The 144,179-nt window shown below is 36.3% G+C and overlaps 1 protein-coding gene and 1 long non-coding RNA gene across 3 annotated transcripts; one reads left to right on the forward strand and one right to left on the reverse strand.

Annotated features, from left to right (window-relative positions):
• Positions 1-4,081: 4,081 nt before the first annotated feature.
• LOC117793054 (mucin-3A) lies at positions 4,082-108,708 on the reverse strand. Of its 2 annotated transcripts, none has more exons than XM_034633431.1 (13): positions 107,011-108,708; positions 106,070-106,945; positions 105,828-105,995; positions 105,718-105,759; positions 105,628-105,654; positions 80,393-80,812; positions 77,951-79,347; positions 50,199-50,414; positions 49,695-50,140; positions 49,205-49,620; positions 34,703-35,144; positions 34,531-34,636; positions 4,082-6,075 (listed from the first exon to the last, which is right to left on the reverse strand). In XM_034633431.1, the coding sequence occupies exons 1-13, from the start codon at positions 108,364-108,366 to the stop codon at positions 4,869-4,871; spliced, it is 7,119 nt and encodes a 2,372-aa protein (XP_034489322.1). In that variant the 5' UTR covers positions 108,367-108,708; the 3' UTR covers positions 4,082-4,868. The 2 variants fall into 2 exon arrangements, with proteins under 2 accessions (XP_034489322.1, XP_034489321.1); XM_034633430.1 differs by having other exon boundaries at positions 50,199-50,417.
• Positions 102,050-103,247, forward strand: LOC117793056. Its single transcript, XR_004618209.1, has 3 exons — positions 102,050-102,236; positions 102,423-102,425; positions 102,601-103,247. It is a non-coding gene; the product is annotated as an uncharacterized LOC117793056 (long non-coding RNA).
• Positions 108,709-144,179: the final 35,471 nt, after the last annotated feature.

The raw sequence follows: 144,179 nt of genomic DNA on the forward strand, positions 1-144,179 counted from the left end.
GGTTACTTTTTCATGTTGCACTGGTCACACTTTATTTTTGACGCTGAGCATTCACATTTATGACTTTTTATTCGCTCGTCACAAATTTTGAGAGAGTACTTAGCTTAAAACTTGACTTTGTTAGTTAATTTTACTCGGTTTTTTTTTTGCTAAAATTTTTGTATAAAACCATGTAACCATAAGCAATCGAAAAATGCTCAACATTTAGTCGATGACGAGCAAAAGTCAGTATAGCCAATGGGCGCGCTCACCAGGCACGTTTGCTCCCTGATAATTTTTGTGATACCTAAGATACTTCTGGTTAACTGGACTGATACCGGATCATGATACCAAATTTTGTGTATCATAAAACCTGAGCATGTATCACAAAAAAAAGATTGCTACTTTTCTGCTCCCGTCAGCTATTTTTATCGAAATACATAAAATGTTTATAGAAAGTTTTCTTTGTTATCAATGTTTAACTGCAGGAGCAGTTTTACAATTATATGAAATGTATTTAAATTTATTATTAAAGATTAGATAGTGTAACGAAAATGGCAACTTTGACTTTGCAGCCTACGCCCACAGTTGCCACGCTCGACAGTAGAATACCCTTGCCCAGGTACTCTTTACTAAAAGATGATTTTCGACCGATTGTCCATTTGATATATGGAACCGAATTGAACTAATTTTGATCACTGTGTACAAAACCAAAATAAAACACATATTCTATTAGTTTGGTTAAGATGCTTAAAACAAAAAACTTTTTCATACAAAAACTTAGTTTTCGACTGTGCGTTTTGTAGCAGCTATATGATATAGTGGACCGATTTTAACCAAAATTTGGTGAGTATGTTTAATACAATCCCAGTTGTATATTCAGTATGTTTGGTTAAGGTGTCTTAAAAAACAAAAAACTTTTTCATACTAAAACTTGATTTCGACTGAGAGTCTAAATAGCAGCTGTAAGATATAGTGGTCCGATTTGAACCAAATTTGGTCAGGATGTATAATACAAGCCCAGATTCATACTGTGTCAGACTGGTCGAGATATCTAAAAAAAACCAAGAAGTTTTTCGTACTAAAACTTCATTTTCAATCTATCGTTTCTATGGCAGATTAATGATATAGCGGTCCGATCTAAAAATAAAAACAAACTTGATCTGCGTATGGTATCCAGGAACCTACATACCAAGTTTGAAGTCTCTAGCTCTTATGGTCTCTGGAAGTTGGGATTTGGCGAGCGAAGCGATCAGGGGCGGAGTCCCCCAGTTCTAGATAAACTCTTTAATTTCATACAAAAACCAGTTGACAATTCTAAGGGCTCGCATTGAGCGATGAGCGACTGGGCGGCTGAGCGACGCGTGGGGAAATCTCTCATTATTTATTGCAAAAATCATATCTTTTGACCCAGTTAAGATATTTTAAAAATTTAAAAAGCATTTGATAGAAAATGTCTTTGAAATAAATGCTCGCACTGTGCCATAGGCCCACTGGGTGGGTTAGGTTTAACTGTCAAAGTTTAAAAATTTTTTCTGTGAATATTTTACATGTAAATTAAAAAAATGGGGCTCCGCCCCCTGCTCGCTTCGCTCGCGGTGAGGTGCCAGGTAATCTATTCTAAAAGTTGATTTTCGACCTATTGTTCCTATCACAGCTATATGACACATGGAACCGATTTGAACAAAATCTGGTCAGAATGTACAAAACCAACATTAATGCATACTCTATCAGTTTGGTTAGGTTCTACCAATCGGTCCTATGACAGCTATATGATATAGTCGACAAATTTCAACGAACTTCGGCCAGGATGGACAAAACCAAGTTAAATGAATATTCTATGAGTCTGATTAAGATATCTCAAAAAAACAAACAACTTTTTCGATTGAGCGTCTCTATTGCAGCTATATGACTCTATAGGACGGACAGGTGGACGGACAGACGAACGGACAGACAGACAGACGGACGGACAGACGGACGGACAGTCAGACGGACGGACAGATGGACGGATAGATGGACGGACAGATGGACGGACAGATGGACAGACAGATGGACAGACAGATGGACGGACAGATGGACGGACAGATGGACAGACAGATGGACGGACAGATGGACGGACAGACAGACGGAGAGACGGGCAGGCAGACGGACACGGCTCAATCGAGTCGGCTGTTGATTCTGATCGAGAATATATATACTTTGGGGGTCTGCCACGACTCCTCACCACACCCTATATATAGGCATTGCCACAGCCCTCGTTCGCCAAAATGTGACAAAAACATAAAAATTCAAACAGTCGACCATTTCGATTAAAAGATATAATCAAATATGCGATGACGTTACTTAACGAATATAGAAGTTGGTTTTGAGTTAAAATTGAAAAGCGCAAAACTCTCCAAAATGAGCTTTTTTGTATACAACTTTTTAAATATCATTGTTGACATGACGTGACGTTACATAAATTTCTTTGATTTTTTTAAAATTTGTTTATGCAAAAATTAATATATATTTATACCCTGAGCCCATTAAAAATGGGCAAAAAAGGCAGAATGTATGTAAAAGGCAGAAGGGGGCGTGGCAGACCCCCCAAAGTATATATATTATTGATCAGGACCAACAGCCGAGTCGATTGAGCCATGTCCGTCTGTCTGTCCGTCCGTCCGTCTGTTTGAACGCGTCGATCTCAGAAACCATAAAAGCTAGACTTTAAACTTGGTATGTAGCTGCCTGGATACCATAGGCAGATCAAGTTTGTTTTTATTTTTGGATCGGACCACTATATAATATAGCTGCCATAGGAACGATACATCGAATACATTTTGTTGAGATATCAGAACCAAACTGATAGAATATGCATCTAGGCTGGTATTATACATCTTAAATAAATTTGGTTAAGATCGGTTAACTAAATCATAGAGCTGCCATAGGAACAATACATCGAAATGAAGTTTTAGTATGGAAAAGTTTTTTGTTTGTTGAGATATCAGAACCAAACATCTAGGCTGGTATTATATATCCTGACCAAATTTGGTTAAAATCGGTCCACTATATCATATAGCTGCAATAGAGACGCTCAATCGAAAATTAAGTCTTAGTATGAAAAAGTTGTTTGTTTTTTGAGATATCTTAATCAAACTCATAGAATATTCATTTAACTTGGTTTTGTCCATCCTGGCCGAAGTTCGTTCAAATTGGTCGACTATATCATATAGCTGTCATAGGACCGATTGGTAGAACCTAATTCAAACTGATAGAGTATGCATTAATGTTGATTTTATACATTCTGACCAGATTTGGTTCAAATCGGTTCCATATATCATATAGCTGCCATAGGAACAATAGGTCGAAAATCAGCTTTTAGAAAAGAGTACCTGGGCTCAGGGTATCCTACACCTACAAGCGAGCAGGGGATGGAGCCCCCTTGATAATTTTTTAGTAATGAAAAAACTTCTACAATATATCAGAATTAACTTTTTTTTTTTGCATTTTCATTAATTTTTTGATCATCTTTATAATACATACTCTTCATTTTGAAAGTAAATTTTTTAGAAAACGGCCAAATGTATAGAAAACTTAATTTATGCAAATTAACAGTCGATAATTCTATTAAAGTAGGTTAACTTATGTGTAAATTGTACAAATTTTAAAGTCATCCTGTATATATATGGGTAGTCTCCTTTTACACCCTTCGTGCTGCATTCGTCACTAGCGCGGTTTGCCATCCAGATTGAATTCGCCTGGTTCTGGACAGGTTTCCAGAAATATTTTATTTAAATATTTTATTTAAAGTGGTTTCCACAAAAGCAATTTTTAATACTCTGTACTGAAAATGTACATTGGTCTATTGGGATTGTTTAACGCGAAACAGCAGATGATGGCGTGGCAGACCACCAGAACCTGCAAAATATCTACTTTGACTAACCCTGCCATGAAACGAAAGTTCTTTGAGTAGCATGCAGCGTGCACTCAATCAACAGCGTCGGTAGACATGGCATGTCCACATAGATCTCAAAGACTATGACATCACTGTAGAAAATTGAAAGTTCAATTTAATACCATTTATCTCTATGTCAACATTAAAACACAATTTGTAAATAATTAGCAATGTTTCTATTATCCATTTTTTTTAATTTATGTACATTACCGGCATACACGAAATTATATATGAAAACACTTAATGCACGATTGGAATGGTATTGTATGATTCCACAAATTGCTAAATGTATTACATACAGCAATTGTGGTTTTTGTTTTTTTAATAATTAGAATTGTTTGTTTTTACGTATGTATTCTTGTTTATAGAATAAGTATGAATGAATGTATGTACATTTGAGAATAGTTATCTCCTCGAACTACTTGCATGTCCATTTTTAATTTCACATTATACAAATAATACAAATGCTCCCTTCTTATATGCAAATATAAATATCTAATTTAAGCTAATAGGTATTCGGTGTTTTTATATATTTAAAGTCTTATTTATGTATACTTATATACGATTATGTGTGTATGTATATGCCTGTCGCTGCTGGTAGACTCAAGTGGGAAGCAACTTGTTGCGAAAGGTTATGGCTCGCATAAGTAAACTCGGAACAAGTGAAGATGAGCTTTCCACTTTTCTTAATTTTTGTTTAGTAGGTAAAATATTTTCTCTACATTTTTAAATAGGCATTAATAATATTAAATTAAAATTAAGTTAATAAATATTTCCATTTACTTTTTTTCTGTTACAAAAGCGTGGCGCTTACTTTCTTGGTGTTTTCTCAGGCTAAGAATATGCTGGATAGAGGTAGGGCCAAAGAGTAGAACACATATGACATAATATAAGTGTTTGAACTTCTAAAAACTTTTATAGTTTAAAATAGCATTATAATATTCTCAATAGATTATCATCGACTTGATGTTGCTGGCGATGCAGATGGTATACCAATGACGCTAGCAGTAACACCTGTCCCAGGTGTACTTACAACTATGCCTATAGTATGATCGGTTTCCTTTTTCGTTGTTATTGGTGACCGACTTAAGGGATCCACAGTTATCATATGTTGTACTGCCATATTCATTGTTGGAGGCAATGGTCCTGGCACCTTTCCGATTCCGATTGTAGGTAATTGCGTTTGTGATGGTTGCGAAGGCGACGAAGCAATAATACTTACACCTGCAGGTGGCTGCATCCGAAGATGTGAGGCAGGTAGACCCAAGGGACCTGCCGATGGTGGAGGTATGGGACTCGGTTCTTTACCTCTCAAATGAGCTGCGGACTGTGCTGCATATATGCTTAAAACCTTCTGACGTTCTTCAGCTTCATGACGAAATGCAGCCTCCATTATAGGGTTATAGCGCAAGATAGGTGCATATGGATCACGGTAAGGATCAATGCCCCACGCTGGCGGGCCAGACGGGGGAAAATGTGTGAGTGGCCCTCCGACTCCTAATGTAGGGGGCATCATGTTGCGTGGAAGATGAGCTGCCGATGATGGTAACACGTGCGAAGGTCCATGCCGTCCCGTAACCATGAAATTAGCATGATGATGCGCTGCTGCAACGGCTGCATTTGCCTGTGCCGCGACTATCGATGAGGGGTGATAACGCGGGTCCCCAACACTACCTGCCGCCGATACGCGCATAAGCATTACCTCTTGTTCCTCTTTTGTCCGTGGATGTTCTTCTTTAATGCGAATCTCGGTATTATGTTCACCAATGCTACGATGAGGTGATCGATCCCGTGGTGTTGATACTACAACCGCTGCCTGTTTGTTACTCTCGTTGATGCGTTGTTGCTGCAATAATCTTTCACGTTCAATCTCACGGCGTTCTATTTCACGTCGCTCACGTTCTTTACGTTCTCGTTCTCTTTCCCGTTCTTGTTGCTCACGCTTTAATTTTTCGTCTTTTTCTTTTCGTTCACGTTCTTCACGTTCTCGTCTTTGACGGTCACGTTCCCTCTGTTCTCGTTCTCGTATCTCACGTTCACGTTCTCGTTCTTCTGCTTCGCGACGGGCATTCTCTAGAACAGGATCGGACTTGACAGCCCAACCACTTGGTCCAGTTGCACCTGTGGGATGGTACGTCACAGATCGTGGAATAGAACTTGTTCTGGAAAATAAGTTATAAAAATTGATTTTAAAGCTTTAATAGATACATTTACGTTCAAATATATATCTTAACATGTCATATTAATTTTTGATCAGATTTACAGCTAGATGGTCCTTGGCAGCCATTTACGTCTCAAATTCAAACACCAAAACTCCAAAGCTGGAAACCAAACGAAAATCTCCCAAAAATGTATGTATGCCCTTGCAGACCGCTGTATTAAATTTTCGACAAATTGTTCCAATGCCAGCTATGATAAAGTAATCTGACTTGAACTAAATTCATTCAGGGTATAAACGACAAACCCAAATGCATTTTCTGTCAGTTTGGTTAAGGTATCTTAAGAAACAGAAAGTTTTTCATAAAAAAACTTAACTTTCGACTGATCGGTTCTATGGCAGCAATATGATAAGTGTTCCGATTTGAAGAAAATTTGAACAAAATTAAATGACCAACCCAGATGCATTTGCTGTCAGTTTGGTGAAGGTATCTCAAAGGCTTGATTTTTCCCAAGCGATATGTACATTTCCAAGATTTGTTAAGAACACCAGTGATGCCAACTATTTTTCAGACAAATAGGTCAAACGACCAAAGAAAATAGTTAAAAACTGATCGGCCGGTGCTACAGGTGAGCATACTCGACTGTCGGAGACCCCGTACTTACTATGGCAAAAACTAATAATGGAAAAAATGAAAAAATATTTAGTTAACTTAAATGCATGTTCTATCATATTGGGTACAATGTCTCATAAGACATAAAAGATTTTCATACTAAGACTTGATTTTCGCCCGATCGGTCCTATGACATCTATATGATATAGTGGTTCGATTTGAACCAACTTTGGACAGGATATATAAAACCAAGTTTAATGCATATTTAATCAGATTGGTTACGATATCTCATAAAACAAAAAAGTTTTTTATACTAAGACTTAATTTTCACCCGATCGGTCCTATGATAGCTATATGATATATTAGACCGATTTGAAACAACTTCGGTAAGGATGTATAAGACTAACTTAAATGCATATTCCATAAGTTTGGTTACGATATCTTATAAAACTTAAAAGTTGTTCATACTAAGACTTAATTTTCGCCCGATCGGTCCTATGACAGCTATATGATATAGTAAACCGATTTGATCCAACTTCAGTAAGAATGTATAAGACTAACTTAAATGCATATTCTATAAGTTTGGTTACGATATCTCATAAAACTAAAAAGTTTTTCATACTAAGACTTGATTTTCGCTCGATCGGTCCTATGACAACTATATGGTATAGAGGTTCGATTTGAACCAACTTTGGACAGGATATATAAAACCAAGTCATATGTTTATTGTATTAGTTTGCTTTAAATATCTCAAAAAAACATGATATTGGGGTCCGGTTGAAAAAAGAAACAAACTTGACCTGCCTGCAATATAGAGGAACCTACATACCAAATTTGGTGTCACTAGCTTTTAAATTGTTCTTATAATTTGGATATGAAATTTTTTTTCGATTTGTGGGCGATAAAGGGGGCGTGGCCGAATTTTGAAACAAACTTGATCTGCTTGCAATATAGAGGAACCTACATACCAAGTTTGGTGTCTCTATCTCTTATAGTCTCTGAGATCTAGGCGCTCATACAGACGGACAGACAGACGGACATTGCTATATCGACTCGGCTATTGATGCTGATCAACAATATATATACTTTATAGGGTCTGCCACGCCTCCTTCTGCCTGTTACGCACATATTCGTTAAAACAAACCCAATAGACTGTACTTGTATCAGTTTAAAGTACGGGGTCTAAAAAGGTCAGAAAATAAATAGGACAGAAAATGGGACAATATTTTTTAAAATTTAATTTAACAGTTTGAGGGCATCCTCGATAATTTTCTATTTGGCCTTTTCTCATAAATTATATGCCGCTATGGCTCCAATTAGTTTTAGGTATTTGTCAGGTAATTGATAAAGATGGCAACAAGACTTGTGCTTACGCAATCCGAATCATTAGAAGATAAAATATACATAAACATATAATTGAAAAATTGTATAATATACACATTATTCTTTTGGTTAAAATAACATTTAACGACTCTATTTCAAAACGGTTTCTTAATTTTGTTTTTAGTAAAATAACTTTTCTGAACCCTCTCTACTTCTGCGTTCGCCCAAGGCAATACGAATACGGACAGAGCAAAAGTGACTAGTTCCAAAAAAAGGTTATTGCATGCCGAGTCTTGATATTTTTTTGCATGAGGGACTCGTCACTAATCCGAATGTAATTTGTTGTTGCCTTATTGTTTCGTAAACACTGAAAACGAAAAACTTCACTTTGTTGTGAATTGTCTTACGCATGTATTTTATTCGCATTTTTTCATTTGCAATTTAATTTTTTTACTTGAAGAAACATGTTCCTATTTTTTTCCAGTGTACACATTGAAACAAAAAATTTAAGTTATATGGGTATTGGTGCGAATGTGCCCGCACAAATACATAAGGCAGCCTTGAGCACCCCTGCTCTAATCACTAAGCAAATAACCTATAGAGTTTTCATTTCATACAATTTACTATAGACCTGAAAAAGGACGGTTCAAAGTTAATTTAACGGGTGTACCCAATGTCTGGGGTTTTTTGTGGACACTTTTTGTATGAAATGAGTTATCTATAGGTTATTTGCTTAAAGCCTTTATGTATAGAGTACGGTTTTACCATCTCTAGTAGTAAGATTTTCCAACGCCAATTTTGTGCATACGATTCTACAATCTACAATGCCGAATGAGTATAAACAAAAATAGCGGGATGTACGGCTAAACAGCAAAGAATTCCAAGCGTGGCTGCGAAAGAAGGAAAGACAACCCACGAGTGTTCTGCAGTAATTGAGAATGTAGTATAACTGCAAAATTTAGCCCGGTCAACGTTGTTAAAACTAAACTAAGAAATCCAATGAATCTCGACATGCTAAACGCGATTTTATGCGTCACCTTTTTTTCAGCTTTTTATTTGAAATTTCAGCTTTTTTTCGACTTGTTTCCCGTAAAAAACAGTTTTTTTTCTTGAAAAAAGTTGGCAAAACTGATACATATGTACATGCAAACTCGCGATCTATGCTATTTTGGGTAGATTAAATAGTTTGAACTTTGGTCTATAAAAGCACATAAAAAATGGTATAATCTTCGAATAAAATACACTGCTATCAAAGCTAATCGATATGTCTACTGAAATTCATCATATTTTCGTTTGTCAATGAATTTGCCGCAGCCAACATTTAACAAGAATAAAGCAATAATGACTTACAATATACAGCCCTGCTCCGGTTTTTAGACCCCGTACTTAAAAATAGTACAGGGGTCCATTAAGTTTGTTTTAGGGAATATGTGCGTAACAGGCAAAAGGAGGAGTGGCAGTATATATATTCTTGATCAGCATCAATAGCCGAGTCGATATGACAATGTCCGTCTGTCCTGACGTCCTGACGTCTGTATGAACACCTAGATTTCAGACACTATAAGAGCTAGAGACACCAAACTTGGTATGTAGGTTCCTCTGTTTTGCAAGCAGATCTAGTTTGTTTCAAAATTCTAACACGCCCCCTTTACCACACGAAAATCAACTAAGAAATTTTGATATCCATATTATAAGAGCAATTTAAAAGCTAGAGACACCAAACTTGGTATGTAGGTTTTTCTATATTGCAAGCAGATAAAGTTTGTTTTAGAATTTGGCCACGACTCCTTTACTACCTAAAAATCAACTTAGAAATTTTGATATCCATATTATAAAAGCAATTTAATAGCTAGAGACTCCAAACTTGGTATTTAGGTTCCTCTATATTGCAAGTAGATAAAGTTTGTTTTAGAATTTGGCCAAGTCCCCTTTACCGCCTAAGAATCTACTTAGAATTTCACATCCTAATTACAAGAACAATCTAAAGGCTGGAGATTTCAGATTTTGGTTAGACGAAGCGGGTAGTGTCCTAGATGTTTGCGGAAAATTTCATTCCGATTGAACAATAAATAGGGAAGATATTCAAATAATAAATTTTACTGTTTGATTTGATAAGCGAGCGTTGGCAAGTAATTAAATCTTGAATATCTTGATAAAATGAAAATTGAGTTAACATATTAATTGAGTTAACAAATTGGCGTCCGATCAGTCATGGGCTTCTGTGGCGTAGTTGGCTAAGAGGCGGAAGGTCAGACAATGTTCGTGGGTTCAAGACCTGCCGTGGGCGAAAGACATTCAATTTTTATTCTTTTTCATTTAAAATTCGTATTTTCCTTCTCCGATTTAGTGCTGCGTATTTTTCGGCAGAACACTGATGGATATTTTCTGAGTAAATGATTTTATTGTAGAGATAACATTACTGCGGACGGCAGTCCGCGCTTGGGACGAAAGCAGCACGAAGGGTGCGAAAAGTGACAAACAATATATACAGCTAATCTTTGCTCAGTCTTCAATCTTGGATGACTTTTCGCGTGATTCTCCAACTCCACAAAGTAATCTTTACGAGAGAGCCACACTATTTATATGACAAAATTCGTTTTAGCACTTCAAGGAGAACCAACAACATAGTGCCTTACAGAAATAACCTTGCAAAATCCGATCATCACTTCTTTGTACATGATGCTAGACTTTGGAACCAGTTACCAAAGAAGCTACTTAAGAAATGTTTAACAAATCTACTAGGCTACAGCCAAAAAATTACAAGAACCAAACCCACTCTTTTGAATAGATTCGGGGACCCATATGACGAAAAACTTTTTTTTTCTTTTTTTTATGGTGAGATTTTTTAGAATTTTTTAAAAATCTGGCTTTTTTTCGTACTTTTTTTTAGAAGTGCGCCCACATTTGTCATCAGTACTTGATAATGACAAATCCGATTTTCAAAAACCTTATTTTTTCTAAAAGCTATTGAATATATCTATAATTCATTTATACAAAGTTTAGGATTTAATTCAATAGTTTAAGAGACAGAAATTTTCAAATTGTTTTATTGATGATTTTTTTTTTAGATTTTTAGATTATTTTTGTTTAAAATTCAAATTATATCAAAACTACATAAAAAAATTGAATTATTACAATTTACAACTGTTCCGCTAAATTAAAATCCCACAAATAAAACCTCTACACGAGGTTAAAGTCTAGTGACGAAAGCAACTAGCCCCAAAATTTCTGATATCCAATTTTGTGACGAACAAAATTCAGTTTAATCTAAAAATTTTAATTAAAAATATAAATTAAATAAAAAAAAAGCGAAAATTGGCATTGTGCCCTGTAAGTAAACAGGGTGAACTTCTTTGTACATAAAAATTACTTTTTGCGCAGTGCCGAATGCCAATTATCGCTTTTTTTTATTAATTTATATTTTTATTTAAAATTTTTAGATTAAACTGGATATCAGAAATTTTGGGGCTAGAAAGCTATATAATATAGTGGTCCGATTTGAACCAACTTTGGTCTGGATATATAAAACCAAGTTAAATGCATATTGTATTAGTTTGGCTAAGATTTCTCATAAAACAAAAAAGTTCTTCACAGAAGAACTTGATTTTCGCCCGATTGGTCCTATGATATAGTGGTCCGATTAGAACTAACTTCGGTCAGGATTTTTATAACTAACCTAAATGCATATGCTATCCTTTTGGTTAAAATATCTCACTAAACAAAAAAGTTTTTCATACTAAAACCTAATTTTGACCCGATCGGTCCTATGACAGCTATATGATAAAGTGGTCATATTTGATCCAACTTTAGTCAGGATATAAAAAACCAAGTTAAATGCATATTGTATCAGTTTGGTTGAGTTATCTCATAAAACCAAAAATTTTTTCGTACTAAACCCTGATTTTCGACCAATAGGAAAATGTATTTATTCACTTAACAGGTAATATCTTCCAAGCCTCTCAACCAAAATTTATGTTTCATATAAGAACATATTACATTTTAAAAGAAATCGTTAGAGCCGTTTTATCAAAAATCGCCAAAATGTAAGCTAAAAAACTTTATTTCACCTGTAAAATGTTACCTAAGTACTTTAGAAAAAAATATTAAAGGTTCGCCTAAAAGCCCTCAAACACACCTTTCCCCAATGGTATATAAAACATATCTGTAGCTTCTATGGTTTGGAAACTGTTCAATTTTACCGAGATTTAGCGTATTCCCGCTAAACTAGGGGTTTTTCCAAAAAGTCGTAGAACAAACATATTTAGATTTTCGAAAGGAATAAATTCCCATCATTACATCTTAGCTTTTTAGTGCTAAAAAATAAAATATTGCGGGAAAACGCCACATTTGGCAGGCAAACCGCCGGATTTAGCGGGATATAATTCAAATTTGGCGGAAATAGGCTTATTTTTGAGTGAAAAGGCTAGATTTGGCGGGAATATTCGAGATTGGAAATGCAAAAGCTAATCAGTCAGTTTATGTAAGATTTCACATAAATTAAAATGTCTTTGATACTTAAGGTTAATTTGAGCTCGATTGATTCTATGGCAGCTATATTATATTCAGGCTTGTTCGTGTTTTCACTTTTGGTAAAAATTATCGGATGTGAAAATCTTAAACGTGTTCTGTTTTAATATTGGATATATTTTGCGTATTGAATTCGACTTGAGTAGGTTAATCTAAATCTGAGAAAGTGAAAAAAGATATGGCAATATTCTGAAGCAAACTAGATCTGCGTGCACAACATATCAGTATTGTCACCAAATTTTATAGTCTCTGAGATCCAGGTGATTATTACTCCTCAATATCACATATCTCCTCAATTATCTTCTGTTTATTAACCGATCTCGATGAAATTCAGAGCTCGTACCCCCAGCTCAAAAACACAAGGGATACCTTGACATGGGATATGTTAGCAAATAAATGTGAACCTTTGGAATTTTCTGATGATAAATGACTAAGTTTTGATGGACCCGGTGGATTAAAATACTATCTTTGTGAGCTGCAAAAACAGGAATTCAGTTTAAGCTATAAGTATGCAAATAAATTTAATTTAAGTGTCTATTATTTATAAAATATATTAATTTGTAAGTAATTTTAAATGAACATTTGCTTGAGTTGATAGTTTCGGTGAAAGCGATGATAAGTTTAGCAGTGATAAAAGTGATGGGACTCCGATTATGTTGTCGACAACATTTAATCTAGAAACCCAGACTATTCCGAAACCATTAGAAAATTGGGAGATTATTGAAAATGATAATTGCGATGCATTTCTTCAAGATTTAAGCCTCTCATTCCATGCTTCCGATCGATATAAAAGAACTATCCTCATTAACAACTGCATGCTTTAAGCCTTTCTAAAGCTTTCGATCTTTATTGCCCATTCTTGAACCAACTAGTCCCAAATCCAGTTTACTTCCGCCCAGTTCTGCTCCAAAATTCAAGGATTTTTCGTAAATTCGGTATTGTGGGAAGATAACAAGTGCGGTAGGCTGCTATCTATATATTTTGGAATAGCACTATTTCTCAGAGCCAATTCCAATGAGGAAAGAGCGAAAGCACTGCATTATGGCAAGATGCTGAAGCTTTATATAGAAATCAGTTGCCTGCAAAAAAATGAGGAGTACAATAATCACATTTAAAGGAATCCATTTGATGGACGACCTTATGGGCAGTTACAATATGATGAGTGGCTTTTTTATCATTTCGTGAACATGAATACCACTAATGCCAACATATTATACAGGTGGGTTCTTGTATAGAAAGTTTTCGATTCAGAGTATGTGATCGGAGAGCAGCTAAAGCATGCAGAGTTGCTTACAAAAATAGCAGCAGAACTTGTTTCCTTCAAGGAAACTTCAAGAAAAAATGACTACGCCGGCTTAGCAATCACTGGAAACGAGATGTTCATCTCATAACACATAAAGATATGATAATGCACTTATTTTCCAATTTGGTTGTTAAAAAGGAAAAAATGCATATATTTAGTGTTTTAGTAGAAGACTTCTATTAGAAGTCAATGATCAATTTATACAAGTCAGTCCCCCAAAATTATTTTTGAAAATAAATATATTTTAAGGCATCTAACATAAAAAAAATACCCGTAAATAGGGATTTTCCACATATCACATAGTAACGGTCAACTCAAGCAATTGTTCATTTAAAATTGCTTACATATTGATATATTTTATAATAATTATTTAAATTAAAAAAAAAAGCTTTTGAAGCAAAAAATAGCAAAAGTTATCGTCAAAAGTCGCGTGCGATATTCCCTTGTGATGCAAGCGAACGGCGATATTTTTTTACGCTCAAACCGACAAAACCGTCTACAGACGGTCTTTAGTATTTTTCATCTAACAGTCGTCCCAACCAACGAAAAATTATGATATTTAAAACTTAAGCTTATTTTACCTATATTTACTCATAAAATAAATATCAACTTGATTGAATGACTATTTCGATTTTGCCTGTTAGAGGGCTAAAACCGCTCATCTCATTTTTTTAAGACAGGATTTGCGAAGGGATACTCCAGATAGGTGTCTCCACGCATTAATTAATATAACAGTTAATGTGTTATATAAAACCAAAATGCCATTTATCAAGTTTTTTCTCAATAACACAAAATATTACTCGTGCGTCTAATCATTTGACAAGAGAAATGTGACTAGTTTCCGGCTCTTTAAAAACGATTTTCATTAAAGAAAAAAACTGGGGTTTATTTCAAATTTTTATCAGGCCAGTTCCTGTTTTCTCTTTCGGCTAGATTTTGCGGAAATGAATTTCCCTTACCTGTTCGGGCTTTCACTTTCTGCCAGATTTTACGAATTAAAATCACTTGACATTGAGCTAGTAAGTTCAAATTCGGTTGAGATAAATTGATGATTTTGACATAGTTAGCATAAAATCAAAGTGAAAATAAAATATTTATAAAATACTTGAATATATAACGAGCAATTTTACATAATCAGATACATTTTTATTTTATTTTTTAGCTATCTAAAAGTTAACTAAACACCTCAATTCTAACCTAAAACATTTCTCGGATTTGCTCAACCTGTTCTAATTTCCGAAAGTATTTGTAAAAATAAATTGGGTTTAATTAAATGGAAACAAAACATATCAGTTTTGTAATCAAACATTGTGTCAGAGCTGACAACTCTATAAAAAAAATTTCTCAACCTTACTCTTCAAAAACAGTTTAAAATATTTCTTATACTAAAAAGAACGATTTTTAAATTAATGCTACTGTAAATTCTATCTGTACAATCAGCTCATTTTCTTTGAGTTTTTCAGCAATGTTTTACCGAAAAGTATGCAACACTTAATGGGAGATGGAAAATACGATAGGAAATTCGTAGAAAATTTCTGGGAAATTTATGGAAATTACGGGTCAAATTATCGGATTGAAATTCGTAAAATATAAGTGAAAACCGGAACAGGCCTGTATATGTTTCCGTTCGTGTATTTTCATAAGAGTTGAATCTGCGTCTAACCTTTTGACGGGGAGTGTAGAGCAGGCTCTAAGGCGAGCCCGTATCATTAACGGCGACATTATCGGCGGTTTTTGTGACAAAATGTGGCAACTCCATAACAAAAAAAGAACAGTTCAAATTTGAAATATGAGCATGCCAACGGCTAAGTGGAAGGTGCTGCGTGATTCCACAGCTAAAGAGGGAGGCCAGAATGTAATCCTCCAAATCAGCAAGGATACAGAGGATATTCTGTACCCAAGATTCGGGAAGATGGCGTGGGGCGTAGGTAGCGTCTACCAACGCCTCAAAAGCGCCATCCCGATGACAAAGGCAAACAGTTGGAGAGCTGGAAAATGGCCTGGGTCTGAAATCCATCCTCAAAGCAGCCGAGGTTCTGGCTGTTGACGACGACTCTAGCGGGGTTTTAAAGGGCAACATCTTCTCATTGGTACAGACGCCAATGCCAATATGGAAGTCCAGTTACCAACGATAGAGGTGAGTCACTCCTAAACCTTATTTTATCAACGTCCGCGAGGTTACCACATATATGAGGCTCACCTCATCTAACGTGCTTGATCTAACATTAGTAACGGGTAAAAGTACTCTGGTATCGGGTTAGCAGGTCCTTGAAAGATCAAAAGTATATTCACTTCAAGTGCACCTTTAATCACCCACAAAAGGCGACAGTCTATAGAAACCCCCGGAACACAAGCTGGGCAAATTTAAGAAATATAGCCTCCGGAAAATCAGGCATCATAGAATCCGCCACGGACATCGAGGCATCTTTAAAAGTCCTGTCTAAAAATCAACAAAAACGAAAAGCAGGACACACTCCGGTGGAACCAGGACCTCACAATTCAAAGAAATAACCATAGGAATTCTTTAAGCTCGTCAAACAAGCTGACAAAGAGGAGTATATGAGGAATATAAACTCATGCTCAAAAGATACAAGTCGGATATACGCAAGGCACAGATAAATTCGTGGAATAATTTCTGTTCTGGGATCGAGAGTGTCTGAAACAGCTAGACTAAGGAAGCTACTTTTAAAGCAGCCCACTATAAAAAGTCGGCTTAAACTTGAAGACAGAAAATTGGCGAAAGAAAGGAGACGCTAGAAACACTCATGTCAGCTCACTTCCCAGGATTCTCTAAGGTTCAGCAACTGAGGAACAGCAACTAATAACAGAACTAATAACCTCAAAAACAATCAAGTGTAGCCATGCTACAGGTGACAAAAGACGTGATCACCACATGGCTGTTAAGGATCTACACTGCCTAGTAAAGATCTCCACTGTTTCGGGTAGAGTCCAAACCCCCCTACTATGGAACATGGTAGTCGACGACCTAAACAAATGATGGGACATAAGGGCCCCAAAAATAACTTCCAATGCTAACGATATAAGCATAATTATTACGGGATTCTGTCCATCGACCCTCAGCTCCTTAATGGAACACAAACTCAGGGAGATATGCGGATAAGATGGACGTAATTCTCTTTACAAAGAGATACAAGGTTCCGAAATGGTTCCTTCCTTTCAAAAATTAACGAAGTTCGGCTAACATCAAGGACACAAGTCAAACATAGCACACTGACATGGAGAGTTAATGTGGAGTAAAGAGTGAGCTACGCACACAGCTCCATCGAGAGGGGCATGGTCAGATCATCGGACTACCTTTCATGGTCCCCCAAACTTGCTTAGATGACAAAACAACCGGGTACATAGGACCAGAAGACTGGAAAACGGCCCTAAACCTCTCTCAACACCTACATATTTACACAGACGGCTCCAAAATGGAAGGGGGAGTAGGAGCAGCTATATATTGTGTGGACCCTGAAATAAGGCTGTCATATAAGGTACATATTCCAGGAAGTCTTCTCAATCAGGAGACAGCGGAGGTCGCTCAGCGCATCAACTCGGCGAAAGACGCAAAAAACATATTTGTGGACAGGCGGACAGCAATTAGATTCATCCATTTATTTATAGAACATATTATCTGCAACTGCCCAGCTCTATCACGGGCAAGACTATGGTACCTCGGAGCGCCAATGCTGTCATCACTTGATGTTGCCGCTAGAGGGGCTTCAAGAGAACAACTTGCCTTCGCTAAAAGTACATCCATCTTACAGGATTTTTTATAACAAGGGCCTGAATGGGTTATGCATGTCCCCATTTAGGGTCGTCCGGTTAAATCAAACCTAACTATGTTAAATGAAGAAAAGGCCAAAACGACTGCTGGAGCCATTTTTTGTGGAAACACCGGAAACGCCGGAAATAATACAATAGTACTATTTAAAAAACACATGGGAAAGGTTATAGTCGAGATCCCGACTATAGGATACCCGTTACTTAACTTAAATATATGTTATATAAAAGTATTTTAAAGAAATTTTTTTTAAGAAAAAAAGATTTTTGAGAAATAATAATTATTATTAAAATGTATTGTTATACGGCCTTAATTCCCTATTGGGGCATGGCTTGTTGCTCAATTTGACTCCTCGCCGCGCGCTTTGTTTTGCCACCCAACGGGTACTAGGTGACAATCCAGGAGGAGCCACGTTGAGGTAGTGCGTTGACTTGAGAATAGCAGGGACAAGGATTATGCTAGCATTACCCAAGTTGAGTGCAATAATTTATTGCAATTATTTTATACCAACCACTCATGTAGCAACTGCTTCACGTTGTAAAAAAAATTCTACATAGCTTAATATTTAAACCAACCTCCGTGGTCTTCAAAATATTGTCTTGAAACTAATCACAAAAAAATTATGCAATTAAATGTTGTTTCAACTTCCTCAGGTTAACAACGGTTTTTGGTTACAACTGCTTTAAATTAGCAACTGCTTCAGGTTTAAATCAAGTAGCAACTTCTTCCGGCAAAAAAAAAATTCTGAATAGTTCGAAATCAATTCAAACCTTTCTGGCTTACAAAATATTGTATGAGATAAATTAGGCATAAACGAAAATTGTGTCTTTTGTTGGTTTTATTGTCGATATGACATATCAGCAAACAACAACAACACTTGCATAAACGCAGGGAGCATGGCGTGGTACAGCTGATTCAAGAGATGCCAGACCCTATCATCAGTCTATCATGTCTCGAGTAGCGATTCAAGCCGAATGTCATCTTTGCCTAGTCAGAACCAGTTGGAATTTAAAGCATTCTTATAAGATAAACCAATATTAAAACTATTGCATACTGTAAGAAGCTTATGTTGCTTTAAGAACTTTGGCACGTTATTACTGCTGTTCTAGTTTTCCGATCTTGTTGCGATTTAGTTGGACAATATATAATAATAATAGATACCGGTTATTGTCAAAAAAACGTACTATCTTAAAAATTGTGGATGTGGTGATTTTCGCGATTTGTGGGTGCGGAGGGGGGCGGAGCTTAAATTTGAAACAAAATTGATCTGCGTGGGGTATATAAAAATCTGTGTGCCAAATTTGGTTGTTCTATCTTTTTTAGTTTCTGAGATCCTTTTGTTCATACGGACGGACGGACGGACAGACACACATGGCTATATCGACTCGACTGTTAATGCTGATCAAGAATATATATACTTTATAGGGTCGGAGATGCCTCCTTCTCCCAGTTACATTTCAACATACATTCCAACAAGCACAATATACCCTTTTACTTTTTTTGTTAAGTAACGGGTATAATTAGTTTTAATATATTTTATTCATTCTCACTCGTAAATAGATTTTCCACTGAAGCTGATCTAATTGCTACGGCGGCAATTATTTGGTCAGACCATATTACATCAAATTCGGTGCTTTTGTTTTCTATTAAAAAAATATCTAAAACGCTACAGCATCATCGTCATCGGCCAGTTCTCTCTTACAAGCATTCATACGGACCAGACAGCCTTCTCCAATGCATCATTTAAAACAGCGGTGGGCAAGCCCTTGCTCGCGCTACTCTCAAACCGGTGAATTGGCTTGCTCGCGATTATCGACAATACAACAACAACTTTTGACGCTGCGCGCAAATCATTTATGACCCCCAATAAAACTAAACAACAAAAACACAGCAAATGATCGAGTTTAGGCTGCGACGCGTACCGTCATAAAAGTGTTCATTTTGCTATGATTTATGACTTCAGCAGCAACTTGTACACTGTGTGAAAAAGTAAAGTTGGGTTTGATGCGTTTTGATTTTTACCATATAGAAAGCGTTCGACTTGTAAATAAAATTAATTAGAACATCTTTTAGTGTATAATTTTTTTGGCTCATTAAAACAAACAAGAACCACACAGATTTTTCGTCGCGACGCACAGAGTCATAAATGTGTTCATTTTGCTTTAATTTATGACTTCAGAAGTTGTGTTTGTTGTAGATGTTATTGTTGTGCTCACGATTGCAAATTCCTTTCCCACCGCTGATTTAAAACATTTAAGAGATCTTTATAAGTCTTACAAACTGATAATGCCTCATTATTTTAACTATGCAATAAGTCTGTTTTATAATAAATGTTGCAATGCACAATTTACAATTTAACAATTTGACTTTAAAATATCGGCCTTTTTATCGCATTTTTATCACTGAAAACCATTTTCGCAGTAATCAACAGCTTTTTGCTTATCGGTCTCAGTGTTAATAGGCTATTAATAGCTAATTATGCCTGCTTTGTCGTGCTCTATAGAAGTTGTCATTAAATGAGTGAATCTGCTGAGGCGACTTCTTCTGAAGTGCCAGATCGAGGCAGAGCAAGCATAAGTTTTAATTAAATAGAAAATGAGACAAAACATTCTACGAGGCTGCAACCCGGTTCTGAACCTAGCCTCGAAGAACATACACACAAACAAATGTATTGAGATGTGCAAAATGCCGAAACTGAGACAAGGAGATGTAAACACAAACAAAAACAATCGCTTTGCTTACAATAACAATAAAACTTATGTGAGGGAGGTGTAAAGCAAAAGCCGAAATACACAAACAAACACACGCACAAGAATGTTATTATTTAAAACTAAGTTTTGCAAAAATAAAATGCTTTATATGTTATTAGGACCACAATTCACAAATGATTACAACTTACACAGCAAGTCGATAGCTTTTTCACTTATGAACAATTTTAGATCAAACAAGGGGGCTTCGGCCGCCTACGCCCGGCTCGCTTCGCTCGCGGTGAGGTGCGACTACAGTCGAGCACGCTCGACAGTAGGATACCCTGAGTCCATGTACTCTTTTATAAAAGTTGATTTTCAACCAATTGTTCCTATAGCAATTATATGATATATGGAACCAAATTAAACCAAATTTGGTCAGAATGTAAAAAACCAGCTTAAATGCATATTCTTACAGTTTGGATAAGATATCTCAAAAAACCAAAAAACTTTTTCATACTAAAAGTTGATTTTTGACCGATCGGTCCTATGACAGCTATATGATATAGTCAACCGATTTGAACGAACTTCGGTCAGGATAGACAAAGTTTGGTTAAGATATCTCAAAAAACAAAAAACTTGTTCATACTAAGACTTAATTTTTAATAGAGCGTCTCTATATGATATAGTGGACCGATTTTAACCAAACTTGGTCAGGATGTCACTGCGGACGGCGGTTCGCGTTAGTGACGAAAGCATCACGAAGGGTGCGAAAGGCGACTAACAATATATACAGCTAAGTTGGAAAATTTGCTACGACTGTCCGATCAGATCGAGTTATATACCGATCGAAAGGCTTAGTCTTAACTTACAAAATTGCTAAAACTTTTTCTAAACAACCTGGGTCATGAGATACGGGGGTGTAAGTGGGATTGGAAAAATGTAAATGATTGCAGCTAATGGGGCTGTTGGGGCCTTTTGGTAAAATTTTTTTTTAATTTTTTAAAAATTCTACTTAAGAATACGCGTCGATTGATACCTTAATCACCCAAATCTGATAGCTGGTTCAAAAGATAAATAAATTTGAAAATTTAAGTGGACTTCTCAAAATGAAATGAAAAGTTAGTTTCTTTGTTTGTCTGTTTATATCAAAGCGCTAAAGAAGCTTAAATGTAATGATGGGGATTTATTCCTTTTCGAAAATCTAGAAATGTTTGTTCTACGACTTTTTGAAAAAACCGCTAGTTTAGCGGGAAAACGCTAAATCCCGATAAAATTGAAACCTCAACAGTTTCCAAACCATAAAAGCTACCGATATGTTCTATATATCATTGGAAAGGTGTGATAGGGGGCTTTTATGCTTACCTTTAAACATTTTTCTAAAGAACTCAGGTAACATTTTACAGGTGAAATAAAGTTTTGTAGCTTACATTTAGGCGATTTCTGACAAAACGGCTCTAACGATTTCTGTTAAATTAATATGTAGTAGTACGTACGATTTCGCGTTTTTTGGTATATGAAACATACATTTTTCTATCGGTCAAAAATCACGTTTTAGTACGAAAAACTTTTTGGTTTTATGAGATATTTCAACCAAACTAAAACAATTTGCATTTAACTTGGTTTTATATATCCTGACCAAAGTTGGATCAAATCGGACCACTATATCATATAGCTGTCACAGAACCGATCGGGTCAAAATTAGGTTTTAGTATGAAAAACTTTTTTGTTTATTGAAATATTTTAACCAAATTGGTAGAATATATATTTAAGTTAGTTTTATATATCCTTACCAAAGTTGGTTCTAATCGAACCACTATATCATATAGCTGTCATAGGACCGATCGGGCTAAATCCAAGTCTTAGTATGAAAAGCTTTTTTTTTCATAGTAAGTACGAAGTCTCTGATATCCCACAAAAAAACCACTACACCACTACCACTAAAATTTTTAGATTAAACTGAATTCTGTTCGTCACAAAATTGGATATCAGAAATTTTGGGGCTAGAAATTGCTTTCGTCACTAGACTTTTACCTCGTGTAGAGGTTTTTTTTGTGGGATAAAATACCAGCCCAGATGCATATTCTATCAGTTTGGTTCTGATATCTCCAATAATCATTCAGGAGCTGATATACGCTACAAGTTTCTGGGTCCATTAACAATTAAAAATTCTGCAGAATCTTGTTGAGACAAAGAGACAACAAGAGACGCCTCAACTGCGAGGACCGGTGAAAAGTCGCACTTTTACCTTCCCGTAGCTGCGACCCTGGCTAACGCTTCTGGGTCTTCATTTGGTCCCGCAAACATCACAAGAGCATCTCTTTCTCAACAGGACTGCATAAACAAATCTCTACAAGAGTTTTTCCAAATGTAATTCACGCAGATTCGTAAACGGTTAACGTTCAGCAGCACGTAAGGCACGGGGTTTGCAATGGTTTTTTTTTTGTTGAATTACAACTCTCAATATCTTTTATACTAGCTTACTTGAAAAGTTTTGAAAGCGGAAATGAAACAAAATGAATAAAATTAACTTTCCAGCGATTTTCCAATTCTGTTCACTGTATATGTGTCTTACCTCAACCACATTCCTATCGAGGAAATTCTCCATGAGCTAAAAGCCCAAGGCCTAGTCGATGTATACACTCAGAAAAATATGCCATCCTAAAATGATGTACTTAAATTTATACCGTTTCGCTCTTAAAATTTTAAGATTGCTGTGTACTAAAGATCTTGAATTAAGCATGAATCGATCTTAATTTAAGAATTTTGACTTCACATTCCTATGGCAGTTATCCGAAATAGTAGTCCGATTTTACCCACTTAGTCAGAATATATAAAACCATGGAAAATATATAATTCGTGAGTCTCGAAAAGATACCTCCAGAAACAACTGAATTTTTGTACTAAACTAGTTTAAGATTTTTTTGTACTTAGTTTGGTTTTTTTTCAAGATTGAAGTTAAAAATAAGATCGTTTCGTACCAAAAACAAGTACGTTTTGGGATATTTAATTTTCATTGTTGCACCTTAGAATCCTCAACTGGTTCTAGCTTAAGATTGGATCGCTGGTAAAATCAGCACCTATTTTGAAAGGTCGCTAACCAAGAAAATACACCATTATTTAATGGTATTTAATTTTGGTATTTTAAATTATGTTAGTAAACATACTATTGTATGTTTGAAGATTAACGGTAATTAAATTTGACAATGTTTTGTACTAGAAACAAGTTAGTTTTGGGGTCAGTTCATGACTTTTGTGTGCTTAAAGTAGTATGTTTTCAATTTTTTCAGACTTGAATTAAACCCAAAACGTACTTAAAGTATCCCCAAAAAATCTAATTTTAAGATTTCCGTGCTTGCGAAAACCGAACTTGATATAAGATTTTTGTTCTCAACTTTAGAAATTCCGAACTTATACAGCTTTTGAGATCGTTTTTACTTGAAAATGGCTTGTTTAAGTACGGAAATCTTGATTTTTTTTTCTGAGTGTACAAACACTCACGCCCACTAAATAGCAGGGCTACTCCAACTGGTATAGGTTAACTAACTTTTGATCGAAGCAATCTCCCATTAAAAATCTAAATTTCATGGCACACAGCTCGTGTCAAGCAATACATCCCTAACACTGTGAGACGCAAAAATTTCCAAGTGATAGGGCATATAGCTAAAATTGCATAGGCAAATCTATTTGCCCATGTGGCTTCCCAGTTCCGTGCGCAGGCACGTTAATTATTTTCTAGAATTTTTTAAAATTTGGCTTTATTTTTATTACTTTTTTTCCAGAGGTGCGCCCACACTTGTCATCATTACTCGAGAATGCCAAAGCCAGTTTTCAAAAGCTTTACTTCTTCTGAAAGCTAATGAATATATATATATATAGCTCATTTTTATTTATACAAAGTTTAAGATTTAAACCAGTAGTTTAAAAGACATCAATTTTTGAATTAAGAGAATTATGATTGTTTTTAAGCTTTTTTTTAGATTTTTTACTCTAAAATCCGAGAAAAAGTCGAAGTTGTATAGCTGCATTAATTACACGACGTTTAATCAATAAAATCTATGAAGAAACGGCGATATAATATTATTTTGTGTCTAGGCATGTTTTTGTCGATTTTGATGACTTCCTTGTGGAGCGGAATGACCTTTGGTATGAACATTTTTTGTGATTTTCGAGATATCTTAACCAATCTCACACAATATCAATTTGTTGTTATTTTACACATATTGACCATAATTGGTTCAAATCGGTCTTCTATATCATAGAGATGCTAAACGAGAGATCGGTTCAGAATCAGCCTTTAGGATGAGAACTTCTGCTGTTTCTTAAGATATATCATCCAATCTCTCAGGTCGTGTATCTAGTAATATGTTATAAAGGGTGTTTTTCTTAGAAGTATAGAAATTCGAATTGAAATAAAACACAAGAAAATAGTTTTAATGCCCATCAATTTGGCTTTATTGGAAGAATAGTTTTATGCCATTAATGTTTAAATATGATTTCCGGCATGTGGCCGCCGCGGCTGGCTCGAATATAGCCAAGTCTAGAGGTCCAATTTTCAAGCACTTTTTTGAGCATTTGGGGCCGTATGTCGGCAATAACGCGACGAATGTTGGCTTCCAAGTCCCCCCCTTTGTGGTTTGTTGGCGTAGACGAGCGACTTCACATATCCCAAAAAAAATAAGCCAATGGTGTCAAATCACACGATCTTGGTGGCCAATTGACTGGTCCATTTCGCGAAATTATGCGCTCATCGAATATTTCCTTCAATTAATCGATTGTGACGTGCGCTGTGTGGCATGTAGCACCGTCTTGTTGTAATCATATCTCATCCACATTCATGTTATCCAATTCGGGAACAAAATAGTCGGTTATCATGGCTCTATACCGGTTTCCATTAACAGTAACTGACTCAGCATCATTTTGGAAGAAGTATGGCCCAATGACTCCACCAGCCCATAGAGTACACCAAACCGTCAGTGTTAGTGATTATCTTCACCTCATATGGATTATCTTCACTCCAAATGCGGCAATTTTGCTTGTTGATGTAGCCATTCAACCAAAAATTAGCCTCATCACTGAACAAAATTTGGAGATGAAAATCAGCATCGAGATCAATCTTATTTTTGGCCCATACACCAAAATCACGACGCATTGCATGGTCTCGCGGCTTTAATTCTTGAACAAAATGGATCTTGTAAGGTCGCAAGCCAAGATCCTTGCGCAAAATCTTCTATAAAATTGATGGACAAAGCACCAATTGCTGTGCACGGTGGCGAATTGATTCATTCGGGTCCTCTTCAACACTTTGCTCTACAGCGGCAATTGTTTGGGTAAATTTTCTATTTTTTAAAAATTCTAATTAAAAATACGCGACGATTGATACCTCGATCACCCAAATCCGATAACTGGTTCAAACGATAAAAAAATTGGAAATTTTTAGTGGACTTCTCAAAATGAAATGAAAAGTCAGTTTGTTTGTTTGTCTGTTTGTATCAAAGCACTAAAAAAGCTTAGGTGTAATGATGGGGATTTATTCCATTTCGAATATCTAGATTTGTTTGTGGTACGACTTTTTGAAAAAACCGCTAGTTTAGCGAGAAAACGCTAAATCCCGCTAAAATTGAAACCTCAACAGTTTCCAAACCATAGAAGCTACAGATATGTTCTATATATCATTGGAAAGGTGTGTTTGAGGGCCTTAAGGCATGCCTTTAAACATTTTAAGTACTCAGGTAACATTTTACAGGTGAAATAAAGTTTTTTAGTTTACATTCCCTGCTGAAAAAAGTTAACTAGTGTCAAAAACGATTAGTTCTAGATCTAATTTAAAGGAAACTAGTACAAGGAAAAGAATTTAGTAAATATTAATAAGGCAACTAGAATTAGACTCGTTGCAACCGGATAAGATTTGGGTGTGTTAATCCAGCTAAAATTAACAAAATTGAGATCCGAATTTGACTGGTTACAGAGGACTAAAGTTGTGTGAGTTAAAAACAATCCCAAATCAGAACTCTTATCAACAGTCCCTCTAAAACTGTCTTAAAAGTAGTTCAAGTGAGATGAGAATTTAAACTGGTTGCAATGGAATCAGATTTGTGTGAGTAAAAAAATACAAAAACCATAAGTCCTATCAACTGCTCCTCTAAAACTGTGCTAAGAGTAGTTAAAACGATATGAGAGTTTAACTGGCTACAAAGAACTAGATTTTTGTGGGTTAACAAACATCCCAAAGCAGAACTCTTGTCAATTGTCATTCTAAAACTGTCTTTAAAGTAGTTGAAATGATATGACAACTTAACTAGTTGCAATGCAATCAGTACCGGGTGGATTACAAAAGCCAGTATGGCAACTAGTAATAAAAAGGGAGCAAATATTTCTGTAATCAACTAGGTTAAAAACAACTAGTTCCGATATATAATATTTTCAATTAGTTAGCTCAAAGAAAAAAGACCGAAAAATATCGACACATTTGGTTATGATTCGTGACCGAATTGTTCTTATTTTTTGGTTGACAAAACAACTACATTTGTTTTCAAACTGTCACCCCATTGTCTCGATACATAAAATTTGATTTATGAGGCACAAGAGGCGTTAGATATTTAACAACATAACATTGAATATAAAACGAATGGTCAAGGACGCTTTTTAAGTTTAATAATAAAAATATATAGCTACATTGCAATACAAACAATTAATTATTTATAATTCTAACATCTAACGCTATCTCTACTACCAGAGCAGAAGCTTGCGTAAAAGGGGCTCGGCCGGCCGACCGTTCAACTGCTGGAACTTGCTTGCAAGCTCTTAAAAAACTTTATTTTTTATTTTTTGAATGTTATTTTGATCTTAGAACGACCCCAAATTGTTCATAGTCTAATAACACTTTGTTATGAAATCATACTCAATATGAATTATTCCCATTCGTTCGTAAAAAAAAAAAGAACCATAGGTTTAAAAAATTTCATCGTTCATGAACTATTAGCAACCGGTGTCACGCTGTTTTTGACTACGTTTGGGAACGATTTTCGACCGTTTCGACCGGATTTTTTTCTGAGTGTTCCGATCTATAAGATATTCAACTAGTTCCGATGTATAATATATTCAACTAGTACAAATTTGGGTACAAAAGGATTAGTTGTCTCACATCTCTTTTAGCAACTAGTTATTAATCTAGTTAAGAAGCAACTACATCAGGCCCATAAAACATGCAACCAGTCCGAATCTAGTTGAGAAAAGACTAGTTGGCCGCCCAGGACAAGCCTTTGTTATATGGACGACTTCAATACATGGGTTTGGACTAGATAAGTAACCAGTTGCTCACCCTTCCCCAACTAGTTTTGTACTACTAAAAAAGTGGTCGTTTACACTGCAGGGATTTTAACGATTTCTGACAAAACAGCTCCAACGATTTTTATTAAATTTCAGTATGTTGTAGAACGTACAATTTTGCGTTTTTTGGTACATGAAATATAAACTTTGGCTAAGGGGTTTGGAAGATACTACCTGTTAACTGAATATATACATTTTTCTATCGGTCGAAAATCACGTTTTAGTACGAAAAACTTTTTGGTTTTATGAGATATCTCAGCCGAACTAATTCAATAGGCATTTAACTTGGTTTTATATATCCCGACCAAAGTTGGTTCAAATCGGACCACTAAATCATTTAGCTGTCATAGGACCGATCGGGTCAAAATTAGGTTTTAGTATGAAAAATTTTTTTGTTTAATGAAATATTTAAACCAAATTGATAGAATATGTATTTAAGTTAGTTTTATATATCCTTACCAAAGTTGGTTCAAATCGGACCATTGTATCTTACTGCTGTCATAGGACCGATCGGTTCAATATTAAGTCTTAGTATGAAAAACTTTTTTGTTTTACAAATATCGTAACCAAACTAATAGAATATGCATTTAAGTTAAACATATAGATCCTGATCAAAGTTGGTTTTAATCGAACTACTATATCATAAAGCTGTCATAGGGTCGATCAGTCCAATATTAAGTCTTAGTTTGAAAAACTTTTTTTTTATAGTAAGGGGTCTCCGACAGTAGAGTATGCTCGACTGTAGAAACGTGAGCGGGGAGGAGCCCCAAAGTTTTCTTTATAATTAAAGATAATTTTTTTTAATATGAAAGAAATTCAACAACTAAATTTATATATTTTACTATCTGCTTGCATTAATGATAAGGTCACAATGTCAAAAGCAAAAGCAATTGCAAAAATTTCTGATATCAAACAAAAAAAACCTCTAGACGAGGTAAAAGTCTAGTGTCGAAAGCAATTTCTAGCCCCAAAATTTCTGATATCCAATTTTGTGACAAACAAAATTCAGTTTAATCGAAAAATATTTAATAAAAATATAAATTGATAAAAAAAAAAAAGCGAATCATAGCTTAAACGACGCGTAATTGATGCAGATATGTAAATAAAATAAAATGTAATACATTTTTTTCGAATTTTCCTAGAATTAAAAAAAAAAGTCTAAAATAATCTAAGCAAAAAATTATCATTTTCTTAATTTGAAAATTTATGTCTCTTAAAGTACTGTTTTAAATCTTAAACGTTGTATTAATGAATTATAGATATATTCATTAGCTTTCAGAAAAAGTTTTTAAAAATCGGTTTTGTCATTCTCAGGTAATGATGACAAATGTGGGCGCACGTCTAAAAAAGGAACGCAAAAAGCCAGATTTTGAAAAAATTCTAAAAAAAAAATCTCACCATAAACAAACAAATGTTTTTCGTCATATGAGGCCGCAAATCTTTCCAAAAAAGTGGGTTTGTTCTTGTAATTTTTTAGATGTTGCCTAGCGTAATTAATAAAACATATTCAGAAACTTAAGCTACACAACCACCTACAGCCGCAAATGAAAATATCTTAAAATTAATAAACAACTCAAGAAATACGAAAAACACACTAGATAAACCATACACCTTCAAAACCACGAAATACTCAAAACAGAAACAACGCAGTCCACCTCTAAAAAAAAAAAACCACTCAACACACGAGCAAACGATAACATTAAGCGACTCAGAAATAGATACAGACACAGAATACACCCGCAAGGTTCTAGATAAAAAGGACTAAATTCTCTCTGATGCAATCAGTGATATCGGAGAAGTCATTGATTTATAACCATTACAACCAGCCTCTATTTGATGTCCTCCTCAACTATCACGAAGGGATAAAATATCCCGTTAAGACCGTCAAAGTGCAAAGAGAGAGACAAATAAAAATATAAAAACAAAGCATCAAATTCACTATTATATTATCTTCTAATTTATGACACTTAAAGTCACACATTGGAACATAAATAAATACAAGGACAAATATCACATTCTCTATATATTTTACTAAATAAATACAGGCCAAAGATAATTGCACTGCAAGAAATCCATCTCGTCGACAAAAACACTGCGTTTTATACTCCAAAACAATTTGCGCTATGCCAAGAAAATTACATAAAAACACTATACACAAAACCTAGCAGAGGAGTTGCGCTTCTCATATCAAATTCCATTGGACATAAAATCATACACATTAACTCGAACATCCTTGCTGCTGAAAATCAATTTGAGATTTCTTTTATAATATTAAATGTCTACATTTCACTGAACAAGATCATCAATATTTTATCAAAAACTATAACCAGCCAGTACTCATAGTCCACGTACTTTCTATAGTTCATTTGGGTGCTTGGAAACGACCAGCAGTTAACATTTAGACTCTTAAAACTCAGCTGAAACCATCAAAGCTCCTCCTCCAAAATTCCACTTAGAAAAGTACACGGGCTCATTACAAAGAGTTAAGCGATGATGAACTCAAGAAAGTACGTGGACATATTGAAAATTAACGAGTTGCATTTGTATCGTGATAAAAGTCGGACAAAATTTCATATTTAACAAAACACCTCATAAATGCACGATAGCTGTTAGACGCGTTCTTGGCTTGCATTCGTTCTTTGATTCTAAAACTGATTAAAAATATATAAGTGAGTTAACATTTTTCTACATATTATTTTATTTGGTGAAGTGCGGTCATAATTTTGCACCTTGCTTAAAAAGAAAATAAATCACAATGGTTAGTTTTGCATGGAGAGTGATAATGTTTGCTATCTCTTTTCTCTTATTTTAAATGCTCTTTCAAACGGTAATCTCAAAATTTTCCTAGCTCCACTCTTTCTATGAGTACTCTTAAAAAACTGGGTGCGGCCATGTACAAGGTGGGCCAAAAGAAGTCATCCGATGTTGTTTGTTTTTTTTAATTCTGTTATTCGATTATGTTTATTTGAACCTTAAGAATTGTATTGGTCAAGTCGAAAAAATGCTATCGGCCAATTGATTGCCATCAAAATTGATTGCCATACGTGTTCGATTTATGGCATTTTTCATCACTTCGCCGAAAACTTCGGGCGACAGATTCTCGCACTCGTGTTGAATTTTGTTCTTGAGAGCTTTCAGGGTTCGGGCCTGTTCACGTTAACACGGGACTTCAAAAAACCCCACAAAGAAGTGTGAAACGGTTAAATCGGGCGATCTTGCGGGCCTGTGCTAATCGCCAACACGAGAGATGAGGCGACCCGGGAACGCCGCCTTCAGAATATCGATTGTGGCTCGCGCAGTGTGTGCCGTTGCTCCCTCCAGTCCTAATTCGTCGAATTGCGGCAGAAAAAACTCGGTTAACATGGCCCAATAGCGCGCAGCGTCCACTGTTGTCGTTTGACCAGCGGCGTTCTCGAAAAAAAAAAAATGGCCCGATGACTCCTCCAGCGTGAACAGGGCACCATGCAGTCACTTTGAGCGGGTGTAATGCATCATGCATCACTTATGGTGCCCCAGAAGCGTTAGGATTGTTTGTTCACGTACCCTCTGAGGTGGACAAAATCGTCCACTTCGTCCTCGAGATTGAGGATGGCTTGGGCGTAGGTTACGCGCGTTTGGCGGTCGACAGGCAGCAGCTGATGCACGGACTGGACTTTGTACGGGAACATGCGCAAGTCTTTGACCAAAATTCCCTTTAGGGACGACCGGCCGATAACTAATTGCGAGGCACGGCGTCTGGTCGATGTTTTCGGCAGAACGGGAGCTCCGGGGCCGGCCACTCTTGGCAACGTCTCGAGTGGTCCCATACTCTTAAAGGTTGTTGGCCAAACGGCGCAGTGTTTGCGCAGTCGGTGTCGGACGGCCGGGAAATCGGCACGGAATTCGCGCTGCGCCAACACCACAGACGAATTGTTACGCAAAAAAATTTACACTATTATTCCGCGTTCTCGGGAAGTGTATCCCTCCCTTGTTCACTTGTATTCTACATCTGTCTAGTTCTGTTTATTACACACGCAGATATTTCCAACTGCTCACCGCCACGTAACCTAAATATATCCTGGCTCATTTTTTTAGATTTTTATGGAAACGATTACATTCTAATTACATTCATCTCTATCCTAAAGTTCTATTTAACATAAATTCTAAAACACAGTTCAAACACAAAAATGCCATAGGATGAAGTTTATATCAATACAGGGACAGGCTATGAATGTTTAAAACTTCTCAGATTCTTTCAAGTAGAGTAAACAACGTCACATAGCCCCAACACCCCTAACATATCGAGCCCTATTTGCATAAATAACGTAAGCACCATTTTTTGAATTTTGTTTTTTGATGCAAATGTGTTCATAATTACCAACCGCATCTGCACCAAAAATATTAAATTTTAATTTTATACATTTACGGAGATATTGGCCTGTCAATTATAACGTAAGCGACAGACGGCATACGAAATACGACACACGATAGCTTAAAAAAACTGTCCTGTAAAAAAAATGGTCAAATCCTGCTAAAATTTATACGCCCACAGTTTCCAAACTATAGAAGCTGCAAATATGTCCTATATATCGTTGGAAAGGTACTTTTGGTAACTTTTTTTTATCAAGTTTTCAGGTGAAATTTTACATGTGAAATAGGGTTTTTTAGCTTACATTTTGGAGATTTATGACAATTATTATTAATTATTTTCAAAATGTTGTAATTCGTAAAATTTGATTATCTGGTATTGTGATATTCTAAGCTATAAACTTTGGTGCAAATACATAGCGGCACCCAGTTTTTTCAGTGTACGCATAAAAAGAGTGGAGCTAGAAAAATTTTGAGATTTCCGTTTGATTGCCGCCATTCATTCATATATCATTCATCATATATCAAATGGCAGCTATATGATATAGTGGTCCGATATCTACCAAATTTGGTAAGGATGTTATGGGCAATTAAAAATACTTAATTTATGAGCTTGATTGAGATATCTCAAAAAACAAAAAAGTTTTTTATACTAAAACTTGATTTTCTACCGATCGGCCCTAATGCAGCTATATGATATAGTGAGTCGATTTGAACCAACTTCGGCAAGGATGCATAAGACAAACTTATATGCATATTCTATGAGTTTAGTTAAGATATCTTAAAAAACAAAAAAGTTTATCATACGAAAACTTGATTTAAGACCGATCGGCAGCTATATGATATAGTGGTCAGATTCTAACTAAAATTGCTGAAGATGTAAACCAGCGGTGGGCACAAAATTTGCAATCGGGAGCACTACAACAACATCTACAACAAACACAACTTCTGAAGTCATAAATTAAAGCAAAATGAACACATTTATGACTCTCTGCGTCGCGACAAAAAATTTGTGTCGTTGTTGTTGGTTTTGACAAACCAAAACAATTATACACTAAAAGAAGTTCTAATTAATTTTATTTGCAAGTCGAACGCTTATTATATGGTAAAAATCAAAACGCATCAAAACGCATCAAAACACATCATAACCAACTTTACTTTTTCACACAGTATACAAGACGCTGCTGAAATCATAAATCATAGCAAAATGAACACTTTTATGACCGTACGCGTCGCAGCCGAAACTCGAGCATTTGCTGTGTGTTTGTTGTTTAGTTTTATTGGGGGGTCATAAATGATTTGCGCGCAGCGTCAAAAGTTGTTGTTGTAGTCGGAGCACTGGGAGCAACGAGAGCAAGGGCTTGCCCACCGCTGATGTAAACATAGAATGATGACCACATAGAATACAGTTTGTGAGTTTGGTTGAAATTTCTTTAAAAATAAAAAAGTCTTCATACTAAAGATGGATTTTCGACTTGGCAGCTATATTGAAAAGTCAACCGATTTGAACCAAATTCGGTAAGGATATATAACACATTATCAGATACACAACCTTGGATTGGATTGTATATCTTAAGAAACAGCAGAAGTTTTCATACATAAGGCTGATTCTGAACCGATCTCTCCTATGACAGCTATATGATATAGTAGACCAATTTCAACCAAATATGGTCAAATTGTGAAAATAAGAACAAATTGATATTGTGTGAGATTCGTTAAGATATCTCGAAAATCACAAAAAATTTTCATACCAAAGGTCATTCTGCTCCACAAGGAAGTCATCAAAATCGACAAAAACATCTCTAGACACAATATAATATTATATCGCCGTCTCTCCATAGATTTTAATTAATCATATCTTAAACGACATGTTATTAATACAACTATGCAAATAAAATAGAAAAGATAATGTAATAAATTTTTTTCGACTTTTCCTCGAGTTTTAAAGTTACAAAAGCTGAAAAAAGCTAAGCACAAAATCACAATTTTCTTAATTAAAAAATTGATAGCTCTAAAACAACTGGTTTAAATCTAAGACTGTGTATACATGAAATATAGATATATTCAATAGCTTTCAGAAAAAGTAAAGTAAAGACTTTTGAAAATCGGTTCTGGCGTTCTCGAGTAATGATGACAAATGTGGGCGCACCTCTGAAAAAAATATGAAAAAAAGCCGAAATTTAAAAAATTCTAAAAAAAAAAAAATCTCACCATAGAAAAAAAATGTTTTTCGCCGTTTGTGGCCCCATATCTATAAAAAAAAAGTGGGTTTTGTTCTTGTTATAGCCAACAAATTCAAATTTGTTGCCTAGCGTTATTGGCTGTTGTCTAGTGTTTTTGATGTAGCACGCAGACACTTGTGAATATATTTTTTAGATATCTTCTCATATGTTCCATAAAAAATGATTCGTACTGAACGATTTTTAGCATTTGTTGATTGGTGGAACATTGGAGATGCCTTCTTCGCTTGTTACATTAAAACTCAGTTAATACATGTTTATAAAAATAATAAAATTTTACTTGAGTTATCCAAAATTACTTACCTCCATGCATCTAAATGTCCACTCAATGAAATTTCGCGTCCAAAATGTGTCAGGCCGCCAAAACCAAATGATCCCACATACCTGCCAAATGGGGAAACTGATGTCCCTGTCAGAGTTTGTTTACATATTAACATAAATGGCTTCATAGAACAACTATTGCTTAACAACTTACCGATATGACTAGGTGGTGCTCCAATAAAACTTGCAGCTAGAGGAGAAGTTTCAAAGGGCAATCTTCCGTACGTCGCTGCTGAAGACAGTTCCCCTGACCGATGCAGTAAATGCGTTGACGTTGTATTTATAGTTAACGCCGAAGAGGATTTCATGCCAATTACTGATGATGATCCGCTCGCTGTTACCACATTTCCATTAGGAATTGAAATAGTGGCGTTGTTTGCGGGTATGCCACCGGCACTAGGCGCAGATCCACTGGCGCTGTTGACTCCGTTGCCAGTTGATCCAGACGATCCAGAAATGGTATTAATACCGCAACTACTATGACTTGTACCCAAAATTGAAGCAGAACAAACTGATTTTTCAGAACTTTGCTTGTTTTGGTGATAGTAAATTTCCCACGCAATGCGGACATGCATTGCATTCCAACGGCCAGTTTTCTAATTGAATAAGAAAGAGACAATTAATAATATGAACATATAAAAGAAGTTTTAAGAAAAGTTTGAACTTAATTTTGAAAGATTATTACATAATGTAAGAATTACAAATGCTTGCACAGTTTTAGATTTAATTCGAAAACGGAATTTTGAATTTATAATTTGTTGTTATCAATAAAGTTTAACCCTTTGGACAGCAGTTCACACTACTGATGAAAGATGACAATAAGAACACGCTGGAGTGTGCGCGGGTCTTTGGGGCGGGTTTTTGTGTGTGCGTTTATCTATGTATTTATTCGTAATAGCCAACGAACAAAGATTATTATAACTTTGTTACAAAATCAACGTTGAACAACTTTAAGGAATTTAATTTTCCGTAATTTTCCCTACCAAATTTACTGTTTCTCCAAAGCAGCAAAACAACAAGTTACATAGGCGGAGGAAAAATGCAGAATCTGGAAGAGGTATCAGAGATGTGCTGGACAGCGCACCTGAACACTTTCTACAAATTATAGTAACAACGACAGTTGAACATGAATATAAACAACAATATGCTTTACAGACAATAAGATACACTGTAAAAACGAGTATTAAACGAGTGGGCGGTTACAGTCGAGCACGCTCGACAGTAGGATACCCTGTGCCCAGGTACTCTGTACTGAAAGTTGATGTTCGACCGATTGATCCTATGGCAGCTATATGATATATGGAACCGAATTAAACCAAATTTGGTCAGAATGTACAAAATCAACTTAAATTCATATTCTATAAGTTTGGTTAAAGTATCTCAAAAAACAAAAAACTTTTTATGCTAAAAGTTGATTTTTGACCGATCGGTCATATGACAGCTATATGATATAGTCGCCCGATTTGAACGATCTTCGACCAGAATGGACAAAACCAAGTTAAATGTTATTACGCCTGTAAATAACTTTGTGCGATTTGTGGGCAAAGGGGGCGTGGCATCAAAAATTGGAAACAAACTTGACATACGTATGGTATCCAGGAACCTACATACAAAATTTGAAGCTTCTAGCTTTTATAGTCTCTGTGATCGACGCGTTTAAACAGACAGACAGACAGACAGACGGACAGGGCTAGATCGACTCGGCTGTTGATCCTGAACAAGAATATACATACTTTATGGGGTCTGCCACGCCTCCTTCTGCCTGTTACATACATCTGCCAAACACATTATACCCTTTTTGCCCATTTCAATGGGCTCAAGCAATCTAAGATAATGTAAAAAAAAGGGATTACAAATAAAAACATATTTCAAGCAATAGGTTTGGGTAATTCTCAGAACAAACGATTTTGAATAGTTTAAGAAACTAACAGTATGTGTAACTGCAGGGTTTTTTGAGATCTTTGCATTAATCACTGCGGACGCCAGTTCGTGCTGGTGACGCAAGCAGCATAAAGAGCGCGAAAAGCGACTAGCAATATATGCAGCTGATATGGAAAATTTGCTACGACCGTACGATCAGATCGAGTTATATACCGATCGGTAGTTTAGTTCTAACTAGCAAAATGGCATACTAACACTTTTGCTAACTCACCTGGCTCATGAGATAAGGGAAGGGGAAAGATTTAAATGATTCCAGCTAATGGGGCCGTTGGAGCGTCGATAGATACCTCGATCACCCAAATCAAAAAACTAGTTCAAAAGATAATAAAATTTGAAATTTTTAGTGAACTTCTCAAAATGAAATGAAAAGTCAGTTTGTCTTTTTGTTTGTCTGTTTGTATTAAAGCGCTAAAAAAAAGCTTAGATTTTATGATGTGGATTCATTCTCTTCGAAAATCTAGAAATGTTTGTCTTACTAGTTTGGCGGAAAAACGCCAAATTCCGCTTTAATTAAAACCCAATCGATGGAAGCAACAGATATGTCCTACACATCGTTGGAAAGGTACTCTTGAGGACTTTCAGGGGTTAAACTTCTTAACTTAAGAGGTCCGGTAACATTTTACAGGTGAAATAAGTTTTTATACTCTGGGCCCATTAAAAATGGGCAAAAAAGGGTATAATGTGTTTGGTAGAATGTATGTAACAGGCAAAAGGAGGCGTGGCAGACCCAATTATGTATATATATTAGTGATCAGGATCAACAGCCGAGTCGATTTAGATATATGCGACTGTCTGTCCGACTGTTGGTCCGTCCGTCTGTCTGTCCGTCTGCTTGAACGCGTTGATCTCAGATACAATAAGTGCTAGAGACTTCAAATTTGGTATGCAGGTTCGTGAATACCATACGCAGGTGCATGCAAATCAGTACTTGAACTTTGTCGCGATGTTAGTCGCAACGTAAGAGCTAGTATGTTGGCACGCTTGCCAATCCCTCAGTAAAAACACTCACGCGTATGTTTAAGACCTGTCTCGTATATTAATTGGTATATTATTATTCCGTCATGTGATTCTTCTCCATAATTAACATAGTATCTTAACTTCTATTTACAGGTATGTGTGTATCAAACAATCATACGATTCGACAACAAAGCAACAAGGAAGAAACAAACAAAACAGGCTAGGAACACATCGATGTTGCAAACGCAACAAACTTGCCATATATAAGTTGGCAAGACAACGATGCGGAGACGCCGCGGGAATTGTATGTGTATATGTAAATATATATTTGTATTCATGCTGGTGAGTTGCGATTGTGATTAGTGTGTGATTATCTGAAAATGTAAATATGTATCGCTTAATGACTACCTTGCCTACCTAAAGCGCTCTCTGGATAGGTTAAGGGACGATATATGTGATATGGGCATGTATATATACATATATGTATATATCTATAGTATTTTGTTGAGTGAATTTGTAATGTTATTGTTTTTGTGTTGTTCCTAAACTGTTGTGTTTCAATTTATACAAATATTATTTTTATTTACTTTACTTTACTTTTTTCCTTACTTTACTTTACTTTAATTTTAATTATTAATTAATTTAATTATATTATTTTTTAATTTTATATAAGTTTTAATATAAGTAATTTTACGTTTTAATTTTATAATTTCCTTTAATGTTCGACTTGTATGTTTTTATGTACGACGTTCTCAAAATTTTTTTAATTAGGCGCAATGCTCTAATAAATCTTAATCATTTTTAAACAAAAAGAACAGCGGCATTGAATTTCTTAAACGGCACAGGGGCAGAAAAGGTTTGTATATTGCAGCTCTTCAACTTCAAAATCTTGCCAAACATGTGGCGGAGCAATCGGAACTGACTCACTCGTATATAATAACGGCGCCTATGCTCTGCCCACTGCTGCTCCACAGGACTTCCAAGGGACTATCAGGGTGGTTGTCGTTTTTGTTGGCTTTCAGCCGATAAGCGCAACCTTGCCCGAGATTATGTGTAGTTGGTGCGGCATCAAGTCTTCGCACGGTACAAAGATTTTTCGTAGGGCAGAGGCCGGTCAGTGCTGCTCGGTTCCAGACGCGGCACAGCCTCTGGCGGAATGTAAAAATCGCGGCAGCACCGAGCGAGGGCACACGTGCGCTACTGCGGCACAAGGCTCGAAACTTCTCAAAAGAATTCGGGTCTGCCCAATGGCAACCACTCCTGACCGCTGTCAATCTCTGTCAAACCTTAAATTTTCTTAAAGCTATCTTTTAGTGCTGTTAAGCTAAACAGCTATAATTATAATTATTATAATAAGCATCTTCTCTTGATGCAGCGAGCAAATATAGATGTTCAGTTTATTCTGGATCCTTATGCTTGCTGCTTCTATGTTGATAATTATATTAACAAGTCGCAGCATTGAATTTCAAAATTAATGCGAGAAGCAGTTAGTCGCCTTAATGTAACAATCAAACAAAAGTTACAACACATAGGACACAAATTTATTTGTGGCACTGAGGTTTCTGCTCAGGAAGCCGTTTATTGCTGTTTAGGAATGTCTTTGTCTGGTAGCAGTACTGGTGTAGTATTTATAAATACATCACAGCCAGAAAAACGGGTTGGAATTCTGAAGTCAAGAGAACAGCTTCAAAATCTTCCCGAAGATTGTGAAGACATTTTTGAAATTGGACTTGCAGAGCATTATATTTAACGTCCACACTTTCTTGAGAGTTTATGCCAGCAGACTTTGCTGTTTTTAATGTTTTTAGCAAACGGCGTTCACGAAATGTTTGAGAAAATAATCCAGATGGCCCAGAAGGTGATAGCGAAAAGCCTTGGGCTACCGAATCGGTCATTTATTCCCTTCGCGATGGCACCGGCTTTATTAGGAAAAGGCTCAGTCCAAGCATCATTAGATATAGAAAGCTTAACATTAATACTGAGAGAACAGACTATTTTAGGGAATTAGTAATGCTCTATGCACCATGGAGGAATGAACAAGTTGAGTTACTAACTAGGGATTGCGAGGCATTTTGTAATGTTAACAAAGATTAAATAGAAAACAATCGTAGGAAATATAATGCATTAGATGCTAGTGAGCTTGAGAATGCATTAGATAATGCAGTCCAGCAAGAAGATGAGGATAATATAGAAAATCCAGAAGATAATGAGTTTAGAGTCTTAGGATTGCCAGAGAAAGATCCTCAACTAAATGTCTTAAACATCAATGGGGATGATAACAATGTAAATAATTATAATGTTCGCTTGATTAAGCTCCCACCATTAGTTTCAGAGGATACGTTATCTAATATTGTTGGGTCCCTCAATTTAAAACAGAAAACCTATTTAACACATGCCACTCTCAATGCCAAAATAAAATCCGTGTACCACGAATTTGTTGGAGGCGGTGCTGGTGTTGAAACGATCCGTCTTATTTAAGCAATTTTCCAATCCCTGCCTGATATGTAAAATTGGAAGGCAGGAGCCGTTCATGGGCCTAGCAATGAAAAGCCGCATTCGGAATCAGTGGGTCAACTCTGCATTCCATGTTTCTCTTCCAGTCAACCAGTCTCGCTCTCATTGGTGACCATTAAGTCATGATTTGGTTAAAACATTTCATTTTGACTTAATAGGCCTTCAATTAATTATTATTGATGAAATTTCAATGGTTAGTTCATTAAAGTTCTCACACTCGGATTCCAGATTAAGTTCAAGAATGGAACGTGCTTCCAACCACAGCTTCAGGATTGTTTATAATAGGAAACTTCAATCCACCTAAGCCTTCCAAGAAAATGATAAGGTCAAAAATCAATAAGAGAATTTGCGGACTGCTAAACTTCTTCGAACACATTATGATCACTTGGTTAACAGTTTCGCCTTAGACACTTTCTTTCACAACACTCAAAGTCCTAATCTGCATATTGCAGATATTCTATCAGACAGACTTATGCTTGTTTCGTCTATTCTGTGTTATGTGGAATCCACTAATTTTAAAAATATAAATATAGAAATTCCTGGGGTCAGTATTGTTGTCCAGCTAGAGTGTGTGCGACGTTCAACAGGTATTTTAGTTTATGCCAAGAATGAAATATTTAGTGGAAGAAATTTCTTTTAAAGTAAGCGGTAGAAATAATCGGGCCTGTTCCGAATTCCGAAAACGAGCGGAATTTCCGTAAATCGAGTTGATTGCTGTTCCGAACTCCACAAATCGACAAGAACTGTCGTTTTCAAAACGTGTGCTGTTGAGCGAGGGGAATCAAAAGTAAATGCTACATAAAGCAATAAAATAATTCCCTAAAACAATAAACTGAAAATTCAAACCTTGAATATTTTCAGAATCGTTTAACATCACTACTTCAATAGTTTAAAGTTGAAGTATATTTTAAAAAAATTTTTTTATATACATCCATAAAATATTTCATACAAAACAAAATCGAGCGGCAATGAATAAACCGAGCTGTTCTGAATTCCACTTTACTTTTTATTATCGATACTAGCTCTAGCAATCGAAAGCTGCTAGAGTTACTTCAATTGATAAATAAAATTCGAACAACGAAATTTTAGTCTAATTAAGCTTTTTTGTGCTATATTTAAAATGAAATATTTAAGATTAATTAAAAAAATAGTTTTTAATAATTCTAAACGTATTTAAGAGGAAAATTTAAGGTTGAATGTATTTATTTTTAAATTCTTGACAACTCTGGTTCATGTCGATATACTTTTTTATGGTAAAACAGCTGAAACAGTCGATGATTTACTGCTATCGAAACAAGTCCATTTCGGTCGGAATTGGGAACAGCAAATACTAAAACGTTCGTTTTCGTTTCGTTTTTACTTTTTGAAAACGTTCGGAATTCGAAACAGGCCTGAATATAGCTGATTCGTGTTCTTTCGAGTATGCCATATTTACATACAAATCTATAGCTTTCTTATTATATATAATACATATCCGCCATCGGTGTTTAGAACAGAAGTTGAAGATCTATTTCGGCAATATGAATTTTTTAATGGGAAAATAATTATATTAGGGGATTCTAAATTATGTTTGAAAACGTGAGAGCGCTTCACAGTGGAAATATATAATAATCTGCAGAGTAGGGGATTTATAAGCTTACTAGGATTGAATACGTCCACTACCAATTTGGACACACACATTATCTCTGCAGATGTTATAAGCGCCATGACTTTTGAGACAGTTTGTAGTTACCACAGTGGTCTTTCTGTTCGTGTTGAAGAAAGTATAGATTAACATGACAGTTGGTATGTACTGTTAAATAGTATACATACATGTACATATACTTTATACATATCTAATTTTATTCTTACGTCTTTCTTAATTATAATATCTGCTGTTGAATTTTGCGGAGTGTATTATTACGAATTCCTTAATTATAGTTTATTAGTTTATTATCTTCTTTAATTTATCTGTTGCTGAAACTTGCAGAAATTTTTAAATATTTATTTTGGGGAACTTAGGAGCTTTTAGGCAGCTCAAGTCGACTCGTAGGTCACCAAGTAATTATTTGGAAAGTGAGCCGCGGGCCCCCTTGTTTAGCTTACATTATTGCGATTTATGACAAAATGGCGCTAACGGTTGTTGCTAAAATGCAAAATATTGTGTATGTACAAAACTCACCCTTTTTGCACACAGTGCAGAATGCCAATTTTCGTGTTATTTTTATCGTGCCAGCAGAACTGAAATTCCCTGTTCTTGATTTCCCTAACGTTTACTTGATGTTGTTGTAATTTTTTGACGTTTCATTGTTAGTGTTGTAATAATTCTGCCGGCGTCAACTGGCCGCTGCTTTTTTGAAACATAAAATTGGAACCAATAGGTACATTATTGTTAAACAAAAAATTTCAACTCTAATGGCTCAATGGTTAGAGTCGTCGAGTGTGGCAGACAAGCAGAACTTTCTTAGTTCGGGGGCCCCGGTTTGAACACCACTAGAACACCCATAAATAAAACAAAAATGTAATACAATATAAAATAAAAGAAAAAAAAATCAAAGTAAAAAAGTAATAAAAAAAAAACATTTAAAAAACTCAAAATGAAAAACAATACGTTTGAAATAATTTTTTTTTTAGTTTAGTGCCTGGGGATTTTTTGACAGAGTTCCACGAGGAGTCACCAACGTTTCTTGTTGGGAAAACGTTGAGAAATGTATAGGGAAGCTTCCTCATTCCTCGTTCCTAGGAACTCCCAATGTCAAATTCCTCAATCATTTTCATACAAACGGCTCGATGTTTCCACAATGACCTTCGTCAACTTTTCCCCAATATTTCTTTGAGGTCCAGTTCTGCTGGGGCTCTTCACAAAAATGAAAGAGAAAAAATGCGATAGTATTGGTGACGATTGCTACGTTACGAACGTGCATAGGCCGTATCGACCACTCCAATAAACCCAGCCGTAAATCAATAAATTAAGCCGAATCCATGCTGGAATCGCAAATAATATTTAACCTAAATAAAACCTGGACGACAATTTTAAATGTCGACATTGACTATAAAACCAAATTTTATAAAATTTACTTCTGGAAATCCTTGAAAATTCCTAACGTAACCTGTCATACTTATCCTTAAGGTGTTGAATGTTGACCTTTATCAAGTATGTTAAATGTTGACCTTTATCAAGTATGTTTGCGAATTCAGCCACGCACAGGTCCGCCCCCATAAATGAAAAAATCGAATATCAATTGTAAAGCTAAATCCTTAAGGGTTGGCACACATGATGGGGGGACAAGTACCGACGTGTGCTAATTTTAATTTCGTTCGTGCCAAAACATATATCAGAAATTTTGGGTCAGAAGAGGTTTTTTTTTAAGCTATCAGAAATTTTCTTGTATCATACGCTCCTGATTGTTATTTCACTAATAAATGTCAGCATTGACACAAAAACTTTCTGGAAACGCTGATTATTACTACTACGCAAAAGCTGTCTGCTACAAAGGTCTGCTGCTATGACACTTTATTGCTAATATATTTACATTGCGAATTTTATAATTATAATCCCGTAAATATATGGAACATATCTATAGCTTCTATAGTTTGGAAACTGCAAGGGTGTACATTTTAGGGGGCTTTAGCGTCTTTCCCATAGCGTTTTTTTTAAGTCGTAGAACAAACATTGCTAGATTTCCGATAAGAAATAATTCCTCATCATGAAACCTAAGCTTTTTCAACGCTGTGATACAGACAAAAAACCAAACAGATAAACTGTAATTATACCCGTCACTTAAATTAAAAGTAAAATGGTATATTGTGTTCGTTGGAATGTATGTAACTTGAAGAAGGAGGCATCTTCGATCCCATAAAGTATATATATTCTTGATCGGCTGTTGATCAGCCGAGTCGACATAGCCATGCGTGTCTGTCTGTCTGTCTGTCCGTCCGTCAGTGTGAGCGCCTAGATCTCAGAGACTATAAGAGATAGAGATATCAAACTTTCACCCAAAGACTACAAATGCGTTGGAGCAGGTCAAGTTTGTTTTATATTTTTGCCACGCCCCTTCCACCCCCGCAAATTCCGAACCACCGTCTGCTCGTCTGTATAAACACAAGGACCTCAGAGACTATAAGAGATAGAGTAACCAAATTTGGCACACAGATTTCAATGGACCCCACACAGATAAAGTTTGTATGAAATTTAAGCCACACCCACAGTTTTTATGAGAAAACGGTTTTTATGGTAAATAATGTTATCTATTAATATTATCTATAATCTCACTTAACTAGATCGGACCAGAAAAACGGAAGTAAAAGCTAACCAAAGTTATTAATAAAGTTATTATTTCAATACAATCACCTTAAAGTTTTTATTAGGCAGTCATTTCTTTAAAATACTTTTATACATATTGAAATAAGTAACGGGTATCCTATGGTCGGGATATCGACTATAGCCTTTCCCACTTGTTTTATTTAATTTTGAGAAGGCCACTAAAAATAACAAATTTAATTATCTTTTCAACCAGTTGTCGGATTTGAGTGGTCGAGGTATCAATTGACGCGTATTTTTGATAGTATTGAAAAAAAAGAAAAAATAATAGTTACCGATACGCCAAATTACCAAACCGCCCAAACGGTAATATTAGCTGACATCCTTTAAATTTGCACCTCCCACTTACACCCCCTTTTCTATAGAAACAGGCACCAATTTTAAAAATTAAGACTATACTTTTTGATCGGTATGTAGCTAACTCGATCTGATCGGACAGTCGTTTAGCTGTTCACTGCCGCTCAACTAAATAGGTTCACGACTTACATTAAATTAAATCTTCAAAGAAAAACCATTGCACGAGGTAAAAGTCTAGTGACGAAAGTCAAGATGCCCCAAAATATCTGACGAAGGATATTCAATTTAACATACAAATGATATACGAATTATAATTATAATTCTAGATAAAGTTGTTTGTCCAACTGACTTTGCATTGTACAGGCCAAACGGCTTGACATGCGACCTTGAAACTTGGCCACAATATACTTAAGATAATATCATCGATAAGACGACGTTTTAGAAAATTCGACCTGCCCGTGCGTCAAAATCGAGGTCGAAGTTCGCGTTCATTTTGATTTACATTTGGTCAGCCAGCGGGTTTAGTACTTAGGTAGTGCAGAGAATGGTGTCGTAGACTCATGCGCACGGGATCGCAAGTTTAAACCCAGATCAGACCCAGCAAAATTTTATTATTTTTTAATTTATTTTAAATTAATACAAGGAGGCGCGGGCTCAAATCTCACACCAGGCAAGATTTAATTTTTTTTATTAGTTTTATTAAAATTTTTTTTTAATTTTACGATATTTTATAATTTGATCAATATCTGGTTACTATATTATATAGTTGCAATAGGAACAATCAGGTTTAAATTCTCCTTTAGTATGGAAAACTTTTTTGTTTTTTTAAGTTTCTCAACCAAACTCACAGATTGTGAATTTTAGACTGCCTGTTACACCCTGATTAAATTTGGTCAACATCGGGTAACTATATCATATAGATGCTATTGGAACAATTGGATGCAAATAAACTATTAGAATGAAAATTATTTTTGTTTGTTGAGCTATCTCAACCAAACTTACAGAATATATCTTTTTTAGTAAATGTTACACCCGGGCTCAAATTAACCTTTAGGATCAAATACCTTTTTTAATTTTTGCAATATATTAATTGAACTCACAGATTCGCTTTTGCACGCCAAATATCTTTACTTTTAATATTTTCTTACATACAAACAAATTAATGTGATCAGATTTCAGAATAAAAAAATTGGTGTGGTGTCCGGGTTACAGAATATTTTTTAAATAAAAATTGAGTGTCTAAGCTATCAGGTTTTCCGATTAATAAGTGTCCGAATTATTAAAATAGTACAGTAATTTGTTTTTGCAATAAAGAATTTATCCAAGAAAAATATAAGAAGTGCTCCTTTTTTTAAGCTCCAATTCTGTGAGCGAAGCGAGCCGGGTTTTGGCGAGCGAAGAGAGCAGGGGGCGGAAAACTAGTTTTGGGTGAAAGGAATGTCGACTTTTTCGCGCAATTTGCCTAATGCTGAACTTTTCATTTATAATTAGAATTATAATGATAATATAATTTGCAATCGTGAGCACTTCAACAACTTCTGAAGTCATAAATCAAAGCAAAATGAACACATTTATGAATCTGTGCGTCGCGACGAAAAATCTGTGTGGTTGTTGTTGGTTTTGACAAACCAAAACAATTATACACTAAAAGAAGTTCTTATTAATTTTATTTGCAAGTCGAATGCTTATTATGTGGTAAAAATCAATACGCATGAAAACCAACTTTACTTTTTCACACAGTGTACAAGACGCTGCTGAATTCATAAATTATAGCAAAATGAACACTTTTATGACTGTACGCGTCGCAGCCGAAACTCGAGCATTTGCTGTGTGTTTGTTGTTTAGTTTTATTGGGGGGTCATAAATGAGTTGCGCGCGGCTTCAAAAGTTGTTGTTGTTGTTTGAGTTTTGTGAGTAGCGCGAGCAAGGGCTTGCCCACCGCTGAAATAATTTCTATTGAAATTGAATATCGTTCGTCACAAAATTGGATATCAGATATTTTGGGGCATCTAGACTTTCGTCACTTTTATTAAAGATCATTTAAATTTGCCCCTTCCACTTACACCTTTTTCTCATGAACCTTCCACTTACACCTTTTTCCCATGAGCCTGGCGATTTAGCGAAAGTTTTAGTATGCCATTTTATTAGTTAGTACTAAACCTTTCGATCGGTATATAACTTAATTTGATCGGACAGTCGTAGCAAATTTTTCCATTAGCTGTATATATTGCTAGTTGCCTTTCGCACCCTTCGTGCTGCTTTCGTTACTAGCGCGAACTGCCGTCCGCAGTGATTAATGATATCTTTTCAATCAATTGGTCGATTTTAACGAAATAAATTGTATTTTCTTACAGCTAGATTTAAGTAAAATGAACCGCATAACTCCACGAACAATCTATGAAAAAGGTTAAGTAACTGAACTGAATTTCTGTAAAACCGCTCATACAAAATAGTTCCAAGCCAAAATGGTTAATAGTTATTTTTGAAATACCCCGAAGAATGGCAATATCATGAAAGGAGGTGTTCAATACGCTACAACACCAGTAGAAGAACTGCATCAAATTGAGCACGTTTTGCTTCCCAAATCAGGGAAAAATTCGGTGTTAGTGCCAATGGAGTGACTGAAAAACGCATTATTCTAAGTGCCAAACGTCGGATGAGATTGAAAAAAACAAAAAAAAACTCATCTCAATGTGCGAAAGGCCCCACGCACTCGTTTTGCTCGAGTGCGTTTGACATGAAGAGAGCTATAACACAATGTCGGCTTTTCCAATGAGAAAACATTTAATCTGGAGGGTCCTGACGAGTTTAAATACCATTTCAAAGACGAACGAAAGAAATAATGTGTTTAAGTCGCCACCACACTTGTAAATGTGGTAACATTGTGTCAGAAGGCATATTATTCAATGGAAGTTGTAAACTGCAATTGGTTTTATCAGAAATAAACGAAAGTGTGGGCAAAACCGTACTATAAAAGAGTTTTTCCCAACTCCGAATTATTTGGCCGGCTTTCGTGGACATTTTAGCATGATAACGCCCTCACTCAGTCTGCAAAGCTGGTAATAAAGTTGACTGAAGACCGAAATGTGAGATTGCTTGAGTTATAATCGTACTTGATTAAATCAACAAAAAATTCGTATTTTACAATATTCATTCAAAAAAATTTATAAGTGTGCAGGTCACTATGCTGAAAAGTAATTGAACCACTCGAAGCAGTGCACGCCACGGTGAGCATTTGAATGATATTATATCACTGCGGACGGCAGTTCGCGCTAGTGACGAAAGCAGCACGAAGGGTGCGAAAGGCGACTAGCAATATATACAGCTAGTTTGAAAAATTTGCTATGACTGTCCGATCAGATCGAGTTATATACCGATCGAAAGGTTTACTCGTAACTTACAAAATGGCATACAAAAAAAACTTTTTCTAACTCACCTGGGTCATGAGATACGGGGGTGGAAGTGGGAGGGAAAAATTTTTAATGATTGCAGCCAATGGGGCCATTGGGGTCTTTTGGTAAATTCTTTAATTCACCCAAATCCGATAGCTGGTTCAAAAGATAAATAAATTTGAAATTTTTGGTGGACTTCTTAAAATGAAATGAAAAGTCAGTTAGGTTTTTTGTTTTAAGGTGTGTTTGGGGGCTTTTTGGCGTACCTTTAAACTTTTTTTCTAAAGTACTCGGGTAAGATTTTACATGTGAAAGAGTTTTTTTAGCTTCCATTTTGGCAATTTTTGAAAAACTGACACTGACATCTTTATCAAATTTCAATATGTTGTAGTCAATGGAATTCCGCGTTTATATATATCCCACATGTCTGTTAAAATTAGTTTCGGCAAGATATTACCAATTAAGTGTATATATACATATTACTTAGAGTTTAAAGATGACAGATGCAATAGGGTGTCATATCAGCAAACCTATGTAGCAGACAGCTTTTGCGTGGCATAAACAGCCAGTGGTGCCAAAAAGTTTTGTTTTGCGTTGCAGAAATGTTGCCCGCCTTCGCTAGTTTAAAGGAATTAAGCTAGTTGTGTCTTTCTGCAACGCATATTAAATTTATGTGGTCTTTTTCTGGTTATTATAAAAGAAAAAATTTTTTCTTTAAATATGAAAGAAATTAAACAAATAAATTTACATATTTTACTTTCTGCCTGCATTAGTGGTAAAGTTACAATGTCAAAAGCAAAAGCAATTGCAAAAATTTTTGATATCCTACAAAAAAAACCTATACACGAGGTATAAGTCTAGTGACGAAGGCATATTCTAGTCCCAAATCTTTTGATATACAATTTTGCGACGACCGAAATTAAATTTAATATGAAAAAACATTTTAAATAAATTTATTAATTATTTTAAAAAGAAATGTACATTCGGCACTGCGCAAAAATTAATTTTTATGTCCAAATTAGCTCACTCTTTTTGCGCACAATGCAAAATGAATATTTTTTTTTTAAAAATTAATTCATTTATTTAAAATGTTTGTACATATTAAATTTAATTTCGTTCGACACAAAATTTAAAATCAGAAGATTTGGGGCTAGAATATGCTTGTAGAGGTTTTTTTTGTGGGATATAAGTATATCACACATAAATAAAAATCTTTTTTTGTAATTAACACTTAAATATTTGTAGTATTTCTTACCTTTGGAGCGAATGAAGTTAAATGGTTTGGTGGCATAAATGGAGTTGGTCCCCCCAGTCCAGCGTGCAGAAGCCCTGCCGGGCTGTATCCGGTATACCCTGGGGGTAGTCCGATGCCACCACGGTAAAACTGGGGATCAACAGCGGGTATTTTGGGAATGTCTTTAAATAGTGGTGGTGGAAAAATTTGTGATGAAGCTGGTGGAGTTTGTGGCAGAATAGTGTTAGCGGTCGAGATAGGTGCAGCGGACAGCATCTGTGGATGCTGATGCTGATGCAGATGCGTATGCTGATGTTGATGGTGGTGCAACTCTTGCCGTAAGTATGTTGAAGAAGATGTGGGTGGAGGTTGGGTCAAGCCAGAGCGATCCAAAAAGCGACTATCGAGCTCGCGGCGCAATAAGTCCGCCTGGTCATCTAAATTAACAACAAAACATTTCGTAAATAAAAATAAGTTGTAAGAGACAGCAACCAGTGCGAATTATTCATACTTTTGCTAGGCTGAAAAAGAGATTCTGCCGAAAATGGATGAGGTGTGGGTGTTACTTCACTTGACACCGTTGGTACAGTGGATTGTGTAGTACCCGCAGTAGTGACCAATGAGGTAGTCGTTGTCGCTGTGGTCATCGATGCAATAACGGCTGATGTGTGAGGCACCAAGGGTAATATAGCCATGGAGCTGCTGCTTATAGACGTGTTAGATGTAGGCGTAGTTGAAGATGAAAGCGTCGGTGTTAGTGGTGTGGCGAAGAACGTGGGCTGAAAATTGCCAACAGGGGCACTGACAACAGAGGAATGTACCGCGTGTGGTGAAAATGCATTTCCAATAGCTCTTGAAGGTGTACCAGCGGATCCAGGGTTTAGCAATGAGGGTGATGGACGAATGTTACCAGCCGAAACTGATGATGTAAGACCTGATGTAGGCATAACTGAGGGACTGAAAGAAAATGACGTTGTATAAAATCAATGAAATATTGCAGTTTAAAATAGCATACTTTAACCATAGCCCTGTCTTTGAAGAAAAGTTTGTCATACTGGGACCGGTAACTGCTAAAACCGAATGAGTAGCCGGTGGCAATGTAGAAGATGATGAAACAGAGGCACCACTAATAGGCGTCGATGGCATAAGACTGCAGAATTGAGGTCCTAAACTGATGCCTTGAGATCCACCAGCCATAGATATGGAATTGCTTGGGCGAACGGTTGTAACGCTGGTAATAAAAAATTATTTTGAATCATTTTTTATGTTTTGTAATAATTATATATTCTGTGTTGCGTGTTAATTATATAAAATTCTTATTGAATTCGCTGGCTTAATATTTCATATAAATATAACTAAATACATAGCAGCAGCTTAGAGATGGGCACGAGCCTTCTTTTTGAGGCTATGCACGGCCCGGGCCCGGGCCCGAAGTCAATTTTTAAGGCCCGTCCCGATTTTTAGACCCCGTACTTAAAAAAAAGTACAGGGGTCTATTGGGTTTGTTTTAACGAATATGTGCGTAACAGGCAGAAGGAGGCGTGGCAGACCCTATTAAGTAAATATATTCTTGATCAGCATCAACAGCCGAGTCGATATAGCAATGTCCGTCTGACTGTCCGTCTGTATGAGCGCCTAGATCTCAGAGACTATAAGAGATAGAGACACCAAACTTCGTATGTAGGTTCCTCTATATTGCAAGCAGATCATGTTTGTTTCAAAATTCGGCCACGCCCCCTTTATCGCCCACAAATCGAAAAAAAATTTTCATATCCAAATTACAAGAACAATTTAAAAGCTAGTGTCACCAATTTTGGTATGTAGATTCCTCTATCTTGCAGGCAGGTCAAGTTTGTTTCTTTTTTCAATCGGACCGATATAGCGCCCATAGTAACAATCGGTCGAAAATCAAGTGTTTTATAAGATATCTAAAGCAAACCTTTATAATAAGCATATGACTTGGTTTTATATATTTTGTCAAAAGTTGGTTTAAATCGGAACACTATATCATATAGCTGTCATAGGACCGATCGGGCGAAAATCAAGTCTTAGTATGAAAAACTTTTTAGTATTATGAGATATTGAAATGAAACTTATAGAGTATGGATTTAAGTTAGTCTTATACATCCTTACCGAAGTTGGTTCAAATCGGTCCACTATATCATATAGCTGTCATAGGACCGATCGCGTGAAAATTAAGTCATAGTATGAAAAACTTTTTTGTTTTATGAGATATCGTAACCAAACTAAAAGAATATAAATAAAACTTGGCTTTATATATCCTGTCCAAAGTTGGTTCCAATCGGAACACTATATCATATAGCTGTCATAGGACCGATCTTAGTATGAAAAACTTTTTAGTTTTATGAGATATCTTAACCAAACCTATAGAATATGCATTTAAGTTAGTCTTATACATCCTTACCGAAGTTGGTTCTAATCGGTCAACTACATCATATAGCTGTCATAGGACCGATCGGGTGAAAATTAAGTCTTAGTATAAAAAACTTTTTTGTTTTATGAGATATCGTAACCAATCTGATTAAATATGCATTAAACTTGGTTTTATATATCCTGTCCAAAGTTGGTTCAAATCGGACCACTATATCATATAGATGTCATAGGACCGATCGGGCGAAAATCAAGTCTTAGTATGAAAATCTTTTATGTCTTATGAGACATTGTACCCAATATGATAGAACATGCATTTAAGTTAACTAAATATTTTTTAATTTTTTCCATTATTAGTTTTTGCCATAGTAAGTACGGGGTCTCCGACAGTCGAGTATGCTTAACTGTAGCACCGGTCCACTAGTGTTTCTTTGCAAATTTTCCATTTGTTTACGCATTTGATAGGTAGTACCTATTAATGCGATTCAATAAAAGAGATGCGTAAATGATAGTAAAAGTGAAGTATTACTGTAAAATTTGCATCAATCCATATGAAAGCAGTTATTTGAGGGCACAATTACATCATAAATCTATTTATTTTAAGACTGTTCCCTTTAAAAGTACTAGAATAGCACATCTTTGATCACTGCGGACGGCAGTTCGCGTTAGTGACGAAAGCAGCAAGGTTGCGAAAGGCGACTAACAATATATACAGCTAAGTTGGAAAATTTGCTACGTCTGTCCGATCAGATCAAGTTATATATTGGTTTAGTCCTAACTTAAAAAATGGCATAATAAAATTTTTTCTAATTCACCTGGGTCACGAGATACGGGGGTGTAAGTGGGAGGGGAAAAATTTGTATGATCGCAGCTTGTGGAGCCGTTTGGGCTTTTTTGTAAAATTATTTATTTTTTTTTAAATTTTAATCAAAAATACGCGTCGATTGATACCTTGATGACCCAAATCCGTTAACTGGTTCAAAAGATAAATAAATTTGAAATTTTTAGTGGACTTTTCCAAATGAAATGTTAGTTAGTTTCTTTGTTTGTCTGTTTGTCTGTTTGTATCAAAGCGCTAAAAAAGCTAAGATGTAATGATTTTGGTTTATGAAACATAAATTTTGGTTGAGGGGTTTGGAAGATATTACCTGTTAAGTGAATAAATACATTTTTCGGTCGAAAATCATGTTTTAGTACGAAAAACTTTTTGGTTTTATGAGATATCTCAACCAAACTGATACACTATGCATTTAAATAAGGTTTTAGTATGAAAAACTTGTTTGTTTAGTGAGATATTTTAACCAAATTGATAGCATTTGCATTTAAGTCAGTTTTAAAAATCCTGACCGAAGTTAGTTCTTATCGGACTATATCATGTAGTCAATCGGACCAATATTAAGTCTTAGTATGAAAAACTTTTTGTTTTACGAGATATCGTAACTAAACCAATAGAATATACATTTAAATTAGACTTATATATTGTGACCAAAGTTGGTTCTAATCGAACCACTATATCATATAGCTGTCATAGCACCGATCGGGCGAAATCCAAGTCTTAGTATGAAAAACTTTTTTTTTTCATGGTAAGAACGGGGTACGGGTACGGCTGCAGCAACACGAGCAAAGCGAGCGGGGGGCGTTTAACAACTAAATTTATATATTTTACTATTTGCCTGCATTAATGATAAAGTAACAATGTCAAAAGCAATTGCAAAAATTTCTGATATCCCACAAAACAAACCTCTACACGAGGTAAAAGTCTAGTGACGAAAGCAATATATATCAGAAATTTTGGGGCTATAAATTGCTTTCGTCACTAGACTTTTACCTCGTGTAGAGGTTTTTTTTGTGGGTACATTCATGTCTCTGTTTTTGAACATTTTGAAGTTTTGAGCAAGGGGACCCGCCCCTGCTCGCTTCGCTCGCTATGAGGTTACAGTCGAGCACGCTCGAGATATCTCAGAAAACAATAACGATTTTCATACTGAAACTTGATTGTCGACCGATCGTTTCTATGTCAACTATATTATTTAGTCATCCGATTCCAAAATAAAAACAAACTCGATCTGCGCCCGATATCTAGAAGCCTACATATCAAGCTAGAAACATCACCTAGCTTCTATAATCACTGAGATCGACGCGTTCAAACAGTTGGACGGACGGACAGACAGACGGAAATGGCTAAATCGACTTGTTTGTTAATATTAGACCGTAAATAAGTGTTATGTTAGCAAAATTTAGCTAAATAAATCAATAGGATAGAATTATGTTAGAATAACATGCAATACACCAAAATTTTTTATTTTTGTCGTAATTAGCGATCTAAGCTTAAAACTTTTATTTCCGATATAAAATGATGAAAATCATTTTAAATTCTTATTTTTGATTTTTATTAAAAAAGTAAAAAATAATAATAAAATAACAATTTTCATTTAAAAGTTGAAAAATAACACTTACTCTTGATTTTTTTAATAAAAATTTAAAATAAGTGTTTTTTTTTTATTTTCATATTAAATGTCACAAATATTAGTTATTCAATAACTTTTGAGTAAAAATAAAAAAAAAAAAGTTCAGTTGAATGTATTTTCAACCAATTGGTGTGTTAAAAAATTTAAAAATATTCTTATTCTGGGCTTCAGCAAAAAGCACCAAGTCCGGTTGGCACAAATAGAATAAGAATATTTTAAAATTTTTTTTATTGCACCAATTGGTTCAAAAGACATGCAACTGAATTTTTTTTTTATTTTTGCTTAAAAATTATTGAATAATTCTAATTTGTGACATTTAAAATCAAAATCCAATATAACACTTATTTTAAATTTTTATTGAAAAAATCAAGAATAAGTGTTATTTTTCAACTTTTAATTCAAAATTGTTATCAAAAATAAGTGTTATATCGTAACTTTTAAATAAAAATTTTGGAAATAATTGTTAAGTTCCAATTTTTATTTTTAAAACTTATAACAGTTACGGTCCCTGGCTGATACTGCTCAAAAATAAATATACTTGGGGGGGTCTGCCACTCCTCATTCTGCCTGTCACATACATATATTCTGCGAAATTTGCAACCAAATATAAAGAAATTTTTTTTCAGTAGTATCGTAAATCAAAATCATTTTAAGAATCCTTCAGATAATGACATAAGTCAGAGCATCGTGTACATAAATTACAGCGATACCTTCCAAAACTATGTCTACTATGACTGATTGGATCACTTTAAAGGAAAATTGCTCGAGGTGTGCTTCACAAGATTTCACAGTGAAAAAAAATCAATTTTAAGGGAACGGAGCAAATCGGAACCAAAATTATTGATAAATTTGACAGAATTCAAGACAAAAAAAAATGCAACAATAAAAAGTAGAGGACCGCCTGTAGGCCGTCTTGTCGGTTGGAGCGGTAAAAAATATGGCCGTTCGCTTGCATCACAAGGGAATATCGCACGCGACTTTTTCGATAATTTTTGTTTTTTTTTTTGCTTCTTAAGTTTTATTTGAGTTGTTTATCACTAATATAACGATATATAATATGCAATTTACTTAAAATTAAGTGTCTACTATTTATAAAATATATTAATTTATAAGCAATTTTAAATGAACAATTGCCTTGAGTTAATAGATTCTGTAGAAGCGATGATAAGTTAAGCAGTGATAATAGTGATGGGACTCCGATTATGTTGTCGACAATATTCAATCTAGAAACAAAGACTATTCCGAAACCATTAAATAATAGGAAAATTATTGAAAATGATAATTCCGATGAATCTCTTCAAGATTTAAGCCTCTCATTCAATGCTTCCCAAGACACTCAGGCAACAGTTTCACCTAAAGTGTTGGCCCTATACCCACCTATACTAGTCCTCAAATCCAACCTGCTTTCCGCCGAGTTCTTGTCCAAGATTCAAGAAGTTTTAGTAAATTCGGTATTAAATCGGTAGATAAGGTAGGCTGGCATCTATAGTATATATTTTGGAATAGCACCACACCTCATCCCAATGAGGAAAGAGCTAAAGCACTGCATTATGGTAGGATGCAGAAGCTATATATAGAAATCAGTTGCCTCCAAATGAATGAGGAATACAATACTCACATTTGAAGGAGTCCCTTTAATGGACGACCTTATGGGCACTTACAATCCAAGGACAAAGAGCAGAAACATTAAAAAAGATATTCTACTATATGATGAGTGGCTTTTTTATAATTTCGTGAACATGAATGCAAACATATTTTAGAACTGAGCTCTTGCATAAAAAGTTTCCGACTAAAGCTATGTGAGCGTTGAGCAGCTCCTTCAGTGCTTAGCAATCGAGCTGTTCATCTGATATTAGATAAAGATATGATAATGCAAATCATTTTCCAATTTGGTTCGATAAAAAGCAAAAAGATGTATATAGTCAGTATTTTGGTAGAAGTGAATGCTCAATTCATACAAATCAGTCTCCCAAAATTATTTTTGGGACTACCATTACCAAAATAAATATATTTTAAGACATCTAACTTAAATAAAATACATGTAAATAAGGATTTTCCATATATTACATAGAAACGGTAAACTCAAGCAATTGTTCATTTAAAATTGCTTATAAATGGATATATTTTATAATTGTCACTTTAATTCCAGTAAATTTGATATTATTATAGTTAAATAAGTGATTACCAACTCATAAAAAAGTTTAGAAGCAAATATAGCGACAGGACCGTCTACAGACGGTGTTCAGTATTTTGCACCTGACGGTCGTTCCAACCAACGGAAAATTATAAAACTTAAAACTTAAGCTTATTTCACATATATCTACTTATAAAATTAATATCAACTTGATTGAATTCCTATGTCGATTTTGCCTGCTAGAGGGTTAAGACACTTAATATTTAATAACAGTTTGCTAAAACATTTTGCTATTCAATATTAATATGTATTTAAAATTCTTTTTTAGCATATGGCACATATTTTATAAAAACGAAGTGTCGTGTTATTTTATAAGGTCCTTATGTAAATACAAAACATATAATTTTTTCAATATATCTGAGTGAAAACGTTGGCGAAAACATAAAGCCAATAGCAAACGGCGGAGAGAAAGTTTAAGGGATGATCAAATAAAATTATTAAACAAGATATTAAAAACAAGGAAATAATGGAAAGCGGTGGCTGAGCGTAGTGAAGAAATAATTAAAGATAAACGGAAATACACGCGAAATTGCATGCGCAAGTCAAAACGAGACATGGGAATATTAACAAAGTTTGCCGAAAGCGGTGAAAAAGGTGGACAATTCGATGCCAAATGACATGCAAAGAAGGCTAATAGTTCTTGACGTCCTCAACAAATACTACAAGCTCTGCCTCCTGCTCTCTTTGCCCGCGGTGAGGTGTAGGGCTACAGTCGAATATACTCGACTGTTGAACCCACCGTGCTTACTATGAAAAAAGTAAACACTGCGAGAGCATAGAGTGTAGTAGCGGTAGGAATGACGCTCGTAACATTTGTCAGAGGGTTTAGCGTCTGGCTATAGGAGGACTTGGCTGCAGGAAGGACCATTCTCAAGACTGCCAACAGACGATGCACTATGGCGTATTTCAGGAAATCGGGTGGAAAACTTTGTAACTTTTGAACCCGGTGAGATATCGGTCTAAAACTTGAAATATATATTCTTAACACTTTAAAGAAAATTTGGCGTAAATTAACGGTTAAACGCCAAATTTCATGTTTTTCAAAATTTTAAATGCGATAACAAATAAAAAAAAAAAATTAATAAAATAATACTTTTATTTTTTATTGTTTGTTTTTATTTTTGAAAAATTATAAAGTTGTTAAAAAAGTTTAATAAAAAAAATAATAAAAAAATAAATATTAGAGCTTTTTTCCATCAACGTTTCAAATTATTTGCTATCTCATAGTTGAAAAAGTCGCCAAAATCATAGGTTCATAGGAAAAAAAAAAATTTGTAACTCATTTTTTTTTTATTAACTTTTAAATATAAGTCAGTTTAGAGAATAATTTTTACACAACTTAGCTGACACGATTTTATCGTGCAGTAAGACGGCGTTTTGCGAAGTTTGAATTGCAAGGGGGTCAAATTCGGGGTCAAAGTTCACACTTTGAAAAAAAATTGAGAATGAAAAACATTGTTAGTTTTAGAGCTATCTCAAACAAACTCACAAATTATGTCTACTTTACCATGGGTTACACTCTGACCAAATTTGGTTAAAATTGGATAAGTATATCTTATAGCTGTCATAGGAAAAACCGGGTTGAAATAAACCTTTAGTATGAAAAACTTTTCGGTTTCTTAAGATATCTCAACCAAATTTGAAGATTATCAGCGGTGCCACAGAAATCGAAACCAACCGAAAATCTCAAAAATGTGTGGAGATTATTTGTCAAAATCTGATGACTATATCATATAGCTCCCATAGAAACAATAGAATTTTTCGCGCCAAATCTTGCCTTTTCCTGCCAAACCTGGATTTTTCCGGTCAATCTTGCAAATCTGGTGATTATCCAAAATCAAATTGCAGAGAAACATTTAAAACAGCGGGCAACGTAAGCATAATTTTTCGTTTTTTCTACAAAAAACTGCACATTAAATAAATTAGTTAGTACTTTATGCATTCGGCAGGAAACTTCCAACAACAAAAAATGTAAAACTGTTTTCAAGAAGTATGATAGTAATTGCTTTGTACGAACGGTATCATGGCATAAAGCAGATAAAGATTACAGATCCATCAGGAGTAAAGAAAGAATTACTGATTAACCCCAATGTAACGTGTAGATATACCGACCAATAACTCTTAATAATAACTCTAATAATTTGGGTTTACTGCAGTTAAAATGACTTCTCTTGCACATATTTTTGACGCTTTTATTATTTTCTTACATACAAACACGGATTTAAGAAACATCAAATTTGTGTTGCCCAGGTAACAGAATATTTCATAGAAATAATTTGAGTGTCCGAATTATCGGGTTGTCCGAATTAACAAGTGTCCGAAGTATTTAAATTGCTAAGAAATTTATTTTGGCGATTACGAAGTTAATTTAGAAAAAATATAAGAAGTGCTCCTCTTTCACGCTCAAATTCCGCAAGCGAAGCGGATAATATATATATTAATATATTATAATAAATTGTATATTATAAAATAATAATAGTTCGACATACGGCACATTGCGCAAAGTAGAAATTTTTATACCCAAAAATAGCTGTTTTGCGCATTGTCGAACTATTATTGTTTTATAATTATAATTATTCAATTTAAAATTGTTCGCCACTAATTTGGATATCAGAAACTTTGGGCATCTTAAGACTTTCGTCCCTAGACGTTTACCTCGTAGGTGTTTTTTTGGAAGTAGGTAATTTCTTGCAAAATCGAATTTTAACAGATATGTGGACAACAAGCTCTCAGAAATACATTTCCAACGATATACGGAACATATTTGTAGAAGACTTGCCGACTTATCATTAGAAATGCTTTAATTTAATCACGTTCGGTTTCCAAAATTAGGGGGAAAATGCTGTGTTAACGCCAGTATTGCGAAAATACAGATTATTGGTAGTGTGAAACATTGAAAATATAAAAAAAAAACACCTCTCAATGATGTGCGTAAAGCTGCACGTCCTCGTGTTGTTCGAGTTCGTTTGACATGGAAAAAGGATGGAGGATACCACTTTCGTTTTGTAAGAAAGTAAAAACGTTTTTCATACTAAGGCTTAATTTTTCAAGTTTAAGTAAAATGTGTGAATAGAAGGGGTAAAATTTTAATGATTGCGGCTGAAGGGTCTATTGGAGACTTTTGAGAATATTTTTTATTTTTTTATAATTATTATTATAAATACGCGTCGAATAATTCCTCAATCACTCTAATCCGAACACTGGTTCAAAAGATACTTTTAGTAAATATTAAATTTTTAAAGGCCTTTCCAAAATGAGAAATGTTTGATGGTCTGTTTGTTTGATGAGGAATTATTCCCAATAGGAAATCTAGAAAAATAGTCGTTTGTCGCGTATTTTTCATACAAATAATAAAAAAGTCTAATTAAAATTAAAAAAGGCCCCAACGGCCCCAACCGCAGCAAACATTCAAATTTGGCCCCTCCCATTTAGCCCCCATTGTCTCATGAACCAATTGTTAGTGAAAACTGTACCTTTCGATCGGTATATAACTCGATCTGATCGGACAGTAGTATCAAATTTTCCATATTAGTTGCAAACATTGCTAACGCCGACTACTGTCCTCAGTGATATCAAAGATGAATTACCCGAAACGGTCGGTAATAGTTGAATTGAGTTGAGTTTAGTAATTAAAAAGAATATAACACCACACTCAAGAAGTCCCGGACCTAACTAATAAAACAACAACTTTTATACAAATTTCAATTGTATTCATCAATGTTATATTTTTTAAAGAATATACCCTTATTCCATCGCTTCTCTATCAATGCAATTCCATTTTTGGATAATCTCTTTACTATGGAAGTGTACTTCTTTTTGACCGATTTTAAGCAAACGCGGCACCCACCCATTTTGAGGATAGCTTTCTCATAGGAAAATTTTTATTCTAGATTTTGAAAATACTTTTATCTAAAACCTTTAATTCCTTGCATACCTCCTTCAAATTTATTTTACGATCTAAAAAAAAAAATTTTATAGTTTTTTTTATATTTTCCGGGTCAAATGCCTAATTTGGACGATAAGAGAACTAATCATCATTTGTGTTTTTACGCCCACGATTAACCTTATCATACCACCACTAACCGTTGTTTTAAACAGAGCAAAGTCTGAATAACATTTACAATGCCATTTTTGGGCTTCAAAAGTATTATTTTCAAAAAAAAAATTTTTTTCAATGCCAGAAAATTCAGATTTTTTCATTGCTTGAAAATTTCAAAAAGGACCTTTTTTTAAGTGACGGTTACTTGCAAACTAATAATTTAATTTATTTAATTTTAAACGTTAAATAAATTTTCTTTACTACGTCAATTTGTATGTATAGATAGAGGTCTGCATGGTTGCATTCAAACTTAGGCATCTCTAAGTACTGTTTTCTGATTGCAATGAATGCAGTGGAACGGTTGTTATCGTAATGAATCCTCGTTTCTGCGCATTTTTGAGTATTTAAGTCAGGCATGCCCAGCCCTTTGCCCACGAGGCACATTTTGTTTTTGCATTTGCCCACAAGATAGGAAAACGACGATCGTATACATGAACGGAACCCAGCATTCAAAATACCAATACATGCAAACAATTAAGTGTGTATGCACTGCGTTGAACCTTCTCTCTTCTTTCTATTGGTCGCTGCTCTCGCAAGCAAACTGACCAATAACAATTTTAACGATTTTGTTTTTGTCTCGCGCTCTCATTCTCATGGGCTTTTTTGTTGCGCGAGCGACGCGCCGTTAATCCGAATGTTATTTGCTGTTGCCTTATCGGCGAGTTTGCACTGTAAGAACTCTTTTTATCTGTTTAATTTTTTCTTATGCTCGCCGTGTTAAAAATGTAAGATAACTTTTTTTTTAGTGCAATAAAAAAACTGATCGCTTCAATGTATTTTTGTTTTTGTTTGTGAGTATTGGTGTGTGCCCAGCCGTATGCTGGGTTTGGGCATGCCTGATTTAAGTGAACGACATTGGGTGAATTCGGATCGAAGGTAATGAACGAAGCCAAGAGTGCCAGAGTTTTCAGAATACAAAAACCGCTCAATAACATCACGCAGCTACATATATGATTAAGTAATCCGATTTTGACCGAATTTAGTCAGGGTGTAACATTCAGTCGAAAATACAAAATCTGTGAGTATGGCTGAGATAAATAAGAAACAATAAACAAGTGGGAAGAGCTATAGTCGAGATCGCGACCATAGGATACCCGTTACTTATATCAATATATATAAAAAAAACTTTTAAGATATTACTTGTATTACTTTGAAAACATTAAATCGCCATTACTACAGTTCTACTTGTCCGATCCTAATGCGATTCAGTGGGACAAGAGATAGCACGGTGCTACAAAATAAACTCAAAACAAAACTTCTGGGATGGGACATAGCGTATGTTGTAGGTATAGGTAAATAAAATTTTTTTGTATACTAGAATTTTTTGGATCACATCGAAATTTTAAATTACGGTAAAAAATCCGTTTTTTCATACTTGCGCTCACTAATACGCCCATAGTTTAGATAAATGTCCACCGATTTTGAATTTTTTAACGGTTTTAGAAAGAAGACACTTAGGGATTTAAATATGGCATTCTTGACTTAACAGGTTTCAATTCCCTTATTAGAGTATTTGCTATGTACAAAATTGTTTTCTTTATTTTTTGACTTTGGTGATGTTTTTTAACACTATTTTCTTAGAAACCCCCTAGCCTTGTTTTTTTACTAAAAAAGAACACATATTTACGAGCAAAATGGGTGTCCATTTCCTTAAATCGGTCAATAATTAGCAAGGCTAAAATAGATTTTCGGAAACTATACATATGTTGCGCAATATGTTGATGACCGCGCCATTATTACACTGTCGGTTGTTGTTTTATTGTTGAGCACTTTATAGTTAATTCTTAAATAATTTTTTTAGAGTGAAAGTGTCTCTAATAACTGTAAAATTAAAAAAATATATCAAGCTACTTCATTTTATTTATTGTTCTTTTTTTAATTAATTTTAGTACCCACTTAAAAATGTTTGCTTGAACTTTGTTATTATGTTGACTTTATATTTGCTATCAGTAGTAGTAGCGATTTCTTGGTGAAACCGTTCACCTTGTTCTTCGCTAAACAAGTCCAGATTAACTGGGAAGAAATTTAAATGGAAATGCAAAAAATGGATTTTTATAGACATGCTGCAGTTAATGTCATTGTACGCCCTTAAAAAATAGTTCGGCGCTCCACTTTTCATAAGCTTCGGATCTGTGGTCCTATAAAAACACGTAAGCGTAGAGAAAAATAACTAAAATTGATCAAATACTGTCAGCAATTTAATGGCTTTTTTATAAAAAGATGAATAGCTCAGTTAAATATTATTCGATTTTAACTAAGTTGCAGAAGACGCAGAACTAAATGTTTTTTGAAACTGCATACCAAAATTTAATAGTTTTATACCAATTTGACATAGTAATTTTCGTTCAAAGTACGGTAAAAATGCAAAAATCTGAAAAAATGCATATATTTTTAAACGTAACTCCCTAAAGTTTTATCCGAGCTCTTAGTGTAAGACACAGTTGGAAAGGTGCTGGTTTTTTCTTTCCAAAGACGTATTACACTATATTGTTGGATGCATAGTTGAAAACATATGATTGCTTAACTCCATCAACCACGAAATGACGGTTTTTTTTACAGAAATTTAAAATTTCGATGTGCAAAAAAATCTAGTATGCCACAATGTTTCATTTAACAATAACTACAACCTACGATATGTCGCATCCCAGAAGTTTTTTGACTGTAGCACTGTGTAATACTACTAGATAACTTTAAATACCAAAAAAAAAGCTGTGGGTGTGGTGGTTTTTCGCGATTTGGGCGCTTTTTTTTATTAATTTATATTTTTATTTAAAATTTTTAGATTAAACTGAATTTTGTTCGTCACAAAATTGGATATCAGAAATTTTGTGGCTAGAAATTGCTTTCGTCACTTAATTTTTACCTAGTGTAGAGGTTTTTTTTTGTGGGTTTTAAGTAACGGGTATAGAAAGTCTTACTAAAGGTTAATATGCATCCGGTTGCTCCTACGGCAGCTATTTGATAAAGTAATCCGATTTTAACCACATTTGGTCAGCGTCTAACAATTGGTAAAAAGACAGAATCTGTGAGTTTGGTTGAGATAGCTTTTCAACTAACAACGTTTTTGACAATAAGCCAGTTTTATTTAATTTGGCAAAGTAATCAAAAGCAAAAAGAAGAAACAAAAGTTACGGTACTTTTATCTCTCACTCTTTTATTTCCTCATTCAATTCGCTTTCCCTCTTTTGAATGCGTTTTCGGTTCACAGATAGCATACGCATTTAATCAATTATTTAGAAGACGCAGCCGAATTCATTTAATTCAGTTGAGCATCTGTTTTTCGAGTTTTTTCATGAAACTTTCAGGACTGATAAAATTGAGGTCGCTAAATCCGAAAAAAACATTATTTTTGTTCGTCCTTGTCAGGATAATAGACAGGAGCACTTTTTCGGCTGTTACCATATGGTAACGGTAGTACCAACAGGGTACAGGTTTTCTTAATACTACAAAATACAAATATTTGAGAAAAAGTCTATTGAACAAAGCTTTAAAAAGCTGTACCCTGTTGGTACTAGCGTTACCGTATTAAATTTAGTTACGACGAATTGGCAAATTGCGTTTTTTTTGCACTGCAGAATATAGTGAGCAACTTATTGCGCATTTTTCGAACAGCTAACTTCAAAATATTGATTCAATTAAATTTTTATCAGTTAGAGGCAACAATTTACTCTTAGAATATCATATAAAAGTTTGTCTAATATGTTGTCTAAAATTGTCTAGTATGTAATACATTTTGTGACAAAGCTATCAAAACTATGTGCACAGAAGTATCGTTTGTGTAGAAAACCATTTATTATATCAAAACTATAAATTAAAAAACATTTTTTTTTTTTTTGGTAACAACATAAATGTGCAGTTCTAATTTGGATGCGATGTCTTCACACTAGCCTGGGATGATTAAAAAAAAAATGTCTTGAGCATTTTACTTTTACAAAACAAAAGATACTTATGCAAAATGTTAACTTTAACATAGAACTCCTCAAACTGAAATTAAGATTGCTTTGTATAACCATAGTTAAGTAATTTTAAATGAAAAAAAAAGACTCAATCTAAGTATTGCCCATCGCTAGACACAACTTTTTCTCATCTTTGTGGGTGTGCTCGAATACCTTGATTCCAAAAGTCTTCTTCCTTTGAGGCTATCCACGAATCCAGCCATTTTTTTAATGTCCTCATATGAGTGGAACTGCTGAGCACCCAAGCCATGTGCCATCGAACGGAACTAGAAATTATCGGACGGTGCAATATCTGGGGAATATGGCGGGTGGGGTAGGTCTTGGGCCGAGCATTGTCTTGCAGTAAAATTACTTTATCGTGCCTCTGCTCGTATTGTGGCCGTTTTTTACGTAGTGCTCGGCTCAAGCGCATCAATTGATAAATAACACCTTAGCACCGTGAATATTCACAGGCGAAAAACGACGTTCAACGTCTCTTGGCTTCAGATCATAAGGAAGACAAGTTCCTTGCTTCTGAATCATTAAAATAGCATGCAATCGCATGGAAATAGCTTGACGGGTAACTCCTTATGCTGAAAGCAAGCTCCTCTTGCGTTTGGCATAAATCCTCATCGAGCAATGCCTCCAATTCAGCGTCTTCGAAGATTTTGGGCCTTCCTTCACGTGGACGGTCTTCAACATCAAAATCACCGTCTTTGAAGTGACGGAACCAATCATGGCATGTTGTTTCGCTTAGAGCAGCATCTCCTTATACATTTTAGAGCTCTCGATGCGCTTGAGCTGCCGTTTTCTTCGAATGGAATAAGAAAATCAACGGTTTTCGGAAATGACGTATGCTTGGTACAAAATTGGACATTTTCACAAAACCAGAATTAGATAAAAAAAAATAAAGTCACTTATGTGTCAAGCGGTTTGTTTACCATATGTCTAAGCTTGATTCATGAGCTTTAGAATATGTGAAAATCGATCAGCTGTTACTGCTAGAGCTATCTATTAACAAACAGCGAGAGCTTATTTGCGCACCTAATAATTAAATTATGCAAAATTTGTATTTAGATAGAATAATATTAAAGAATATATAAGCTCTTTATTATCCGATAACATTAAACATAACAAAGTGGACACAATTATGAAGTGTATGCCAAATTTGATATTTCTATCATTAGAATTGTTTTTACAATTACAAAATTTGTGTATCTCTTTCTCTTAAAGTCATTGAGATCTAGGTGTTCTTACAGACAGACGAACAGCAGAAAAGACACACATGGCTGTATCGACTCGGCTCTTGACGTCACCTTCCGCCTGTTACGTCCATTTTTTTGTGAGCAAACTTAGTAGACCCGTGTACTTTTATTTAAAGTTGCGGTCTGAATATAAACAGCCTGTAAAAAAGCAAAACCCATGCGACGTATCACGGGCGACAGTGATAAAATTAAATAAAAGAACTACCTAATATTTTAGAATCAAATATAAATAAATATTATGATACATGAATGTACAAAATTAGTCGCATTTTAATATTACCTCAGGTTTCGCCAAATTTGTGTTTGAATTGTTCGCAGTGAAAGCTCATACAAGTAATTTAATTCATGTGTAATTAGTTTAAATAAGTAACTTGAAAATGCTTCTGGAAGAAAATTTCACAAAATGTGAGTTTATAATCAATTTTGAGATTTGGCTGCAGCACACCGGGCAATTTTAAGATCTAGCGATCCTTGATTTCCGGAAAGCGAAATGTTCAATTCAGGGACCATAACTGTTATAAGAAATATCCAAAAAAGTCACTTTTAATGGTTATTTTAAGACTATTATTTTATAAATACAAATTAATAGTTACTTTTATAGAAAAAAAATAAAAATTAAAATTAATCATTATTTTTGATTTTTATTTTATTAGTCTTTAGCAAGTCTTTCAAGTCTTTTTTGATGAATAATTTAAAAGTCTGTAAAGACTTTTATTTCTGATTTTAAAATTTTAAAAGTCTCAAAAGACTTTTGTTTTTGAGGAATAAAATAAATGTCTTTAAAGACTTTTGTCATATGAAAACTTTTGAATAAAATCTTTGTGAATATCTTCGTTTATAATCAAGAAAAAAATTTCAAAATTACACTTGGTTCTCTTTTATCTATACCAACCATGGAAATATTTTTCCCTATTACATTGTAAAATAAAGTACTGAAGTAGTTGGAAGAACAGAAAAATATTTTTTGAATCAAAAAAATAATAATAGTATTTGAACTCCCGTTTATAAATTCACTAGATTGACTTATCCCCCTATGCTATTGCTTCTATAACTAATAACATATTGTTATTCATAACAAAAAATTAAATTGTTCTTAAAAATTAGGTATTTGAATTGTAATACCCTTAAAGGTATAGTTCTCAATCAATTGAGAATTGATCCCGCTGTGCGGCGAAAAAGAGCGTAGTTAGTTAGTAGAGGATAAAGGTTCATAGAGGATAAAGGTCTTAGGTTTTACTGGTGTTGTAATTTTGAAAGTTTTATCTTGAGTATGAACGAAGAAATCGACAAAGACTTTTATTCAAAAGTTTTCAAATCGTCTTTTAAGACTTTTATTTTATTTATCAAAATGAAAGTCTTCAAAGTCTTTAAAGACTTTTATTCAAAAAAAATCAAAGACTCTTATTAAAGATTAATAAAATAAAAATCAATAATAATTATTATTCTAAATTTTTTAGTCACAAGTAATTATTAAATGTGAATAACAAAATCAAGTCTTTAAATAACTATTAATTTTGATTTTTTTCTTTATAACTCAAATTAAAGATTGTTAGCTATTTGCAGACATATACAAATAACAAAAATTTTGGTAAATTCAAAACAAAAATTGAACTTCTCCTTATGGTTGATTTTTTATGTTGCTATTTTGAGCAATAATCATTATTTTCAGTCCCTGGTTCATTTAGCATAAAAATATTCTCTTTATATTTTTAATCGATATTTTTGATCAGCTGTGAGCTTTAAAAGTCAACATATGTAAACGCAGCTGTTATAAAAAACCATTTCCCGTTTTTTTTTTTACAGCTGCACACACTGTCGTGAAAAATTGTTGAATTTCGTTATACGCAACTTGTTTTTTGTTTTTATTAAATTGAAAGGTATGTAATTAAAGATAAAAAAATTTGAGAACTGACTCAGGGTAAATTTTCTTATATCTCTCAATTTAAATGAAAAATTAAAAACTTAAACAAAATTTTTTTTATTTTTTTCAAATACAAATATCATTTTTATTTATTTTTAAAAATAAAAATATATCAAAATATTAATTTTTTTATGGGCTTTTAGGTTAAAATGTATATAAAAAAAATTTGAAAACAATCTTTTTGTTTTTGAGTCATTATTTTCGTTACGCGAAATCGGCCAAATCGTCCACTGTGTGCAGTTGTAATTTTTGTGGATATGCCCGCATATGCTTTCCAGCGTCGGCGTTGCTTCCTTATGTCGGATATTATAATTATGAAATCAACATAAGAACTGAGTAAGCATTTCAATTGGTTTTCTTCCTATCTTTTAATACCCTCAGCCCATTGAAAATGGTAAAAAAAAAAAGGTATAATGTGTGTAACAGGCAGAAGGGGGCGTTGCAGACCCCGAAAAGTAAATATATTCTTGATCAGGATTAACAGCCGAGTCGATTGAGTCATGTCTGTCTGTCTGTTTGAACGCGTCGATCTCAGAAACCATAGGAGTTAGAGACTTCAAACTTTGTATGTAGGTTCCTGGATACCGGGCGCAGATCAAGTTTGTTTTTATTTTTGGATCGGAGCACTATATCATATAGCTGCCATAGGAACGATACATCGAAAATTAAGTTTTAGTATGGAAAAGTTTTTTATTTGTTGAAATATCAGAAACAAACTGATAGAATATGCAAATGAGGTGGTATTATACAAACAAATTTGGTTCAAATCTGTCCACTATAACATATAGCTGCAATAGAGACGCTCAATCGAAAATTAAGTCTTAGTATGAAAAATTTTTTTGTTTTTTAAGAATCAAACTTATAAAATATGCATTTAACTTGGATTTGTCTATTCTGGCTGAAGTTCGTTTAAATCGGTCCATTATATCATATAGCTGTCATAGGACCGATCGGTAGAAAACCAAGTTTTAGTATGAAAAAGATTTTTGTTCTTGAACTAAACTGAAAGAATATGCATTAATGTTGATTTTGTACATTCAGACCAGATTTGGTACAAATCGGTTCCATATATCATACAGCTACCATAGGAGCAATTGGTCGAAATAAACTTTTATAAAAGAGTGTCTGGGCTCAGGGTATCCTACTGTCGAGCGTTCTTGACTGTAGCCGCACCTCACCGCGAGCGAAGCGAGCAGGAGCCCCCTTGTTATACCATGAGCCCCTTAAAAATGGGCAAAAAGGGTATGTGTTTGGCAGAATGTATGTAACAGACAAAAGGGGGCGTGGCAGTCTGTCTGTACATCCGTCCGTAGCTGCCATAGGAACGATACATCGAAAATTAAGTTTTGGTATGAAAAAGTTTTATGTTTGTTGAGATATCAGAACCAAACTGATAGAATACAAAAGGCAACAGCCCAAATCTGAACTAAACCAAACCCACTTTAGATAGATATGGGGCCCTATACAAGAAAAAAACAATGACAGAATTTTTTTAGAATTTTATAAATTTGTCTTATTTTTATGACGTTTTTTAGTGGTGCGGCCATTTTTGTAATCATTACTTGAGAATGAAAAAAACCTCTACACGAGGTAAAAGTCTAGTGACGAAAGCAATTTCTAGCCCCAAAATTGTACGTATTACAACATAATAAAATTTAACAAAAATCGTTAGAGCCGTTTTGTCAAAAATCGCCAAAATGTAAGCTAAAAAACCTTATTTCACCTGTAAAATGTTAATGTTACCTGTTAAAGGTACACATAAAAGCCCTCAAACACACCTTTCCAATGATATATAGAACATATCTGTAGCTTCTATAATATGGAAACTGTGAGGTTTCAATTTTAGCGGGAAATACCATTTCCCGCTAAGCTAGCGGTTTTTTCAAAAAGTCGTTGAACAAACATTACTAGATTTTCGAATTAGAATAGAATCCCCATCATTACATCTTAGCTTTTTAGTGCTTTGATACAAACAGACAAACAAACAAACTGACTTTTCATTTCATTTTGAGAAGTCCACTAAAAATTTCAAATTTATTTATCTTTTGAACAAGTTATCGGATTTGGGTGATCGAGGTATCAATCGACGCGTATTTTTAATTAGAAAAAAAAAATTTACCAAAAGGCCCTAACAGCCCCGTTAGCTGCAATCATTGAAATTTTTTCTCCTCCCACTTACACCTCCGTATCTCGTGACCCAGGTGAGTTAGAAAAAGTTTAAGTATGCCATTTTGTAAATTAGGAATATACCGATCAGTATATAACTCGATCTGATCGGACAGTCATAGCAAATTTTTCGAATTAGCTGTATATATTGCTAGTCGCATTTCGCACCCTTCGTGCTGCTTTCGTCACTAGCGCGAACTGCCGTCAGCAGTGATATATCTATAATTCATCCATACACTGTCCAAGATGTAAACCAGTAGTTTTAGAGCTATAATTTTTTGAACTAAGAAAATTATGATTTTTTTTAAGAGGGCGTCAGACGTGAACTTTTTACCCGACACTTTTTCACCGACGGTAAACTTTGTCATTCAAATCTGGCAACTCTCTATCATTTCAGTATGTATTTTATTGGCTTGAGTTGACCGACGCAAAAAACCGATGGAATATTACGTCTCGGTTTTCAAAAGACGCTTTAAAATGTTGTGTATTCACACGTCACCAACGGATTTTTGACAAAAAGTGTCGGTGAAAAGACCCTCGTCTATCATTACCGGTACGATAAAATTAAAAAAAAAAATTAACATGTTAAAAAACAAAAATATATTTAAACCTAAGTATTAAGTTAGTTTTTAATATGTATGTGCAATGTTCATTGTACATACAGAAAACAACAAATAATTGGGAAAGTGTTCCGAAAGCGTACCGGTATAAACGTTTTGGATTTCGGTTCTCAAAAAATTATTTATTTCCAATTAATTTTGGTTAACAAGTCCAGTTTTTTTCCTTGGATTTATCCTTCACTGCCGATTAATTAAATTGACTTAAAGCTTATTATAGTAATAATAACACTATTTGCAGAAATGTGTATTTTTTACCAGTTACTAAGAAGATAAATAAAGGGAATTTTGTGCTCGTTGGAATGTATGTACAGACGTGTGTAAAATAATAATAAAATCATATGTAAAAGCTCATAAAGGATAGCTTAACAATCCTTCCAATTAAATCTATGGACCTAAGTGTATACCCGTAAATTGTTAAAACCGATGTAGGAATTAACATTTATCTTTGTTCTTATTTTTTCGCACAGCTGAATTTCGAATTATTATAATAGATAAGGACATAACAGAATATGCATTCTTTTTGGATATAAATAGCTTAATATATGTACTATTATAATAGTTTAAAGACTTATTAAAAAAATGTTTTTATAGCAATTTTTTTATCGAGTTAAGTTTCCACATATCCTGTTCTCATTATTTCGCACATGTCTGTATATCAAATTAAGTTGGCTCTTTTTCGCGACAAGGCGGTTGTCAAAATCGTGATCTACGATGAATTCTAAGAACATTTGCCCAAGAAACCATAGGTCAAAAATTAATTTCAAGCTTCCCCTTTTGAAAAATAAATAAAAGTATTTTATAGATTGAAAATTTTCTGTTAGCGGAGACCTACCTCTAAACTTAAAAAAAATAAAGTGAAAAGTGATCTACTTAAGAGCACAATTAAGTCTTTATACGCAAAAGTTATGAACACCGGTAATCTTAGTAATGCCGGTCATGTATCTGGACATCAAACAAGACGCTTCGATAAAAATTATTGAAGCCGGACGAGCCAGTATTGAGGAGATTCCGATTGGCCACCGAAATTACCACACTTCATTCCAACAGACTATTATTTGTGGGATTGTTTTAAATCCAAGGTACGTATACTCTAATAGGCCAAAGACCTCAGCTCAACTAAAAGTCAACATTTGATTTGAAATAGCCACCATATCGTCCAAAGTATTGGCCAGTGACATGACATGGAAAATGCTGAAAAAATAGTACAAAGCTAAGGGAATCCGTTAACGCCATATCCTTCCTGGATACAATACGCAGATCAAGTTTGTTTCCATTTTTGGATGCTACGACTGAACAATAACTGAACAATAAGTTGAGAAGTAAGCCTATTAAACGAAACCCATAAATAGAGAAGATATTTCGGAATTAGTTTTAATTCAATAATTACATCTGCATGGCAAATTGAGCGTGCGAGCGAGACAGCATATATATACGTTTATATACAAGCCGCGCGCACAGTAAGTACACATTTATTTGGGTACCCAGCATAAATTAGTACCCATTTTTTTTTTTTGGGTACCTACTAAAAATCGAGCGGTAAGCAAAAATTGTATCGTTATCATGTAATAAAAATGTTGATGTATCACTGCGGACGGCAGTTCGCGCTAATGACGAATGCAGCACAAAGGGTGCAAAAGGCGACTAGCAATATTTACAGTTAATTTGGAATATTATATACGACTGTCCGATCAGATCGAGTTATATACCGGTCGAAAGGTTTAGTCCTAACTTTTAAAACGGCGTACTAAAATTTTTGCTAACTCACCTGGTTCATGAGATAAGGGGGTGTAAGTGGGATATAAAAAACTTTAATGATTGCAGCTAATGGGGCCGTTAGGGCCTTTTGGTAAAGTTTTAATCAAAAATAGGCGTCAATTGATACCTCGATCACCCAAATCCGACAACTAGCTCAAAAGATAATTAAATTTGAAATTTTTAGTGGATTTCTCAAAATGAGATGAAAAGTCAGATTGTTTGTTTGTCTCTTTGTATCAAAGCGCTTAAAGAAGCTAAGATGTAATGATGGGGATTTATTCCATTTCGAAAATCAATGTTTGTTTTACGACTTTTTGAAAAAACCGCTTGTAAATCAGTACCAAAGTACTCAGGTAACATTTTACAGGTGAAATAAGGTTTTTTAGATTACATTTTGGCGATTTCTGACAAAATGGCTCTAACGATTTTTATCAAAATTAAGTATGTTGTAGTAAGAAGATATTATCTATTAACTGAATATACACATTTTTCTATCGGTCGAAAATCACGTTTTAGCACGAAAAACTTTTTGGTTTTAAGAGATATCTCAACCAAACTGATAAAATATGCATTTAACTTGGTTTTATATATCCTGACCAAAGTTGGTTCAAATCGGACCACTACTTCATATAGCTGTCATGGGACCGATCGGTCCAATATTAAGTCTTAGTATGAAAAACGTTTTTGTTTTACGAGATATCGTAACCAAACTTATAGAATATGAATTTAATTTAGACTTATAGATCCTAAACTATATCATATAGCTGTCATAGGACCGATCGGGCGAAATCCAAGTCTTAGTATGAAAAACTTTTTTTTCATAGTAAGTACGGGGTCTCCGACAGTAGAGAATGCTCGACTGTAGCAATGCGAGCGAAGGAGCAGGGGGCGGAGTACCCTAATTTTCTTTAAAATTAAAAAAAAATTGTTTTAAATATGAAATATATTTCACAACTAAATTTATATATTTTACTATTTGCCTGCATTTCTGATATCCAATTTTGTGACAAACAAAATTCAAATTTTAAATAAAAATATAAATTTACTAGGGGGCTCCGCCCACTGCTTGCTTTGCTCGCATTGCTACAGTCGAGCATTCTCTACTGTCGGAGACCCCGTCGCTTTGCTCGCGAAATTAAAATCATCAGTTATCAGTTATTTGAGAATTAAAAATTTTTAGTAGTTGAAAATTTCCTGCTGAATGTAATAAGTTGCAACAAATTTATATAATATAACATTTTTTGAAAGAAAAAAGAAAGAAAGCTCACCCTTGTTGCGCTCAGTGCACAATGCCAATTTTTATTATTTTTTTATATAAATTTATATTTTAAAATTTTTATATAATATTGAATTTTGTTCGTCCAATATTGGATTTCAGAAATTTTGGGGCCAGAAATTGCTTTCGTCACTAGACTAGAACTGAGGGAAGGTGTTTTAATTGTGATGGATCAGTAATCAGTACCTGCTAACTGACATGATACCTTCATATACAAATCAGACTACTACGAATTTTTAACGTTGCAATTGTACATTGGGCAAATGGCCAGACTTTGCGAAGAAAAAAAGATTGGGCGGGAAATTTCATGATTTGGCGAAAAAACCTAATCTATGAGTTTGGTTGAGATATATTAAAAAACAAAAAAGGTGTTCAAACTAAAGGTTAGTTAAAGCCCGAATGTTTCTATGACAGCTATATAATAGTTATCCGATTTCAACCAAGTTTGGTCAGGGTGTATAATATCAGCCCAGATGCATATTCTATCAGTTTGGTTAAGATACCTTAACAAACAAAAAACTTTTTCATACTAAAACTTCATTTTCTATCTATTGTTCCTATGCCAGCTGTATGATATAGTGGTCCGATCCAAAAATAAAAACAAACTTGATTTGCGTATGGTATACAGAAACCTACTTACTAAGTTTGAAGTCTCAAGCTCTTATGGTTTTTGAGATCGACGCGCTCAAACAGACGAACGGACGGACAGACAAATGGACATGGGCTCAGGGTATAAAAAGTTTAAAGGTACGCATTAGAGTTCGTCAATTTTTTTCTCGAAAAAGCGGTTATGAATTTCGTAATCTACGATGAATTCTAAGAAGAATTGCCCAAGAAACCATATGTCTAAAATCAATATCGAGCATCCACTTTTTTCGAGGAAGGTTTTCATGTGTTTTGTATTGCGAAACTGTGTTAGGTAAAACTTACCCAAAAAAAAAAAAAAAAAAAAAACTCCAAGTAGAGGCCGATGAGTTTAGAGAAAAGAATGAAATGGCGGTCTTAACAAGTTTTTGGAAAATTGTTTCTTAAACAGAAGTTTCAATAGAAATGCTCATTATGCATTAATTAAAAAATTCTATTGAAAGAGACCGCCAACTTATTCTTATCTGTAAGTTCATCATAAAACGTCCTTTATTTGGTTTGTTATTTTTTGTTGTTTAAGAGGGAAGTTCCACCTAACAGACAATTACCAATATATGAAATATGGATAACTTCTCCGTAAAAAGTGGAAGCTCGATATTGATTGTAGACCCATGGTTTCTTGGGCAATTCTTTTTAGAATTCATCATAGATTACAAATTTCATAACCGCTTTGTGCAAGTTGACCCAATCTATTACGCATACAAGCCCTTAAAATACCTTTCACACGATATATATGACATATCTGAAAGTTCTATGGTTTGGAAAATGTGGGGTTTCAATTTTAGCGGGATTTAGCTTTTTTTCCGCCAAAATAGCGTTTTTTTCTAAAAGTCGTAGAACAAAAATGTCTAGAATTTTGAAAAGGAATAAATCCCCATCATCAAATCTCAGCAAACAGACAAGCAAGCAAACTGACTTTTCATTTCATTTTGGAAAGACCACTAAAAATTTCAAATTAAAGCTTTTGAACCAGTTGTCGGATTTGGGTGATCGAGGTATTAATCGACGCCTATTTTTTAAAAAGAATTAAAAAATTTTACAATCATTTAAAATTTGACCCTCCCCCTTACTCCACTTTGCCTCATAAGCCAGGTGAGTTAGCAAAAGTTTTAGTATGCCATTTTGTTAGTTAGGACTACCCCTTTCGATCGGTATATAACTCGATCTGATCGGACAGTCGAAGCTAATTTTCCATATTAGCTGTATGTATTGCTAGTCGTATTTCGCACCCTTCGTGCTGCTTTCGTCCCTGACGCAAACTGCCGTTTGCAGTGTGAGTTTAGATAAGATAACTCAAAAAACAAAAAAGGTTTTCATAATAAAGGTGTATTTGAGCCCAATTGTTCCTATGGCAGCCGTATGATATAGTAACCCGATTTTGACTAAATGGTGAAATATAGTACAGTTTAAAAAAATATTAATAAAATTAAATTAAAAAATTAAAATTATATCTTGCCTGGTCTGAGCCGGAAAGTGAACCGGGGAATTCTTGCGCCTGAGTCTAACACATCATCCTCTGCTTTGAGCTCGAATTTAAAGCACTTGCAGGACGAATTTTCCAAAACGATATCTCACGATGAAATTATCTTAGGTATTTTGTCTCCCAATTTCAAGGTCGCACGTCAAATGGTTTGGCCTGTACAATGCTCAGTCAGTTGGACAAAGAGATTTATGATTTATGCAATATTGGCTTAGTTGCACTAGGCAACAAATTTGAACTTTTTGGCCCACATTGTTTTTAGTAAAAACATTTTTTTTCTATGGTGTTTATTTTTTATTATTGAAGAATTTTTAAACTTGGTTTATTTTCCATTGCGGTTTTTAGAGGTGCGCCCACTTTTGTTATCATTATTCAAGAATGTCAAAAACCGATTTTCAAAAGTTTTACTTTTTCTGAAAGCTAATGCATACATCTGTTACTCATTAATACACAGTAAAAGACTTAAATCAGTAGTTTAAGAACCATCAATTTTTGAATTTAGAAAATTATGTTTTTCTTAAGTTATTATTATTTTTAGATCTTAAAACTGGCATGCCCAGCCCTATGCCCACGAGGTATATTTTGTTTTTGCATTTGCCCACAAGATAGGAAAACGAAGATCGTATACATGAACGGCACCAATCATACAAACAACCAATACATGCAAACAATTAAGTGTGTATGCACTGCATAGGACCTTCTCTCTTCTTTCTCATGGGCGCTGCTCTCGCGAGCTAACTGACCAACAACAATTTTAACGATTCGTTTTTGTCTTGCGCTCCCATTCTCATAGGCTTTGTTGTTGTGCAAGCGACGCGCCGCTACTCCGAATGTAATTTGTTGTTGCCTTGTCGGAGAGCTTGCACTGAAAGAAATCTTTTTTTGTTTTAGTTTTACTTATGTTCGCCTTGTTGAAAATGTAAGATAACTTTTTTTCAATGCAACAAAAAAACTGATCGCTTCAATGTTTTTGTTCGTGAGTATTGTGTGTGCTCAGCCGTATGCTGGGTTTGTGCATGCCTGCTTTAAAATTTTAGGAAATCTAGAAAAAAAAATTACAATAGGTTTCAACTGTTATATGCATAACTGCATTAATTAGGGAAACATAATACGTCACTCAATAAGTCCCGCGCCTAACATATAACAGGTGCCACTAATAAAAAATCCATATTTTTTCATCTTTGATAAGAACTGTGTCCAAATTTGAGCATAATTGGATCATTAATTTGCAAGTAACCGTCAACAATAAAAAATCTAAATTTTCTTAAATTGAAAAAAAAATTTTTTTTTTTTTTTTGAAAAAAAAGCTTTTGAAGCCAACGAATTGGCAAAAACTAAACTTAATCAGCGTGGGTTCTGTGTGCCAAATATGGTATCTTTAGCTCTTATAGTCTCTGAGATCTTGACGCTCACACGGACGGACGGACGGACATGGCTACATCGAATCGGTTGTTGATGCTGATCAAGAATATATAGGGTTGAAGACGCCTCCTTCTCCCTGTTACATACATTCCAAAGAACAGAATATACCCTTTTCCCTATTCTTAAAATAACGGGTATAAAAAGTAAGTAAAATACAAAAAAATTCTTCGGAAATAAGTTTATGTGCAAATGTAAAAATAGTGTGAATTTTTATGGCAAGGGTTTAGCAAGAGGAATAAAGTGAGCTGACAATATAACAATATAATAAAAACGATCTGCTCCTGACAATATACTTTTCACTGAATTCTTTCAGATATCGGAAAACAAGTAAAGCGACATTGATCCGCCATTTTTAACTCAAAAAATCCCGATGAGAACAATGCAAGTAAACGCTGCAGAATGCCGACATATATGTATGTATGAAATAGTGTTGTTAACGGGCAACATCACGACTTGTGGTTCAAAGCACTACGGATTTATATAAGGTCGTATACAGCTTAACATATATAGAAGACTACGATAAAAAGTTTAATTGAAAAACAATATTCTTTCATATGCTTTAATTTTTTAGGACGACAAAAAGTTTCAGCATTTCAGCAAGATAACGCCAGAATTCACAATCTAAGGACTCTCTATCTATTTCAAATGATTCTTTATTGGATTGGCCAGCAATGGGCAAACATATAAACGAGTTTAAAATGAAAAATAAACTACAAAATATAAATATTCGTTACACAAGTGTAAGAGTTTAATTATGCACAGTTGTCTGTAACCCTATCTGAACTACAGGCCTTATTAAACTATACATGTCCCCATTTAAGGGGCCGTCCGGTTTAACCTAACCTAATTATGCACATAAACCTATTTCATTAGAAGATTTTTTTATTTAATTTGTTTTCTACTTTTAAATGAACATATTACAGCTAAAATACAATGTTTACCTATTACTCATTAGTTTAATACGATAAACATAAAGTTTTAAGTATTTCATTAGATTTATATACTTTTTTTTTAAGTAAATGTATTACACATACATATACTTATTTCCATGAGGTACTATATGTACTGTTGCTTTTAGGGACGGCCTTCATTCTTAAGCTAAGCGATATATAAACAAATATTACATGTACCTGTAATTTATGTCCCGATCTCGGCTGGGGCTCTCGCTTTTGGGCGAAAGATTTTTTTGGATCACAGAAGATGCCGCTGTTAGAGGCGTATTTAATGACGATGTTGGCATCGCAGTCATTAAATTTTGTACAGTGACAACTGAGGTGTTCGTAGTGCCCATAGCCGAACTGGTACTGCAGCGCAATGCTGACTGATGTGTCGGCGCTGGTGGTGCAAACTGTGGATATGAAGTCAGCAATTGTGGAAGATGGGAGGAATACCCAGATTGTGGGAGCATTTGTGTTGGAGCAGATGACAATAGTTGCGGCGTAACCGTTACTGAAGTTACGGCGGGTGCTGATAGTGTTGCTGTTGTGTTAACTGGTCCCGTCATTGATACACCAAATGCCCCTGCTGTGTATACTGATAACTGTTGTGGATGAGAAGTCGAGTTTACCAAAGATACTGTCGCTGTTGTTGTTGTAGGCGACGTTCCCGAAGACTGGACTGCATTATTACTGCTAATCACATAGCCAAGTGGCGTAGTAGGACGGAATCCTGCAACCCCATTGACGTTCTGCTGCTGTAATGTAGTTGTACTTGTTACTGGTGCTTTTATAGATGTCGCTGCCGGCGACTCGCGACTGTTGCGTGTATCAGAGCGGTGGGGCGAAGATAAAGTGTTAGGAGCTACTATTGGTAACACTGAAGGCAGGTATTGTCCATGTGAAATACTATTATAGGGTGTATATAAAGAGTAATTCGTATAAGGTGTACGGTATGGCGTCGCTTGAATTAGCATAGGTAATCCCGCACTTAAGTGGGGAATTGGCGGAGGTCCACTATGAAAAACCAATGACGATCCTGTAGCTCCAGCTGGACAACTTCCTGTATTAAATGAAGATTTTGCGATACCAGAGGCAGCTGCCGCAACGGGATTGCTGGATGTATTCGGTGGTAAGTTCATAGGGATTGGAAGCACCTTGCTTCCTGAATGTGGTGAAATGCAAGATAAAACCGCTGTTGTAGCACCACTAATAGGTGGATAGCCAGTGAGAATTCCGTTAGCAACTGTAGTGGTAGACATCTGTAATGAACCAGTTGTGCTCTTTTGCAAATCTACGGAAACAGATGTGGCAATTCCCCCGTCATTGCTTAATATTAATTTATCCATTGATTTTACACTGGCGGTAATTAAGACACTAGATGCTCGCTCGTTAAGCGAACTACCTTGTAACTGTGCCACCGTGACTGGTGTTAAAGGCGTACTAGGCAACAAAGAATTCGTTGGCCTCTGTGCCACACCATCTGTGCCGAGTGAAGTCACCATCTTGGTGCCTAAAATGATATCCTGAGCAATTCCAGATGAAGTCTGTCTATGTGAATCACAGCCAACAGATACACCAATGTTGGTTACCTAGAAAAGAACTTAATGCGTGAATAAAAATTAGAAATTAACAATATCCTCGGCACGCCGAAGATTTGATACCCATGCAGAGCCCTTTATTTAATATAATCCGATCGTTCCTCTGGTTTAGTATAATATATTATTCAAATTAAGTGAGCATGTATAAGATAACATCAAATTGGTTGAGGTATCTTAAGAAAGTAAAGTATTTTATAATCAGGCCTGTTCCGGATTCCGAGCGTTTTCAAGAGTAAAAACGAAACGAAAACGAACATTTTACTATTTGCTGTTCCCAATTCCGACCGAAATGGACTTGTTTTTAATCTTCGAACTCGATTTCGAAAACGTTTCGATATCAGTAAGTCATCGACCGTATCAGCTGTTTAAGCCAATGAAGAAGTAGAAATTGCTAAAATAATATAAATTGCTAATTTAATTCTGCAAAATGCCGGCCGTTGTGTTTATTGGTTTCTTGCATTTTTGCATTAAATTTTTTTGTCACCAGCTGATTGCCTGGCTTGTGCATATCGACATAACCCAGAGTTGTCATGATAAATAATAAAAACATTCAATCTTCAGTTTTTCTTTTAGATCCGATTAGAATTACTTAAAACTATTTTTGAAAATTAATTTTAAATATTTCATGTTAAATATAGCACATAGAAGCTAATTTAGACTAAAATTTCGTTGTCCGAATTTTATTTATCAATTAGCAATAGCAGCTTTCGATTGCTGGAGCTAGTATCGATAAAAAAAAAGTAAAGTGGAATTCAGAACAGCTCAGTTTAGCCATTGCCGCTTGATTTTGTTTTGTATGCAATATTTTATATATTTTAATACAAAAATTCTTTTAAAATATACGTCAAGTTTCAATGCCAGCTGTACAATAAAGTAGTCTAATTTTATCCAAATTTAAAGATTAGATTACATAGAAACAGACGGACAGAGGGACAGACTGAAATGGCACTCAGCTCATAGTCTTGATTAAGAATATATTCGTTACATACCCTATGCAAAAGTATAAGAAACAGCGAAATATTTTAGGAAAACTTACTTGTGAAATAGAGTTTACTGCTGGATGGGTTATGTTGACATCCACCAGATTATTATCTGTACTTGACATTGACTGTTGGTTATCTTCGCTTTCTGTTATAGAGTTCGTTGATATAACTGTGCTTGTTATACCGAGGGTATCTTGTAAGCTATCAGAAGACCCGCCGCTACCATTCTTCTTAGTAATAGTAAGAGACCCAATTGCATTTGTGCAAGTTAAAGTATTCATTACAGGGCTTTTTTCTGTCGCTGATAATGCAGTCGAAAAAGTCAAATCGCTGTCACCGGTCACAGATTCCTTGCGAATAGCCTGCGCTTGCAAATATTCTGAGGTCTTGCACGAAGATGATTGCCTGGGTGAAATACTCGCGACATGTGTTGGCGTCGAAGGAAAGTCAAAAGCAATCACGTTTTCCAATTTCTGCGCAAATATAGAATATAACAATAAAAAAAACTCTTTAATAAAAAAATGTTAAAAAATTTCACTTTTTGATGTTATAGGGGTAAAAAAAGTCTAATTTCAATGAGCGTAGTAATTCAAATTTAAGCAGAATTATTAATGTTTACGTCTATTAAATTGAAGAATATGAAATAAATGTATAATTTAAAATAAAATTTAATTTAAAAATGATTATTGAATTCATTTCATTTATATATATAAAATTCTTCGTCCAGTACATTCATTCATTCATTCACTCATCCATATATCATCGTACAGGCCAAACGGCTAAGTGCGTCAAAATGGAGTTCAAAGTTCACATGTATTTCCCGTTTACATGTAGTAGAGTTTGGTCAAGCGCGGTACTCAGTGGCAAAGAGGATGGTTTTTTAGACCCACGCGAAAAGCTTCACGGGTTCAAGACCTGCCGGCTCAGCCCAGGCAAATATTTTTTTTTTTAATTTATTGTTATTCGTATTGTTTAAAATTAAAACTACTGTGTGTTTTGTTTGCATTTTTGTTGATGTTTGCAGCGGGCTTAGTACTTAGGTTGTGCAGAGGATGGTGTCGTTGATTCACGGGCACGGGGTCGCGAGTTCAAGCCCAGACCGAAAAAGAATTAATTTTTTTTTTTTTTCATTTTATTTTATTAACATTTTTATAAATTTAACGATATTTTACAATTTGGTCAAAATAGCTGTCATAGGAAAAATCGGGATCATATTAAGCTTTAGTATGAAACACTTTTGTGTTTTTTAAGTTATCTCAACCAAACTCACAGATTCGCTTTTGCACGCCAAGTCTCAAATTTTTTTTGCCAAATCTGGAATTTTCCCGCCAAATCCGTATTTTTCCCATTAAATCTGGCAATTTTCCCAAAGTCCAATTGCAGAGGCAGCTGGCAGCGTGAATATAATTATTCTTTTCTCTTTCAAAAAATGTTATATTATATAAATTTGTTGGAACTTATTACATTCAGCAGGAAATTTTCAACTACTAAAAATTTTTAATTCTTCTCAAATAACTGATAATTATTGCTTCGTGCGATCGGTGAAAAACGTAGTAGTCTGATTTGTATAAGAAAGTATCATGTTATTTGGCAGGTACTGATTACTGATCCATCAGAAGTAAAGAAAAAAAAAACCTGTCGAATAAACCCAATGTTGCTCTTAAACGACAGAAACTGCAGTTGAAATGCCTTCACTTGCAATTTTTATACTATTGTACGTTTATTCTATTCTTACATACAAACACGTTAATATGATCAAATTTCAGAATCAATAATTTTGTGTGGTGCCCGTGTTACAGAATATTTTATAAAAATTGAAAGTCCGAAATACCAGGTTTTCCTAACTAACAAGTGTTCCAATTATTGAAGTAGAAGAGTAATTTATATTTGCGTAAAAAAAGTTTATTCAAGAAAAATATAAGAAGTGCTCTTTATCACGTTTCAATTTCGAGAGCGAAGCGAGCCGGGGGTTGGCAAGCAAAGCGAGCAGGGGGCGGAGCCGCTTAGTATGTTATAAAATTTCTCAACCAGGAATTCAAATTATAACCGTTAACCGATGATAACCGATTGAAATTGGTAATTGTAACCACAGCAAAGCTGAAACAAAAAACCCGAAACTATTTAAACCAGGCATGCTCAGCCCTATGCCCACGAGGTACTTTTTGTTTTTGTATTTGCCCACAAGATAGAAAAACGACGATCGTATACATGAAAGGCACTAAGCATACAGAAAGCCAAAACATGCAAACAATTTAGTGTGTGTGCACTGCGTAGAGCCTTCTCTCTTCTTTCTATTGGTCAGTTTGCTCGCGAGAGCAATTAGAACGATATTGTTTTGGTCTTGCGCTCTCATCCTTATTTGCGAGCGACGCGCTCCTAATCCGAATGTAATTTGTTGTTGCCTTGTCGGCGAGTTTGCACTGAAAGAAATACATTCTGGCAGCCCCCATTTTCCTCTCTCACTCTCTCCCTCTCACGCAACAAATTCCAGCCTGCCAGAGCCTGCTGCAGTGCGCGCGAAATTTGAAATAAAAGACAATGTCTAATTTTATGAGATTTTTAAAGCGGAAAATGTTAAGTTTTTTTTTTCAACGATAATAAGCAGATACGTGTATGTGTGAGTAATCAGAAATATTAATAATTAAAATTATTATTTTGCAGCTTTCAGTGCTCGGCAATAATGCGAAAGTAGTTCTGCAAAATGATCGCTTTTCATCTCATGCAATTTCATGCATAGCAATCAGCTTCTGCCAGACTATATTGAAAATTATGACGTCATATGGAATTTTGCCATGAAAAAATAAATTATTATATATTAACACAATTATTCTTTAATCTAATTGTATATTTGAAAATACATATATTATACATCAAGATTTTCGTTAAATGATATTGATAATATTTTTGCTTTTCGCTCGATTCTTAATCGGTACCCAAAAAATGGGTACTTTTCCGTATTGTCATTGTGCGCGCCTTGCATATAAACGTATACATGCTGTCTCGGTCTCACGTTCAATTTGCCATGCAAATGTAATTATTGATTTAAATGTAAATCCGAAATATCTTCTCTATTTATGTGTCAATCGCTTTGAAATTTTCAGGGTCGCTTAATAGACTTCCCACCTGATTGTTCAGTTAAGGAGTGATATCTTAAAAATTGCGCCTGTAAATCACTTTGTGCGATTTGTGGGCGAAGGGGGAGTGGCATCCAAAATTCGAACAAACTTGACCTGCGTATGGTATCCAGGAACCTACATAAAAAATTTGAAGCTTCTAGCTTTTATAGTCGCTGTGATCGACGCGTTCAAACACACGGACAGGGCTAGATCAACTCGGCTGTTGATCCTTATCAAGAATATATATACTTTATGGGGTCTGCCACGGCTCCTTCTGCCTGTTACATACATCTGCCAAACACATTATACCCTTTTTGCCCATTTCAATGGGCTCAGGGTATAAAAATCAATATAAAACCGGATTATGGAATAAAGACAAAATCGAAAACCCTGACAGTTACCCAACAGTATTACAAGGACTTGGAAAAGTGGTACAAGGAAAATTGAGGAATATGTTGAAAAAGGATATGCCAGAAAACTAATGCCAAATGAAATGAAGTCAACAGATAGTCGTACTTGGTATTTGCCACATTTTAGCGTATGTAATATTAATAACAACAATAAATTGCGACTAGTCTTCGATGCAGCAGCATGTGTGAATGGAATTACATTAAACTCACTTATAATGAAAGGACCAGACCGTTACCAGCCAGTGCCATTGACATCTATTTTATTAAAAATGCGACAAGGAAAAAGTGGAATCTGTGGCGATATAAAAGAGATGTTCCATCGCACTGCCATACGGAAAGAAGACCAAAATTCGCAAAGATTGCTATGGAGAAATGTAGATCGATCAAAGCCATCAGACGTATAAGTAATGAACGTATCAGCGAGTTCGCCGTGCTCGGCACCATACGTGAAGAGCCTGAACGCAGAATCTTACAGAAACCAGAACGAACAAGCCGTCACTGCCATCAGAAAAACATTATGTTGATGATTACGTTGATAGCTCCAATGACATAAGCAAAGCTACCGAAATAATTAAAAAAGCCATAGAAATTCATGCGAATGAGAATTTTGAGCTGCGTGGGTTTGTTTCTAAGTCAACTAAATTAATGAAAGTACTAAACTTGCTTCGTATTCAAATTTAATCGAATACCAGAGGATGTTGTTGCAGCAAGAAAACCCGCCACAAAGCGACAAGTCTTATCCATGGTATTGTCAATATTTGACCCTTTTGGATTCCTTGCTCACTTCATAATAAAAGCTTAAATTCTAATACATGAACTTTGACGAGTCAATGTCAATGGGATTATTTAATACCCGAGTACTTGCATAAGATTTGGTATGATTGGTGCTGCGATTTTAAGCAAGCTTAATTATTAACAATGCACATATGTTACCACTCCGAATTTTTAAATTTGAATACAGATTTACAACTTCACGTTTTTGTAGATGCCAGTGAGGAAGCGTATGCAGCCGTTGCGTTTTGGAGGTTGAAATTTGATACACAAGTTTTATAAGATTCGTCATGGGAAAAGCACCTCGAGCTACAAGCTTCTGTTTTGGGAGCTCGATAGAAAAACGAAATTCTGGAAAACCATGATACCATCCAAAGTGGTATTGTGGTCAGATTCGAAACCCGTAATAAACTGGATCCGATCAGATTGTCGCCAGTACAAACAGTTCGTCGGACATCGTATAGCGGAAATATTGGATAGCTCAAATGTAGACCAGTGGAGATGGACTCCTGGATCTCAAAATCCTGCAGACGTGCAACACGAACAATATCAATGGATATGGATACCCGTTGGTTAGAAGGCCCAAGCTTTTTAAGAACAGGAACTGACACAAGGCCAACTCTTTAAGAAAGTAAAGCTCAACACGATCTTTCTGAAGAAAAGCGCTCAAAGTTTATATATTTTCTATAATGGAGGATCAGTTACTTGTAACATCCAAGAGATTTTAAAATTATCGCAAACTGTTAAGAGTCATTAGTTGGGTCCACCGAACAGCTCAACTATTTAAAACTAAACATAGCAAACATTATAAAGACCAAAAGGATAAGATAGAAAATCTGAATGCAAATGAGATAAAACATGCCGAAATATTAATATGCCGTTCGATGCAGGAAGTTTGGTGCTACACGTAGTATGAGAATCTTCAGAATGGCCAACCGGTATCAAGCTCAAGCCCACAGTCTTTACCTCCAGCACTAGGAGATGATGGTGTAATCCGTTTATCTGGTCGAATAAACAATGCAAGCTGTGTGCATCTTATTGTAAAAGATCCGATAATTCTACTCAAAGATATTGAATAAGCCTACTTGATAGCTAGACATTATCACGAGAAATGCTAGCATATACACACATATACAGTAATAGTCAACATTAGACAACAATTTTGGATACCTTCTATTCGTCAATTAGTAAAAACGAATTGTCAAGTCAGAAAGAATCTAGCATCAGCACTAAAACGTTCGTTAATGGGTCAGTTGCCAATAGACCGAGTGTCGCCGTTTATGAGAGCCTTCACTTATACTGGGTTGGCTTAGTTTGGACCACACTTCGTGGCTATTGGAAGACGCAGAGAAAAAGCGGTAGCGCTCTTTACTTGTATGACAAGCAGAGCAATTCATTTTGAAGTGGCGCGAGATCTATCATCCGATGCAAAGATTATTTGTTTGAATAATTTTGTGAATTGCGGAGGTGTGCCTCACAGAATTAGAAGGTATGATTAAGACGAATGGATTAAGGCTGTGGATGGCATGGCTGTTGAACGTGGTCGGCTTGGTATTGATTGGCAAAATATTACTCGTGGAAATCCAGCAGCTGGGGGCGCATGGCAACGAATGGTTCGCAGTGTGAAGTCAGTACTATCAATTACATTAAAAGAGACAGTGCCCCATGTTGAGACCTTCCAAGCACTCCTAACCGAAGCAGAGAACCTTATAAACTCGCGCCCATTGACTCACATCCCGATTGAACATGATGATGCGGAGCCAATAACTCCAAATCATTTCTTAATTGGATGTCCAACCTCCATACAGACTTCAACGATAAAGAAGAACGTGTGCTTAAGAAAACAATGGCGCATATTACAACAAATGAAGCAGAAGTTCTGGAAACGTTGGGTGTTGGAGTACCTCCCCAATTTGACCAGACGAACAAAGTGGTATCAACGAGTGGAACCTGTAAAGGTCGATGACTTCGTAATCATTTGCGATGAGAATGAAAGCCGTGGGTACTGGAAGCGCGGTAGAATAATTTCAGTTCAAGCCGCTAGGGATGGACAAGTCCGTAGCGCAACTGTAAAGCCATCATCCGGTATTCTCCGCAGACCGGCATCGAAGTTGGCAGTTCTCGATATATATGGTGAGCCTCAGAATGCTTCGATTCACGGTGGTGGGGATGTTGAGAATTTAATTTGAAAACCTAATTTTGAATAGAATTTAATTTACTAATAGTATCGCTATATCGAATAATAATATAGTTCAAGTTCTTATCGATTTATGTTATGTTAATGTAATGTTAAGCTTAAAACTCATCAAAATAATTGTTATCGACATCAATCGTCACTATTGAAGAAGAAGTGAACACGATTGGTAAGAATTTGGGAAATTCAAAATAATTTCACTACATATTTATTATTATACAGAATAATAAAACGCTTCGCATCTTCGTGCGTTCTTATTATGGGTTCACCTTCCGTTGGATAGTCAACAATGTGTAAGACCAATTTAAATGCATATTAAGTCAGATTGATTGAGATATCTCAAAAAACAAGACAGTTTTTTCTTACTAAAACTGAGTTTTCATTAGATCGTTCCCATGCCAGGTGTATGATATAGTAAACCGATTTGAATCAAATTTGGTCAGAAAATATATACCCAGCCCAGATGGATATTGTATCTAACAAATTATCAATATTAGCTGTATATACTGCTAGTCGCCTTTCGCACCCTTCGAGCTGCCTTAGTCACTAGCGCGGCCTGCCTTCCGCAGTGATATTACAAAAAACGGCATGCTTATTTTGGTTAAACTGAATAGGTTTATTAACTTCGGTTTAGTTTTGGCATCGACAGAGATAATTTAGAGACGCCAGTTCTTTTGTGTTTATTAATTTACAGTTTTTACAGCTTTATTGAAGTTAAATGAGCCGCGGAGCTTAATTAACTCACTTTGAAAAAGGTCAAATAAAAGAATATGTCGATTCTGAAGTAAATCACTAATACAAAATAGGTCTAAGCCAAAATGGTTAATTGTTACCTTTGAAATACCTCGAAATATGGCAATAACACATAAGGAGGTGTTCACCTTCAGTAGAAGAAGACATATCATTAGATCTGCATCAAATTTATCACTTTGGTTTCCCAAATCAGGGAGAAATGCGATGTTAACGCCAGTGGGTCGACTAAAAAACGTATAATTTGAAGTGCCAAACGCTGGAAGAAATTAAAAAACACAAGACCCCTACATCTCATTGAAGTGCAAAAAGCCCCACGCACTCGATTTGGTCGAGATGTATAGCACAATGTCGAGATTTCCGATTACAGTACATTTAATCTGGATGGTACTGATAAGTTTGAATACTACTTTCACGACGTACGAAAGGAATAATGTGTTTTAAGTCACCACCACACCTGTAAGTATTGTATTTTTGTATCGGGAGGCATATCATATAATTGATGTTGTAACTGCAGTTGGTTTTACCAGAAATAAACGGAAGTGTGTGAAAAACTATTCTATAAAGGAGCTATTCCCAACTTTTCGAATTATTTGACGGGCTTTCATGGACACTTCAGCAATGTGACACCCACACTCAGACTGCAAGGGTGGTAAAAACAGTTGACGGAAGACCGAAGTGTAAGATTGCTCAAGGTATAGTGGTACTTTCCGGACCTAAACATTATGGAAAACATATGCGACCTCTTGTGTACGAAGGTAAGAGACAATTTGATGATACTGCGACCCTAATTGACGCCATTAAAAATTCCGGACAACTGTTTCTCTTACAGAAATAGAAAACCTTTAATAAATCTTTACGAGATCGTATATATGAAGTTACAGTTAAGAATAAAAGGAATGCTAATTATTAAACAACAGTTAAATAGTATTTATTTATTTTAAAAAATATTTTAGCTGTTAATCATGAAAATTTTTTTATTTTATATTTTAATATCTTGAACCTATTCAGTTGAACCAAAATACCTCAGCGAAATAAGTATATGTGCAAATTTTATTTTCCCTTTATCTGCCGAAATAGTAACGGCACAATTATTTTTTGTATGCATAAGTCTGTATTGGAATGCCAGCTGCACAATGCATATTTCAAGATCTGTTTTAGACGCTATTCTTAGTACCGTTATCACAAATTTTTGTGGCGTGATTCGATTTTCAAGTGAAATTTGGGCAAATAACAATCAGTGTGATTTTTGCAAGCATTAGAAGCAGGTTATTAAAATTTGTTGTCTTTTTTCAATTAATTATATCACAAAAACATGTAAGTAACTTTTAACATTTATAATAATCGTACTTAAAATGGATTAATCTTTAGAATGCCACGTGGAGCACATTAAACACCTGAAGAGCGTGGTATAATCAAAGCTTTAAGAGATACCGTTAAAACTGTTTCAGAAAAAGCTGCTAGAGTAAAACGGCATAGAAATACTGTTACAAACTTCCTTAAAAGCCCAGAAAATTACGAGAAAACGGAGCGTAGCGGCAGACCTTCAACCATTGACGACAGGTGTAAAAGGGAAATTCGGCGTCTAGCTACCCAAAAAGACCTGTCTTGCAATGAAATCAAGCGCCATTTAAATCTTGATATATCTAAAAGACGTATAAGTCAAATTTTAGTTAAGAGTGGTTCGGTTCAGTATTGTTCGCGGGAGTCTGTATCTAGACTATTGCCTCGGCATATAAAGGCTCGATTGGCTTTTGCCGAAAAATATAAATTTTGGATCGGCGAATTCCGAAACGTGGTATTTTCGGATGAGAAAAAGATTAGCTTAGATGGGCCAGATGGTTGCCATAAGTATTGGCGTGACATGAGGCAACCACGGCAAACGCGACACCACCGCAATCACGGTGGTGGGTCCTTAATGATTTGGGCAGCTTTTGGATATATTGGAAAGAGTCCAATATGCATACTTCTGACTAGGTGCAATGTAAAAACTTGTATTCAATTACTGGACGATGTGTTGGTGGAGTTTGCAGGCAATTATTATGGTGGTCTCATCTAGATCCATACCAGTTTTGGAGTGGCCAGCTATTAGCCCGGACCTGAATCCCATCGAGGACCTATGGGGAATATTGTCGGCCCGAGTTTATAAACATGGCCGACAGTTTGATACCTTAAAGGACCTCAAAGACGTTTTGCTTGAAGAGTGGGACAAAATACCCAAATCCACATTGGAAAATTTAGTGGACTACATGCCACATCTAAACGATGTCATTAATAAAAATGGCAAACATATAAATTATTAAACATTGTCATAAGATTGAAAATATTAATTAGAATACATATGCACATATACTTATTTCATATGAAAAGTTTCTATTATTTTTTTTAATTTAATAATTTGAAAAGAATTTAAGTATCTTTTTATAATTATGTGTTCTAACTTTGTCTTAGTTTTAGTAGAAAATAAACTTGGATTTTTTGCTTTTCGACTTAACACTTATATTTTCGAAATTATGATTGCACATATACTTATTTCGCTGAGGTAAGCATGCCCGTTTTGGTAGGTTTTTGGGAAATTAAATAATTTTAATATTTGTACTTGTATGAGAAACCGCAACACTCTTGCATCTAATTAACAACTTAATTATCTATCAAATACAATTTATTTCTTTAAAATCGACTAATTGGTTGAAAATATATGACGATTTTAATTTGTTGAAAGTCGGGAGCCTATTCAGTTGAGCGGCAGTGTAAAAAGTAATATCTTGCGTAAGATAATATTTACAGATATGTGCGATCAAACATATTGAAATTTGATGAAGACGTCATGTCAATTTTTTCTAAATCGCTAAAATGTGATATAACTTTTTGCAATCGGGAGCACTACAGCAACATCTACAACAAACACAACTTCTGAAGTCATAAATTAAAGCAAAATGAACACATTTATGACTCTGTGCGTCGCGACGAAAAATTTGTGTGGTTGTTGTTGGTTTTAACAAACTAAAACAATTATACACTAAAAGAAGTTCTAATTAATTTTATTTGCAAGTTAAACGCTTATTATGTGATAAAAATCAAAACGCATCAAAACGCATCAAAACCAACTTTACTTTTTCACACAGTGTACAAGACGCTGCTGAAGTCATAAATCATAGCAAAATGAACACTTTTATGACCGTACGCGTCGCAGCCGAAACTCGAGCATTTGCTGTGTGTTTGTTGTTTAGTTTTATTGGGGGGTCACAGATGATTTGCGCGCAGCGTCAAAAGTTGTTGTTGTAGCCTGGGAGCAGCGAGAGCAAGGGCTTGCCCACCGCTGTTCTATACCATTCATCTGTATATAACTCGATCTGATCGAACAGTCGTAGAACATTTTTTATTTCAGCTGTATATATTGCTAGTCGCCTTTCGCATCCTTCGTCCTGCTTTCGTCACTAGCGCGAACTGCCGTCCACAATGATAACGACTTCGATTACCTGACTTGGGGGCAGATCCACAAGCATTTCTGTCCGCATCTATACAAAACTAGTTGTTAAATATCGACTCCTTTTTGCAAAAGTATCGTATGTTACAAAAAGAAAATTGTTCAGGAGACTTTTTTTGGTTTTCTTGGGCTAGGGCAAAGATATCGGTTCCAAATTTTAACTGCACATTAACGTTATACTTCTTATGGTTTTCATATAATAAATAAATTCTACACATACGATACTTTTGTGCTTATAGTTTTGATAGCTCTGTCACAAAATGTATTACATTTGATTAATTCAATAAAAATTGAACAAATGAAGAAAATGTTTATAACTTTTAAAATTAACAAAATTAAACCGTTATTACAAGTAGTTTATTTAATTATGTTTTTTTAATTGCTATCTATCGACCTTTTCGGCCAAGTCATTTTTGATATTGCTTGAATGCTAAAGACATAGGTATTTTTCATGATATTTTGCGAGAGTATTATTTAAAAAAATTAAATTTGTTAACCCTCTATTGCATATAGTGCCATACATATATGGCTTTAAATTTTTAACGACCATTTCTTTTGTTGAAGAATATTTTTTTTTTAAAGAAAATAAAGTTTTCTTTCATAAAAAATATATAATTTGACCGGGACGTAAGCCTTAATGGACTATTTTATGCAATAACTGCCGAGGCCATATATGGCTCTCTATGCATTAGGGGAAAAAAGCAAAGAATTTTTATTATACTAAAACTAGTTTGGTCACACGAAAATAAATAAATAAAAGCGTAAACTTTTTTAAATTATTTTTTTCTAGTTTTCCTAGAATTTTAGAATCAGTAAATGGGTCTGCGCACCTATAGCAGCTACATGATATAGTGGTCCTATCAAAAAATAAAAACAAACTTGATCTGATGCTAAGTTATAAATTGAAAATATGAAACAATTGGTTGAAGACTGGAATGCGCATATGGCAGAAAATAAAAACATTTAATTTTTAATTTTAAAATAATACTTGGCGCACATTTTGTATTTAGATTTTTCTTGGACACAACAGCTAATAGTAGGGATGATTGTTCGCGTTTACCAGGCACGTTTGCTCCCTGATCATTTTTGTGATACTTCTGATACTTCTGGTGAACGGGACTGATACCGGATCATGATACCAAATTTGGTGTATATCTCATAAGAAAAGACTGCTACTTTGTGCTACTTTTCTGCTCCCGTCAGTTATATTTATCGAAATACATGAAATTTTTATCAAATGTTTTCTTTGCTATAAATGTGCAATTGCAGAAGCAGTTTTTTAATTAAATACAAATTATTTCAACTTACACGTATTAGATAGCTTTAATTTGATTTCCTATCTGCGCTGTTCATAAATTTTATTATTGATAGTTCGATTATCAGCTGTTGTCAGAAAAATTTATCAAAGCGTTCACAAGGAAGCGTTCTATGCTACCGATAGAATTTTAGTGATACTTGATCAGGGAGCATGTTTTCTAGTGAATGCGACCATTGTTTTGTTTTTCCCAGATTAATCGTTAATACTAGGCAACAACCCAATTCTGAATTTAACCAACCGACTTTTTTTTGGATATATATGGGGCCTCAAACGACGAAAAACATTTTTTTTTCTATGGCAGTTTTTTTTTAGAATTTTTTAATATTTGTCTTTTGTTACGAGCAGTTTTTTAGAGGTACGCGCACTTTTGTCATCATTACTCGAGAATGGCAAACCCAATTTTACTTTACTTTACTTTTCCTAAAAGCTAATGAATATATCTGTAATTCATCTATACACAGTCTAAGATCTAAGCCAGAAGTTTAGGAGCTATTAATATTTGAATTAATAAGCTTTTTATACCCTGGGTATAAAAAGGGTATAATGTGTTTGGCAGAATGTATGTCACAGGCAGAAGGAGGGGTGGCAGACCCCATAAAGTATATATATTCTTGATCAGAATCAACAGCCGAGTCGATCTAGCCCTGTCCGTCTGTCTGTCCGTCTGTTTGATACTATCTCAGATACTATAAGTGCTAGAGACTTCAAATTTGGAATGCAGGTTTGTGAATACCATACGCAGGTCAAGTTTGTTTCCAATTTTTGATGCCACGCCCCTTTCGCCCACAAATTGCACAAAACGACTTACAGGCGCAATTTTTGACATAGCACTCCCTAACTGAACAATGAGTTGAGAAGTATGCGTATTAAACGACCCTGCAAAAATTTAAAGCGATTGACCCATAAATAGAGAAGTTATTTCGGTATTTACATTTAATTCAATAAATACATTTGCATGGCAAATCGAACGTGCGAGCGAGACAGCATGTATACGTTTGTATGCAAGGCGCGCACAAAAACAGTACGAAATAGTACCCATTTTTTTTTTTGGGTACCAAATAAGAATCAAGCGATAAGCAAAAGTATTATCGATATCATGTAATGAAAATGTTAATGTATAATCAAAATATAAAAATGTATTTTTGCTTGGCAGAAGCCGATAGCTATGCATGAAATTGCATGAGGGAAAAAGCGATCATTTTGCAGCCCACCTTTTGCATCTTTGCCAAGCACTGAAAGCTGCAAAATAATAATTTTAATTATTAATATTTCCGATTCCTTACACATATATATAATAAGTATCTGCTTATTATCGTTGTAAAAAAACGAAGCGAAGTTGTAGTTTGTGGCTACTCTTGACAAACTCTACATCGATTGCAAGCGATTACGATTACGACTTGCGATTTACCAATTTAGGGGAAGGCGAACGAAGCGAACAGGGGGCGGAGCCCCCTTTTTTACTTTAAAATTCAAGGAAAGCTCAAACTTCGGTTTTAATTTTTTTTGCAAAGCTGCATTAATTGAGCGTCGTTTAAGATATGATTATATGAGATATCCTAACCAAGCTCACAGAATTCGAATTTGTTATTGTCTTACACATTATGACCAAAGTTGTTTCAAATCGGTCGACTATATCATACAGTTGCCAAAGGAAAGATCGGTCGAAAATCAAGTTTTAGTATGAACAACGTTTTTGTTTTTTGAGATATTTTAACTAAACTGGCATTTCAGATAGTCATTTAAACTTATAAATTTGTTTCTATATATATTGCTATATTAATTACCCATGGTTAAGTATGTTTACCGTTCAAATCTATGGCAAGACGGCTAAGTTATTAGCATATAAACAATGAAACAAGTTTTTCGCAAGGTTGATTTTCGACTGATTGGTCCCATGGGAGCTATATGTTATAGTGGTCCGATTCCAACCAAATTTGGACAGGTTATATAAGAGGATACGAGATTCTTGATTTGTAAGTTTCGTACAGATAACTTAAAAAATAAATAAGTTTTTCATATTAGAGGTTGCTTATTGAACGTTCGTATCGATCGTTCCTATGGCAGCTATATGATATAGTGGACCGATTTGAACCAAACTTGGTTAGGATGTATAATACCAGCCCAGATTCATATTCTATTAGTTTGGTTCTGATAACTCAACAAATAAAAAACTTTTCTACACCAAAGCTTCATTTTCGATGTGTCCTTTTTTGTGCCCATTTTTAATGGGCACAGGGTATAAAAACGAACTTGATCTGCCTATGGTATCCAGGAACCTACATACCAAGTTTGAAGTCTACTTTGAGGGGTCTGCCACGCCCCCTTCGGCCTGTTACATACACTCTGCCATTTTCAATGGGCTCAGGGTATAAAAATTACACACGCGAAACTATGAACAACTTTCGGCTTTCTTAAGTCACTGTGTTTATCACTGCAGACTACGTTATTAATGCACCACTGAACTAATATATCACTCGGTATTATATTAAACGTATTTAAAATAAATTAGAAATTGATAAGTTGATAAATCGCAAATCGTAATCGTAATCGCTCGGAATCGATGTAGAGTGTGTCAAGAGTAGCCACAAACTACAACTTTGCTCAGCCTGCATTCTGGCAGCACCCATTTTCCTCTCTCACTCTCTCCCTCTCACGCAACAAATTCGAGAATGCTGCAGTGCGCGCGAAATTTGAAATAAAAGACAATGTCTAATTTTATTAGATTTTTAAAGCGGAAAATTATAGGTTTTTTTATTACAATGATAATAAGCAGATACTTATTATATATATGTGTGAGAAATCGGAAATATAAGTAATTAAAATTATTATTTTGCAGTTTGCAGTGCTCGGTAAAGATGCAAAAGTAGTGCTGCAAAATGATCGCTTTTCCTCTCATGCATTTTCATGCATAGCAATCAGCTTCTGCCCGACTATATTGAAAATTGTGACGTCATAAGGAATTTTGCCATGCAAAAATACATATTTATATATTAACATAATTATATTTTAATCTAATTGTATATTTGTATATACATAAATTATACATCAACAATTCCATTACATGATATCGATAATACTTTTGCTTATCGCTCAATTCATACTCGATACCCAAAAAAAAAATTGGGTACTGTCTCGCTCGAACGTTCAACTTGCCATGCAAATGTATTTATTGAATTATTGAATGAATCACAATATGCCCTTTTTTGCCCATTTCCAATGGGCTCAGGGTATAAGAAGTCCAAATTTGTTGCCTAGTGTATTCATTGGGTGTTCGATGACAGGGCAAATGACAATGGCAGCATTTGGATTAAAATGGTCCCATTCACCGTAAAACATGCTCCCTGATCTAGTATCACAAAAACTTTATGCTACTGATACTTCCTAGTGAACGCTTTGATACATATTGCTGCCAACACCTGATAATCGAATTATCGATAGTAAAAGTTATAAACAGCGCAGATAGGAAATTAAATTAAAACTATATAATAAGGGAATCAAACCGAAACAAGTTATGGTTTCGGTTCCGATAAGTCCCGAAATAACTATTTCCGTAAAAGATTCTATTTCAGTTTTTTCTTTCGGTTCCGGTTTCAGTACCGGTACGTGACGGTACAACAAATCAATTTTGTAACATTTTAAAATTTTAAGATTTCGTTTTATAATAAATATGACATCAAATAAACTGGGCAAACAAATTTTTTTTTGAACGAATTTAAAAACAATTGTATGCAGAATGTATTTAGAGGCCAAATCTTGATCAAAGTTGGTCAGAATGCGGATTTAGACACTTTACAATTCCAAATTTTTGTTAAATTTCACATGATTTTTTACAAAAAAATGAAAGGTCGCAGAATCAAGTTTAAAGTGTTGTTTTATACCAATTACGATATAAGTAGTTGCTTAGAAATGAAAACTTGAGATTTAAAATTTTGAATTTTCGATGTTACAAAGGGTGACCCTCAGCATCGATATCAATATATAGTAGAATCTAGAGAAAAATATTTTTTATTAAGAATTTAATAAAATTAAAATGCAGAACGAATTAAGAGGCCAAACCAATACCAAAATGACATTCCACTTGAAAATCGGTTCTTTTTTGATCAAGTAACGACAGTTTGAAGTTGGTCGGACCTCGGAGCTAGCCACTTTACAAGTCAAATTATGATATCAGGAGTTGATTAAAAATAAAAACTTGAGATTTAAAATTTTGAATTTTCAAAATTTTAATGGGGGGACCCTTACCATCGAAATCGAATCTTGGTCGAAAATAATTAAATTTTTTAAGTGAACAAAAACTGAATACAGAAAAAATTTAGAGGCCAAAGCTGTCGTGAAAACTCACCTGGTTCAAGAGAATTTATATGATTGCTGCGGATAGGGCTTAAATACTCATTAAATCTTTAGTGGTCTTCCCAAAAGGAGATTAAAAGTCAGTCTCCTTGTTTGTTTTTTGTATAAAGGCGTCAAGATAGCTTAGATATTAGATGTTTTGATGTGAACTTTTTTCTCATCATAATTTTAGAAATGTTTGTTCTACTTATTGAAAAGGAAGCTAGTCGGAAAAGCTATAGTCGAGATACAGACCATAGGATACCGGAATTTATATCAATATACTTATATAAAAGTAAAGAAACAACTTGTATTACTTTGAAATAGTGATGTAAAAATACATCGAAATATCGACAACTCGATTTTTACGGAAGCGATTATCGAGTACTTCAGCTCGATGATTTTTTTTGACGATCTATCGAGTTGAATAAATCGATTTCGATGAAAAATCGACAACTCTCAGGGGATGGTTAATCGTAGCTAATTTGTAGAATTGAGTTCAATTTTTGTTGAACGACCGTAATAAATAACTTAGCAAATTGACAAAGTTTAATAGGATTTTGTGATTACAATTGCGTGGTCAAAAAAAAATTTTTTTTGAAAAAGCTCGATATTTGCAACTTGATCTACTATTTTCCGATATATCGACAACACGATACTTATTTTTGGCAAATTTCTATTTCGATATAAAACTCAATCTAAAGTTTAGATTTACATCACTTCTTTGAAAAATTAATTCGCCATAACTGCCTTTAAACTTGTGCGATCTTGATGCGATTCAGTGGGATAGATAATAATAATAAATAGCGTTGAATGCTATAAAAACCGAATTATCTAAAAAACTGTGGGTGTGGTGGTTCTTCGCCCAGGGGGGCTTGTCAAAAATGTAAAACAAATAACCTGCTGCAACGCCATTGGGCATTTGTATCTCTATCTCTTATAGTCTCTGAGATCTAGGCTCTCACAGACGGACGGACAGACACACATGTTTTATACATTCCAACGAGCACAACATACCCTTTTACTTATTTTTTAAGTAACGGGTATAAATAAACAAATTCTTAATGCTACAAATATATTCTATATCTGTTACAAAGGGATTTTTGAGGAACTTAGACTTACTTTCAATCTTATTCTTTTTTATTGTACTTAGATAAAATTCTACAGGTAATATAAGGTTTTTTAATCTCACATTTTGGCGATTTAAGAGATAAAAAAAACTCTTTACGAGGTAAAAGTCTAGTGACGAAAGTCTCTTCATGCCCCAAAATGTCTGATATCCAATTTTGTGACGCACAATATTCCATTTAATATATAAATTTAACAAAAATTCAAACTTAAAACAAAATATATAAATTTAAAAATAAATGACATTCTGCACCGTGCGCAAAAAGGTTGAGCTTCCTAGTACATAAACATTATCTTTTTCGTAGTGCCAAATTGATAGTGACATTGATACTTGAAAAAAGATTAATGTGCTACTCCAAATTAAAAAATCAATTCACATTTATATTACAGCAGGATACCCTGTACTCTAGCATTTGGAAGCCGTTTGGCACGCCGAATACTTGAGGCATTAAATTTTCGACTGAATGTTCCAATGACAGCTATATGATATAGTCAACCGATTTGCATAAAATTTGGTCGGAATGCATAGGACCAACTTTAATGCATATTCATATTCCATATATTTAATGCAAAACAAAAAGAGTTTTTCGTACTAATAAGTGATTTTCGACCAATCGTTCCTATGGCAGCTATATGATATAGCAAACCGATTTGAACCAATTTTGGTCATGATGTATAAGATTCACATAAATGCATTATCTGTCAGATTGGTTCAGATATCTAAAAAACAAAAAGTTTTTCGTACTAAAACGTGATTTTTGACCGACCAAAAAATGTATACATTTAGTTAAAAAAACAAACTCAATGTCCTGACAATTTTATCATTTTAAAATTTTACATTCCCAGCCATTTTTATACCCGTTACTTAAAAAATAAGTAAAAGGGTATATTGTGTTCGTTGGAATGTATGTAACAGGGAGAAGGAGGCATCTCCGACACTATAAAGTATATATATTCTTGATCAGCATCAATAGCCGAGTCGATATAGCCATGTTTGTCTGTCCGTCTGTCCGTCCGTCCGTCCGTATGAACAAAAGGATCTCAGAGACTATAAGAGATAGAGATACCAAACTTTCACTCAAAGACTTCTATATACCCCACGCAGATCAAGTTTGTTTCAAATTGAAGCTACGCCCCCCTCCGCCACCGCAAATAGCGAAAAACCTTTCGCTCGTCTGTTTGAACAAAGGGATCTCAGAGACTATAAGAGATAGCGTAACCAAATTTGACAGACAGATTTCTATATACCTTACGCAGATCAAGTTTGTTTCAAATTTAAGCCACGCCCCCCTCCGCGCCCGAAAATCGCGAAAAACCACCACACCCACAGTTTTTATGATAATACGTTTTTTGTGAAAATAACCGTTATCTATTAGTATTATCCCACTGAATTGCATCTAGATCGGACAAGTAGATCGGCAGTTATGGCGATTTAATGTTTTCAAAGTAATTTCTTTAAACAAACGGATCTCAGAGTCTAAAAGAGATAGAATAACCCAATTTGGCTAGCAGATTTCTCTACACACCACGCAGGTCAAGTTTTTCTTACATTTTTATCACGCCTCCCTCCGCCCTCGCAAATCGCGAAAAACCACCACACCCACAGTATTTAGGATAATACGTTTTTGTGGGTATTAGAGTTGCAAGTTGCTATTATCTACTATCCTATAAAATCGCAGCAAGATCGGACAAGTAGAACAGCAGTATTAACATGCCGAAGCTCTTGAAGCAAAATTAGCTCCTTAGAGTATGCAATAGTTTTAATATTATTAGACTTAACAAAAATGCATCAAATAATTCTCAACTGGTTCTGACGACGCAAATATGACATTCGGCTTGAATCGCTACTCGACTTAACCCAAATGGTACCGATGAATCTTCAATGATGATAGAACTGGCATCTATCGAATCGTATTGAGCATACTACTTGCATTTATGCAAGTGTAGTATGTTGTTGAGCGTGTCAAGTCACCTAAGAATTCTCAACTGGATTTAGGCAATACAAAATAACAAAAATTAATAATAACAAAATCCTTTTTTCTTAAAAAAAAATTTTTAAAAAAATACTTTTATACATATTTAAGTTAAGTAACGGGTATCCTATAGTCGGGATCTCGACTATAACCTTTCCCACTTGTTTTTTTTTTATTTTGACTGTGCACACCACATAAAGTCCATAAAGAGATAAAATTGGGCAGATGGGTTTTAGAATATGCACATCTTTCCACATAATACTCCATATTAATTGAATATGGGCAACATGCCACCATGTCGATCCTCGCCAAACCATTGACCTCGATCCGATTGAAAATCTTTGGTCAAATGTTAAACGGCTGGGTCAGTATGAGTCAGCCCCATTCGCCAAGTACAAATTTTGGAGGCGAGTAGAAGCGGAATAAAATCGAATTTCAAAACAGATATTAGTGAATATGGTAGAGAGTTTACCAAGCTTTATAATTAAGTAAACAAAAACTTTTTTCTATGTAGAAATAATTTAAATTATTTGATATCTTTAGTTTTCACGAGAAGTGAAAAAGTGAGTACATAAGAGCATGCTAGTTACAAATAATATAACAAAGATGAAATAAATAATTTTTTGGCAGTTGCTTTTATTGTATTGTTGTTGTGGATGCCGGAAGGCAAAGATTGTAAACTTTTGCTCGTTTTTTAAGATAATAAATATTAATTGTATAAATAAATCAGGGTTTGCCTTTACTATTCCAAAGCTAAAATGACTCTGTTCTTACTCTGACGTTAAATAGAGCAGTAGCATAGCATTCGAATAGCATATACAATGCTCTCTGTTAAATTTCGTATTAGAGTAGAGCAATAACAATAACTCGCTTCGCTCGCTAAATCGACTTGGCTGTTGATACTGATCAAGAATATAAATTCTATATGGGTTTTGCCACGCCTCCTACTGTCTGTTACATACATTCTGCCAAACACATAATACCCTTTTTTGCCCATTTTTAATGGGCAAAGGGTATTCAAATTATCGATGTGCTATTTGTAGTTATAGCAAGAGCAAAAATTTGGAACGCAAAAAGCAATCAATATTTTCCACTACTGCTTCTGCTATAGTATTAGTAAAAATATAAAATAAACTGAATTTATACAAAGATTCAGTCGGTATATTCATTTTAGAATATATGCATGTGTAAATTGTTTAAATAGGTAACTTGAACCTGTTTTGGGAAAAAAATGCACTAGCAAACACATCTAAATTTGTGAACTTATTTCGCAGCTTAAAACAGAATTCCCAATGCTCAAAGGATTATCCAACTCTTTCGGATCGGAATCCATTCAATCTGTGTCTGGAACTGATGTTATGAATTAGGATCATCATTGGATCAACGAATGATTGGAGACAAGGTGCAAGTGCTTCAAGAGCAACATTTTTAAAATATGATAATTCTAATTATGTTGCAATTCAAAGTTACTTTGCACACCAATTGTTGTAAAGTTAATAATTTACATAGTAATAAAGCTTAGAATTATTACCAAAAACCATTACATTTTGTGTACGTTTTGTATCATTTTTAATTTGGCGCCATTTGTTTATTATTTTTGTAAGTAATTAAGTGATAATACTTTCTCGATTTTATAAAAAAAATTCAAAATTTCGAATGATAAACGATGAATATCGCATAGTTTCATTGAAATGCTATTACATTTGTTCAAAATGTATCATTCTCCCACCACTAGCTCCCATATAAAATATATAGGGAGAAATGTAGCTTTTTGCTCCAAAATGCTTAAATGCTAGAATGTAGTTTCAGTGAGGACAGGGCATAAGTCCCCAACTAAGCTTTTTCAACGCAATAAAATAAACAGGAAACCTAACTTTTGATATTATTTTGTAATGTCCACAAAGAAGTTTAAATTTTACTGGCCTTTGAGCGGGGTATCATTCAAAGTCAAAAAAATTAAAATAAAAAAAACTTTCCTCAAATGGTCCTTACTGTTGCAATCATTTAAATATTGTCCCATCTACTTACACGTTTATCTTATGAGACAGTCTAGGTCTTTTCTTAGTTAAAGCCACACTATTCGCTTGGTAAACAACTCGATCTGCTCGAACAGTCAAAGCTAAATTTCCCCTATACATGGTGACCAGAAAAAACTGAGACAAACATTAATATGTCCCAAAACTAAAGTATGGTACTAGATTTCATTAAATGTAGTTCTTTATGCTTTTTTATAAAGGGTTTTTCAATTGGCGCGGGTCGATTTTGGCGCCCCGTGGCAGCCATTTGTTTTGGTGACATCTGTCAAATATTTTGTTTATTATTCAGTTGTTTAAGCCAAATCATCATGGCAAGTTACACGATTAAACAGCACGTTCAAATGATAAAACTTTATTATCAATATGAGTGTTCATTAACGCAAACGTTGCGCGCATTGCGCCCATTTTACGGTAGACGTAGTGGCCCTTCAAAGTCGACTCTTCAACGTTTGGTGGCCAAATTTGAGACGACCGGTTCATTAAACAATCAGCCAACACCCGTACGTTCAAGGAACTCAAGATCAGCCGAGAACATTGCCGCGGTCCGTGAAAGTGTACAGCAGAACCCGAGGCAGTCTATTCCTCGCCGTGCACAAGAACTTGGCCTTTCGCAGACTTCAACTTGGCGAATTTTGCGTCGGGACTTGGGCCTACACCCGTCCAAGATCCAACTGACCCAGGAGATCAAAGTTCATGACCATAGACAACGCCGTTTGTTCGCTGACTGGGCCTCGAATCATTTGGAAGAGAACCCCAGTTTTGGGCGAAATATCATCTTTAGTGAGGAGGCGCATTTTTGGATGAATGGCTGTGTTAACAAACAAAATTGCTGTATATGGGACGACACCAATCCACACGAGGTTCACCAGATGATAATGCAACCTCAAAAAGTTTGGTGTAAATTTTGGGCCGGCGGCGTCATTGGTCCGTACTTTTTTGAAAACGACGTTGGTGAGGCGGTCACCGTCAACACCGAGCGCTACACAACGATGATGACCAATTTCTTATGGCCCATATTGAACCATATGGACCTAGACGACATGTGGTTCCAGCAGGACAGCGCTACGTGCCACACAGCAAACGCCACGATTGACATTCTCGCAGGGGTGATGTGAATTGGCCAACAAGGTCATGCGATTTGACCCCGCTAGACTTTTTCCTGTGGGGTTTCTTGAAGTCGCAAATAAACCACAGTCGACCGATGCTCTAAAGGTGAATATAACACAGGCCATCGCTCAAATTCAGCCGGATCTATGCGGAAGAGTCATTGAAAATTGGACCACTCGGATACGTTCCACCGTAAGAAGCCGAGGCGGGCATTTGAATGATGTCATATTCCACACTTAATAGCATATATGCGCCTTTCAAATAAAAAAAAAATTTTGTCAATACCTCACACACAGCTTGCTTTATTCCATTTCAACATCTACCCGCCCCTATTGCCAAAGTTTTTGATTTAATGGTCTTAAATTTTGCTGTAGTCCTATAATTTTAAGTAAATGTGGTGCAATTTTAGAGCTTTTCGTGTAGAAAAACGTGAATATGAAATTGTTTGTTTGCTCGTTGTTCCTAGGCAGATTGTTTCCCAGGCTATGCGCCGTTTCGATTAGCTTAGCCATGAAGGCGATAGTCCGTGAACAGGAAAAAAAAGCACCGTCAACACTTCTGCAAATCGTAAGATCATTGGAAGCGGGTGAAGCGAAATCCGAGGATCTCCATGAGGAAAACCGCTCGTGAGACTAGAATGAAATGTGAATCTGTTAGGCAAATAGCGAAGAAGAACCTTGGACTCAAGACGTACAAGCTCCAAAAAGTTCAGCTTCTCACGGAAAAAAACAAGCGCGTACGACTGCAAAGATACCGCCTCAAGACTCAAGCACCGGGCCGCAGGGCAGCGATGAGGGCGCATCCTTGTACGAATGCGAAGCTGTTCACCGTCGAGCTGGACCAGAGCCACCAAAACGACAGGACCTGATCCGCACAGGCTCCCGAGACTACGGCCATTGTCACACAACGCCAAAATTTGAAGTCGGTCATGGTCTGTGACGAAACTTAAGTCAGCGGCAAGTCACCACTGTTTTTCGGGAGTCAAGGGGTTAAAATGTATCACCGCGACATTCTCAGCGCAGTGGTACTTTCTGGGCCAAATACCACTTCGGCGATGCGGACTTTTCAAAAGGACGAAAGGACCGTCCAAATAGCGAAAAGACGCAAAACTGGTGTAAGACCCATGGTCGCGCTACTCGCCGGATCTCAACCCGATAGACTACAGCGTGTAGAAGATTTTGGAGGTCAGAGCCTGTGCTAAGCCTCATAAAAGTTTGGAGGCGCTAAAGCAATCGCTGCGCTTGGAGTGGGACCGATTGTCGCCCGAAGACCTGCGGTCCACCGCCGAAAATTTTGTATCACGTTTGGACCCATGCATCGCCGCTGAAGGGGGCCATTTCGGAACTGACTTAGAATGTTATTACCAGTGGTCCATGTTATCGTTACTAATTGATGTTTTGAATTTCTTTCGTTAAGTAAAATTATGATTAAAAATTATTGCTAGTCGCATTCGCACCCGTCGCGATACACTAGTGTGGACTGCCGTCTACAGTGATATAAGAATATATTATGAAAATCTAAAAACATTAAATATCAAGGTATTTAAAGGCCTGTGACTAAAAGAGTGTAAGACGTTTCCAAATTCTCTAGACTAGAGCTTTTTTTTATGTAATAACAGAGATATACAAAAAGTTACTTCATCGCACGAGCGGATTGCCTCAAAATATTGTTGACGAAAACAAACGAAATACTACATTAGTATTACGAAAGTAAATTAAAGGCATAGGCGGGGGCGGTTCCTAAATTATTTTTTCGATGAAACCGATTGTAAAAGTAATAAATGCATTCGATAGAGATATCTTCAAAGATTACAAGTTCAAAAGATTTTTTAAATCAGGCAAAAATTGTGGGCTTCACAGCCTCTCAAAGTTGACCCATTTTTCAGTCCGCGCATAAATGTGCAAGTCTTATTAAAAATGCACACTTTAAAACTGATTTGTAGACAAGTTCGGTGACCGAACTTTATATTTTTGGTTTCATATGAAAAGTACTATGTTCCTTTCTTAAAAAAATGCCGGAGAAATTAGTTTCTTGTTTACTTTTTATCCCAGCAATATTTAAAAAAAAACTCTAAAATTGGGCTATTTTTCAACTTTAATGGAAGATAACAATAATTGGACACATTCTCTAACTATATATTCTATTTTTGTTTGCGACGAATTGCGCCTTTTTTTTAAAGCGCAAAAACTGACGCAACCTTGCAAAATAAATGGTGATAGAAGAAGAGCGCAGTGCAATTTCATACGTTTTAGCTATGCCAGGCATCACACGAGATTAAAAAAAAAAATTATTTTTTTTTTGAAACTAGCAAAATAAAAATATTTATTAAATGTTAAACAATGTTGTTTAAGAGATGAAAAAGATTAAAATGTATATTCCGAACAAAAAAAAATTATTTTTTTTTAATTTTACATGGAAAATAAATATTGTTCAACTTTGACAGACAAACCTAAATCACCAAGTGGGTCTATCTTACAGTGCATTCAAAACTTAAGAAGTTTTCTAACAAATGCTATTTAAATTTTTAAAATATCTTTACTGGTTCAAAAGATATGATTTTTGTACAGCAAAATCAAAGGTTGTCCCACTGTGCGACGCCGGCAGAATTTGGCTGTGCAACCAAGTTTGTTTGCCTTTACAAATTTTGAACACCACTGATTTAAACTTACCTTATTTTCGCCTTGAGATTTATCACACTGAAATAAATATCGATATATATATATATGAAGATATTTTTAACGTAATTGATTAATACATACGATATTAGTTACTTTGTTGGTGCTACTGCAACGATCCGACATCTGCGCAAAAAAAAACTTAAATATAAATTGTTTCTATGAATTTACTAGTTATGTGCATGTTAACTCACATCAATAAAACTTTCTTTCAGATCGTGATCTTTTTTAAGTAAAAGGCTGGTTTCAATGACTTGTGCTGAACCATTTGCGAAGTCTTTAATTTCCAGTGTCAATCCTGCCGCAGATGCTGCTGAAGCAATCATACCAGCTTCTTGATTACCTTCAAAAGTATTCAGCTTCTGTTGGTATTTAGAAAATTCAAGTATTAAATTACATTTCATTTTGTTGTGACAAAAAAAATTGCACTACTCACTTTGATTTTTGGGGACGAGGATGAAGAGAGCATAACATTAAGATGACTGTTTATTGCAACTGTATCATCAGTTGATCTTGTGCCTTTAATGCTAATATATTCTGTAACTCCGATATTTGGTTGATTAGCATTGCTTGTTGAATTTTGGGATTTGTTTACATCGGTACTTCCACTTCCACTAATGCTACTTAGATCTTTGGGTGGGACACTAACGATATTATCGACGGATAACGGCGATGGTCGTGTAATATCTGCTACTCGATCTTCATTGCCGTTCTCTTTTATGCAGGCACTACTGATAGTATTTACTGTCTCGGAGATTGAAGTGACTGAAGATTCGGCATGCTTGGATAGCCCCATAGGACTTACATGTGTTTGGCAATTACTAATTTCATTTTGATTTACATTACTATTAATACTTATGCTTAAATTAGCTTTATTTTTAGCACTGCAATTTATATGATCTTGTTGCTGCTGCTGTCGATATTGATCTCCTGTCCAAGGTATTTCAGCTTCTGAATCTGGTTCTGGTGCTGTACACATACTAGCTAGTGGAACCGTATATACTGTTGTACTGCTATTGTTGTTGTTATTTGACATAATATTACTAGTACTGCTGCTATTAGATGTAACTACAATTGCACCTCCAATGGTAAGAGCAGGTGGATGATGGTGATTAACTTCTTTTAAATTATTATTGCTAACCACAGTTAGGCTGGAAAGATTGGTAGTACGGAGCGGGTGGGAATGCGGATGCGGCTGTCCAGTATCGTTGATCTTTGGCATTTTCATGTCCTCTATGCTGTAGGTGCATGTCAACTCTTCCAGTGCCGAAAGACGTTTCTCTTTGCGTTTTTGGCCCAATTTAATTGCAAACTGTTTGCATAAATATTAATATAAATACAAAATAAAAATGTTACTTAATGTGTACAGAAACTCACCTCAAGATCTTCATACGTTTTGAACTCTAATATGGCAAACCCATCAATAATCTCCTCTTCAAGAACAGGCGATCTTGGTAACTTTCGTCGAACTGGAGGTGGTGGTCTTGGCGGAGGCTTATCACGAGGCAGCAGCAATGTTGATGACGATGACGTTGATAGGAGATCTTCATCCAGTGACTCGCCTTCGCTGTCACTAGGAGTGGCCATAAGACCGGAGTTACATTCAGGTGAATGTGGTGGATTTAATAACAATGATGCAATACTATCTGTAGGTGGCAACAAATTATTGCTACCGTTGCTACTACTAGTAAAGTTTCCATTCGAGTTGTTGCTATCTTCACCCATGCTGCCCGCACTGTTAAGATGATATAACATGCCATTACCAGGGCCCAATACACTGTTGTTACTACTGCCCAATAATACTGCGGCGGCGGTAGCAGTTGCGGTGCCAATGATGCTACCATTGCTACCACCTCCAGCAGTAGTTGTGACCATACCAAGACTGACAGCCACTCCAACAGATCCTCCACCTCCTCCTCCAATCAATGTGCCACTTAGTGCACTTGAATTACATCGGCTATCGCGCTCTGCCTGCAGGCGCTGCGCTCGCTCACGTCGACGTTTTTGCTGGCGTTGCTGTTTTGTGTTTAGACTTATTTGAGAAGAATTAGTGGAAGTATTGCTGCCGTTATTTATGTGCCCGTTGGTCGCTGCCGTCGCTGTCAAAACACTTTGAACTGGTGTTGACACTGATGGTACAGGTGAAGTGGTAGAGTGATCTCCAATAGTAGCAATGGAATTCGCTGCTGTCACCGCTGCAACGATCGAAAGTTCCGTGTCGGAATCAAAATCACTTGCACAAAGTGCGGCTGTTAATGTAGACGGTGCTATTGGGTCTGAACTAGTGTGAATTAGCAGTGGTGTTGACGTTGTTGTTGTCCTTATATTTGCGGCAGTCGTCGTAAATGGAGGCGGTGCTGGCAATAAACACGTCAATAAAGCTACATCAGCTGCACCGGAGCCGGCAATACTTATATTCGGCGTCGCTGTTGGTGGTGGCAGGTTCAAGGCCGTGGGTGTAGTATTTGCTATTGTTGTAGTTGTTGTGAGAGTTGTTGATGGGACTGACGACGTTACGTTAAATCCTTGAGCCCTCTCACGTTTGTTGCTTGGTGTCTGGTGTTCATGGTGCTGTTTTTGAATTTGGATAGCACTGACTGCGACTACCGGAGAAAAATTTGGAGCTGCTATGATTGATTCCTGTTGTGACTCTTGTAGATTGCTACAATTTGAGTACGGCATTAACTCTGGCGCTGCAGTTGTTAATTTTGTATTGATATTGCTGTTGTCCATTTCAATGACGCATTTATGTGGTGGAGCTGTTGCTGTTGTTAACGTGTGTGTGCGTGCCTCTGGCTAAGCCAGCTTACAGCATCCAAGCAATGATACTGCTGCGACAGCTGCAATCCAAGTTGAAGTCCAAAAGAGAATCCATTGGTGTGATTGGATTGGATGATACCCGTGAGCATTACAGTTACTGAACTTCACCGAGTCCTAGTGAAATTCAATTGGATTTTTGAGCTGACAGAGAAAATATATAATTCACTTCAGTCTACAGTGATTAATTCAATATAAGCCATAAAGTTTTATTTGAATAGAGTGCAAAAATCTGTGTAGTACTCATTTTGGTGTTAGCAATTAAAAAAATTTACACATTTTTTTATTTTAGATTTAGTTTTACGGTTGTTTTTTTGATTTTATAACATAATTTTAATTTTATTGTTTGGAACGTTTATTAGGGTTGCACTATTTTTTTTTTTTTATACATATAATATGCGATGCATTTAATTGTGTATTGTTTTTTTTCTATAATTTCTTCATTAGATTACCAAAGTTTGTCTATACATATATATATATGTACATACATATATGACATTGTGAGGAAAACTACATGCATACATTCGTAGGATTAACATCCAATGCTCATATCCTATCCCCATCACCATTCCTTATCAATATTTTACTTATAAAATTGAACATTTCGAAATGTTTACAAAACAAATATCTCATAAATATATATTGTATGTACATAAATATGTATTTCATTAAATTAGCTTCAAATGTTTTCATTGAGGGAGTTTGTTCATACATATATTAGATAAATGCTCATAAATATATATTTATATAAATATATATGTACATATAAACCACTGTATATTAGTTTTATATTTTTAAATGCTACACACATGTGTGTATGCACATATTCATAATCCCGACCGATTTTTATATTGTTTTTTATACTGTATAGTCACTCGAGTTGATAATGTCGGCTGCAAGAGCGCCCGCGCGCTAGTTGCTTTGTATGTATATATAAGATGTTGTATACAATGATTCTAGTAGCAATAGCCATCTCGCTTGCACTTTTTTAAAGTGTAGTCAACATGGTAGTGTTTCTACGTGTTGTATACGCAGCAACAGCTACAACACCGAAAGCAGCAGTTCACATCACACACTATTTTTAATAGAGTAAATAACTTTTACTTGAATCTCACTTCATTCGCGCAGCACCATTTATTATTTAATATTCATGTATAGCCGTAATGATAGTTAAATATTGCATAAAAAGCATTTATCTATTCTCAAACTTTTTGACCAAAAAATCGAACATGAAAACAGTAAAGTAAAAACATCGTTTTGTACGTATATTGAAAGACCGATAGTTGCCCCTAAAAAAATTATCGATAGTAGAATAAGTTAACAAAAATTTGTGAACACAAAATAATGTAATTGTCTGTTTGGTTAATGTCTGTTTCACGCCGTAAATTTAGAAAAAATAGAAAAACCTCAAGTAAAAGACAATTAATCATGAATTTAGAGATAAAAAAATACATTAATGTCTATAATGCGGTCCTTATCTCAAAAAAAAAAAAAAAAAAACAAATTGGGGTTGATTTGTAATGAATTTACCAGTACAAATTATATTGGGGTCTAACTTAGTTTATTTTAAAAAATCTTTAAAATTCCCTACCAAAATGAACTCTTTTATTTTTTTTGTGCAACTTGTCATTATTGAGACCCGTTTACCAACACTAAAATTCTTCGACTTGTCGATTTATGATTTTATTACCATCTACATCTAATGGTTTTGTCAATTTTATTGTAAAAAATCTCAATAGAAAAATTATGAATACATCGCTATTTACATTCCCAAAACCACTATGATGTAGATCAGCGGTGGGCAAGCCCTTGCTCGCGCTACTCACAAAACTCAAACAACAACAACAACTTTTGACGCCGCGCGCAAATCATTTATGACCCCCCAACAAAACTAAACAACAAACACATAGCAAATGCTCAAGTTTCAGCTGCGACGCGTACGGTCATAAAAGTGTTCATTTTGCTATGATTTATGACTTCAGCAGCGTCTTGTACACTGTGTGAAAATGTAGAGTTGGTTTTGATGCGTTTTGATGCGTTTTGATTTTTACCAAATAATAAGCGTTCGACTTGCAAATAAAATTAATTAGAACTTCTTTTAGTGTATAATTGTTTTGGTTTGTCAAAACCAACAACAAACACACAGATTTTCGTCGCGACGCAGAGAGTCATAAAAGTGTTCATTTTGCTTTGATTTATGACTTCAGAAGTTGTGTTTGTTGTAGATGTTGTTGTAGTGCTCCCGATTGCAAATTTCGTGCCCACCGCTGATGTAGATTATGTAGATGTTAAAGAAGCTACTTGTGACCGTTTGACCAAATCAGTGTTGGTAAATGGACAATAGTAGTAACAAATAACAAAAAACAGCCATGCAAAATTTCAAAGATTTTTTTAAAAATAAACGAAGTGAGACACCAATCTAATTTTTACTGGTAAATTCATCATAAATCACCCCTAATTGTCTTTTTTTTTCTTTTTTTTTTTTTTTAGATATTTATACGGATTTTAGTAAAGCTTTCGATTCTGTAAGTCACTCACTACAAATTCATAAGCTTTATCTTCTCGGCTTTTCGAATAATCTGCTTCTTTGGATGTCCAATTATTTAAGTAACAGAACGCAAAGAGTTAGTTTCAAAACTTTATTTTCAAAATCTATTGAAGCTACGTCTGGAGTACCGCGAAGTAGTCATCTTGGCTCACTTCTATTTACGCTATTTAAAAACGATCTTCCAACTGTTCTATCTCACTCACGTGCACTCATGTATGCGGATGACGTCAAGATTTGTTTAACCTATAGTGAACCTTTCTCTGATAGGTTTTTGCAAGCGGACTTAAACGCACTGTTTCTTTGGTGTCAAGCTAATTTTCTAAATTTAATTAGCTCAATATGTAAAGTATTGACTTTCTACAGATCCTTTCGGCATATTTGTCAGTATTCACTTAATGGCATTATCTTGGAATGCTTAAATGAAGGGTTTGAGCTGGAACTCAGAAATTTAGATGCCTTCATACTCTAGAAGACTTCGCTTAATCAATCGTAGAATTATGCTTGGAGTAATGTTCGTCCATAAATTACTACAGGGTCAAGTAGACTCAGTTAGTTTGATCGAAGAAATTACTTTCAAAATACCTTTTACATTAACTCGTAACTTTAATCCTCTGTATCTTCAGCATTGCACCACTATTTGGGCTTTGCATGAACCTTTTCGTATTCTGTGTGCTGATTATAACAATCTATACCGTACGATTAGCTTCGAATGTTCTTCGCTTAAGCTACGTACTCACATCGAAAAAATTCCGTTCGCTAGGTCAAACTCCATATAAAACAAAACAGTGGCGACACGAAAGCTAAATTATCTAGCTTCAGTTCCGCTGGTGCAGTACTCACAAAAGGCATGAAAAAAGAGTTGCCAGACTAGGTGCGGCGTTTTTCAACACTATAGGGAACAGCTTATATTTCTATGTCGACTGGCAATTTTATATGTGGTGTTTAAAATTTGGACAGTCATTAGAGAAATGCCAGCTCTTTGTTGTGGACGCGCAAATTTAAAATTTTCAAATAATGGCACAAATTAAATTAAAAAGAGGAAGCCTTGAGCTCTTTACAACTGATGAAAAAATTTAGTCGATAAAGCTGGGTATGGACATAAGGTTTGACACAAGCGAAGAAGAAGTGCTTAATATTTAGCTGTAGGCGAGCGAATGTCAGTGTTGCCAACGCAACACACAAAAATAACCAAAATTATGATGGTAGCTCTGTTGCGACAGTTGTGCTTTGTTTACATTTTTAAAAACGCACAACTGATTAGATTACATTAAGGAGGCGTAGGGAATGGAACATTACGAAAGTGTAGGTTATTTAGACATTTAATTCAAGTAGGACGAATATGCAAAGACACATAAAAGTTATGTGCGAATTTTTTAATTTTATTAATAAAAATTAATAATTTATTTAATTTGGGCTGACAAATTGTATCAGTTTTAGCTAATACTCTTGAAATTTTGTCCTGGTTGAAAAACACAAGACGTCTTTGTTTTGTTTTCAAATGAATAACGGTCATTTTAAGCTTGTCAGGCGTAAAATTTTTAACAATTCCATATTTTCGCAGTCACCAGAGCTAAAAGCTAGCAGTGTTGAAAAACGAAAATTTCTTGATCTGGCAGCTCTCTGTTATCCGTTCTCCGAACAAACCAGCTAAAACGCTGGCTAAATTTCTATCTAGCTAATTTAGCAACTGTTTTTTTTATATTGATTTGACAGTTAGCGCACAGCTTTTATCTTATGTCCATAACTAGCTTTAGATGATATAATTATAAATATACTTTCATTAGGCACCTTCTTTTTTTGACCAAGTATGCATGCATTTCATAAGTTATAGAATTTATAAAATTGGATAGATTTTCAGCTAGAAGATCTTTAACATATTTTCCGTCTGACGTAGTTTTATAAGGGACAGATCTGTTCAGAAAAAGGATAAGTTGGCAACACTGCTGAAGTGACAAAAGAGAGCGCGATGCCGAAGCACATGCCGAAGCACACGAAATGCGTTTATACTGTGTATGTGCAGCAGAGCGCCGGCAGAGACAAATCCTATGCTCACTGTATAGGAGGCTGGGCACCGCTGGTTTAAAGTTATTTATTTAATTGCACTGCATGCAAATCTGTACTTGAACTTTGTCGCGATGTTAGTCGCAACGTCAGAACTAGTATGTAAGCATGCTTGCCAATCCCTAAGTAAAAACACTTACGCGTTTGTTTAAGAACTATCATCGTTTATTAATTTGTATGGGATTTTATAGATTATCTCATGTACTAAAGGATAGAGATCACTATTGTGTTAAAGTATTCTTTACTCTTTTCTTTTCATTGAGTTAATAAGTCTTCTGTAAAGGAGTTATTTCTTATCTATTATGTATTCAGTTTTGTTTTTTTTGCCCTTGCCCATCTCTTTTTGAGCGCCAGGATTGCTTCCCATGTGGTAATCCAACGCCTTGGTGACCTTTTCAAGTGGTTTGCCGCATATCTGGGGTTGCTTAAATACCATGTTCATTTATGAACATATTGCGGGGGGCCATAATTATGTGGTCGTTGGTGATGATCTTAGCTCTATGTGTTGATCCCTTTTGAAGTGTTAATAAGTACTCATCTTTCCATTTGCCGAAGGTGTGCTCTCATTATTGATGTTTGATTGATTTTACTCCATCTTCCCACATCTCTCCAAGGTGGGGACTTGCCGGCGGAATAAATTATCATTATATTTTTTTTGAATATTGGAGCAATGCTGTTAATTCTGCTTGTTGGTTGCTGTGGCTGCTTCCTTCTTCCTTGCCAGACTGACGGTTGTGAATGGTCTGAATGTTGTAGTTTTCGCAGATCAGCCGTTGACATAGAGCGGAGTTCTGCTTTACCCATATGTTGTGAACCAGGTGGGACTTAACGAAGTTCCTTTTGCGACGCCCAGATGTTGTAAGCATCTGGGTGCTGCTTGTTGTTTGCCGACTGATGTTAGTTTTTTCGAACTTTCTCCGCAACGTCCAGATGTTGTAAGGATCCGGTTGTTGCTTGTCTTTTCCACCACTTTTCGTGCGTAGTAATTTGTTTCTCCTAGGTTACTGGGAACCATACTCGCGTTGATAAATTCCACGTCACGCCTTTAAGCGATGCTTAGTGTTAGTTCTCCCGCACCGCTCTTCCTTCTGCGACGTTTAGTTTCAGTTTCTAAGGCCGCTCATCCCTCTGCGACGCTTGGTTTAGTTCCCGCGCCGCATCTCCCTTTTGTTATTGCGTTACTGTGGCTCAATTTTACCACTTTGCTTACGCTTTTCCGCAGATTTTCGATTCAGGATTCCCACGTCGCCTTCTTCAGCGATCATTGCCAGCGTCGCCCGTTTTCGTTTTTGCGTTGCTGTGGCTCAATTTTTACCACTTTGCTAACACTTGCTCGTGCGATCGTTGCCAGGTTCCCGCGCCGCCGTGTTTTTTTTTTCTCGCTGGCGTGGCTCAAAATTTTTCACTTTTCCAGAGTTTTGTTCCCTTTCTCCTAGGTTACTCAGAACCGTACTCAGAGTTGGGGCCGTAGATTTTCGTTGCAGGATTGCCACGTCGCCTTTCTAAGCGATCGTTGCAAGGTCCCGCGCCGCTTTTTTTTTGTTGTTCAGCTCTGTTTTTTGCGCCGCTCTTTCCTTTGCGTCGCTCAGCGCTGATTCCCTCGCCGCTCTATTTGTGCGTCGCTTTTTTCGTTGCTCAGCTGCCTTACGTCCACGGCTGCGCAGTCTATCCTTTTCTTTTTTAAAAGATAACTGTGCCACGATGCACCATAAGTGCGATCTATGGACTTGATTCCGTGATACCAATTAAGGTATCTACTGGAAGTGGCAGTCACTAAGCAATATTGCTCGAAGGACCATATGCATGCAAATCTGTACTTGAACTTTGTCGCGAAGTTAGTCGCAACGTCAGAACTAGTATGTTATCACGCTTGCCAATCCCTAAGTAAAAACACTCACGCGTTTGTTTAAGAACTTTTTTCGAACTTTTAGAACTCGGTTTCGAAAACGTTTCGAAAGCAGTGAGTCATCGATCGTATCAGCTGTTTTAGCCAATGAAAAAGTAGAAATTGCTACAATTATATAAATTGCTAATTTAATTCTGCAAAATGCCGGCAATTATGGTTATTGCTTGCTTGATTTTTGCATAACATTTTTTTGTCACCAGCTGATTGCCTGGCTTTTTGCATATCGACATGAACCAGAGTTGTCATGAATTCAATAATAAAAACAATCAAACAATCAATATCCGATTAGAATCCGATTAGAATTACTTAAAACTATTTTTGAAAATTCATTTTAAATATTTAATTTTAAATATAGCACATAGAAGCTAATTTAGACTAAAATTTCGTTCGAATTTTATTTATAAATTGAAGTAACTGTATCAAATTTCAATTGCAAGAGCTAGTATCGATAACAAAAAGTAAAGTGAAATTCGAAGCAGCTCGGTTTAGACATTTCCGCTTGATTTTGTTTTGTATGCAATATTTTATAGATGTTTATAAAAAAACTCTTTTAAAATATAATTCAACTTTAAACAGTTGAAGTATTGATGCTAAACGATTTTACAAATGTTCAAGGATATTGGAATTTTCAGTTTATTGTTTTAGGGAATTATTTTAATGCTTTATGTAACATTTACTTTTGATTCCGCTCGCTCAACAGTACACGTTTTAAAAACGACAATTCTTGTCGAATTGCGGAATTCGGAACAGCAATCAACTCGATTTGCGGCAATTTCACTCGTTTTCGGAACAGGCCCGATAATACATTAATTAATTATAAAATGTTTAGATGATTATCCATAATACGGTTCTCAACTCAAGAAATAAAAAAAAAACTTTAAATGGGGGGTGATTTTTGATGAATTTATCAGTATAAAATTATATTGGGGACTCACTTGGTTTATTTTTAAAAAATCTTTGAAATTTTCATACAAAATTTAATTTAGCATGGTTGTATTGTGCAATTTGTCACTACTTTGTCAGTTTACCAGCACTACTTTTGTAAGCAAATCTGGTTAAGTACCTTATTTTGACGCGCCCGATTTATAGCCGTTTACCAACACTACTTAGTGTGCAAAGAGATTAAATATTTTTCAATTTAAAGTTACGGCAACATTTAAACACCAGTACGAAGTAGTGTTGGTAAACAGCTATAAATCGGGCGCGTCAAAATTAGGTATTTAACCAGATTTGCTTACAAAAGTAGTGTTGGTAAACTGCCAAAGTAGTGACAAATTGCACAATACATCCATGCAAAATTTAATTTTGTATGAAAGTTTCAAAGATTTAAAAAAAAAACCAAGTGAGTCCCCAATTTAATTTTTACTGATAAATTCATCATAAATCACCCCCTATTTGTGTTTTTTTTTATTTTTTATTTTTGAGTTGAGAACCGTATTATGGATAATTACCTTAAATATATTTTACGTAATTTGTTTTTCTTCCGCGGAAACTGCTTCAACACTTCTCCGACATCTACATATGTATTCCAAAACTTTGTGCTGTTGAAATAGTTCTCCCATTTAGGTAAATGGATTTTCTCATAGCATTCCATTGAATTTCAAAGATTCTGTAGCTTCAAATTTTTTTAATCTAGCAATAAAAAGAAAAAATGGCAGTAGCCATTTGCTAGATTTCTAGCTTATATCAGCTTAACAAATTTTCTAGCTTTTGCAATCAAAAAACTGCTAAACACTGCAACACTGCAAACACATGCACTAGACAAACAAACGATTAATAATTAGGGGTATTCCTGAAAAAAAAATACATATAAGGCTTTGATTTGGTTTAAGCTTATCTGAATCCATTTCAGGAACGACCCTTTCTGCACAATGATTTGATTTCGATTTCGAGAATCACTGCGGACGGCAGTTCGCGTTAGTGACGAAAGCAGCACGTAGGGTGCGAAAGGCGACTAACTATATATACAGCTAAGTTGGAAAATTAGCTATGACTGTCCGATCAGATCGAGTTATATACCGAACGAAAGGTTTAGTCCTAACTTACAAAATGGCATACTAAAACTTTTTCTAACCAAGCTGAGTCATGAGATACGGGGGTGTAAGTGGGAGGGGAAAAATTTAAATAATTGCAGCTAATGGGGCTGTTGGGGCCTTTTGGTAAAATTTTGTACTTTTTAAAAATTCTACTTAAAAATACGCGTCGATTGATACCTCAATCACCCAAATCCGATAACTGGTTCAAAAGATTTCTGTTAAATTTAATTTAATAATATGTTGTAATACGTACAATTTCTCGTTTTTTGGTATATGAAACATTAATTTTGGTTGAGGTTTGGAAGATATTACCTGTTAAGTGAATAAATACTTTTTTTTATCGGTCGAAAATCACGTTTTAGTACGAAAAACTTTATGGTTTTATGAGATATCTCAACCAAACTGATACAATATGCATTTAACTTGGTTTTATATATCCTGACCAAAGTTGGTTCAAATAGGACCACTATATCATATAGCTGTCATGGGACCGATCGGTCCAATATTAAGTCTTAGTATGAAAAACTTTTTTGTTTTCCGAGATATCGTAACAAAAACTAATAGAATATGCATTTAGGTTAGACTTATATATCCTAACCAAAGTTGGTTCTAATCGAACCACTATATCATATAGTCATAGGACCGATCGAGCGGAATCCGAGTCTTAGTATAAAAAACTTTTTTTTCATAGTAAGTACGGGGTCTCCGACAGTAGAGTATGCTCGTCTGTAGCATCGCGAGCAGGGTGTGGAGCCCCCTTGTTTTTCTTTATAATTAAAAAAAAATTTTTTAAATATGAAATACGTTCAACAACTTAATTTATATATTTTACTATCTGCCTGCATTAATGATAAAGTTACAATGTCAAAAGCAAAAGCAATTGCAAAAATTTATGATATCCCACAAAAAAAACCTCTACACGAGGTAAAAGTCTAGTGACGTAAGCAATTTCTAGCCCCAAAATTTCTGATATCCAATTTTGTGACTAACAAAATTCAGTTTAATCTAAAAATTTTAAATAAAAATATAAATTAATTAAAAAAAGCCGAAAATTGGCATTCAGCACTGCGCAAAAAGTAATTTTTATGTACAAAGAAGCTCACCTTTTTTGCTCACAGTGCACAATGCCAAAAAATTTTATCGAAATGAACAATTTCACATATTATCGAATTAAAATTAAACATTCTGTATGATCGGCGAAGCGAAATCTGAATGTTTCAGGAATACCCCCACTATTGGCAAGATAATGGTCGCATTCACCAGGCACGTTTGCTCCCTTATAATTTTTGGGATAGCTCTGATACTTCTGGTGAAAGGGACTCATACCGCATCATGATACCAAATTTTGTGTACCATGATACCGAGCATGTATCATAAATAAAGACTTCTACTTTGTGCTACTTTTCTGCTCCCGTCAGATTTTCTTAGCGAAATACATGAAATGCTTATCGGAAGTTTTCTTTATTATCAATGTGTAACTGCAGCAGCAGCTTTTCAATTTCGTATAAGTTATTTTAATTTATTAGAGAGTTTAATTTAATTTCCTTTATGCGCTGTTCATAATTTTTAACTATCGATATTTCGATTATCAGGTGTTGGCAGAAATATGTATCAAAGCGTTCACCAGGAAGTATCAGTAGCAAAAAGTTTTAGTAATATCTCGAGATAAAAACAAATATTAATAATAGATAGAGAGTGATTTATCATGAAGTTAGATGTACTTATTGCCTTGGGGTCTCGACTACTTTTTAAACCCTGTGCCCATTCAAAATGGGCAAAGAAGGGTATAAAGTGTTTGGCAGAATGTACGTAACAGGCAGAAGGAGGCGTGGATGAACTCTATAGGTTATTTGATTAGTGTCGTCATACAGAATGGCAAGAAATTGCTTTGAAAAAAAATATATTTATTTAGCTCACTACCCAAATCACTGCGGACGGCAGTTCGCGCTAGTGACGAAAGCAGCACGACGGGTGCGAAATGCTACTAGCAATATATACAATATATTAAAAATTATCTAACAAAATGGCATAATACAATTTTTGCTAGCTCACCTGGGTCATTAAATAAGGGGGTGTAAGTGGAAGAGGCAAGATATAAATGATTGCAGCTAGTGGGGCCGTTGGGGCCCGTTTTTTTATACTTATCAAAAATACGCGTCGATTGATATCTGGATCACCGAAATCCGACAACTAGCTCAAAAGATATTTAACTTTGAAATTTTTAGTGGACTTTTCCAAATGAGATGAGAAGTCAGTTTGTTTGTCTGTCTGTTGTCTGATGGGAACTTATTCCTTTTCGAAAATCTCGAAATGTTTGTTCTACGACTTTTAAGTTAGCTTAGAGGGAAAACGCTATTTCCCTTAACAGTTTTCAAACAATAGAAGCTGATATATCCTATATATCGCAGGAAAGGTAATTTTAAGGACTTTTGAGCGTACCTTTAATCTTTTTAGACCCCGTACTTAATAAAAGTACAGGGGTCTATTGGGTTTGTTTTACCGAATATGTGCGTATAAGGCAGCAGGAGACGTAGCAGACCCCATAAAGTATATATATTCTTGATCAGCATCAATAACCAAGTCGATATAGCAATGTCCGTCTGTCTGTCTGTCTGTATGAACACCTAGATCTCGGAGACTATAAGAGCTAGAGACCCCAAACTTGGTATGTGGGTCCCTCTATATTGCAAGCAGATCACGTTTATTTCAAAATTTGGCCACGCCCCCTTACCCGCCTGCAAATCGACATAGAAAATTTCATATCGAAATTATAAGAGCAATTTGAAAGCCAGATTTTGCACAGACGAAGATATAATTGTCATAGATTTTTGCTGAAAATTTCATTCTGATCGCACAGTAAATAGCGAAGATATTCAAATAATAAGTTTTGCTGTTTAATTCGTTGATGGCGCGTTGGCAGTAATTAAAACTTAAGTAAATAACTTGATAAAATAAAAAATTGTATTAAAATATTATATCACAAATTGGCGTCCAATCAGTCGTGGGCTTACGTGGCGCAGTGTTCTGAGTCGCGGAGTCGGATGGTGCTCGTGGGTTCGAGTCCTGCCGTGGGCGAAAGATTTTTAATTTATTTATGTTCGAATTCAATTTCATTTTATATTAAAACAAACTCAGTCATTTGGAAATCATGTTCTTGAAGCCTGCTGGCTGTTTCTGCATACACATGGACTTTTTTTTGGCCCCGCGCAGATCTTCCAACTTTCCCCTCTAACATCTATAAAAATGGTTTAGAATTTTTCTGTCCATCTTTTGCGCTTTCTAATGATGGGTTTTCCTTCTGTATTTATTAAAAAACAAGGGGGCCCCGCTCCCTGCTTGCTTCGATCGCCTACCCCCGGCTCGCTTCGCTCGCGGGGAGGTAACAGCCAAAATGCTAAACACATTATACCCTTTTTTGCCCATTTTGAATGGGCTTAGGGTATAATTATAAATATATTGTTAATACAATTTAAAAAAAAAAATTATATTTATTGTGGTGGTGAATCGATTAAACTAGGCAACAACCCAAAAATTAAACGAACGAAACCCACTTTTTTTTGATAGATCTGGGGCCACAAATGACGAAAAACATTTTATTTTCTATGGCAGAGTTTTTTTTTTTTTTAGAATTTTTTTTTAAAGGTGCGCCCACTTTTGTCATCCTTAGTTTTAATGCCAAAACCGATTTTCAAAAGCTTTACTTTTTCTAAAAGATAATAAATATATATATATTTCATTTATACACAGTCTTAGGTTTAAACCAGTAGTATTAGAGCTATCAATTTTTGAATTAAAAAAATTATGATTTTTTCCTAAGCTTTTTTTACTTTTAAATTCAAGGAAAACTCGAATAAAAGTAATTAAAATTTTGTTTCAATTTTATTTACATAGCTGTATTTATTACGCGTTGTTTAAGGTATGGTTCAAAATTTTTGGCGAAATAAATTTTTTTTTATCTGTATCTATGTTTTTTCGATTCTTATGACTTCCTTATGGAGCAGCATGACCTTTAGAACGAATTTTTTTTTGTGTTTTTTGAGATATCTTAACCAATCTCACACAATATTAATTTTGACCATATTTGGTTTAAGTCGGTCTACTATATCATAAAGCTGTCATAGGAGAGATCGATTCACAACCAGCCTTTAGTATGAAAAATTATGCTTTTTCTTAAGATATATCATCCAATCTCGCAGTTTGGGTATTTGGTAATATGTTATATATCTCTACCGAATTTGGTTCCAATCGGATGATTTTTCAGTATAGCTGCCATAGGAACGGTCAGTCGAAAATCCAAGTTTAGTATAAAAAACTTTTTTATTTTTTAAGATATTTCAACCACACTCACAAACTGTGTACTCTATATTGACCTCTACGTCTTAACCAATTTTGATTCAAATCGGTGCAAAATATCATATAGCTGCCATAGGACCGATCGATCTAAAACAGCGATGTCCAAAACTTGAAAAGGCAGCCACGCGTGGTTGGCAAACCAAACTCTGCCGGCGTCGCAGCCGACACATGAATAGAGAGAGAGAATATGTGTATTCTATAAATAGAACGCTCGGCAACTTGCTCCCGCACGATTCGCGTGTTCGGCTGCATTTTCTCTCACGACTCATGTGTTCGGCTGAAGCTCAAAAGTCAAACGCGCAGTCAGTCGCTGTGCTAAATTCAATGAGGACAGATCATAGAGCGCACGATTTTTTACTACACCGAAAAAAATGTTTGATCTCAATTGGGAAAATAAATTATTTTTCATTGAGAATATGGATGGTAATGCTCAATGTTTATTGTGCCATTACGTTGCATGTCGATTTACCCTTGACGTAATTAAAAGCCACTACCAACTTTGCCACGGGGGTTATGATGCTTTCTTATTTTCAGCACGCCAATATCGACGATACAATACATATATGCTGCGCATCGATTTAATTTGTTTTATGTTTGTATCGCACGCACTTTATTTTTTCAGTGTAAAGCAGTAAAGCGTCACGTTGCCTTCGGGTTTCGCTGCTTCGCACACAAGCGCAAATCTTTCATTGTGTGAGTTTGGACACCACTGATCTAAAATCAAGTTTTAGTATGAAAAACTTATTTGTTTTTGAGATATCTTAACTAAACTGATAAAATATGCATATAAGTTGGTCTTATGTATCCTTACGGAAGTTGGTTCAAATCGGTCAACTATATCATTTAGCTGCAATAGGACCGATCGGTAGAAAATTTTGAAGATATCTCAATCATACTCATAAATTAGACATCTTTAATTCCTCATTACATCCTAACCAAATTTTGTAGAAATCGGACTACTATATTATATAGCTGACATTGGAACGATCGATACGAACGGTCGATAAGCAACCTTTAGTATGAAAAACTTTTTTATTTTTTAAGTTACCTGTACCAAATAGTAAACCTCGGATCATCTTATATAACCTGTCCAAATTTGGTTGGAATCGGACCACTATAACATATAGCTGCCAAGGGACCAATTAGTCGAAAATCAACATTTGCGTAAAACTTTTTTTTGTTTATATGCTAATAACTCAGCTGTCTCTCCATAAATTTTAATGAATCATATGGCAAACGACGCGTAATAAATGAACCTATGTAAATAAAATATGGCAGCTATATGATATAGTGGTCCAAGCTGAAAATCGGTTTTGGCATAAACAACTAAGGATGAAAAAAGTGGGCGAACTTCTAAAAAAATAAATAAAAAAAGCCATATTTTTAAAAAATTCTAAAATAAAAAACTCTGCCATAGAAAAAAAAAATGTTTTTCGTCGTTTGTGGCCCCAAATCGCCTTTAATTTAATGATACGGGCTCTCCTAAAAGCCTTTGTATTTGAACCCAACTGTCAAATTTTTGTATGGTAAAGGCTGTTTTTTCAAAAAGTCGTTGAACAAACATTTCTAGATTTTCGAAAAAGAATAAATCCCCATCATTACATTTAAGCTTCTTTAGCGCTTTGATACAAACAGACAAACAAAGAAACTAACTTTTCATTTCATTTTGAGATGTCCACTAAAATTTTTAAATTTATTTATCTTTAGAACCAGTTATCAGATTTGGGTGATTGAGGTATCAATCGACGCGTATTTTTAAGAAAAATTTTTAAAAAATAAAAAATTTTACCAAAAGGCCAAAACAGCCACATCAGCTGAAATCATTTAAATTTTTCCCCTCCCACTTACACCCCCGTATCTCATGACCCAGGTTGGTTAGAAAAAGTTTTAGTATGCCAGTTTGTAAGTTAGAACTAAACCTTTCGATCGGTATATAACTGGGTAGTAGGTATGCTGGGTAGTGGATACGCATCCATGCAAAGACAAACTTTGTTAGGATTCACCACCATCCTCATCGGTGAACTCTAAGGGCTTGTCGACGGCTCGATTACTCCCAATTCTAACATCAGATTAATTTTCGCATACAACAGCTGTTCTGCGGTAGGACTGACCGGATAAAATTTGACTTCGAGAGGTCCTATGACAGCTATATGATATACTGGTCCGATTTGAACCAACTTCGGTCTTACTTAAAAACTTAAATGCACATTCTATCAATTTGGTTAAAATATCTCACACAACAAAAAAGTTTTTCATACTAAAATCTAATTTTGACCCGATCGGTCCTATGACAGCTATATGATATGGTGGATTTGAACCAACTTTGGTCAGGATATATAAAACCAAATTAAATGCATATTGTATCAGTTTGCTTGAGATATCTCAAAAAACAAAAAAGTTTTTTGTACTGAGACTTGATATTGGACCGATCGGTCCTATGACAGCTATATGATATAATTGTTCGATTAGAACCAACTTTGAGCATGATATATAAGTCTAACTTAAATGAAGTTTGGTTACGATATCTCGTAAAACAAAAAAGTTTTTTATACTAAGACTTAATTTTAAACCGATCGGTCCTATGACAGCTATTTGATATAGTGGTTCGATTTGAACCAACTTTGGTCAGGATATATAAAACCAAGTTAAATGTGCTATATTAAGTATATTTCACGATATAGTTGATCTCTTTATTGTGCGCATTCATTGCGGGTCTATTTCAATGTGTGTTTATACAGGGTTGCTGTGTCTATATCTATTGCGATTCTTATAATATATTTATCGGTATATCAATAGTATCGGCTATAACTATTATATCAACAGCAACATTTGATGGAATATTTATCGGTATATCAATAGTATCGGCTATAACTATTACATCAACAGCAACATTTGATGGAATATTTACCTTCTTAATGTGTATTGAATTACGTCTATAACTTCGATTATTTGACAATGTGCGGTCGGAAAATTTCTTTTTTATTACTCCTCTTTTCCAATTTTCATTTGGAAACATTTTTAGATATACGTAATCACCCACTTTGAGACCATTTTGCTTTCTTGTGCCTCTGTCAAAGTATTGTTTATAGTAGCTGCTACGCTTTTATATGTTGTTAGATACATGTGTCATAATCTGTTGTTTGGTGTTTGTTGTGGATATGCTACATCGCAGCCATCTACAGAACAACCGTTTAGCTGGACTTGATCCGATTTTGTTTGGTGTGTTCCTCCATAAGAGAAGAGATTTGTAAAAGTCTGAGTTCGATGCAAGTGATTTTTACGTGAGTGCTTTTGCGATTTGTACCGCTGATTCCGTTTTTCCGTTTGCTTGTTGGTGTTGTGGACTTGATGTTTCATGCTTGAATTCCCAGTCGCATGCAAACTTTTTAAATTCACTACTTGTAAAATTTGTTCCGTTATCCGTCATAGCTTTCCGTGGTATTCCATATCTTTCAAAGTTAATGCAACATCCTCTGATCGTTGCTTGGGCTGACAATCTAGCTATTTCATCTATTTCAAAGAAGTCAGAATAAAGGTCCACTGTAATCAGGTAGTGTTTTTGCTTTCCATTTACCGTTAGTTCAAATCCGTCCATCTATACGATTTCAAAGGGAGTTTGCGGAATGGCTGTTATAACTTGTGGATCTTGTTGCTGATTTGTAGAAAATGTGCTGCAAATGTCACATTCACTGATAAGCTTATAAATAAGATATAAATCTTCTGTTATGCCAATCCAATATACTGACTCTCGCTCTAGCTTAAGTGCTGCTTCGATTTCAAAGGTGAGAGTAATGTAGACGTTGAAGAATGTAAGGTTGCAAATGTTTTGGTATTAATAATTTGATTCCTTTCAGCGTAAACCCTTCACTTATCACTAGCATCGGCCAGATTAATTTCTTTAAACTGTTAATTTCCTCATCTTAATCCTGACCATTTTTTATTTTTATTAGTGTTGTTTTAGTTATGGGTGCATCCGCTTTGTCACTGTTCAGCTCATCTTCCTTTTCTTTAAGCTCATGTTCGATATTGTATATTTCAAACGATTTTTCATCCAGGCTTGATTGTACTTGATAGTGTATCCGCAATGTACATTTCAGTTCCCTTGTTGTACACTATTTTAAAGTTGTATCGTTGCAGCTGCAATATCATCGATTGTAAGCGTTTTAGCGTTTTGGGCAATGACTTGTTGAATATGTTAATTAATGGAGCATGATCTGTTTCTATTGTCATGTTTTTTTATTCAGCAGATATGTTGGTCAAATCTTTTGCAAGAAAATAGCACGGCTAGAATATCTTTTTCTATCTGAGCATAATTTTGTTGTGTTGGTGTTAGCGACTTTGAAGCATACAAGATTGGATGGCCATTTTGTAATAGCGTACATCCTAGAGCAAATGACGATGCATCCGTTTGTATTGTTGCTGGTTTCTTTACATTGTAATATTGTAGCACTGGTGATTCCGTTATTGCTTGTTTTATTTTCTTGAATGCTATGTCTTGTTTTTGCTTCCATATGAACTCGCTTTTCTGTTGAGATATTTTTCTTAGCGGCTCTGACATTTGTGATGCATTAGGTATTGTGAGGCAGCATTTCGCTGAATCCACAATTTTTTATTTGTTCTAATGGCATGAAGTCAGTTTTACGGCATGGAGCTGATATTTTTATTCACTTGGCACGGAGCCAATAGTTCATAAGAACCGCATGGATGTAGGATCGAAAACTATTCATTCGGCATGGAGCCGACATATCATTTCGATTTTAGATCATCGTCCACCTTCAGGACGATGAGCCCGATTTAGCTCATTTTCAAAAAGAGCAATATCGATACCATGGTTATCGATATCGACGATTGTCGGCCATTATGCGGCGTAGTGCTGCGAAAAAATCGATTCTAAGTGCATCGATTCTTTTCGTTCTTTTAGAAAAAAACATCGATTAAATCGATTAAATCGAAAAAACAAGTGGTTTTTTTTTTATTAACAGAGATCAATTCATTGAGATCATATATCACACATACAAAGAGAAAAAAAATACGTATCCATAACGTAAAAAACGAAAAGAAATAACGTTTTTAAAACATAAAAAACAAAAGTATTTTTAAAACAAAACAAAATATTTACATCTGCATAACCCATTGATTTTTGCTTGCGAAGATAAGCCTATTTACTGTTTAAGGCTTAAGACCGGCGCGTCTATCGGTAATAATACATCAAGCTCTACTAAATACGCGTTCAGATTCCGTGGAGCATGCTGGAATACAAAGATAGCGCAGGGCACACTCTTTTAAATTCTCCATTTCAGAGGCGTGAGTCTGAAAAAAGTAAATGTTATTAAAATTTTGTCAGACTAACAATATTTACAAACCTTCCAATAGTCCAGGGGACTTATATCTGGAGTTGTGTGTTCCTTTTCTAAATATTGCCTGAGTGTAATGATGGCATCCGATTTCGATGTCTTCACTTTATTTTTCAATTTCGACTTCATAAATGAAAAAAAAGGCGTTTTTTCTTGGGATTCGTGTGTTGGTGGATCATTTTCGGAATCAGAGCACGGATTCAAATTCGCTGAGAGGGTGGATATCTCGTTCTGCAGTATTTCTACTGCTGAATCAGCAGAGACGATGCTGCGAAATCCCTCCTTTTTAAATCTGGGATCCAAAATTGTGACGACTTTGGACACAGCTCTATGCTCGTATAGAAACAGACGTGTATTTAGTTGCTGCAATATATAATTGCACGTCTCGACACCATCCAAACTCTTAAAAGATTTGAGCATGCCGCTCAGACGATGGTGGAGATCAGCCGATAACGGTATAATTAAAGATACTGTTGCATAACAGGTTCCAGAAACCCTGTTGGTAGCAGCATCAAACGGCTCAAACAGTTGCTCAAGATCATACAGGATTAAAACCTCTTCTGCAGTTAGCGGTGAAGGAGACTTTTGAGTGCCTAAGAGGACACGAGAAACTGCATCTCTTATTTTCAGGATCCTGCTAACCATTTTGTAGCAGCTATTCCACCTGGTCGGCACTTCTTGGATAAGCCCGTTAGAGCTATCATTTTCCTGGGCAGATTTTAATTTCGAGTATGCAATAGAGCTACTTTTGAAAAAAGTTACAATTCGCTTGCACTTGGAGATAATCGGCTTTATTTTTTCCATCTGCAGGGTGTCCTGCATAATGAGATTAAGGGTATGCGCAAAACAGGGCATGTGCCGCTTTTGCAGGGTGCTGCAGGCCTTTATCATTGCGGCTGCATTATCTGTCACAATGGCAGATACTTTGCTGGAAACACCCCACTCGGATAAAACATTGTTAATAGAGCTGGCAATGTTTTCACTCGTCTGATCCATATCGTTTTGCAGTTTGTTTGTAGACAAAACGGCACTTTGCATCCTAAAATCATCTATCAGAAAATGGCATGTGACCGTCAAGTAGTGGTCATTGGCTCTGGATGTCCATCCATCGGTAGTCACAGCACAGTACTTTACCTTAGTGAGAATGTCTAAGTTTTTCATTCATTTCCTCGTACATGTTTGATAGTAGTACATCAGTAGTACAGCAGTGGATAAAATTACGAAAGCCTGCGTCTTCCACAATCCTAAAAGGCTGTAGATCCGTAGCGATCATCCCGATCAGAGCCTTGTCAAGAGAAATTTTCCGAGATGAGCCACTTTCATATTTTTTCTGCCGTGTAGTGTCGAAAAATTCTCCAAGTGTTCTTACTGCTTTTGGAACAGTGAACACAGTCGGATGAGCTCGCTTTAGGTGGTTGGATAAATTAGTTGTGTTGCCACAGGTTTTGTAAACATTCCCACAGGTAAGGCATTTGGCTGATCCACCTTCTAAACGTTTGAAACAATTCCAGACGTTGGACTTTGCACATTTCCGTTTGGGCTCATTTTCTTTAGCTGAACAGTCCTCATAATCCAATTCCTTATTGTTTTCTAAAAAATTATTATAAAATTATAATTATTAAAAATAATGTATATTATTTATCAATTGTAAGGAAATCGCTTTAAAGCAGGAGTAGGCAAAACATACATTGACGAACTTGGTCTGCGTTTGCACGATTAAGAAACATGCAGAGAAAACACGCAAATATATAAATAAAAAGCAGAGGACCTCTAGAAAACTTGAAAAGCCGACCCCTGCGATAAATCAACAATAAACAATAATAATAAATCACGACTAAATTATATGGGCTTCGATATAGGAACACTTGACTGCACATATGAACCATATGAAACACGTGCTTAAAACAGAATTTAAGATTATTTACCTGAAACACCCAAAAATTTGTCCATTTCGCTCCCAATTCCTTGATCCACCAGCACACAACGATCCTAAAGAAATTTAACAACATTTATGTAGAGAAATGTAATCAGTTAAAAGCACAATTTTTATTAAATTACCCTTATTCGCACGTCTTGTTTGTCTCCTTATTCACAGTGGTGGGATTTATCTTAAAAATTGTTTACGATACATCGATTCTTTCAAAATAAAATCGATGCTTGAACGAAAAAAAAAGAATCGATAGTATCGATGTTGGAATCGATTTTTTCGCAGCTCTAATGCGGCGGGAGCGTCACTTTTCTGGTGAACTTAAACTGTGAGTACGTGTGAGCGGAAAAAGTAAAAAAAAAATTCAAAAGTGCATGGAAAACGACAAGTGACAACAAGAACAACAACAAGGGTTAAAACACAACAAGTAAAACAAAAGGACAACAGCAGCAACAAAATTGGACGAGGGACAATGAAAGTGTGTGTGTTTTGCTGAGACGCAGCTGCCCTCCAAAACAGCGACGCCGTCTCCACACGTGACAGTGTGTGTGTGCCGGTGTGTGTAAGCCGCCCCTAGTGCTCGAACGGCACAGCAACAACAACCCCCGCACAGGCCCGGAGGGCATTCCGCCAACAACGGCAACAACGACAACAACAACTGCAACTGCAGCAACGACGCCACCACCCGCAGCGAGGCAACGCGCGACGCTTGATACGGCGCCCTCGTCTGTTGGGAGCGGTCAAAGGAGAGGTTCAGTGGCTGGTGCTGCCACGGGGGAGAATTTTTGTAAAAACGGGCGGTGCCGACGAGACATGCGCCAACAATACCACGATGACCCTGACTGCGTCCACGGGCGCTGCCGGAGAGGCAGGCGCCCTCCCCACCGCGACCACGTGCAGTACCATGGTAAGAAGGATAAGGAGACCCAAGAAGTTTTCCAGCGGTGTTCACGGGGGCCACTTGAAGATGGCGTGCCATCTCAACGTCCCCGCCCCTTCGGGGGAACCACCACCTTGATACACTCAGTACCCAAAGTAGCAACGGCCGTCTTCAGTCCCGAGCACCCTTTGACATCGCCTCTCTGTATGGATACCGGTGTGCCCCAGGCACCAACATGTTTTGATGACCCTCTAATACAGGCTCACGACGTTGACTCTCGTATTCCCAATGACCCTTCCAAATTTTCAGCGCCAACGGTTGCAGACATCGACAAGATATGCCAGGCTCAAGTGGATGGCAAGGATGACCACCGGATAACGACGTCGGAGGGACCGAGTTCCACCTGGTTGCGTTCACGGGGGCCACTTGAAGATGGCGAGCCATCTCAACGTCCACGTCACTTTGGGGGAACCACGAAAGAGATCTGTTGCATGGCAACAGCCCTGGAGCCGGCTCTCCACTTCAAGGAGGCCGAAGACGACGGTCCTGGTGAAGAAAGGGGCATCCAGGTGGTGGAACCTGGGCTGGAACCCTGGGTACAGGAGTTCTTGGACCGAGAACCGGCCAATTTCGACACCTTGTCCGGGGTCACCCATATCGCCGAGCATGTGATCACCATGAGGGATGACCGCCCCATCAAGCAGAGATACTACCCGAAGAACCCAGCCATGCAGCGGATAATCGACGAGCAAGTCGATGAGCTGCGGGAGAACGATTGCATCGAGCCGTCTAAAAGTCCCCATAGCGCTCCCATTGTGCTCGTGGGAAAGCAGACTGGCGTCGTTCGGATGTGCATCGACTATCGACAGCTGAATGCGGATTCGATCCCCGATGCATATCCATTGCCTCGGATCCACCACATACTGGAGCGGCTTTGCAATGCTCGGTACAAGTCAACGTTGGACCTAAAGAGTAGGTACTGGCAGATCCCCATGGCCCGCGGTAGCCGAGAGTACACGGCGTTCACAGTACCCGGGAGGGGACTGTTTCACTTGAAGGTCAAGCCCTTTGGGCGCCCTCCACTTTTCAGCGAGCTTTGGACAGCGTGATCGGACCCGAGATGGAACCATTCGCCTTTGCATATCTGGACGACATCGTAGTTATCGGTTCCACCCTGGAAGAGCACGTGCGCAACTTGGGCGAGGTGTTGCGGAGGCTCAGGAAGGCGAACCTACGCCTCAACAAAGCAAAGTGCAAGTTCTTTCAGCGTCGGTTGGTATATCTCGGACATGTCGTCAATGGAGACGGGATCCATACAGACCCGGATAAAATCGCAGCCGTGCGAGAATTACTGCAGCCCACGTCGTGCCGAGAACTCCGTCGCTGCCTAGGGATCGCGTCCTGGTATCGCCGCTTCGCAGCCATCGTTCAACTAATGTCGACTTTGCTCAAGAAAGGCCAGAAGTGGGAGTGGAATCCCAGGCAGCAGTCCGCATTTGAATAAGTTAAGAAGCGATTGACCGAGAAACCCTTTCTGGCATGCCCAGATTTTAGTTCGAAGTTCGCATTACAGACCGACACCAATGACTGTGGACTGGGGGCAGTTCTCACCCAGGAACACGAAGGAGCCGAACGAGTCATCGCCTACGTTAGCCGGTTGGACAAAGCCGAAGTAAACTATTCCGCTACTGAGAAGGAGTGCCTGGCAATTGGAAGGCTACCGGTTCGACGTAATAACAGACCATCTCGCTCTGAAGTGGCTCAACAGCATCGATAATCCGACAGGACGGATTGGGCGCTTGGCACTGGAACTACAACAGTATCAGTTCGACGTTCATTACCGACGTGGGAAGCAGAACATCGTGGCCGACGCTTTGTCTCGCCAACCTTTGGAGGTCATAGCCCAGCTCGCACAGGAAGAGGCACCACAGTGCAAATGGATCACTCGCCTTAGCAAACGGATTCTCGAGACACCGGATCAGTTTCCGGACTTCATCATCGAGGGGGACCAAGTGTACCGGCACTTGGGTCATCGACCAGAAGAAGAGAAGTATGTGCCATGGAAACTGTGCGTCGGATTTGACTACCGACCAAGGGTCTTAGCCGAATGTCACGACCACCCGACGGCAGGACACTTGGGTATTCGGAAGACCATAGTGCGGATAATTCAACGTCATTATTGGCCTGGTCTATTCGGCGACGTAGCACGATACGTCAAACGATGTGAGGCGTGTCAGAAGTTTAAGGTGAGCCAGCTGAAACCTGCTGGGGAGATGCTGACGCGGCAAGTGGACGAGCCGTTCAGTACACTTTGCTCGGATTTTATCGGTCCGCTTCCCCGTTCCAAGCATGGGAACACGATGCTGCTCGTGTTCTTCGTTGCTTTCACCAAGTGGGTCGAACTCGTCCCGTTACGGAAAGCCACATTCGCACACCTGGAGCGAGCCTTCCGAGAGACCATCTTGTGTCGATTTGGAGTACCACAGCGTTTTGTCTGCGACAACGGGACGCAGTTTACTAGCCGCTCCTTCCGCACATTCTGCAAGACTGCCGGTATGGAAATCCAACACACTGCGCCTTACAGTCCACAACAAAACCCGACGGAGCGAGCGAACCGGACGATCAAGACGATGTTGGCACAGAGAATCCAAGGAAACTAAAACACTTGGGATGAGTTGCTGCCGCAGATTATGCTTGGCATAAACACCAGTATCTCGGACACGACGGGATTCAGCCCAGCATTCCTCGTCCAAGGTCGAGAGCCATGGTTACCAGGAGCACTATACGACGAAGTCACCCCTAGCGTCGGAAGAGAACCCGCAGCACCGGCGACAAGGCGAAACAGCTGTTGGACACCTTCAAGATCGTCAAGGAGAATACCCAACGTGCCACGATCGACCAAGCACGACATTATAACCTCCGACGGCGCGAGTGATGCCTGGAGTTACAGAGCCTCGTCCTCGTCAGAGCCCACGTCCTGTCTAATGCTCCTGAAGGTTTCGCCGCGAAGCTCGCACCAAAGTACGAAGGCCCTTACCTTCTTCGGAAATTCATCTCCCCGAATGTGGTACGACTGCAACGCGTGGGTTTAACTCGACGTCGGGTCGCCAACCTCGCAGACCTCAAGGCTTATCATGCGAATTCTGAGCCTGGAACCCCCAAAGAGGAGGATCCTACGTACGACGCCCGAAACTAATGCCCATTCCCTTGGCCCATTGACAACTAACACCGTCTCGAGCTATTACGTATCAAACCCTTACGTCTCCAGATACTACGACCCAAGTATCCACGAACGGTGCGTAGGCCCAGCGTTAAACCTTCGTTCCTTCTCTTATTTTTTTTTCACAGGCGAAGCGACAATGGAGCAAAGGCGATTGCTCTTCCCGCAGCCCCGGGATCCCAACGACACGTACCCGACGCGGAACTCCGAGATTTTCGACCCCTCCGAGGCAGATGGCTTCATCTTGGGTGACAGCACCGGGCATAGTGGAAAATATCCTCGGCGTCCCCGGAACGCCGGTTACGTGGTGCACTCGCCGTATAATTCAGACGACAGCATCGCGACCAATCCGCGCGACGACGACGACAACGCACCTTCATCGAGCGGTATCCGTGATATCCTAAGCAACGCACTGGACAATGGCGATTTGGATGAGGTGCTGTCAACGGCCAGTGGCGTCAACTTCGACGAGGATGAGTTGCCCCTCTACCAAATCGATTGAATAGAGGTAGCCGAGAGTACACGGCGTTCACAGTACCCGGGAGGGGACTGTTTCACTTGAAGGTCAAGCCCTTTGGGCGCCCTCCACTTTTCAGCGAGCTTTGGACAGCGTGATCGGACCCGAGATGGAACCATTCGCCTTTGCATATCTGGACGACATCGTAGTTATCGGTTCCACCCTGGAAGAGCACGTGCGCAACTTGGGCGAGGTGTTGCGGAGGCTCAGGAAGGCGAACCTACGCCTCAACAAAGCAAAGTGCAAGTTCTTTCAGCGTCGGTTGGTATATCTCGGACATGTCGTCAATGGAGACGGGATCCATACAGACCCGGATAAAATCGCAGCCGTGCGAGAATTACTGCAGCCCACGTCGTGCCGAGAACTCCGTCGCTGCCTAGGGATCGCGTCCTGGTATCGCCGCTTCGCAGCCATCGTTCAACTAATGTCGACTTTGCTCAAGAAAGGCCAGAAGTGGGAGTGGAATCCCAGGCAGCAGTCCGCATTTGAATAAGTTAAGAAGCGATTGACCGAGAAACCCTTTCTGGCATGCCCAGATTTTAGTTCGAAGTTCGCATTACAGACCGACACCAATGACTGTGGACTGGGGGCAGTTCTCACCCAGGAACACGAAGGAGCCGAACGAGTCATCGCCTACGTTAGCCGCCGGTTGGACAAAGCCGAAGTTAACTATTCCGCTACTGAGAAGGAGTGCCTGGCAATAGTCTGGGCTATCCGTAAGCTTCGTTGTTACTTGAAAGGCTACCGGTTCGACGTAATAACAGACCATCTCGCTCTGAAGTGGCTCAACAGCATCGATAATCCGAACGGACGGATTGCGCGCTGGGCACTGGAACTACAACATTATCAGTTCGACGTTCATTACCGCCGTGGGAAGCAGAACATCGTGGCCGACGCCTTGTCTCGCCAACCCTTGGGGGTAATAGCCCAGCTCCCACAGGAAGAGGCACCACAGTGCAAATGGATCACTCGCCTTAGCAAACGGATTCTCGAGACACCGGATCAGTTCCCGAACTTCACCATCGAGAGGGGCCAAGTGTACCGGCACTTGGGTCATCGATCAGAAGAAGAGAAGTATGTGCCATGGAAACTGTGCGTCGGATTTGACTACCGACCAAGGGTCTTAGCCGAATGTCACGACCACCCGACGGCAGGACACTTGGGTATTCGGAAGACCATAGTGCGGATAATTCAACGTCATTGGCCTGGTCTATTCGGCGACGTAGCACGATACGTCAAACGATGTGAGGCGTGTCAGAAGTTTAAGGTGAGCCAGCTGAAACCTGCTGGGGAGATGCTGACGCGGCAAGTGGACGAGCCGTTCAGTACACTTTGCTCGGATTTTATCGGTCCGCTTCCCCGTTCCAAGCATGGGAACACGATGCTGCTCGTGTTCTTCGTTGCTTTCACCAAGTGGGTCGAACTCGTCCCGTTACGGAAAGCCACATTCGCACACCTGGAGCGAGCCTTCCGAGAGACCATCTTGTGTCGATTTGGAGTACCACAGCGTTTTGTCTGCGACAACGGGACGCAGTTTACTAGCCGCTCCTTCCGCACATTCTGCAAGACTGCCGGTATGGAAATCCAACACACTGCGCCTTACAGTCCACAACAAAACCCGACGGAGCGAGCGAACCGGACGATCAAGACGATGTTGGCACAGAGAATCCAAGGAAACTAAAACACTTGGGATGAGTTGCTGCCGCAGATTATGCTTGCCATAAACACCAGTATCTCGGACACGACGGGATTCAGCCCAGCATTCCTCGTCCAAGGTCGAGAGCCATGGTTACCAGGAGCACTATACGACGAAGTCACCCCTAGCGTCGGAAGAGAACCCGCAGCACCGGCGACAAGGCGAAACAGCTGTTGGACACCTTCAAGATCGTCAAGGAGAATACCCAACGTGCCACGATCGACCAAGCACGACATTATAACCTCCGACGGCGCGAGTGATGCCTGGAGTTACAGAGTCTCGTCCTCGTCAGAGCCCACGTCCTGTCTAACGCTCCTGAAGGTTTCGCCGCGAAACCCGCACCAAAGTACGAAGGCCCTTACCTTCTTCGGAAATTTATCTCCCCGAATGTGGTACGACTGCAACGCGTGGGTTCAACTCGACGTCGGGTCGCCAACCTCGCAGATCTCAAGGCTTATCATGCTGATTCTGAGCCTGGAACCCCCAAGGAGGAGGATCCTACGTACGACGCCCGAAACTAATGCCCATTCCCTTGGCCCATTGACAACTAACACCGTCTCGAGCTATAACGTATCAAACCCTTACGTCTAAAGATACTACGACCCAAGTATCCACGAACGGTACGTAGGCCCAGCGTTAAACCTTCGTTCCTTTTCTTATGTTTTTTTCACAGGCGAAGCGACAATGGAGCAAAGGCGATTGTTCTTCCCGCAGCCCCGGGATCCCAACGACCCGTACCCGACGCGGAACTCCGAGACTTTTGACCCCTCCGAGGCAGATGGCCTCATTTTGGGGGGCATAGGGGAAAATATCCTCGGCGTCCCCGGAACGCTGGTTACGTGGTGCACTCGCCGTATAATTCAGACGACAGCATTGCGACCAATCCTCGCGACGACAACGCACCTTCATCGAGCGGTTTTCGGGAAATCCTAAGCAGCGCACTGGACAATGGCGATTTGGATGAGGTGCTGTCTACGGCCAGTGGCGTCAACTTCGACGAGGATGAGTTGCCCCTCTACCAAATCGATTGAATAGAGGCGCCAGCCCACTGGACGTTGCGCGGGTTGGCCGGGAGATTGCCCCAGGAAGTGGTAGGCGCGGTAGTTCATAAGAACCGCATGGAACTAGGATCGAAAACTGTTCTTTCGGCATGGAGCCGACATATCATTTCGATTTTAGATCATCGTCCACCTTCAGGACGATGAGCCCGACTTAGCTCATTTTCAAGAAGAGCAATATCGATACCATGGCTATCGATATCGACGATCGTCGGCCAGAATGCGGCGGGAGCGTCACTTTTCTGGTGAGCTTAAACTGTGAGGACGTGTGAACGAAAAATATAAAAAAAAAATCAAAAGTGAAGTGACAAAGTGCACGCAAAACGACAAGTGACATCAACAATTGTTAAAACACAACAATTGAAACAAAAAAAACAACAGCAGCAACGAAATTCGACGAGAACGGTAAGTGTGTGTTTTGCTGAGACGCCGCTGCCTGCCAAAACAGCGACGCCATCTCCACACGTGAGTGTGTGTGTGAGCCGCTCCTTAGCGCTCCACCGGCAACAGCAACAATAACCACAGCGACTTCGACGAGGGACAGTGTGTGTGTGTGTGCAAGTGAGCGTTTGCTGAGACGCCGCTGCCCTCCAAAACAGCGACGCCGTCTCCACACGTGAGTGTGTGTGTGCCGGTGTGTGTGAGCCGCCCCTAGTGCTCCAGCGGCACAGCAACAACCACCGCACAGCCCCGGAGGGCATTCCGCCAACAACGGCAACAACGACAACAACAACTGCAACTGCAGCAACGACGCCACCACCCGCAGCGAGGCAACGCGCGACGCTTGATACGGCGCCCTCGTCTGTTGGGAGCGGTCAAAGCAGAGCCACAGTGGCTGGTGCTGCCAGCATTTTTGTAACGAGACTTTAAAGGGCGCAGTCCCCTACGTCTCCTGTGATAGCTCTGACATTTTGCAAGATCTTGGCCAGCCTTTGGAGAAGCCGGCCCAGGGCTTAGTCCGATACGGCGCCAGGGGTGTCGTGGTCGAAACAATAAAGGGCGCCGCGCCTACGTCCCCCTGCGATCACTTCTGGTACCTGTCGGGCTGGGACCTGGCCCGGATGCAGCGTGCGCACCATGCCGGGAGGCTCAATGGACTCAGTCCGGGGGATCCTCCCTTGCGCCCGACGGTAGGGTGCCATGCCCGCCTGGGTCGACCAGTTATATATACAACGAGATAGGCAACTCAACCGATCCTTACGAGGGCGCACGTATACCCTCTTGCGCCCCCGTAGCTCTAAACTTCAGTTGTCCCAATATTTACACACTTTCTGTGAATGGCCCTGGCCGGACTGAGACGTCGACCTCGGCTGGAAAAGCTTCGTTACAGTATAAATTTACTAACTTATGTCACTAACCCCAAAAAATCGTTGTGTACCTTCTATATCTGTTGGTTTGGGCATATTCATAATAGCGCTAATTTTTTTCAGGATCGGGCTTAACTCCCTTCGTTGTTATAATATGTCCAAAGAATTTCATACTGGTTTGGCACAGCTTCACCTTTTCTTTATTTATTTTGAGATTTTCCTTACTGAGCCTTTCTAACAGATTTTGAAGATTTTGGTTATGATTGTAGTACGCTTCGTGTTCCGTTTCATCTTTTCCAAATACTAATATATCATCCGTGATGCACACCAGACCCTTTAGTCCACCTATTATTCGGTTTTGTTTCATTTGAAATATTTCCGTGGCAGGCTTTATCCCGAACAACAGACGATTAAATTTATATTTTCCAAAGGGTGTCCAAAATGATGTTAGTTTGCTGCTTTGTTCGTCGAGCTCTAATTGCTAAAATCCATGTTTTGCATCTATCACAGAAAATATTTTTGCATCGGCAAGTTCTGTAAATATTTCCTCAACCGTTGGTAATTGATATTTTACATCCTTCAAGGCTTCGTTAACCTTCCTTCGGTCGATACAAACTCTCAGCTTGTTATTGGGTTTTTATATAATGACAATGTTGCTGGTCCATGGAGTGTAATCGTTTTTTTTTTAAATGATCTGTTCTCTTACCATTTCTTCAATTGATTCTTTAAGTTGTTGACGTAATGCTGTTGATATTCTTCTTGGGGACTCACTTGTTGCTGTTTTTGTTTCGTCTATTTCCAGAGTTACTTTCCCTTTTACCTTGCCTATTCCTGTGAATACATTCTTGTAATTCTGCAAAATGTTATATGCATCCTGTTTTATGACGTATTCTTGTTTGATTTGTTTGCATATTTCTATTAGTTTTAGTGATTGGCATGTTTCAGCAGAAAGTAGTGGGCAAAGTTGATATTCTATTACATAAAATAGTAGCTCTAAACTGTTCGTGTCGTTGTGTTTCTTCACTGTTAGTTTTGACGATCCAATTGTTGGTATCCGTGTTTCTTCTACTGTCTTGAGAACTGTGTTTGTTTTGTTTATTGTTGCTTCTGGTTCGATGTTATTTAATTCTTTGATTCCGATGACGTTACATGTTGCTCCCGTGTCCAGTTGGCATCTTACCATATTGGGTTGCCTGCGCTTGTTATAGATGTGTAAATCCTTTGTTTATATTGTTCTTATTATTACTTAATACATACTTATCGTCCTCGATTGCAGCATGTTGCATACTTCTACTTTGTATTTCTCTTGGCTATCGGTAATTTCCTTTACTTGATTGGCTGTTGATTTTTTTGACATGCAATCTCTAGCATAATGTCCCTCTTTGCCGCATTTGTGGCAAACTATATTGCGCGCTCGGCATTGCTTCAAATTCTAGTGATAGCTTCCGCCACAAAATCGGCAACTGTTTTGCTTGTTGTTGGTTTGTCGCTGTTTTTCTTTGCTGGAGTTGGCTCGGTGCTGAACTCTGTTTACCTCAAGGGTGTTGTCATTGTTATTTTTGTTGTTACTGTCGCTGTTGTAACTCATTTGTTGCAATTGTTTAGTTAATTCTTCCTTTGAACGACATATGTTGATTGCTTTTTCTAATGTTATTTCGTTATCTAAATTGCTCCCGAAGCTTATAGTCTTTGTTTGAGTTAATTATTTTCTCCAATTGTAAGTCGTCTTTTAGGGCTCCGTACTGCACATTTTGTACTAAACTGCGTAGTCTGTTAAAGAATTTGTCATTTGTTTCTTCTTCTTCCTGTTTGGTTATGTTGAACATTGCACTTACATATCGCTTACTTAATTTTGGTGCAAGATGTTTCTCAATCGCGTCTAATAAGTTTGCTGCTGTTCTTAATTGTTTTCAATTCATTTCTTAACTCATTTTCATCGAGTGGTATGTTGGTGTACATTTTAAACACGTCTTCGCCAACTGCGCTAAGTAAAATAGCTTTCTTAACGTCCCCTGGTTGCGAGTTGATGCCTGTTGCTGTTATATAATTTTTCCATTGTTGCTTGAAATATTTCACATTTTCGGCTATGTCGCCAGTATTGATGTTTATAGGACCGGGCAACGACACCTGAGGCAATACACGTGGTATTGTGCTAGCGTTTTTAACTGCCGTTACCTCATTGATTTTCAGCTGCAATTAAGCAAGCTGTTGCTTTAGATGGTGTTTCTTTGCTTCCATTGTTCTTTGTTTCTTTATTAGCGTTGATAGTTGAGTTTTGCACATCTGACACCATGTTATAATAAGTATTTCACCATATACTTGATCTTTTTTTTGTGCGCATTCATTTCGGGTCTCTTTCAATGTGTATTCATACATGGTTGCTGTGTCTTTATCTAGTGCGAGTATTATAATATATTTATCGGTATATCGATAGTATCGTTTATAACTATCACAAAATTCATATTGTATTAGTTTGGTTAAGATTTCTTATAAAAAAAAAGTTTTTCACAGTAAAACTTGATTTTCGCCTGATTAGTCCTATGACAGCTATATGATATACTGATCCGATAAGAATCAACTTCGGTCCGGATTTATAAAACTAACTTAAATGCATATTTGGTTAAAATATCTCATTAAGCAAAAAAGATTTTCACAGTAGAACTTGATTTTCTTGATTGGTCCTATGACAGCTATATGATATAGTGGTCCGATTTGTACCAACTTGGGCAGAAAATATAAAACCAAATTTAATGCATATTGTATCAGTTTGGTTGAGATACCTCATAAAACCAAAAAGTTTTTCGTACTAAAACGTGATTTTCGACCGATAGAATAATGTATATATTCAGTTAGCAGGTAATATCTTTCAAGCCCCTCAGCTAAAATTTATGTTACATATATCAAAAAACTCAACAATTTAATAAAAATCGTTAGAGCCGTTTTGTCAGAAATCTCCAAAATGTAAGCTTAAAATGTAGCTAACGGAATTAAAATAAATATGCCAAAAGCCAAACGCGGTGGCGTCATATTCCGTGCTAAGCAAGAAATTGCTCAGCTTAAGAACTGCTTAATGCAGAAAATCCCCCAAGTTGGGATAAAGCTACAAAAATTCAAAACCGAATCGACCATTTAGAGTCATTCGTAACAGATACACTGACCAAAAAGAAATCACAACACACTTACTCAAATAATTTCATAAAAGTAATCGGTAAAATTAATCAGCCCCCTTTAAAAATTAATATTCCAGTTCAACGTGTGATGTGCCCAGCTGACCGCGGAGGACCGTTCAGCACATACTGCAAGTATACTTGTCGTAAAGCACGAGAGGCATAGGACCGCCACTTGTGCCAACGCAGGAAACAAGTGTGAAAGGCATAGGACCGCCTTTTACACCATCAAGGGAATACAGTGCGAGAGGCATAGGACAGCCCCTTGCACCAACGAAGGAACCAAGTGCGAAAGGCAACGAACCGCCTTTTGCACCAACGTTGGAAATCAAGGACCGACAGTGCTACAAAGAGCGCCCAACACGGACCGGCAGCGCTACATAGAGCGCCCAACATAATCTAAAATCTTTTTTTTATAAACATATATTAAAATAAATAAATTAAAATTTTGCATTCAAATATTAAAAAATATATCAAATATTAATCAAACAAAATGGGCGGCCAAAAGTCTAAAGTGGCTGATAGCCCAGCAAACGTTATTAATAACGTAGAGGTTGTTGATCACACATCCCAAATAGATTCGCTCTATTATGTTATGATTATTTTAACAACCATTTCTGCGATAAATCTCGCACTTAAACTTTATCTTTTGCACAAAGATCATTAAAGAAGCAATACTTAAGCCGAGGTAATAATCTTGATAAAATATAGTAAATATAAAAAAAAAAAACAAATTCAAATTCAGTGTAGAAATTATTAAGAAAAAAAAATTTTTTTAATTGGTTAAAATAAAAAATAATAATAATAAATATGAAAAAAGATATAATAGTATTTCTCTTAGTAGTATAAACAGCGGGTATAACCCTATTTTTATTACTCGAAGATTTAATTGCCAAAGGTCAGAAAATTCTTGCCGACTTGAAATCTATCGAGTGGCAACGATACTGATTAAAAAAAATAGGAAGCCAAAAGGCGGCTATTAACTTACATACACGTGTGTATATAAAAGTTATTTAAATGGCCACACCCCATGGAGTGGAATGAGCTTTGTACAAAAGTCAAAGAACTTAGAGACGAGTTTGATAAATCATACAAATGTCTCACTCAAAATAGACAGACTCAACAAAGCACCGTAAATAAACACGCTACAAATTTAGTTAGCATTTATAATGAAATACAGGTGCTTTACTATGAACGCTCTGAAAGAATATCAGACCTACATTGGACTCAAGCTTCAGACGTTATCAATCGTCTAAGAGACAATCTTATTACTATAAAAACAAAGATATTCACGTGCCTACAGTAATAAACAGTCCAGTAACGCTAGTAGTGACTGATAACGGTGGAAACAAACCGATAAGTCCTAGAGCCAAACACAGGGTATCTCAGCATAGTTGCGGAGGAAGATTCTAAAGGGGAATTTACTCAAAATAATAACCCGTCAACAAGCGTAGCAAACAATACGAAATCGAATATAAGTAACAATAAAGAATCAAACAATATGGCTCAAACACAAGTACAGTTCTTAAAAACAGCGTCATCTCTGATACCAGATTTCGATGGCAAAGCTGAAAATTTAAGAAGCTTTCTAGGCGCGTTGCAATTAGTGAACTCAATCAAAGAGACACACGAGTCAACGGCAGTCCAATTGATTAAAACAAAGTTTAAAGGAGACGCACGTAATTTGATTAGCAATGAGAACTCAATTGCACAAATTATTGACACACTATCCAATACTGTACTAGGCGAATCTATTGAAGTCATTACAGCTAAGCTGCTTAATCTTCAACAAAATAGCAAAACAGCAAATCAGTATACCCAAGAGGTTGTAAAGCTGACAAAGCTCTAGAAGGTGCATACATAACTGATAGACTTCCATTACAACTAGCTTCAATATACAGCACCCAAGACGCTGTTAAATCAGTGATAAAGAATTGCTCCACTGATAAGCTAAAACTTATAATGGAAGCTGGCCAATTTTCCAATATGAATAAAGCCGTAGCAAAGTTTGTAAACAGCTGCACAGATGCAACTGGCCGATCCGATACAGTTTTGTATTACAACAAGGGGGCTCCGCCCCCTGCTCGCTTCGCTCGCCTACCCCCGGCTCGCTTCGCTCGCGGTGAGGTGCGGCTACAGTCGAGCACGCTCGACAGTAGGATACCCTGAGCCTATGTACTCTTTTATAAAAGTTGATTGTTGCCCATTTTCAATGGGCTCAGGGTGTCAAAAATAACACACGCGAAACTATGAACAACTTTCGGTTTTCTTAAATCACTGTGCTTATCACTGCAGACTAGGTTTTTAATGCCTCACTGAACTAATACATCACTCGATTACGATTACGACTTGCGATTTACCAATTTATCAATTTCTAATTAATTTTAAATAAGTTTAATATAATAAACTTTAATTTAATTTTATTTAACATTAATTAGAAATTGATAAATTGGTAAATCTGAAGTCTAATCAATCGCTTACAATCGATGTAGCGTGTGTCAAGAGTAGCCACAAACTACAACTTTGCTCAGCCTGCAATCTGGCAGCACCCATTTTCCTCTCTCACTCTCTCCTTCTTACGCAACAAATTCAAGCCTGCCAAAGGCTGCTGCAGTGCGCGCGAAATTTGAAATAAAAGGCACTGTCTAATTTTATGAGATTCTTAAAGCGGAAAATGCTAAGTTTTTTTTTACAACGATAATAAGCAGATACTTATTATATATATGTGTAAGGAATCGAAAATATTAATAATTAAAATTATTATTTTGCAGCTTTCAGTGCTCGGCAAGATGCAAGAGTAGTGCTGCAAAATGATCGCTATTTCTCTCATGCAATTTCATGCATAGCTATCAGCTTCTGCTGATTTTTGCCATGCAAAATACATATTTATATATTAACACAATTATATTTTAATCAAATTGTATATTTGTATATACATAAATTATACATTATCATTTTCATTACATGATATCGATAATATTTTTGCTTATCGCTTGATTCTTATTTGGTACCAAAAAGAAAATGGGTACTAATTCGTTCTGTCTTTGTGCGCGCCCTGCATACAAACGTGAACATGCTGTCTTGCCCGCACGTTTGATTTGCCATGCAAATGTAATTATTGAATTAAATGTAAATTCCGAAATAACTTCTTTATTTATGGGTCAATCGCTTTGAAATTTTGTTCAGTTAGGAGTGCTATGTCAAAATTGCGCCTGTAAATCGTTTTTTGCAATTTGTGGGCGAAGGGGCGTGGCATCAAAATTGGAAACAAACTTGACCTGCGTATGGTATTCACAGACCTGCATACCAAATTTGAAGTCTCTAGCACTTATAGTATCTGAGATCGACGCGTTCAAACAGACGGACAGACAGACGGACAGAGCTAGATCGACTCGACTGTTGATCCTGATCAAGAATATATATACTTTATGGGGTCTGCCACCCCTCCTTCTGCCAGTTACATACATTCTGCCAAACACATTATACCCTTTTTTGCCCATTTTCAATGGGCTCAGGGTATAAAAAACGACAAGCAAACAATTATCGTGGAAGTAACTATGGTAACAACCGTGGTAATGGAAACGGACATTTCCGCGGCACTCAAAGAGCCAGAGGTAGCAACTGCTATCGCGGTGGAAATAGTTATCGAGGTAGGCAAAACTTCCGGAATAACGGAAATAACAATAACCAAAACGGCCA

The sequence above is a fragment of the Drosophila innubila genome (genome assembly GCF_004354385.1).
Source record: "Drosophila innubila isolate TH190305 chromosome 3R unlocalized genomic scaffold, UK_Dinn_1.0 2_E_3R, whole genome shotgun sequence".
NCBI lineage: Eukaryota > Metazoa > Arthropoda > Insecta > Diptera > Drosophilidae > Drosophila > Drosophila innubila.

What these genes read in the sequence shown, in the direction of transcription:
- LOC117793054 (XM_034633430.1), bottom strand. Translation starts at nt 108,366, where the DNA reads ATGGACAACAGCAATATCAATACAAAATTAACAACTGCAGCGCCAGAG. An exon ending in CAGTAAACTCTATTTCACAA is followed by an intron (nt 79,348 to 80,392) that starts GTAAGTTTTCCT and finishes GTTCTTTTCTAG; the next exon opens with GTAACCAACATTGGTGTATC. An exon ending in AAGACAGGGCTATGGTTAAA is followed by an intron (nt 50,141 to 50,198) that starts GTATGCTATTTT and finishes ATTTTCTTTCAG; the next exon opens with TCCCTCAGTTATGCCTACAT.